We start from the raw sequence: 144179 nt of genomic DNA on the forward strand, positions 1-144179 counted from the left end.
CGGTGTGCACCTCGACATCACCCCGCATCACGTCGTCACATGGCATGGCAATACCCCAAGTGGAGAACACACACAATGGACGTATCCCGCATGGTAGTGTACCTCGCGGAACAAGCACGCGCAGGTCACATCCCGCATAGCGACGTATCTAGAAGGATACTCGCTGTAAGTCAGAGGTATACATGACTATGGTCCACCCACATGCCCACCAACACATACTAACTGGTAGCACATGTGAATAAACCTACCTTTCATGAAGACAAGGCAAAGGATCCTCCAAATATACCATCACTATACACAAGAATCACCATCGAAATGCTCAAATAAAGGAGAGGAATAGGCTGACACACATAAACCTATAAATAGATTCATCAAAAGGGAAAGTATTGAGTACACCTTTGATACAGTTTAATAGTACAACTATATCATTCCTCGAAGTAGACAAGCTAAAGTCGCTTCGCGCCGACATTACTCGTACGCCAATCCATACTATTCAAGGAACGGTTACTTCGAATACTACCCCTTAACATACTGAATTACCCACAACCCGAGGTTTGGTACTCAGCAGGGAAACAAATAAGCAACATCACATAAACAGTATGGTTTCCCATACTCATAAGCAACCTATCCTCCATGGTTGATTACTTCACCAATCCATGGGCACACATAATAAGCACTGGTTTCTTACAATACACACAATTACACCAGTACTAGTTTAGTCACATTTACGGGGAGTACTTTTCAGTACGCTAACATCTATTCAAGGAAGATTTCAATTATGTTTTCTATATAAATAACTAAATAAAGTTTACTCTAGATTCAAGTACTGAAATTATTAACAATTCACAATTATATAAGGAAATAACATCATTCTTATAGCTTTCTCAAAATTTCACTATGCATCCAAACCAAATTACTAACTATGCAACTTCTTTTCCCAAAAAGGACTTTCATCTTCCCATAAGAAGCCCAAAAACAAACATACAATTTCACATGTTTTATAAACCTTCTATTTAAATCAATGCATTCTTCAATATCATTTCTAAAAATCTTAGGATTAGGCAAGGAGAAGGAAAGGAGAGTTTGATAACCAAACTATTTCCTACAAAAACGCAAGATCAACAGATCACACTACATTATAAAATTTCTCACTATAAGCCTATCATTTAATTACACAGTTTTCATTTCACTACCATTAGAAGGATGCCACAATAGTCTAGCAAAACATTTCCAATAATTATGGTTGCAACAGGAGGTTCTAGTTTTCCAAACAAAACAGAGATCAAGAGAGGCAATCTTTTCGATAATGTAAGACCTCATAAGAACACTCACTTATAATAATACAATATAGACACATGTCATAATTTGCAACCTATTAGAGAGGATCACATTACGATCAAAGATAAGCAAAGAGCTATTACCCAAATACAACATATTAATTCATGCACATCAAACAAGCTTTTCATTCGCACTTTCTAAACACATTAATGTAATTACATATACCCAAAAGCGAGTTCAATGGAGCATTAGCTAAAATAAATCTTCAATCAAACTGGTTTAATGATACACATAAAACAATCTTTCAGAAAACACATTAATACTCTCTCGAAGCTACAATAACATGATCCTTTTAATACTTCTTCTACAAACCAAGCAGTTTCACATAATTCAACTATTCGCATAGTAATGCACCTTACTAAGGTAGAATTTAATCATGCTACTCCTACAACATACACATGGAGAATTCTTTAAATGTACACATACAGTTTTTCTCCCAATCACCAAAATAAATTTTTAAACCCATAGCCCCTTTAATAATCTAAAAACATAAATGTCATAAGGCTCACACAAGGGTTCAAGAAGTCACAACCTTTTTTTTTTTCTCTCGCAAACAAGAAAACTCGAATCAAAGATAATTACTCATATCCTAATCATTTTAATTTCCAGAAAGAAAGAGAGAGGGATGGTGATGATCATTTAATTTTCTACAAAATAAGCATTCAATAATTGCCATACCAGTCCTTCAAGTGGGCAACATTAAGCTGGATCATAATCTTTAAACAAACACAATTCGCACTTTCAGATTCAAGACAAGCATGGACCAACCCAAATGGATTAGTCTAAAGAGTACAACACTCAATAAGGGAAGGTACATACGACTCTCTTTCAGAATAAGAGTAATCGTAGACCAAGACATCAATAAGCACACAATGCACATATAAACACTCAAAAACACCAACATCAAGAAGGTGAAAACAAGGTGTGAACACACACACGTTACACACAAGCTAAGGTCTTCTCAATCACTCACATGCAAAAGGAGGACAAGCATACACATAAGGTCGATACACCTCACACCAATAGAGGGCACACGCGACACCAGAGATCCCAATGTTTGCAACATGGGCTCTGATACCAAATGTAATGCCCCGCCAGGAAACCCCGAAGGGATAAGCCAAAAGGCTTGAAAGGAGTGCAATAATTTTTTTTTAAAAAAGTTACACCACATTAAGATACAACAAGATATCAAAGATTTAGATTACATAGCAGAAGACCACAACTAACACCTAAGAAGTTTCCCAATGAGATTACTTAAATTTCACAATTCACTAACTCACACAATTAATCCAATAAGCTGATTATCTTAATAACGAAATAATTCTTAATCAGGATAATTTCTTTCAAAAGATGGAAATATAATTCACAAGCAAAGATTCATCCATTGAGATCTATTCATAATCTTCATTCAAGCTTTTCATTTAAAATTACAAGCCAAACATCTAATATTCTAACACACTAAAATTTCATCATATACATATGAGATCTTATCAAGCATACTAAATTTCCTTAACAACAACTGAATATTTTCCATTACTCTAAGTTACATTCTTTCATATTCCAACTTATTGCATTTTAAAAGACGATTACATACATGCATCTACGATAAATCTCATCTAAACCACTTATGCATTCGATCAAAATGGCATTCAAGAAAGGACTGCATATAAGCATTTAAAGTTAATTCCATCTTATCCACTTATACATTCTAACATAAGCTACTCATACATGATAAAGCTAAATAAGGGAAACATAGGAGAATACATCACATAACACCATAATGATCTCGGAGTTCACCCCTAAAGGGCTACATCTCCGGGTCTGCTCAACTGCAAGACCCCTCTGATAAATAATAAAGTTAAGAATACAAGAGGTTACACCATTACAATCCTGCCATCAAGGCGAAATACAAACAATATACAAGCGACCGCATCGGTCAATTAATACATAAATGATCCCTGAAAAGAACAGGATCCAGCTGAACATAATCAAAGCTAATACAAAGGTCCAGAAGAGCATCCACAAGACTGAGCCATCACCACCCAAGGTCTATCATCAAACCGATACTCACAAGGGCAGAGACAAAAGGACGACCCACAAAGGTACTCCTAACAGGACAAAACGACAACACACTAGCGAATGCAGGGACAAGTGTCATCACACAACCTGTTATGGTTACCATGGCAAGCCATTATAGGTCCCGGCCCCATACACTGGGTCACCCTAGCAACCTAATCCGAGCTTCCGGCCCATCCAAGCCTCATGTGGACCCACACATCCTCTCGTGATGACAAGGATGATGGTTTGCCATTTCAGGCCTTCTCACAACACGTCGAGTCTATGATAGCACTTGTCCCATGTGTGAGGCACATTTATCTTACTTAGAGATTACATTCTAATCTACTTAAAGGTTATCACTTATTAGACTCACTTTCGATGGGTTACCCAGCAGCCACTTTGGGCGCGGCCCCCAATCGAAAGCCACTTTCCCATACGACACTAGACTATACTCAAACGAACTCAAAACCCAAGGAATACACATGGTCAGACGAACGGAGTTCAAGCAGGGAGGAACAACCATCAGGTCAAACACGACTCAAAGATGAACACTTACTGACGGTACTCTAACTAGAGACCCGACCAACAATGGTCAACAACAATTCAACATTCGACTCACACAAAGAGGATATGACCAAAATATGACACTACCACAAAACAACAGTCAACTCTGGACCGAGGACTGAAACAGGTACTCCAAATCATTCCATACGACAGGGACCTATCAAACAAAGCACTCTTGCCATTTCATAATTAAAACGAATACAGAAATTAAACTCGCAAAGGCAATAATCAGAAAAGACAATATTTTCTCAAATTGATTTAAGCATAATCGTTGATCCAATTCTCTGATTGCTCTAAGTTTCCAAAATGCATTGACGGGAAATCACCGTTACCAGGTGAATACAATACCACAATCTACAATAGTACCATTGACTATTTCTCAAACAAAGGGAAAAAATATAAATTATCCATTCATTTTACTACATGAGCATATCAGTAACTAAACAATTTCCCAAATGATACTAAATTAAATTCCCAAAAGCACATCGTTTAAATTCAAATATCCAACGATAAAATGTCTCACTTACTTCTCGATTACTCAAATGATATGTTCTAGGATAATATTTAACCTCATCACTTGATAATTATATCATATTTCAATAATTTTCCATTGACACAATATTCTATTTTATTTTTAAATAATACTACCTCAATTAGCCAAATACTCTAATCAGCTAGGAGGTAAGATATAAATTTATTAATCCAAGATAGTCCAAAATATGACCAATTAATATTCAATGGCGAAAATAATAATACTAGAATTTAATTAGAAAATGTGCACTAATCCTAAAATGAAATTGAATATTAATTAACGGTTAAAATTCCTTTATACCATTAATCAATATGAAATTAATCATTAAATAGAATTATGCCACTGCATTCATTCTAATTAAAAACTTAATTCAAATTTTCCATTGAATAACATTTAAATATTATATATATATATTTTTTTTAATTAAAAAAAAAAATACATAAAAAAAAAACATGTAAAAAAAAAACTAATCTAAAACAAGCATTTTAAAAAGGGGGGCGGCGAAGGCGGGGCCCACCTCCCAACGGGGACGGATGGGCGCCCAAACCCTAGCCGTAGGCGGTTCCCGCGCGGGTGGCGCCACTACGGTGGACGGAGGTCCGCGGCGCCCTGCGGCCACCGCGGTGAGCCGCAGCCACTGCGAGCTACAGCAAGGCACGGGGGAGGGGAGGTGGAGGCGGGTTGAGCTCCGCTCCCTGCCCTGCAAACCCCAACACAGTTTAATGCTAAAAAAAAAATTTCGATTTGCCAAAAACAAAATATAATAGTTTGGTAAAAATGAGATTTGTTTCACCCATTTTTTTTATTTTTTATTTTTCATTGAAAACTTCTTTCAAACCAGCAAAACCCCCATTTGAGACTGAGATTTAAAATATCATATCCAGCATGATAAGGTTTTAAGTTTTAGAGGAGTTTATTAACTAACCCTCCAGATTAACCAATTGGGACAAATAGGAACTCATTCATCATACACAATGACAAACAATCTACCAAACTAACTAATTGCCACCACAGTTCTTAATCTTGGCAATCAATGGAGGATTTGGAACCAAAAATAGTATGAAACATTCAAACCCCCAAATTTTATTTTATTTTAACCAAGAACTAAATTGGTAAACAGATCCAACCTGATCTCGCATTCCTGGCAAGATCTGCTGAAGAGCCCAAATCTCCAGCTCCCAAAACCTTCAAATTTCATCCAAAAAAACTTTCTCCACCCAAAAATTTCCAAAAATTCTCCCTCCAAATTTTCCAAAATTTAGGTTTTATTGGAGAGTTGACCAAAAATTCCATTTTTGGGAATTTAAATTTTTATTTAAAAATAATTCTTAAAATAATTCTTTTTCCAACTATTACAATAAATTAAATTGCTTTTCCAATTCAAAATCGATTTTCTCACTCAACTGAAATTTAACCTTTCTAATTACAAAAGCCAACAGAATACAATTTAATCTATGGCAATTAAATACAAAACTTTATTTTTCGACAGCATATAAAAAATGCATTTAATATTCAAGATCAGCTATTTAATTGAACTTACTCCCAAATTAAAACGAGCAATCCAATATCGATAAAAAAATTGCATAACGAAATCCCGATTAATTAAGTCCATTAATCTCTAATGCACGAATACATATTTAATCAAAATAATTACTAAGGACTAATTAATCCATTTAACCAAACACACCAAGTACGCAAACCGAGAAGGTCAACCAAACAGATGACTCGCAAACCCGAACAAAAAGGGAACACCGACAATGACTGACGATGCTCACTTGAGCACGACTAAGGTCAACTAGGGTCTTACGACCACCTAATCCAACTCTAAGGATTAAAGAGGTACACTCAAACCTGCAAATCCAGGTGAAGACGAACCTCGCACTCATGCGGCGTTGTACCTGAAATCTCCTGCAACCAAGAGTCATACATGCATACATATATAAAATTTAATGAAAGCGTTAGCCTGATATTAATACCACGAAATAGGTACACTAAGCAACTTGCATACAACTAGTGTGAAAACCACATCAATAGCTATGCGTTAAATCAAACATCTGACTATAACATTATATTAAGATAAACTGAACAAGATTAAACCAAGATTAGAGATTGATTAGGGTAGGGGTATTACAAATATGGTAGATGAAAACATTGAAAACAATTGGATAAATGTCTGTAGGTTTCTTCGAAAATATAGAATTTCTGAAGGTGTAAAAAGCAGGTCGTTGATTATTGGACCAACCAACCACTCTTGTGTTTCTTCCAATACAGGGGAAACTATACAAATGATAGATGAAGATGGTACAAAAATTTCATATCCAAAACATTTTCTAGATACAACACAAAGTGAACTATTTCAAGAATTCAAGCAAGAATTTTCAAATGTGAAGATTTGTCAAAGGATGTTTGAGAGATTGCGTCCTTGATTTGTACACATAAATAAGGTATGTGAACTTCTTGTTGTCGAAATTATGTTGAATTTCATCTATACGTGCAATCATATAAAAAATTCATGGCAACAATTAATCGAAATTGAGTCATTCCTACAAGTACTGACAAACATTTTTTACATCATTTGGCAGTACTTTTTAATATTTTTTACACAAATTTTTTAGGAACTCAGTAAAAAGGTATTATTTTTTGAAGAGGAGTTTATAAAGATGGGATCTAAGCAACGTCAAAAGAAAAAAAAGAGGACAATGACAAAGGAAGAAATTCAAGCACAAAGAGAGAATGAGGCAAAATGCCAAAGTGATCGAAGATCACAACAACAACAATTGAATAACACTTCTGAAGCATCTAGTTCAGTGCCCGTTGTAGATGAGACCATTGAAGACATCATGATGGACGCAAGAAATGTAGAACCAAACACGGGTATGAATGTTGATGCAAATGTTCATGTGGATGCGAATCCTGGTATGTTTTTAAATCCCCAAGACTATGATGCCAATCAAATTGCTGATTTAAATGAAGTTGGATATAAATTTCATACACCAATACGAAAAGAAATAAAAAATGAAAATATTACACCACCCTCTCTGAAAGAAAATGAATGTAATATGTTTACTATTTATAGCAATGTGCTAGATAATCTTAATGGGTTAGTTTCTTGGAGACAAATTAGAACACATGCGAATATATTATATAAACAATTTTTCTATAATAAAAAGTTAGGATTCCAATGTCAACTAATGCTACAATTAATAAAAATGTTAAAAATGCGTAAAGTCATGAAAAAAATAGGTATTTATGCAGAACCAAAAAGAAAAGATGAATCATATGAGCAAGTTGTATCCACTGTTGCCAGTGCCATCGATTCTATCAGAAAAACAAGTCAATCTAAAGATAAGAATGCAACACGTAGAGTTATAACGACTGCTATAGTTGACAAAATGATTGTTAGTAAAAGAATGTTAAGTGATATAAGTGGCTCTTTGAACTTACATCGTAGAACCTTGTCAAGAGCGGCTGAAAGAAGAGACACAATTGAAATCAATCCACTAAACCATTGTTGGATTTTTATTGGTAGACTTCAAAGGTCAGACATGAAATTAAATGATGAAACTAAACAATTAATTGCAAAATTTTGGCATGATAACACTAGAGTTTCATCAAATGCTAGAGATGTTTTAAAGTTAAGGGTGGGATCAAAAATCCATGACCCTCATCCAAAACATCTTCTTGACATGACTCAAACTGAATTCTTTAAAAAATTTAGTGATGAATCTGTGTTAATGAATTTACGAATTAGTCAAAGATCATTTGAAAAATGCAAACCCTGGTATGTTAAAATCAATAAATAAAGAATATCTTATTGTTGTAAAACTCATGTTCAGTTTCGTTACTATTATGATGTTTTTTGATATATACGTTTTATGTTGCATGGTAATGATCTTGCGCAGGATTGTGGTGTTTATGTTCCACCTGAAACTATAAAAGATTTTATTGAAATTTTATATTGTAAGCCACCTAATGAACAATTATTTCTTTCCAGTTCATGCATTTATGGCTTTTGCAATTTATGTGGGTACTATTCTTTGATAGGTGAATGCTTGCATGAACATGTTCCATCTGAGTTTGGACAAAAAATGGTTGATGTTAGGAGATTTAAAAATATAGAATACCCTCTCAAGGATGGAAAGATGGGGAAACATTTAGAATTGATTACAAAATAGAATAGTGTGAATGCATTTATCAGTGAGTTTAAAAGTCATATTGTTCCAAAATATGTGAAACATTCCCAACATGCCCGATAGCTTGATGGACAGTTTCACATATGCAAGAACATATTTCCAGTTGGAACAATAGTATCAGTTGTGGATTTTGCAGAAAATTATACTCTAAAACCACAAGAGGAAACTCAATCACAATAATACAACTTAGTGCAATTGGCTATATTTGTGCATATTATATATAGACATGACCATGACAATACAAAAGATAACAGAATTTTTTTGACGGAGTATCATTTCTATGTTAGTGATAATCGATTACACTCTTCAGAGTTTGTTCAACATTGCTTCAAGGTATTTCATGATAATCTTAACGAAAGATAAATTAACATGAAACAACATATGATATGGTTAGATAACTGCACTGGACAATTCAAAAATGCAAGAATGTTTTATTGGCTATGCAAAGTTCACAAGATAATTGATGTCCAACATTTATGGAGTTTTTTTGAAGTGGGACATGGTAAGGGGGAACACGATGGAGCTGGTGTTGGCATATGGACACTCCAATGAGACATTGTGTGTGATTGAAGGTTTTGTCATTGATGGCAACCTTGCAATCCTATGGCACCGGCAAGACATTCTACCGGCAAAGCATTATTCAAGCAAGACAGTGCATCGACATCAACAAGACCACTCTACACTAGCACCGGCACCGACACAGAAGAAAAGATGTATACCGGCACAGAGGCCGATAGGATTTTTGATATGTAATATTTTGTTTATTATTGTAAGCCGACTTGGAAAATTGTAAAATGACTCTTGTATATAAAGGAGATCATTATAGACATTTGTAGAAATAAGAAAGGGAGCATAAAGAAAATTATTAGGCAGACCTAATGTGCGAATTATAGGTCAAGGGTATATGTAAAGAACAGAGCAAGAACCGGTACTAAATCTGGCATTGAAGATGCTATTGTAAAGTAGTATAGAATATTGGATTAACTTAATCCTCATTGTAAGTCAGTGTGACTTCTTACTGAGCAGTGTGCTCTAGGCAGTTTGCCTTCCTGCATGTGCAGGCTCCTATTGTAAGTAATATTCTCTTATTGGCCAGTAAGTGAATATTGTGGGTCACAAATCCCACAGAGGTTTTTTCCCACACTGGGTTTCCTTGTTAAACATCTTGTGTTATGGTGTTCTTTTCATGTGAATGTTTTTAATTCTGTTAATTACATTAATTCTTGCATACCGGTACATTGTTACTTTATGTTCTGCATGTTTTGTCTTAAGAAAATTTCATTACCGGTTAGATACTGATTCACCCCCCCCTCTCAATATCTATGGGAACCCTAACAATTGGTATCAGAGCCTGGTCCTCTATTTTCAGAAGCCTAATAGCTTGAGGAAGATCTTGACACCGGTAAAAATGGAAAATCTGATGAAGGAACTTGAAGGAGCTCTTACTGACTATGATACAGAGAAGTTGAAAAATATCAAATTAGAAGATGATTTAAAAGCAGCTCGGGATATCATTCAGGCACTTCAAGAAAATCTTACTATTACAAGAAATAAGAGAAGAGAACTTTGTGAAAAATTGTAAAATGAGAATGATGAAAAGGAATCACTTAATGATATGATAAGCAAATTGAAACAAGAGATCATGACAACAAAAAATGAAATGCAGGATATGACTATGAGATTTTGCAAAGAGATTGAGGGTAGAAAGAAGAATGAAGAAGAATTGACCAGAAGACTAAGTGATGCAGCAAATGAGAACACAAGAGTTAGCTATAAAAATGACATGTTGAAGATAGATCTGATGCATACTCAGAATGACTCAAATGAACTAATGAGACAAAAAGAAATCTTGGAAAGGGAATTGGAAACTACAAATAAACACAAAGAAAAATTCAAGAAAAGCTCAGAAGAACTTGGTACCTTATTGAAGAATCAAAAACCCAAAGGTGACACTTCTGGAATTGGATTTGAAGTTGGAGAAAGCTCCGATACTACAAATACTCAGGATCACAGCAAACTGGTAAGACCTCCTAATACTTACAAATTCAATGGAAAATGCTTTAACTATAATAAATATGGTCATAGGGCAAACGAATGTAGATCTAAGAATTATCAAAATATCAATCCTCCCACCGGTCAATGCTCCAAATGCAACAAAGTTGGTCATAACTCTGAAAACTGCAGAATGAATGTAAGATGTTATGTTTGTGGAAGATTTGGACATTTATCAAATCAATGCAGAACACAAACCGGCATAGGTTATGGAAAAGCTATTCAGAAAAATAATGTAACTTGTTATGCATGTAACAAGATTGGTCATATTGCTAAATTTTGTAGAAGTAAAGGTACACCAGTAGACAACAAAAGTACTAGCTTGAAAGGTAAAGAAAAGGTTGAAGAGGTTAAGCAAGAATTCTCAAAGCAATGGATTAGAAAAGCTGATCTAAATATTGGGAATACTCCTCCACTGGTAGAACCAACAAATGCTCCACCGGCAGGACAATGCAATGCTCCACCGGCAAGAAGTTCTTCATCTAATTGAAGAAAATTATCTTGAGGGTTTGGCAATGTAATGACACATGTGCTATTATTCCCTCGGTTAGAGAAAATAAGTTGAAAATCACTCATTACCGGCAAATAAAGTTAAGCTAATACATTACTGGTAAGCAATTAATGTGGTAGGTAGCGAAAAAGACTTTATAAAATAGGGTTTTTGCTCCATTTCATTTCACCACGATTTCAAACTTTCAAAGAGCGCGAAGATTTTCGAGCTAAGGCATTTCGAGAAAGAAGCAAGCACACTCCAAGAAATCATTCATCCAAGATAGAAAAAAAGGTATTTTATCATGGCATCCTCCTCTGCAATTGAATACATAGCGAACCCTACTGTTGTGGAAGTAATTAAAAGACCTAGGCCCGTATTTCAGTTGGTCCCCAAAATAGCAAAGAAAGATGATACCTTGGGTGCATTCTCTCAAATCCCTAAAGGTGTTGTATATGCTGAAGACCCTAGAATGTATATTCACCGCAATATTGAAGAGCTAGGAGACGAGGAAATCAAAACCATGTACAAAACTGAGACATGTGATGATACCGGTAATATCAAAGCTGAACACAAAATCATTGAAACCCTAGGATTCACAGAAATCCTTAGTATTCCAGAATTTCCTAAGGATGTGATTAGGATAGTATTAAGTAGAGTTCATGGAGAATATTTCTAGTTAGATACAATTCATAAGATCACCAAGCAAGTGGTAAAGGTTGTCACAGGGTTACCGGCCACCGGTAAAAGAGCAGATAAAAACAAGAAAGTTTCAAATGATTTAGTCATTGACCTAACAGGTGCAACATCTAATAAAAGATCTTTAAGGGTTAATGATGTAAAGGATACAAATGTGAGATTCATAAGCGTGATATTAGGTTACAAAGCCACTCATGTCAATAGACTCAACTCAGTTTCAAGTTTGTGCATCAAGAGTGCTTATGACATAATAACAGACAATGCAAAAATTGACATTTGTGAATGGCTAAAGGATGAACTAATAGACAACCCTGGGAAGATAAAGAAGGATAAGAAAGGAACCTTTAGATTTGGAAATCTATTAGTGTGTCTAATGCTTCATATCACAAAAGAAGTTCCCGGTATAGGATATAAAGATTTCGGATATGACATACCGGTAGGAAAGCAACTGACAAAACTGTTCAATACCATGGGCAACAATAAGGAAAACATCATTCATGACTTTTTCCAAGCACTAAAAACAAAAATGAAGAAAAGGACAAGGTTATCACAGAAGATTGTAGACAAATACAAAGATGATATATGCTTTGTTATCAAAAAGGATGAAATATGGATGGAAGTAGTCATCCCCAGGACAATCTGGGTAACAGAAATGGGCTATGAAACAGATGACCACATAGTGGAAACTTATACCAAAGCACTTCTGGAAGCCCCCAATGAACCTAAAGAAGAAATATTTGGTAGTGCTAAAACCATAGAAAGCCAAATTCAATCAAAGAAAAGAGTGAAAAAGGTTGAGGCATTTGTGAGAAAAGGATCCAGACAAGCAAAAGCCATAAAGGAAGATATATTAAAGAAAACTGGCATAACTAAAGATGAGTTGGCAGACCCACAACCTGAAGCTCATCTATCACCGGTAGGTACTTCCTTAGAAGGAGATATGCCAGCAACTTTTAAAAGAGTTGTTAGGAAAAGAGATCCCTCACTGGCAACCACTCCTTCACCTAGAAGGACAAGGCAGAAGCAACAAGCTGTGAGATCTCCAGTCAGAAAGGTCACACGTAAAAAGAAGCTAACCCCTAAGAAAAAGAAAAAGACAACAACTGACTTGGCACCTCTAGAAATTTTTTTAAATGAGACCACAAAGGAAGGAAATCTAAAGAACATAGGGAAAATTTATGACACCCTATCAGCTTATGAGAAAGGGAAAGTTGAGGAGAGTGTAATATTACACATGGACATGTTTAAAAAGTTTTTGTTGCAAGTCTTAAATGAAATTCCTGATGACTTATACAAAAGACATGAGGCCAGAAGGCAAGGAGAAATTGAACTGGACAAGAAAATAAAAATACAAAAACTACTTGCAGTATATCCGGTAAACTCCCCAAAAGAAATTGATGATCTGATAGCTCAGGCTAACCGGATAGTTTTTTCCACTACACATCGGCAAATTTCACTGATGGGAGGTAGAGTTACAGAGGTTTTAGAGGAAACAGTTGATGGTTGGGACATATTTTTGGTTGAAAAAGAAAAACAAGAAGAATATAGGAATCCCAAGCCTATTAAGGTATATCAGAAGGACAAAGGGAAAGGGAAAGTTGGTGGACCTCCAAGCATAAAGATTAAAGATAATCTACCTCCACCTGTAAAAATTACAATCCCTGAAAAACCAACCGGCAACTGAAAGCATGGATACAGAGGATGGCAATACAAATCCTGAAGTCCTATTCACTGTAAATGTTGATACCCAAAAGATCAACATAACAGTTGATAAAGACCCAAGTGTAAAATTAGATATAGCTAAAGAGCCTCTGGTAACAGGAAATACAGAGAAACTGGTAGCGGATACAAGGAAAAAGATGGAATCTGAAGCACAAACAGAGAAACTGACAGAGCTAAAGGCTCCAGAACAGACGCCACCGGTAAGAAATGAAGCAGGAAAACTAGTGCTAAAGGAAATGCAGACACAAACTAACCTGCCAGAGGTCAATACAAGCATGGTCACTTCCACCAGTACTTAGTTTGTTGGGTCACCATCAAAGTCAACAAATGTGACTAAGGTATTACTTGAATCCATCAAGAAAAGAACTGACTATAGCTCACAAGCTTACAAAGCAATAGATGATTCAATCCCATTTTTGAAAACAATAGCTCCTAATTTTAATATAGATAATAAAGATTCTTTAGGATAGTTAGATACACTATGTAAATACATTTATGGAAATATTGAGCAAATAAAGGTAGAATCTATAAAGGACATTGTAGAAAAGGAGAAACATAAATTCTTTGAGGAAGGAATTAAGAAGTGTAACAGAGATTTTGACACACTTCTACTGGAACTGTGTAGTTTGTTAAAAGAGTACAAAAACCTATACAAAGACACATGCAAAACAAACTTCCTGACTATAGATGTAGTCAAGAAGATAAGCAACACATAGGAACAGATAAACAAGCTTGTAGACAATTTTGTCAACTCACCGGATTCATTATCTGTTTTTGAAGATAAGTTAGCAAATTTTGAGATAGAATTACTTAAATAGGAGAAAGAGAAAGAGACAATAATAAATAAGGCAAAATACTTGAGATCCAAATTGAGTCCAAGATTGGATTATCTAGCATCTCTACAGAAGGAAATCTTAGAGGCATTAACACCGGGAAGTAAAACACCGACAGAGCAATTGCAGCATCTCACTGGCACTGTGAAGAGAACTCAAACCGCAATAAAAGATAGCAAAAAGTTTATGGATAGTACAAACTTAATTTTGGGCGATCTTTTTCAGATAATAACTACCCAACTACAAGGTTGAGGTTATGGACTGGTATAACTACAAACTCTACTAACCTTTGTCATTGATGCCAAAGGGGGAGTAGTAGGATGAGAAAATTCAAAACACAAAACACAGGGATCATATGCTCAGGGGGAGTCCCTCATTTTTTTTGGTAAATTTTTTGGTCTACACATTTTTGGATATCTTTTTGAAATTTCTCATTAGTGTTGCCATCAATGCCAAAGGGGGAGATTGTTGGCATATGGACACTCCAATGAGACATTGTGTGTGACTGAAGGTTTTGTTATTGATGGCAACCTTGCAATCCTATGGCACCGGCAAGACATTCTACTGGCAAAGCATTATTCAAGCAACACAGTGCACCAACATCAGCAAGACCACTCTACACCGGCACCTGCACCAACACAAAAAAAAAGATGTATACCGGCACAGAGGCCGACAGGATTTTTGATATGTAATATTTTGTTTATTATTGTAAGCTGACTTGGCAAATTGTAAAATGACTCTTGTATATAAAGGAGATCATTATAGACATTTGTAGAAATAAGAAAGGGAGCATAAAGAAAATTATTAGGTAGACCTAATGTGTAAATTATAGGTCAAGGGTATATGTAAAGAACAGAGCAAGAACCGGTACTGAATCTGGCATTGAAGATGCTATTGTAAAGCAGTACAAAATATTGGATTAACTTAATCCTCATTGTAAGTCAGTGTGACTTCTTACTAAGCAGTGTGCTCTAGGAAGTTGGCCTTCCTGCATGTGCAGGCCCCTATTGTAAGTAATATTCTCTTATTGGCCAGTAAGTGAATATTGTGGGTTACAAATCCCACCGAGGTTTATTCCCACACTGGGTTTCCTCGTTAAACAGCTTGTGTTATGGTGTTCTTTTCATGTGGATGTTTTTTATTCTGTTAATTACATTAATTCTTGCATACCAGTACACTGTTACTTTATGTTCTGCATGTTTTGTCTTAAGAAAATTTCATTACCAGTCAGATACTGATTCACTCCCCCCTCTCAGTATCTATGGGAACCCTAACAGCTGGTGCCTATGTAAAAAGACTCTTTCTAGAGAATAATTGAAATTCAAGGATGCAGCGAAATTCAGAGATGCTTGTGCAGTTGTAGATTGGTGCAATTCAAAGTTGTCAAAAGGATCAATTGAAAACTCTGGAATTCGACATTTCTTCTGGTTGATAGAGGAAGATAGTATTCCTATTCAGAATTATTGTAATACCATCATTATATCAGCTAAGTGGCATTCATTTAAGAGTTCTAATTCAAACACATGGACTATATTCACAAGGCAGCTTGCTTGCTTTTGTCAGTTTTGTGTTTCCGGAGATTGGGAATTTTGTGAGAATAAAGAATGGGTTGAAGAATGGCAACAAAGATCATTGGCACCCATAGATTCAAATGATCCGCATGAAATAACTAATGAATATATGGATCAGATGTTTGCATCAAATGACTATGATCGCATTTCAGATCTTATACAACAAGGTAAAATTGTTTTTGAAATTTGTTTTGATTTATTAAATAGTACATATTTATGAAATATTACAGTGTATATATTTGTTTTTATTTCCTATTAAATATTAAAATAAAATTGTTTTATGCACAAGACATGTCTATGTTGTTGTTGCACCAGAGGACAATGAAGAGGGGACAGAGTACTGGTTGGCTTGATGTGTAGAGCCAAAACATAAGCTAACCACTCCTCGAGTAGATGATGATGGTTATGACTATCCAACAAGATCTGTGGTTGTTGTTGTCACTTGGCTATACAAATGTCTAACAAGAAAGAATGGATTGCCCGCATTTGAAGATTATGAATTAGAGAAGAAGATTATACATTACTCGCATTTGGTAGTGGCAACTAATATAAAATTGGATAGATATCGTGGCAGGCCTACTAATAAACAATTATGGACCCTCTCTATAGAAGAGCATGAGACAATTATAGATGCTTTGCAAAAGAGAGAGGATGCAGATGGTATAACATAATGAATATCAAGTAAGTTATAATTTGAACCCTTAATCCACCTCCCTTTTAAAAGTTGTGATGCATATTTTATATAGCATTTTAAATCATGCATCATAATTATAAAATCTAATCTAGTAATTTTGTTTCAGGTCTACCACAAGTAAAAGGCATTAATGAAAACAAAGTTATTTGTGCATACTCTATGTTTCATTTTAAATAACTAGAAGTAAGTTAAATTTTTGTATGCTTTATGCTTTATGTTGTATTTTAAATTCAATGCATCCTCATTATAAAAACTAATCATATGTATTTTTTTTCCAGGTCTCTCGGAGTAGACTTGGCCTCAATGACTACTATTGTTTGTGCATACTTTGTGTTGTATTTTAAATTCAATGCATCCTCATTATAAAAACTAATCATATGTATATTTTTTTTCCAGGTCTCTCAGAGTAGACTTGGCCTCAATGACTACTATTGTTTGTGCAAAATTTATGTTGTATTTTGAGAGATATAAATCCTTATTATTATAATTTAAATAGACTATGTATTTTATTTTAGATAGGTCTTGTTGATTACATTTTTTGTAATATATATAAATGAGAGGCTATTGGTCAAGTTTATGAATGAGATAATTATGTTTTAATCAAGTTCTATTCAATATATTTGTTTTGATACTTTTCTCTTATCATCATTATTATTGTAATGGTAATTATATATTTGATTATATTTTTTGCTTATCTATTATGATTAATACTTTTTAATTTAGAATATGTTATAACTATAAGATATGTTTTGATACTTATTTCATGATGTACACCTTTAGTTTATCTAATCACAAGAGCTATTTAAATAAAATTCCAAAAATAAAATTAGAAGTCGACATAATCCATATAAAGTTATTTAAGCACAACTTCCATAAATAAAATTTCAAGTCCACATAATCTATATACTATCTAATCCATATATATATATGGATGGTAACATGATGAACTCCACATAATATCTAATGTGCACAAAATATATATGATCTAATCCTATTATGCAACTATCCATATATATAAAGTATGTGCACATGTAAACAAATGTGTAAAGTCCATAAAAAAGTACATATCATATAAAAAATTACATGTACATCATATCAAAGCCAAATAAATAGTAAAATCTAAGTGCTATCATCAATAACATCTCGTGGTCTCTTCTCCTCGGGACATGGTCCAGATCCACCTGTCTCATGTTGTACAAGGAAAAAATAATATTAAAATACTTGAAATTAACTATTAAAAGAATCATTTATCAAATATAGTTGGAATTCATAAATTAAGTTACAAACTTACCATATGCTCATCAGATCCTCTAGCAGTATCTCCTCTAGCAGTATCTTGTGCAGTATCAACACCAAATGTAGTGCTACCTAACTCCTATACAAGTTCAAACTCAAAGTGTCCAATTAAATCTTAAATTAAGAGTCAAAATAAGATCAAATTAAGTATTACATATTAATACCTCAAAGGATGTCGATGTGCGTTCAAATTGGCTCCGATAAAAATTATGAGGATAACCTATCCTAATAGTAGTGTCCACTTGCAAACATGCATTTAATGAAATCATATTCAGTGAACATATATATATGTGTACTAAATAATATCAAGTTAAGTTACAATGTTGTAAGAGTTCATATTTAATTTATGAATTCTAAGATACATACCATAGATAGTGTCACAGTAGTCACACCCTCTTCTCGATGTGATGTAGAGGGTCCCTCATGACCTGAATCCTGGAGAAAGAAGCATTCAATGTATCAACATGAAAATTCATATAGTATACGATGATAACATATTAACTTAAAAAGATAGTACAATGTCTAGATAGAAATTTATACTATACCCCATAAGGTGTGCTGAGTTGTGTTCTACTAGATGCAATCTTGACTCTAATATTAGGTGTAGTCCTTATCTACATAAACCAAATCTATTTAATGAAGTATTAGATTGTATTAAAAAAAGACATGCACTTAATTTATACCTATATTTAATGAAATATTTAAAGATTGACATGTACATGTATATATATCTATACTTGGTCAAGATGATCATCAGAGCAAAGAAAATCCATATATGATGTCATCATACTATCATCTATTGCATAGTGCTTAGCTAGAACTGAAGCAGATCCTAGATTAGTAGTAGGACCTACACACGTCTCATGACAACTCGAGCACATATGTCGCATCCATCAAGGAGCGAATGCCATGTGAGCAACTTTCTCACTCAGGTTACCTGTGAGGGAAGTCAAAGCATCTAATGTAGAAATGAATGATGTATTCTGCACATCTGTAGGAATCGATGAAGCAACAAGTGGAACTATGGGTGGATCTGGTAGGGGATTATTACTCTGTGCCCCTAATCTATGGTATGGCATTCTACAACCAACACCCTGGAATGACTTAATATCAAAATAATTTGGTTTTTGGTGCTTTACAAACTCACAGTATGATTTCTTCAAAAAATAAAAAGCGACCTCATAATTACGATGTGGTGGATAATAAAAATCCATCCACCATCTATCCCAAAAGTTTCTAGCCATTTTTGGATGCACACACCACCTAATTGAAATGCTTTTCTGGTTAGGTTGCATTGGTTCTCTTGTTTTTAGGTTAGTAAAATATGGACATAAATGAGCTTTGGTTATTTTGAGATCAGTGATTTGCCTATAAGTTAAACCATCGGCATAAAAATCATGCAACTCTTGTCGTCATCGTCTATGAAATTGATCTAATTGAGAATCAACAGATCTGACTCGACAACAATTTGCATTGATTTTGCAAACTCTAGAAGATGGGGTGGCGTGATTGACTCATTTTGGATAGCAGTAATATTTTGTTCAATCACTTGTAGGTTTTCATTAATTTGTTCTCTTAAACGAATTTCATCCAATCTAGGGGGTGGAGGTGGAGGTGGAGGAGGTGGTGGTGGTGGAGGTGGAGGAGGAGGAGGAGGGGGTTGCGGTGGGGGATTTTCACCTAATAGTTCATCTATGTCAAAGACATCCATGATAACAAAGAGCTCCTTCATATATAAAGATATACATGAATTATATACAACTCTATGTCAAAGAAGAATCTATTTTAGTTTTAAAAAAACATTTATAAATAGTAACATTTCTATGTTATTGAATGAGATACACATGAAATTTAATATATATTGAACTTACAAAAATATACATGTACATACTATTGAATCTTTAAATATAAAATTTGCGCACAAAACTTAATAAAAACTTTCAATGAAACTTCATAAATCTATTATATATTCAATATCAATACAAGATCATTATGCTCTATAAACCAAGATATGATCATAAGATCATGAGAGATTTAATAGCAATACAAGACATAAATCATTATGGGAAATTAGTAGTTATTAATAAAGATTAGATAATGTAAAAATAGGAGTTAAAACATATGAAGTAAAAGTAGGATTAAAAAAGGAAATCAAGTGAGAAAATATTAAACATGCCCTACAAGTGGGGTAATAGAATATGAAGTAAACATAAAAGATTAAATTATGTGATAGCTAGTAGTTTCTCTTTTATGTTATGTGTCACCTCAATGTGTACATTCACTTTGTTGGTGCATCATTATTTTCTTGCATTTAGCTAACTATTGTATTGCATATTTGCACCTAGGATAGGATAATATTACTTGGGTAGATATCTACCTAGGTAGGCATCACATGTTCAACTCATACTCCCTACTTTGGTAGAGATGTGGACATATGTTACTCATCTTCTAAATTTTTTTGTAAGAGTTCTCTGTAAATAGGATTTTATATATTAGAATTTTCCTAAAACATGTCTCAATATGATTAAAACACTTGAATCAAGGTCAAAAACTAGGAATGTGAGATACATGATATGTATGATGACAAGGATGGTTGAGAATAAAGAAAATTTGAATGGATTATGGTATACTCCTAAGTGTAGGGTAATTTTAAAAAATAGATTATACATGATGCAAGAATTTGGTCTTCATCATGGTACTTGTCCAAGGTGTCATAAGAATGGCTTACACCCATGAATAAAAAAAATATGTTTACTTTTCTCTGTTTTTTAATTTTTATGCAATACCAAATCCTTTAGGTGTGGATATGTTAAATGATACACGGGATATTTATAAGTTTTTAAAAATCCTAGCCAAAAAATATAGGACACTGGAACTATGGACCTATTATGCAATGTCATGGCATAATAGGACTTATTATGTCGTCATGGCATAATAGGTCCTATTATGCAATGACATGATATAATAGGTGGACTATTATGCAATGATATTATTATGGACCTGTTATGCCATGATGGCATAATAGGTGGACTATTATGCAATGTAATGGCATAATAGGACCTATTATGCCATGATGGCATAATAGGTCCTATTATGCCATGACATGATATAATAGGACCAACTATGGACCTATTATGCAATGTCATGACATAATAGGTCCATAACTGGTCCTATGATACTAAGTAAACATGTCAAATTAGCATAGTTTTAGTGTTGGAGATGAATTAGATGATGAAGTTGGAAATTCGAGAAAATCATGTCATGTTGTGGCTTAATAGGTCCTATTATGGACCTGTTATGCCATGATGGCATAATAGGTGGACTATTATGCAATGTCATGGCATAATAGGACCTATTATTGCATGATGGCACAATAGGTCCTATTATGCCATGACATGATATAATAGGACCAACTATGCACCTATTATGCAATGTCATGGCATAATAGGACATATTATGCCATCATGGCATAATAGGTTCATAATTGGTCCTATCATACTATGTAAACATGTCGAATTAGCATAGTTTCAGTGTTGGAGATGAATGAGATGATGAAGTTGGCAATTCAAGAAAATCATGTCATGTTGTGGCTTAATAGGTCCTATTATGGCCCTGTTATACCATGATGGCATATAGGTGGACTACTATGCAATGCCATGGCATAATAGGACATATTATGCCATGATGGCATAATAGGTCCTATTATGCCATGGCATGATATAATAGGACCAACTATGGACCCATTGTGCAATGTCATGGCATAATAGGACATATTATGCCATCATGGCATAATGTGTCCTATTATGCCATGACATGGCATAATGTGTCCATAATTGGTCCTTTTATACCATCACATGACATGGCATAAACCTAAGCCTTAACTTTGATATCTAAAATTTGAAGAGTAATGTTAATTACTTTTAAGGTTATACTAATAGTGGTAACTTTTGTATTGCCTAATGAGGATTCAGAACAATTTTGGTACATATGTTCAATTTAAGGAATTGGAATGGTGGCTTGCTAGAAGTGGTTAAATTTTTTCATTTTGATTTTGTTTCGGTTTTCGTTTTGATTTCCATTTAGTTTTGGTTTTGTTTCGATTTTGTTTTCATTTTTGTTTTTGTTTCGATTTCATTTTCGTTTTCATTTTTGTTTCGATTTTGTTTTCATTTTGATGTTTCTGAGATATCTAATTTGATATTTTGTTTTGTTAACTATCTAGGTTTGGTTTTGATTTGTAAATTTGTTGATTAGGGTTTAGGGTTATCTGTTGAAGAATATTTCAGATCAACATCGAGAATAACAAATTTATTTATAGGCTACTTTAAAAAAAAAAATTTAAAAATACCAAAAAAATCTAATTAATACACAAAAAACAGGACAAATATACAAGAAAATTACGAAATGTGAAAATAGATGATTGAATGTGTACCAGGGATAGTGGTGGATGCTTGAAATGGAATCCACAACACGGGGGCCCATTTTTGATCTCTTGTTCTCACTTCACTGTGAGGGTGAAAATGAAAAAATTCGCCCAAAAAAAAGGGTAAAATACAATTTACAAACAGGGGCCCGTTTTTTGAAAATGGGCCCCCGTTTTGCTTAAAAGCAGGGCCCCATTTTATAACAAAATGGGTGCCCGTTTATTTTAGCTTCGAGCCCCCGTCACCTTTCGGCTTGGGAGCCCGAAGCATAAACGGGCCCCCGTTTTTAGGAGCATGTTTTCCAACGCACAAATTTCCACGAATTTGTGACTCATTACCTTGCACTTGTCCTTCTTTCAATTGAATATTTCTCCGAGAAATATACATTCAGTCCTCACACAAAAATTCAAAGTCAATATTATCATTTTGAGTAAGTTGTAATATTTATACAAGTTTCTATAGACATGCACAATTTCAAGTGAATGGTATAGAGAGTACTGGAAATGAACACATTATGATCAAGGAGGTTCATTTCTATATCAATGATGATACATGTGATGATAGGAGCTATGTAGAACATTGTTTTGGAATGGTTTTTTTAAAGATATTAGAGAAGGTGTGATAAATTGTTCACAACATTGGATTTGGTCAGATGGATGTGCATAAAGTTTTCGTGGAACTTCATTGAGAGTGGACATGGAAAAAGAGAGCATGATGGAGTAGGTGCATGTGTGAAGCGTGTACTTCGCCAACATGAACTTGTAGGTACATTCTCTTCATTTAATTTAATTTTTAATTTATCCTTATATCAAGCAATTTAAATATATATGGGAAAGTCCAATTTTCTGAAGAGATCTATCTTGTGTATAGATAACACCATACAAAATTCAAATGAAATTGTTGAATGGTGCAAGTCATTTTACTAGTCGTGATACAACATACAAGCGCTATTTTGGGGAAGTTAAAGGTATTTATTCTTGTGTTTGAAAATTATTTTAAAATTCAACATGACATAAATGAAAAGTAAATTAAATTAATTTTGTTGGATTGTGAGTTTGAGTATGTACATTTATTTTAAAATTATGTATTGAACTAGAAATGTAAATGTGTGTTTCTAAATTCATAAATTTGTTTAACAGATATTGATGATCAAATCCTTATAATTGTCAAAAAATTAAAGGAATTAGAAGTTTACATCAAGTCATGACAACGGGACATAGCGAGCCTCTTATTATTCTTGTAAGAGAAAAATCATGCTTTTGTGTTGATTGCATTGAGAACAACACAAATACTCAATGTGAGAATATTGGAGATGGATATGTTTTACAATGGGAAATGAAACAGTTAGTCGCAATACCTCCTTATGAAGATAGTGACATTTCTGATATTCATGATCCTCTATATTCAGTTGATTATGAACATGTTTCTAATTTAGTTGTTACAGGTTCATGTGCGCATTTATTTAAAATATGTACAATTTAAAAAAAAAATCTTATTTATTTTATTGTTCAAATAATTTATGTTAATTTTGTTTGAAATATATGTGGTCTATGTAGGTGATATTTTTGCGGTGGTTGTTGATCCTGACAATACTAAAGGTATTGATTATTATCTACTAAGATGCACAACACCAAAATGGAAGTTATTAGAATCAGTCACTGATGATGATGGACAATAATATCTCATCGATTTAGTTGTTGTTGAAGGAACTTATTATCAACAAATAAAGATAGATAAAAATGGTGTAACATTTATTGATTATATGATATGCCAAAATATTCTATACTACAGTCACTTATTAATAGAGACAAGATTGCATTTGAAGACATTGCCAAAAAGAGGACGTGGCAACCAACAGTGGAGGTTGCCTATTGAAGATCATGAAAAAATCTTATAGATTATAAAATATAGGGAGGATCCAGATTATATGTACCGAGATCTTTAAGTTAACTTGTCATGTTTGAACTTTTTATATTAGATAGGTCGTACTTCAATGAACTCATATTTTCTATGACGGGATCATATCTATCTATCTAGATATAGACATGCATGTTTGTTTGGATAGTGTGGATGCTTATATATTATATATATTGCACATGGACATTTAATTTTGTGGATGCATGTTGTATTTATATGTATGTATGGATTTGAATTTTTATGTGTATGTATGTGTATAGATTTATTTATATAAATAAATGTATGGATTTATTTTTATGTGGTCTTAAGGGACCTCTTAAGGGGATTTATGCAATGGGGTCATAGTGCATGTACATAGTTACACCTAGATCATAGTGCATGTGTTTTATGGATGCATAAATTGTTAAAGAATAAAATGTGCATTGAATTCTTGTTTTATACTTAAATATATTTCGTGGGGGCATTGAATTTGTATGTATGTATGGATTTGAATCTTTATGTCTATTCATGTGTATAGATTCATTTATATTTACATGTACGAATTAATTTATATGTGGTCTTAAGGGGTCTTAAGGGCATTTAAGGGGTCTTAAGGGATTTATGCAATGGGGTCATAGTGCATGTACATAGTTACACCTAGATCATAGTGCATGTGTGAATCACCTATAAATCATCTTTATGTATGTATACATGTATGGATTCATTTTTATTTACATGTATGTATGTATTTGAGTTTTTATGTGTATGCATGTGTATTGATTCCAATTTATATTTACATGTATGGATTCATTTATATTTGGTCTTAAGGGGTCTTAAGGGGATTTATGCATGTGTGAATCACCTATAAATAATCTTTATGTATGTATGGATTTTAATTTTTATGTGTATGCATGTGTTTTGATTCAAACTTGTGTATGGATTAATTTATATTTACACATGTATGGATTCATTTAATTGTGTTGTCTTAAGGGGTCCTAAGGTGTTTTAAGGGGTCTTAAGGGGATTTTTGCAATGTGATAATAGTGCATGTGTGAATTGCTTATTTAAATCATCTTTACATATATGTATACATGTATCAATTCATTTATATAAATACATATATGGATTCATTTATATATGTTGTCTTAAGGGGTATTAAGAGGATATTTGTGTTGGGGATATTTACATCTATGGATTTATTTTTATTTAAACATCTATGGATTAATGTATTTTTTTATGATCTTGTATCTATTTCAATGTAATTTTAATATTTAATTATGTACCTTAAATATATTCATCATGCTTAATGTAAAATTAATGTATTTAATTACACCAAGTAAGTATATTCATCATGCTTTTAATTTATGTAAAATTAATTTATTTAATTACACCGTAAGTATATTAATTACACCTGACTTTTGTAATTTGATAATTATGAGTACATGATTGCTAAAAATGTTTAAAATGCTAACAACTTTAATAAGTACCAAAGCACAAAAAATAAAAATTAATTAGTTTAACAATGAATGACTAACATCATATTACTAAGCATGTCATTTACGCAATATATATATATATATATATATATATATATATATATATATATATATATATATATATATATATAACATTTAACTTTAAAAAATGTAAGATATATATAAAGACAAAGTAGTATGAAATGTCGCGATATGTAACACATACATACATGTACATACCATGTTCTAAAATATATATCCAGGAAATGTCAAGCTAAGAAAATAAATATATATAGATATATATAAAATATGTCTAGTACAATGTCTAGAAAATGTGTGCACATGGAAATCTATAAACAATGGGTCAGTTGGGGCCCTGTCCAGAACCTTGTCCTGATAACCGCACTTGCAATAGATTACACATGAAATCATACATTAAACATTCATAGTAGTAAACTTTTAAGAGTTATATTTATCTATATAATCGAATTTGAAACATTCATACATACAATTTATCTAAATAATTTGAAACATAGGTTCAGAATATAAATGTACACATGTTCTAGATAAACATACCTCAGGGTCTCTAACATCTCCACCACGTGCTTGTAGGACTCTAGAATGTCTATGTGATGAAGAGCTCAACCTGAGTGATAGTCGCTCATTCTTTAATGTTCAATTTTTGTTAGATATAAATAACTTGAAATTATGATCAATGCATATCCCTTTAAATAGAACTTAAAAACAAACAGTTAATTTAAAGTTATATATACCAATGTTTCCTGATGAACAAGGTCAGTGGGAGTGTGCGAATCTCCATACATGGATCCTAAAAAAAAATCCCTATAGTTCACAAATTATAATTAAATAATTAAAAAATTAAACATCTACAATCAAGTAGAGATAGTTTTTTAAATTAAAATTCATACCTCATTTGCAGCATCTAATGCTCATCTGATCCTGTTGATGTCATAATCATGCAAGGAGCTCGCTGTAGCATTATACTCAATGTCTGACTCCATTAGTAGACTAGTGTAAAACCCTCGAACTCCAGTACTAGGTGTTGTGAGATTAATTGATGTATGAATAGGAGGAGGTGTATCCTAGCCAACTAATGTATGTTGGGGAGAGGCAGTAGGATGTGCAACAACATGTTGAGAATCTGTAGGCTCACCACCATGGCTACAAGCAACCAGTCTACCAAGTACACATCTAACATATGTTAAGGCCTCATCTATAGATATCCCATGTTCCATACCAATAACCTAATATGCATCCAAGAGATCACTAGATAGACAAGCGCTCATTTGTCTTAAAGGATATATCTCACGTATGTGTGCCGCATCCATCGACCATGGTATGTCTACTCAAACATAGGGATCATAACTATTTGATGCATCATCAGCTGCAAGAATTTTGGTATGAGAGTGTAGCAAATATATACCCACACGATCCGATGTCATCTCATTGACCTGTGTGGCTATGGTAGCAATTTGGAAAAAATAGACTATCGAGTGTCATCTGGTGCACTATCCATTGCACATGCCAATTCCAAACATTTTGAAAGAACCAAAAGGTTTTGACTAATAAATGCTCGCTTATTAGCAGGCTATGGTGCATCAGGTCTTCCAAACTTATTTGAAACTTTGTGTGTCCCCTGCCCAACATGTGTAGGAAAATCTGTGTAGTCAACATCATACCCCAAATGGAACTCTGCAAATAATTATTTGCACAAATTTAAAAGGGGCAACTCATTCTTTTGGGGCCACATATGATGAGTGGACAACCATCTAGGATATATAAATGGTGCCAAAAGTACATCTGTGCACCTAGTAGGCATATAACCCTTCACCCTACACATGGACTGATAATGAGGGAACATGGTCTTCACATCAGCGGTAGAAACCTTATCATTGATTGTTTCCCATTTTATGGTAGCATGAACACTACGTGAAAAGGAACTATAGAATAAAGTAGCGTTAATCTTATCATATGGATTATAAGCGTTGACTACGTCAATCATATGACGTAGCTCATCTCCATTGATCTCTCCCCTTTTCTTATGTATATGGTTAGGGGTGTTTCCCAATGTGTTGTTCAAGAGATCTAAAGTACATTGTAATGCATGTATTGTCTTATCATAAAGATGTTGCCTATCCTTAGGAGTTCTTGCAGACCTACGTGATGTCTGCTCACTCCCTTCTAGATTAACACTGGGCTTAGATCCAGTGTTATGTGAACTAGGCTGATGAAACATGATGATAATAGGAAATGTATAGATATATCTGCATGTGCATGCATGTACATATGTATTACAATTTATATTAAAAAAAATTTACTTAAAAATATAAACAACAATCAAACATAATTTAAATTTTTAATCTAAAAATTGTAGAACAAAATAAATTGCCATTTTTCAAAAAAATATACATGTCTAATTTACATACATTTTCATCATTTTAAACATATTTAAACATATATAAATAGATATAAAAAGACATTTACACATAAACATACATTTTCATCATTTTAAGTTAATATGAACATATAAAGATATAAAAAGAAATTTGAATACATATACATGTATTTTCAATATTTTAAACATATTTAAGTTCACAAAAAAAGATATAAAAAATATATTTAAAATTATAAAAAGAAATATTTAAGCATGTGTGACCCCTTAGGACCACATATGACCCCTTAGGACACTATTGGGTCCTATGGGGTCAAATTGGGTCTTAAGGGGTACACTATACACACTAGGATGCTATAAGGGGTCACGCATGTGTTAGAACACATGTGTGGCCCCTTAGGACCAAATATGACCCCTTAAGACACTATTGGGTCCTATGGGATCAAATTGGGTCCTAAGGGGTACATTATACACACTAGGATGTTATAAGGGATCATATGTGGTCCTAAGGGGTCATGCATGTGTTAGAATACATGTGTGACTCCTTAGGACACTATTGGGTCCTATGGGATCAAATTAGGTCCTAAGGGATACATTATAAACACTAGGATGCTACAAGGGTTCATATGTGGTCTTAAGGGGTCACACATGTGTTATAAAACATGTAACCCCTTAGGACCACATATGACCCCTTATAGCATGCTAGTGTGTATATTATGTATACGATTGGGTCCTATGGGGTCAAATTGGGTCCTAAGAGGTACATTGTACACACTAGGATTCTATAAGGGGTCATATGTGGTCCTAAGGAGTCGAGCATGTGTTAGAAAACATGGGTGACCCCTTAGGACCACATATGACCCCTTAGGACACTATTGGGTCCTATAGGGTCAAATTGGATCCTAAGGGGTCAAATTGGTGATGATATGATGAAAGAATAAATATTTGGTAGAATACTAAGAGGGGTGCGTGAATCAGTATACTAAAAAATTTATACAAACTCCCAAACTCAAAATAAAATTATCAACAAAATAACTCTGTCAAGATAATATCTCCAAGATTACCAACATCATCCGGTTTGACTTTTATACCAACTTAAGAGTAAACAGCTTCAAACTTGTAAACATCAATAATGCTTAATCAAATATAAACATTTTCAACTCTCATTGCTTGCAGTTATCATGCATTATCAGAATAGTTAAGTAGTTAATCAAATCAGCAAATAAGATCATAACCACAAAAAAATTCACCACTTGACACAAATATTTATATGTGGAAAACCCAAATAGGTAAAAACCATGGTGAGATGAGACTCACAAGGATAGCTATCTGAACTCTTCTGAAGCTCACCCTATTAGGAGCCAAGCCTGTTAAATCTTTTATAATAAGTCCTGTTAAGAACTGATTCTGTTAGGAATCACTGATTAAGGGATTTACAAATATGCCTTGATGAAAACCACAATACTCTGTTAGGAGTAACCTCGATAGAGGATTTAAGAATCCAAACTAATGGATCACCTTGTGACAGGATTTAGAAAGTAACCACGCTTGTTAGAGCTTACCCGGATAGGGGATTTAAATTATGTTGTGATTGTTAGAAAACAACAGGTTTTTGTTGATCTGTCTTAATAGCACTACATCTTCTTGATGAGATACTTCTTAAGCTTCGATCTTCCTTTACTCAATACTACAAATTCATTCTCTGGTTAGGCAACCTCACACTCAACTGATTTCTTCCAACTTTGCCAACACACAAATAAAACAACATCATCGACCTTAAATACAAATCAAATAGGTTGGCTAGACAACAAAAACCTAATTCTCATCATCGAGATTACAAACAAGTCGGTACAATCCTCATTTAACTTGTTTATGAACACCCATTTAGTACCTATAACATTCTTTTTTACCGGTCGGGGTACCAGGGTCCAAGTATTGTTTTTCTCAATCTTATCCAATTCCTCTTCCATTGCTTTAACCCAATGATCATCACCAAATGCCTCCTTAGCACTTCTTGGTTCAATGGTGGAGATCATGCAAGAGTTCTCTCTTATTCTTCTTCTAGTAAGTACTCCAACATCCTTATCCCTAATAATCTTCTCAAGACTATGATTCAATCTCACATATCTAGGAATAACATGATCATTCTCCTCAGGTTCAACTTCTTCAACATCTTCTTCTGAAATTATTTGTTCTGGTTGAACAAGTACATCAGAATTTGCCTTATTTCAGATTTAACTATTTAAGGTTCCAAAAGCAAAATGCAGGGATCTTCATCCTTTTTCTCTGAATGGGTTCCTTCTGAAACTTCAAGACATTCATCTACATGAACATCAACACTCTCAACAATTCTCTTAGTCTAGTTATTGAAATATTTGTAGGCCTTACTCCTGGTAGAATAGCCAAGAAATATGCCTTCATCACTATTCGCTTCAAACTTGCTAATGTAATCACCTCTTTTATTGAAACATTTACTACCAAAGATCTTAAAATAAATAACATCACGTGATCTTCCATACTAATATTCATAAGGTGTCTTGTCCTTACCTCTTTTCACCAAAACCTAGTTCATTGTATAGACTATTGTACTTACAGCTTCTCTCCAAAATATTTTTGCTACACCTCCTTGTATCAACATTGTCCTAGCAACTTCAACCACTGACTGGTTGTTTCTCTCTGCTATACCATTCTATTGTGGTGTCCTTGGTGCAGAAAGTTGCCGCTTGATACCATTATCATCACAATACTTAGTAAACTCCTTAGAAGTGAATTTGTCGCCTTGATCTGTTCTCAAACATTTAATCTTTTTGCCACTCTCTTTCTCAGCTAAGGCCCTGAATGCCTTGAATTTACCAAAAGCTTCCTTCTTATCCTTCAAGAATGTGACCCACATCATCCTTGAATAGTCATCAGTGAAGATCATGCAATATCTATCACCTGAAATGCTTCTAGTTCTTATTGGTCTACATAGATCTGTATGAACCAAATCTAGCAAGTGCTTCACTGAGAAGGACTTGCTCTTGAAAGTAGAAGAAGTCAACTTCCCTAACTGAAATTCTTTACAAAGAGCATTAACCGGTTTGTCTATCTGAGGCAGACCTCTTACTGTCTTGGACTTACTCACTTCAACAATATTGTCAAAATTTATATGACAAAATCTTCTATTCCAAAGCCAGCTATCATCTATATTTGCAATCAAACAATTGCTAACTATAGGATTAAGATGAAATAGATTACCTCTGGTTTGTTTACCAGTTGCAATCAATTCACCTTTGTTGTCAAAGATTTTGCACATACCATTTCTAAATTCCAGTGGGTATCGTTTGCCATTCAGTTGTGCCACACTCTGAAGATTGTGCTTTAGACTTTCAACCCAATAGACATCATCAACATTGCTCTTCCCATTAAGAGAAATAACTCCCTTACCTTTAACCATACAAGGTGAGTCATTGCTGAATCTCACAATGCTGCCATCAAACTCTTTCAAGGAAATAAATTTTCTCCGATCACCAGTCATGTGATGTGAACAACCACTATCAATGATCCAATCATTAGAGTTATCAATCCTGGACACTAAAGCCTTCTGGTCTGATATCTCTTCCTTAATAGACACAAACACAATATCTTCACTAGCTTCATCATCAGAGTCATCATTAGTAATACCATTGTCAATAACTAGAAGACAATCTCTCTTGCCTTTACCCTTATACTTCTTGAATTTGTCTCTCTTATGTTCATTTTCACTATTACGACAATTTGTTTGTATATGACCAATCTTATTGAAAGCAAAACATTTCAACGGTAGCTTACCTTTGTATTTGCCAATGCCTTTAGGCAGTCATTTTGCCAACAATGCTTCAAGCTCCACTAAATGGTCTTCATCATCAGAATCTCTGCTGGATCTAGATTCATAGCTATGGTTGGTATCTCTACTTCATCTCATAGACGGGCTAAAGACAGAAGCTCTGAATGTAGATTCTGATTTCTGTACACTACCATCATAGCCATTTAACTCAAAAGCAGTAAGTTTGCCAATGATAGAGTCAAGAGTTACCTTTTTTTTGTCAATGGATTTCAGCTCTTGAATAGATGCAACTCGATATAGCATAGACCGATAGCAGGGTTCTCAATACCTTACTCATCACTGTGGCATCTTCCAATTTCCCTCCTGGACTCTTTATTTCACCAACTATTTCTTTTATGCTTTGACCATACTACTGGATATTCTTTCCTTCATACATTATCATGTCATCAAACATTCCTCTTAAACTCTCCTCTTTAGGAATATTAACATGTTCATCACCACTATGAATCTCTTCAAGTTTTTTTCATACTTCATATGCAGTTTCAAGACCATGAACATCTACATATTTAGCATCAGACAGGGAACTTATAATAGCCTCTAATGCTCGATGATTCTCTTGCTATTCTTTCTTATGATCATCAGCTAGAGTTCTAGTAGGTGCAGTATACTTAGTTTCTACATGCTCCTAATACTGACTACCAAGACTCTGGATGTAAATCTTCATTCTGTCACTCCAGATTGTATAGTTCTCTCTATACTTAGGACCTTCTTTCTTCATCATGATCTACAGGATCTTTTCCTGAAGTTGTTAGGCTCAGGGATCTAAGAGGACCTGAGACACTCTAGTACCAATTGATGATATGATGAAAGAATAAGTATCTGGTAAAATACTGAGAGGGAGGGGGTGTGAATCAGTATACTGAAAAACTGATATAAAATCCCAAACTCAAAATAAACTTATCAACAAAATAACTCTGTCAAGATAACATCTCAAAGATTACCAACATCAACCGGCTTGACAGTTATACCAACTTAATAGTAAACAACTTCAAACTTGTAAACATAAAAACTCTTAATCCAATATCAACATTTTTAACTCTCATTGCTTCCAGTTATCATGCCTAATCAGAATAGTTAAGTAATTAATCAAATCAACAAATAAGATCATAACCACAACATCATTCACCACTTGACACAAATATTTATATGTGGAAAACCCAAATAGGTAAAAACCACGGTGAGATGAGACTCACAAGGATAGCTATCTAAAATCTTTTGAAGTTCACCCTATTAGGAGCCAAGCCTGTTAAAGCTTTTACAATAAGTCCTGTTAAGAACTGATTCTGTTAGGAATCATCTGATTAAGGGATTTACAAATATGCCTTGATGAAAACCACAATACCCTATTAGGAGTAACCTCGGTAGAGGATTTGAGAATCCAAACTAATGGATCACCTTGTGAGGGGATTTAGAAAGTAACCAAGCTTGTTAGAGAAAACCCGGTTAGGGGATTTCAATTCTATTGTGATTGTTAGAAAACAACAGGTTTTTTTTGATCTGTTTGAATAGAACTACATCTACTTGATCAGATCCTTCTTAAGCTTCAATCTTCCTTTACTCAATACTACATATTCATTCTCCGGTTAGGCAACCTCACACTCAACTGATTTCTGCCAACTTTGTCGACACTGAAATAAAACAACATCATCGACCTTAAATACAAATCAAATAGGTCGGTAATACAACAAAAACCTAATTCTCATCATCGAGATTACAAACAAGTTGGTACAATCTTGACCGTTAGAAATCATAACAATCTCTTCACATTAATCAAGAAAATTCCGACCGCTTCATGATCACCACTTCATCGGACTTGTAACTTATGACACGCTATACATTTTATGCAATCCACTTTTCTCCTTCCCAAGACAGTCAAACAGACCAAAATAACTTGAACTTATCTTCATACAATGACCACACGTGTCACCATCATTACCGCTCAACATCAAATCTTAAACCAAAAACATTTGATCGGTTAGGGTTTAATTAAAAACAATTGGTAGGGTTTACCGATTACATAACATAGAAAGGTTTAACCCTATACACCGATTCAACTTACAAAATACCATACCGGTTACAAGACAAAAGCAATAACAACAATAACATCAAAAATATCATGAATACCATTCACCGGTTCAATTGACAGCAATGACGACATATCATTAATGCAATCTATATGCAAAATGCCAACAATTGGGTCCTCAGGGGTACATTATACACACTAGGATTCTATAAGGGGTCATAGGTGGTCCTAAGGGGCCATAAATGTGTTAGAACACATGCATGACCCCTTAGCACCACATATGACCCCTTAGGACACTATAAGGGGTCATATATGTGTTAGAAAATATGTGTGACCCTTGAGGACCACATATGACTCCTTAGGACACCATTGGGTCCTATGGGGTCAAATTGGGTCCTAAGGGGCACATTATACACACTAGGATGCTATAAGGAGTCATAGGTGGTCCTAAGGAGTCACACATGTGATCTAACACATGTGTGACCCCTTTCGACCACATATGACCCCTTACTACACTATTGGGTCCTATGGGGTAAACTTGGGTCATAAGGGGTACATTATATTCATTAGGATGCTATAAGGGGTCATAGGTGGTCCTAAGGGGTCATCCATGAGTTAGAACACATTCGTGACCCCTTAGGACACTATTGGGTCCTATGGGGTCAAATTGTGTCCTAAGGGGTACATTATACACACTAGGATGCTATAAGGAGTCACATGTGGTCCTAAGGTGGCACACATATGTTAGAATGCATGTGTAAACCCTTAGGAGAACATATGACCCCGTAGGACACCATTGGGTCCTATGGGGTCAAATTGGGTCATAAGGGGTACATTATACACACTAGGATTCTATAATGGGTCATAGGTGGTCCTAAGGGGTCACACATGTGTTCTAACACATGTGTGACCCCTTAGGAACGCCTATGAATCCTTAGTGTGTATATTCGGTCCTATCGGGTCAAATTGGGTCATAAGGGGTACATTATACACACTAGGATGCTATAAGGAGTCATATTCACTCCTAAGGGGTCACACATGTGTTCTAACACATGCGTGACCCCTTGGACAGTATTGGGTCCAGTGGGATCAAATTGGGTCTTAAGGGATACATTATACACACTAAGATGCTATAAGGGGTCATATGTGGTCCTAAGAGGTCACCCATGTGTTAGAACACGTGTGACCTCTTCACACCACATATGACCCCTTATAACATCCTAGTGTGTACGTTGTGTATGCTATTGGGTCATAAGGGGTATTTTGTATAAACTAGGATGTTCCAAGGGGTCATATATGCTCCTAAGGAGTCACACTTGTGTTATAACACATGTGTGACCCCTTAGGAACAAATATGACCCCTTATACTATCCTAGTGTGTATGATGTCCATACTATTGGTTCATAAGGGGTATGTTATTGTTATATAAATTTTGAATCATCAAAATTTGATAAGCCTATGATCGGCCTTACACATCAAATGAATGAAAGGTACACACAAAAAAAATCTTTATACTTCATTATATATCAAATTTAAATATACAAATGAAGAATTCTTTTCAGAATGCAATGTATTTCAATAATGTATAGTTAAAACTGCATATGAAAGAAACTTTTCATTTACATAAATGTGTAAGGACCTACATAAGTCATGGGTATGACTAAGAATGTACCATGAGTAGAATGATATACAAATGAATAAATAGAAAAGAAAGAAAAGGGGATTCATCCTTGCCTTTCAAAGACGAATGGTTGATGTGATCAAGCTACATCTTGTATCTTCATTCTCCTAGTTCTCCTAGAATGCCTACAAGAGGTGAAGGACATAGGTGTTATAGCTTGGGATCTCAGTTTCTATAACTAATCTACTCATACACATGTACATCAGACTACAAATGGAAAGAATCAAAACAAAACAACAAGTGAATCAAAGATCAGAAGTGTCCAATCATCAGAAGCTTCATGTGCTTCTTGTTTTTCTAACTTGTTAAGGAAGGTTTCTGTCTCATAAGTATCAAGTATGTGGGTTAAAATGGGCTCCCACAAGGGCTGAGATCAACATACTACTCCTCACTCACAAGGTGTCATTAATCAGCTACCAAACATGAAACACAATTGCATCCACAGTCCCATCTATTGGCATTCAATGATAGTTTAAAGCTGTTGTAGTCACAGAAATCTGTCCATTTTAATTAAATGAATATTTCCTATTTATTTGATTAAAAATCCACTAGCCATCAGTTAATTAAATTAAACATTTAATTAATTCATCTTCAAACATTCTCCTATTAATTAAATAAATTATTCAATTTATTTTAATTAATTCATTATACCAAGTTTACAATCAATTAAATGAATAAATCATATTTATTTCATTTAATCCCCTTTTCCTCTTTTAAATAAATTAAATCAAACATTTATTTAAATCATTTATCCCCCCCACTTGCATTTTCCTACAAATGCAACTTGCACACATTTATTGAAATAAATTAATTTATTTTAAATAAAAATCCTACAAACCTAACCCCCTTCTAGATTCTTCTAACTCATTCTTAATTAGCCTAATACATCCCCTAATTATTGTCACATTCCTAAGCAACTTGGAGTCACTTCTCAAAGACTTGAAAGTCTTTGAAAAGCATTTAATGCTTTGTGTGTTCAACAATTTAACCTCCAAAGTCTTCCAAAACCACTAATGGCTCTTACATGACCATTAATAGCTCTTACATAACCATTTATGGTTATTTCAACTTGCACTCATGTGTCTTCTCAAGCATTTATTGCTTTGACCATGGTTATCCCTTTTGCCTTTGCACAAGAATTTATCCATTGGATAAAAGCTTTTATTCTTTGAATAAAGAATTTATTCACTCAACCCAACCATTGACCTTAACTCCCAAGTTAACCCTTAGGTCATGTCAAGCATTTAATGCTTTTTCCCTCTCCTCTCAACCCCTCTCATGTTGATACTTGTCATCCTAGGATTGGGTTGAAAGCCCTCACATGGATTGAATATCATTCAATCCTGACCCTTGTTGAGATTACTCAATCTCAACCATCCATTGCTCCATTTTTCCTATAAATAGAGCTCACATTCCTCATTTTCAAAGCCTCAAACATTCTCAAGCATTTAGCATAATCAACTCATATAATTGTTATTTTGGCCTAAAATAAATCATTTTAGCATTATAGCATCTAATATTAGCTTTTATTCATACTTGCATAGCATAGTTTGTAATCATCTACAATCTTGAACCTCCATAAGCATCCATAGTGCAAAAAGCTGCTGAGAGCTACACTAATTTGGAACTTGGAGAGCAAAGGAACAAAGGAGAAGGAACTAAGAGCATGCTAGAAGGCATTTGGAGATGCCTCATTATACTTGTTTCCCTAGTTAATTATTTTAGCATGTTTCTAATATCTCTTTTGATATGCCTACTTAGATTAGTTCTTGGTTGAATAACACTAACGATTTCTTGTGTGTTTTTGTGTGTTATACGACTATTGGTTCTTGTCTAACCTTTGGGTATTTTGTAGTGCATCATTTGGTGAACCTGACGTGAATCCAAACACCTAAAAACAACCTTTTTTTGACGCAATTAACTTGTTTGAATGTTGAACTTGACAAATAGGTCACGTTTTAGCGCTTTTGAGTGCATTGTAGCACTATTGCAACTTGACATTCTAGTTCTATTGTTTTTACAATAGCGCTATTGTACCAAGTTTGGTGCTATTGACTTTTATTCAACACTTTTGTTATTGTTTTGGCGCCGTTGTGCTTGTTTTAGTGCTATTGCATTTGCTGTCAAAATTTTATTTTTAGCGCTGTTGTGTCGGTATTAGCGTGTTTGTGTTAAATAACGCTTCTGTTCAAACACAGAGTGGCACTATTGTAACAGAACATTGTAAAAAAGACCCTGTAACCAAAAAATTGAAATTTGTGAGGCTTGTAGAAGCCCACCATAAATTTGGTTTTTCCTAACTATTCATTTCTTGTGTAGGTGTTTAAAACTAACCCTTTTTGTTGCTAAAAAGTTAAAAAAATTTCCATTTTGGTGCTCTAAAAATTGTACAAAACAAGTTTGTTTTCTTGCAAGATTAGGGTCATTTACATTTGGTGCTCTAAACAATTGAACACAACAAATTTACTTCCATGCAAGTTAGGTTCATTTTATTTGGTGCTTAAAACAAGACAAGACAAATTTCTTTCTTGCATCAAACTAAAATTTCACAATCCACACTTCCATTTTGGTGCAAATAAAATTCACAATCAACTTGTTTCAATTTTGCAAGCGATTTACTTCATGCATACGTGCTTTGAATTAAGTTGACGAGGATTTTCAAAATTCTAGTTTACTCAAACCTTTGCCTTTGAAGTTAAAAAGAACACCATGATGGTTGGCGTAACATCTCCAAATAGTTAGATCACATTGCGATGAAAATAAGTTAAAAAGAACAAGTGCTTTTTGTGTTTGGTACGCTTGTGCAAAGAGTTGGTCGAGTGGTCCTACATCTAACACACACTATCCTCTCCCTTGGCTTTCGTGGTCCTAGGTGCAAGAGAAAAGTGTTAATAACACTCAAATTTTATCTTTTTAAGAGAGGCCTACCAAGAGACACATCACTCTTGGGAACGACCTTGCGCGGTAAATCCTTCGAGCCGCTATAGAAATCAGGTGAGAGCAAAAGATGTAGCCTTGGGTATAGTTGTTCCTACAGTGTAACTTGCTGAAAGGACAAATGAGCCCCACCACAAGTTACAAGGCTCTTAAGTGAGTCACTACAGAATGAACTTATGCCCAAAGACATAAAAAATTACTAAACACCTTTAAGTAGTAGCCCCCCGTTCTATTGATTGAGGATATTTGTGATATAATTCAGTGTAAGAGCATAGATGGTTTTGCTCCCAAGATACTCACCATACATATTTCCTTGAGTAGAAACATAGCTTTTTGAAAAGACACTTGTGGCTTGATGAAAGTGGTGACTCCCCCATCATAGGGATCATCTATTTGTTATGCTCGTGCAACACTTAGTATATCACATCCTTACTTGCCACGACGGGATTCATAAGGTATGTAGTACCAAAGTCAAAGAAATATCAAGATGTGGGCTGAATTTATCGCAACTACCCATTTGACCTTATGGATGAAAAGTGTTTGAAGTGTTTTCGTTATAGTCAAGACCAACTGCAAATTGAGCTGACTTTAGGCTTTGGAAGGAAAAACACCTAAAATACACTTAAAGGGTCATAAAAAGTCCAAGGATTGGGTTGATCTAGACCCATACCTATTTGTGCCTTTTGAGGCAACATTCTTGTGTTTGTGTGCTTTCTTTGTTTTCTTGTCAAAGAAACTTCATAAAATCCAAAATTCAGAACAAGTATTCACCCAACCAAACATTTTTCAAAACAACCAAAAGATCAAAAACAAAGAAAAAAGTATCAAACTTTATGACCATTCTTCACATCTTGAGAAAGAAGAATCTTCAGCAAAACATCAACTTGAAAAGAAGAGCATTGAGCTCAAAGGATTTGATCAAAAGGAGGGAATTCTTCTATCTAAATAGACAGATCTTTGGCTCTCATAGAGTTTTTCTACGTCACATGCGTTTCTACCTTCAAGGCAAATCAAACGAATTTGATCTAGAGTCATTGAACTGTAGAGCTTTTATGCAATATAGAGCTTTGAGTTATCACAAAAACTGAGGCAATATCAATCCCAACTTCTTCCCAGACATTTGTATCACAAACAATGTAGCTCGAGAAATGCCACCAACGCCCGAAAGGGAAGAGGTAGAATTTGTTCCATTTGTGACACAAAGCTTTTATTGAAGTTAAACATTTCATCCATTTCTCACCTTCACATCATCACTTCAATTCAACTCTCAAAACACCAAGAGGTTTTTATTCTAAGTTCTCTTTAGATATTTCTTGAATCAAACACAAAACATCACTTTTAGAGTGTCTCGACATCTAGGATAAATTCATCCTAAAGAGGCATTTCTATGCAGGATAAAACTAGTCTTTGAGTGAATCCTCTCATTACTAGGTAGTTGAATTTGTAACACATCTCAGATCCCTCTAAACCTTATCACACCAAACTTTGTCAATCAAACACAACAAGCAATTCAAGAAAGGACTTTGGTTACATCTAACTTTAGTGCTAGAGATTCATATGCAAAAAAATCCACCAAACATAAATCTCTCATTTTATCAACAACTCATCATCATTTTCACCCAACTTCAAATAAAACTTGTGAACAAAATGGCTCTAGATCGAAAACTAGACAACTAGAGATCAAAAAAAGAGGAGGACGAAAACCTCAACGATTTTCAAGAGGCAATTGGAGGAGGCACCAATGCTGAAGATCCCTAATCATCAAGGGAATCTTAATAGTCAAGGGGATCCTCCTCAATGGTTCATTCATCCATTCCTTATATTTCTATACACTGGGGAAACCAAATACATCTTTCTTCTAATCCAAAAATCAAAATTAAAAAAATTGACAAAATCAGATAAAAATTGAAAATCAAAGCATGAACGCATGGCTCATCCGTCAAATCAACAATAGGAAGACTCTAAAAGTCTGTGATCAAACTAATCATATGTCTTGTTAATCAATTCATCACTCAAAATCTATCAACATCAACATGTCTTATACAAGGATGGGTACACTCGAAACTAGACAGATCGGTCTTATATGGGGTACTCACTCTTTGAAAATAGACATTTTTATCAATCATCAAACAAAACAAAACAAAACAATGACATAGATCAGTATGACTACTGGATTTTGTTCTAGTTAACCTTATCTTTATTAGTATGACATTCTAACATCTCATATCATACATCTCATTTTCAAGGTACATCTCATCATCATCATCATCTAGTCACACTCATCTTGCATCCATCACATGCATATCTGTCACATCATCATGGAATATTTCTTCACTTTCATATCTTCATCATTTTTCCAATTCTCATGTCTTATACAGGATGCATCTTTCTTGAAACTAGACATTTTGATCAAGTCTTATATAGGATGTATCTTTCCTGAAACTAGATGCTTTGATCACTTTTGTCTTATACAGGATGTATCTTTCTTGAAACCAGACATTATGATCAAGTCTTATACAGGATGTATCTTTCCTGAAACCAGACGCTTTGATCACTTTTGTCTTATACAGGATGTATCTTTCCTGAAACCAGACACTTTGCTCATCTTTGTCTTATACAAGATGTATCTTTCCTAAAACCAGACGCTTTGATCATTTTTGTCTTATACAGGATATATCTTTCCTGAAACCAGACGCTTTGATCATCTTTATCTTATACACGCGGTGTCATTCTTGAAACTAGACTTAATATCAATCTAATCAATCTTGTCAAACCCATGCATGTCATCAACTATTCACTCTTCTATCTTTCAAATGGCTTTCTTCTTCTTTCAAGAGATCATTCATGCCTTTAGTGCACAAACGATCTCCTGAGGCATTATCATATCGCATCTTTGTATCAATCTCATATCAGCCTCATATCAACATTAGTCTCATATAAAATTGTTCATATCAAATCAATTCTTTATATTTACAGTACCCACAATCCCATCAGTAGTATCAGTAGTACCAAGCACGCCAATCCAAATACCAACAACAACAATAATCCTACCTGCAAAACCCATAATCCCACTAGCAGTACCCACTATACCCATAGCACCAATAAAAATACCCGCAACACCAATCATTCCACCAATCAAACCAGCAACCCCATCAGCAGCAACAATAAAAGCACCATTAGCAGCAGCCACTATATCAGAATTCCCAACAGTATCAACAACACTGGCAATTCCAGCAGAAGCAGCAGAGTCACCAACACCAATGCACCCTGTATCGGATTCACTGATTCCTATAATTCTTCCTACAACATGGATCATTTCATCTACAATGGTACATCAGTCGATCACACCTGCAATGTTTAACTCAAATGATATTCCAGTGTGGTAAACCAATCAGATCCTGGAAAGCAACTCAGAGACCGATTCACATGAGTGGGAATTTGATTCAGTACAACTTAACACTTCAGATGAGGAAGATGCATCACTACCTCCACCCCGCAAAGACATCCCTGTTTACGAAGAAGCACAGATAAAGACCTCTTAGGTTCCTGAACTGGAAACATCTTCCACAGACCCTACATCACATCCTATGCCCGATTCTGATAGGTAGAGTACCATCGACGACCTTGCTCATAATGTCTTAACCCTCACTGAAACATCTCACAAACTTATCCTAATCGATGAGGTAATGCCCATTATCCATCCTGAACTCATCGAATGGAACCAACCTAATCCCCCATGTCTTGATCACTTCCAAAACGATGAGGTGATCATTGACTTTTTGGAACTACGGGATAACATACCAAGCGGGGATCACAAAGCTGGATTCGCCATATAACTTAATAGTGCAACATACTTTGGGGTGGATGCCAAACCTTTCAGCTGCAAAAATATAGCAATAAAACATGGATCTTCTAGTGAAAACCACACCATGGCACTGTTTGATCCAACAAAAGTCAAAAGAAAGAGCATATCCAATGGTGAAAACCTCTTTGAGGTGCTAGGGGATGAAAGGTTTGACATTCTCCCTGCTAGTACACAATAGGAATGGTCAACGATTCTCATCAAGGAAATAAAAGAATACAATGTGGGGACTCCTAAAATTTCTCACCACATACATCTGGCATCTCTTCTAACTCCAGAGGAACAACCTAAATTTGTAGAGTTCTTTCAAAAGCGTCAGATCAACTTTGCATGGTCATATGCAGACATGCGTGGGCTTGATCCTGATTAGTCATGCATCACCTCACCGTAGTAGAAGGAGCCAAGCCTGTCAAGAAGAAGCTTCGTAAGATGCATCCTCAGATTGAAGTACTAGTCAAAGAAAAACTCAAGAAACTCCTAGATGTTGGTTTCATTAGACCAATCGATTATGCAGATTGGATATCCAATATTGTGCTTGTCGGAAAACCAAATGGGGGCATCCATATTTGTACTGACTTCAAAGATCTGAATAAGGCATGTCCTAAGGATGAATTCCCCCTACGAAACATCAACATCATAGTGGACCTAATAGTAGGACATGCCATGCTTTCACTCATGGATGGCATTTACGGGTACAATCAGATAAAGATCACACTAGAGGATCAACATAAGACAACCTTCACATGTCCATGGGGCACATACTGCTGGAATGTAATGCCTTTTGGCCTCAAGAATGTAGGAGCAATCTATCAATGAGAAATGACCACCATCTTCCATGACATGATGCATATCATAATGGAAGATTATGTTGATGACTTACTAGCAAAATCACTCACCAGAGAAGGTCATCTAGACATATTAGATCAAATCTTTGATAGACTGGAACAATATCATGTTCGACTCAACCCAAAGAAATGTGTCTTTGGAGTAACCTCAGGGAAACTTCTTGGATACATTGTCTCAAGCAAAGGTATTGAGGTTGATCCAGCAAAGGTCAAAGCAATCATGGACATGCCACCACCAAAGAACATCAGTCAGCTAAGGACATTACAAGGGCGGCTTCAATCCATCCAAAGATTCATTACACAACTGATAGATAATTGTCACCCCTTTACACATCTGCTACACAAAAACATCTGCTTTCAATGGGATGCCAGATGCCAACAAGCATTCTAGATGCTTAAAGACTATCTCATGAATACACCATTGCTGATCCCGCCAGATCCAAGCAGACCTCTGTTACTCTATTTATCAGCAACAAATATGGTATTGGGTGTACTATTGGCACAACACAATGCAGAAGGGAAAGAGTGCACTGGTTGGCTATGAACTCAGCTACATACCTATTGAGCGAGCTTGCTTAGCAATAATCTTGGTAGCCACTAAACTAAGGCACTATCTATTAACACACAAAGTACAACTAATTGCAAAGATTGATCCACTCAAATACTTACTCAGTAAAGCAGCATTGATAGGCCACTTGGCCAAATGGGTGATGATGTTAAGCGAATTTGACATTGAGTATGTGGACCGTAAAGCTATCAAAGGACAAGTTATTGCAGATCAGTTGGCCGATGCACCACTCGTAGGCGATCATCCTCTCATTTCCAATTTTCCAGATGAAGAGATATTCATGATCATAGAAGCACAATCATGGAAGCTATACTTTGATGGTTTGTACACTAGGCATGGCTTGGGGGCAGACATTCTGTTTATCACACCTCAAGGTGATAGCATCCACAAATCTTACAGACTCACATTTCCATGCACCAACAACATAGAAGAGTATGAGGCCTTGATCACTCCCAACTGGTCATTCAATAAGCAACAGATGAATATCAAACTAAAGATGACAAACTCGTGTTGTACAAACAAATGGTAGACAAATTAAAGGCATCATTTACTACTATCACCTTTGAGAAGATACCAAGAGATCAAAATCGAGCTGCTAACACTATGGTTTGTTGGATACAATTGTTTAATTGTGTATTGTCTTTGATGTTACACAAATGTCATATCAGTCTACCGAACTCAGAATGTTCGGCAAGGCAGTTAGACAGAGTCTACCGAGCTCAGAATGTTCGGCAAGGCAGTTAGACAGAGTCTACCGAGCTCAGAACGTTCGGCAAGGCAGTTAGACAGAGTCTACCGAGTTCAGACGGTAAGAGAAGCAAGTTACAGAGTCTACCTAGCACTCCAGAATGCTATACCGAGTTCACAGTCTTTACCGAGTTCAGTCGGTCTTCGAAGAATATGTGAAGGAAAGTCAGTCTTTACCGAGTTCACAGTCTTTACCGAGTTCAGTCGGTCTTCGAAGAATATGTGAAGGAAAGTCAGTCTTTACCGAGTTATCAGTACTTACCGAGTTTAGTCGATTACCGAAGAATCAGCAGTGTTCACCGAGCATCAGTGAAATGTTTACGCAGCCGACCGAAGCAATATTTATTGAAACTTGTATATGTAGCCGACCTATGTAATATTTATTGTAACTTGTAATTGGGCCGACTTGGTAACCTGAATGGTATATATGAGAGATCAAGTTGCGATTTTGAAGTGTGGTGAAGTGTGAGAAGTATGGAAATGTGAAGGAGCAGAAATGTGCGAATTCTGATGAAGGATCAGTGATATCCTTGAGGTGCAGAAAAGATATATGTGATCAGTAAGGATCTATTGGCGCAGAACAAAGATCTGTATCAGCAAGATAAGTTGTATTTAATTCAGATCACTTCATTGTTGCTTTCTAACCATTGTAGCAGTGATACCGAAATCTCTTAACAGAGTTGGTCTAACAACCATTTTTGTAAATCCTTTGACAAGGTGACAATTCGGTTGAATTGTTCTTAAGACCTTTCACAAGGCCACTCCTAGCAGGGTGATTAAATCCTCTAACAGGGTCACACCTAACAGTGTGTTTTGTAACCTTTAACAGGGTTGGCTCCTAACAGGGCTCACTTCAGAAGAGTGAAAATCAGTAACTAGTTACATTGGTGGTTTTCCCAAAATTGGGTTTCCACGTTATATCTGGTGTTACTTGTGTTCATGTTATTTGTTTTATGCATGTTAATGTTTAGTGAACAATGATAAGTTAATTTACCGAGTTTCAGCAGTTTACATTTAAGACATCTAAGGGACTTGTGGATTTATTTTTGTGGTAACTGATTCACCCCTCCCCTCTCAGTTACTCCATCCATATTTCCAACAATTGGTATCAGAGCTTTCGGTGCTTGTAGGAAGGATTTCAAGTATCTAAGCTAAAGATCAAGATGTCTTACAAGAGGGAAATTCCAAGGCTAAACAGAAATAACTTTTCAGCATGGCAAGGTCTCATGAGACTCCATTTGGCTTCCATTGGAGATACAAGATTGACACATCTTGACACAGAATATGTGACACCCACTGGTACACTAACTGTTGCTGATATTGCTGCAAAAAAGACTCATAACACCATGATGATAGACATTGCATCTGCCCTAAGCTATGAAGAGTTTGATGATGTCAAAGATTGCAAAAGTGCATTTGAAATGTGGAACAAGCTGAAAGATATCTATGGTGGTGATGACAATGTGAGAAGAGCCAAAGCAGAAAGCTTGAGAGGACAGTTTGATCAATTAAAAATGAGTGAGGATGAAAATATTGCAAAATATGTTGAAAGAGTCAAAGCCAGTGTCAGTGCAATCAAAGCTTCTGGAGGTGATATCTCAGAGGAAACAGTCATAAGCAAAGTTCTCAGAACATTACTACCCATTTATGTAATCAGAGTTTCTGCAATTCAAGAAAGAAGATGTGAAGCAAATCATAAGATAAATTTAGAGGCCATAGTTGGAAGATTAACTACATTTGAGTTAGACAACTATGACAACTATGTTCCAGCTTCCAAAAACATGGAATCAGCATTTGAAGCTAAGGTTTCACTCAAGGAGAAAGGCAAAAAGAAAAAGGAATCTCGGTCAGATAGTGAAGATGAATCAGAACCAAGTTCAGACAGTGATCTTGAAATAATTGAAGCTCTTCTAGCAAGGAAATATTCCAAAGGCAGAGGAAAATACAGAGGCAAAGTTCCTCTAATCTATTTTTCATGTGATGAAGTCGGTCATATTGCTGCTAGATGTCCAAACAAGCAGAGCAAAGATGAGAAGAAAGATCACAAATGGAATGGCAAAAAGGACTACAAATCATTCAAAGGTAAGAAAACATGCTTTATGGCTAAGGATTCTGATAATAGTGAAGATGAAATTGTTTATATTGCTATAAGAGATGATTCTGATAATGATGAGGAAGATAAGATGGCACTTATTTCTCATATAAGCAAAAATGATATTTGGATCATAGACAGTGGTTGCTCTCATCATATGACTAGTGATCAAACCAAGTTTGAACATTTTATAGACTATGATGGAGGTAGTGTAAGGTTTGGTAATAATGAACCTCGCTACATAAAAGGAAGAGGTAGAATCCCTATAACCAAAGAACTTGTATTTGATGATGCCTACTGGGTTGAAGGTCTCAATCACAACTTGATGAGTGTGGCACAGCTACTTAATAGTGGACTCAAGGTGGAATTCATGCATGGAAAGGCCAAACTGCTAAATAATCAAGGAAAGCTGATTGCATCAGGCACTCAAACAAAAGGTAATTTGTTCCGACTTGAAACAAGTGAAAATTCATGTTTTATTGCTCAAGTTGAAGAAAGTTGGTTATGGCACAAAAGGTTATGTCATGTAAATTTTGATAACCTAGTGAAAATAAGTAAATTCAGAAAAGTAAGAGGTATTCCAGATATAAAGAAACCTGAGGTCGGTCTATGTAAGAATTGTCAAATTGGAAAGATGGGAAAGACTAGTTTCAAAAGCAAAAACTATCAATCTGAAGATATATTAGAAATTGTGCATACTGATTTATGTGGACCCATAGGAACTGAAAGTTATACTAGAGAAAAGTTTTTCATTCTTTTTGTTGATGATTACTCAAGAATGATGATTGTCATGTATTTAAGGAACAAATCAGAAACATTTGAAAAGTTCAAATGGTATTTGGCCAGAGTAGAAAAAGAAACAGGTAAAAGACTTAAATGTCTAAGGTCAAACAGAGGTGGTGAATTCATCTCTCATGAATTCAATAACTTTTGCATTGAAAGAGGAATCAAAAGACAAGTATCAGCCCCTAGAACTCCTGAGCAAAATGGAATAGCTGAAAGAAGGAACAGATCTATCATAGATTGTGCAAGAACCTTAATGATTGAAAAGAATATTGCTATCAAATACTGGAAGGAAGCTATCAACACTGCTGTTCATACCTTGAACCGAGTACAGCTGAAGAAGGACTCATTCAAAACCCCCTATGAATTATGGTATGGCTACAAACCTAATGTAAGTTACCTAAAAGTATTTGGAAGTAAATGTTACATTTTGAAAGAATCTAGAAAAGGAAAATTTGATGTGAAAGGTGATGAAGGTATATTCCTCGGATATTCTTACAAGAGTAAAGCATATAGATGTTTGAACTTGTCTACTCATAAAGTTATAGAAAGTGCACATGTGAAAGTTGATGAGTTTGCAGAAAGATCTGAAGAAGAAAGCAAAAGAGAACCAGAAGATTATAGAAGATTTGTGTCTATTGAACCTGATACAATACCAGATACATCTGCTAATGAGGAATCTTCTACTCCCGAGTCATCAGTAAGCGAGTTACAGAAAGAGAAAACCGAGCCAGTATCTACCGAGTCTGATGAACCAGAACCAGTGTCTACCGAGTCTGAAGAAACCGAGCCAATATTTACCGAGCCAGACCAGCCAGTTGAAGAACAAGAGGACAATGATGAAATTCATTCTAAAGGCAAGAAACCTGTATTAGCCGAGTATGTCAGACGACATCACTCAGCAGATCAGATCATTGGAGACAAATCTGAAGGAACCATGACAAGAGGTAAGTTGAAAAGCACTTGTTTACTTGTTGATTTTGAACCTAGAAATGTCAAAGATGCATTGGGAAATGATAGTTGGACAGAGGCTATGAAAGAAGAGATAGAACAGATAGAGAAAAACAAGACATGGACTCTTGTACCCAGACCTAAGGATAAAAATGTGATTGGAACTAAGTGGGTATTAAGAAATAAACTGAATGAAGATGGCAAAGTTTCAAGAAACAAAGCAAGACTAGTATGCAAAGGATATGCTCAACAAGAAGGAATAGACTATGGAGAAACTTTTGCTCCTGTTGCAAGATTGGAAGGAGTCAGAACCTTACTTGCTTATGCCGCCTACAAAGGATTCAAAGTTTATCAGATGGATGTTAAATCTGCATTTCTTAATGGTATATTGGATGAAGAGGTTTATATTGAACAACCTGAAGGTTTTGTTGATCCACAAAAGAATGACATGGTCTGCAAATTACATAAAGCATTGTATGGTCTGAAACAAGCCCCTAGAGCATGGTATGAAAGATTGCATAACTATCTTATTCAGATTGGATTTCAAAGAACTAATGATAACAGTAGCTTGTATATCAAGGAAGGATCAGATAACAAAATTGTCTTAGCAGAAATATTTGTAGATGATACTATTTTCACAGGAAATGATGATCTTTGCAAAGAATTTTTAGTACAAATGAATAAGGAATTTGAAATGTCTATGTTTAGTGAGATCAAATTCTTTGTTGGTCTTCAAATTCAACAGAACAAAAATGGTATCTACATTACACAATCAAAATACATCAAAGAGATACTGAAAAAGTTCGGTATGGAAGATTGTAAACCAGTTGGAACTCCTATGTGTACTGGATTGAAGCTTACCAAGGAAGATGAATCACAAGAAGTAGATCCAACACTGCATAGATCTATGATTGGAAAGCTGCAGTATGTTGTTCATACTAGGCTAGATATTGCTCTTGCAGTTGGTATTGTTGCAAGATTCTCAGCAAAACCAAGAGAAAGTCACATGACGGCAATCAAAAGATTAATGAGATATTTGAAAGGAACTGAAGAGTATGGATTATGGTACAAATTTGGAGAAAATTTTGATTTGAAAGTATTTACTGATGCTGATTGGGCAGGAAACATTGATGACAGAAAAAGTACAAGCGGAGGAGCATTCTTTCTAGGAAAGAGATTGGTTTCCTGGACAAGCAAAAAGCAGAACTGTATATCCCAATCTACAGCAGAGGCAGAATATGTTGCTGCAGCAGTAAATTGTTCAAATGTTGTTTGGTTTAAACAGCTATTGGCAGGCATGAAAATGGAAATCAAAGAACCAATTGTTATGTTCTGTGATAATACAAGTGCAATTGACATGTCCAAGAATCCAGTGATGCATCCCAAAACCAAGCACATTGCAATAAAATATCATTTTGTCCGAGAATTGGTGCAGGACAAGGAGATCAGATTGGAATATATTCACACAAAGGAACAAATTGCTGACATATTCACAAAACCATTGGCTAAGGATGCATTCTTGTATCTAAGAGGTAAGTTAGGGGTCACTCCCCTATCTGAAATTTACTAAAGAAAAGTTTTAGTGATGCATCAACTCATCCTAAGTGAAAAATCTACTAGTTGATGCAGTATAATCAGGAAAATATTGCATATGAATCAGTACAAAAGGTACATTATAACTCAGATGAAGTCTTATTGTCTTTGGCATGTGTTGTCAAAGAGGGAGAGTTTTACTGTCATATCCTACTAAAATTTGAAAGAAAGTTCATTAAGATAAAGAGGGAGAGTTGTTTGATAAAGAGGGAGAGTTTTACCGTCCAAAGATGAAGTTACTTCACAGAGGGAGATTATTGAAAGAAGGAGTGTTCTCTATCCAAAGGAAAAGATATGTTGGCATGTTGCTATCATAAAAGAAAAGACCTATTTTCAAATTTCATTCTGCTATGACATGTTGTGTTGCCATCAATGCCAAAGAGGGAGATTGTTGGATACAATTGTTTAATTGTGTATTGTCTTTGATGTTACACAAATGTCATATCAGTCTACCGAGCTCAGAATGTTCGGCAAGGCAGTTAGACAGAGTCTACCGAGCTCAGAACGTTCGGCAAGGCAGTTAGACAGAGTCTACCGAGTTCAGACGGTAAGAGAAGCAAGTTACAGAGTCTACCTAGCACTCCAGAATGCTATACCGAGTTCACAGTCTTTACCGAGTTCAGTTGGTCTTCGAAGAATATGTGAAGGAAAGTCAGTCTTTACCGAGTTCACAGTCTTTACCGAGTTCAGTCGGTCTTCGAAGAATATGTGAAGGAAAGTCAGTCTTTACCGAGTTATCAGTACTTACCAAGTTCAGTCGGTTACCGAAGAATCAGCAGTGTTCACCGAGCATCAGTGAAATGTTTATGCAGTCGACCGAAGCAATATTTATTGAAACTTGTATATGAAGCTGACCTATGTAATATTTATTGTAACTTGTAATTGGGCCGACTTGGTAACTCGAATGGTATATATGAGAGATCAAGTTGCGATTTCGAAGTGTGGTGAAGTGTGAGAAGTATGGAAATGTGAAGGAGCAGAAATGTGCGAATTCTGATGAAGGATCAGTGATATCCTTGAGGTGCAGAAAAGATATATGTGATCAGTAAGGATCTATTGGCGCAGAACAGAGATCTGTATCAGCAAGATAAGTTGTATTTAATTCAGATCACTTCATTGTTGCTTTCTAACCATTGTAGCAGTGATACCGAAATCTCTTAACAGAGTTGGTCTAACAACCATTTTTGTAAATCCTCTGACAAGGTGACAATTCGGTTGAATTGTTCTTAAGACCTTTCACAAGGCCACTCCTAGCAGGGTGATTAAATCCTCTAACAGGGTCACACCTAACAGTGTGTTTTGTAACCTTTAACAGGGTTGGCTCCTAACAGGGCTCACTTCAGAAGAGTGAAAATCAGTAACTAGTTACATTGGTGGTTTTCCCAAAATTGGGTTTCCACGTTATATCTGGTGTTACTTGTGTTCATGTTATTTGTTTTATGCATGTTAATGTTTAGTAAACAATGATAAGTTAATTTACCGAGTTTCAGCAGTTTACATTTAAGACATCTAAGGGACTTGTGGATTTATTTTTGTGGTAACTGATTCACCCCTCCCCTCTCAGTTACTCCATGCATCTCTCCTAGATCTTCCACAGAATTCAACAGGCTACGAGTTCTTGGTAGAACAGCTTTGGATCCCCGCTTATGATATCCCCGAATTCGAGATGATATTTTGCCTTATCGGTTCCAAATCCCAATGGTATTGTGAGTTCTACAGTTATCTCAATGATCACACCCTTCCTCCTAACCAATCGAATAACCAACGTAAAACCTTCATCCGCCAAACCACTCAATATACCATTATTGGGAAAACCCTATACTGACATAGTCTTGAGGGTACTCTCCTTCGATGTCTAAAATAGGATGAGATAACAAAGGCCTTAGAAGAGGTACATGAAGGAAGTTGTGGAACTCATGCAAGCGGTCCGTCACTAGCCAAGAAACTCCTGCATACTGGATACTATTGGTCATCCATGGAAAAAGACTCCTACTACTTTGTCCCATCTATTGGCATTCAATGATAGTTTAAAGCTGTTGTAGTCACATAAATCTGCCCGTTTTAATTAAATGAATATTTCCTATTTATTTGATTGAAAATCCATTAGCCATCAATAAATTAAATTAAACATTTAATTAATTCATCTTCAAACATTCTCCTATTAATTAAATAAATTATTCAATTTGTTTTAATTAATTCATTATACCAAATTCACAATCAATTAAATGAATAAATCATATTTATTTCATTTAATCCCCTTTTCCTCTTTTAAATAAATTAAATCAAACATTTATTTAAATCATTTATCCCCCCCACTTGCATTTTCCTACAAATGCAACTTGCACACATTTATTTAAATAAATAAATTTATTTTAAATAAAAATCCTATTTTCCCTCACCCATGAAATCCACTTGCAAACCTAACCCCCTTCTAGATTCTTCTAACCCCTTCCTAATTAGCCTCATACATCCCCTAATTATTGTCACATTGCTAAGTAACTTGGAGTCACTTCTCAAAGACTTCAAAGTCTTTGAAAAGCATTTAATGCTTTGTGTGTTCAACAATTTAACCTCCAAAGTCTTCCAAAACCACTAGTGGCTCTTACATGACCATTAATAGCTCTTACATAACCATTTATGGTTATTTCAACTTGCACTCATGTGTCTCCTCAAGCATTTATTGCTTTGACCATGGTTATCCCTTTTGCCTTTGCACAAGAATTTATCCATTGGATAAAAGCTTTTATTCTTTGAATAAAGAATTTATTCACTCAACCCAACCATTGACCTTAACTCCCAAGTTAACCCTTAGGTCATGTCAAGCATTTAATGCTTCTTCCCTCTCCTCTCAACCCCTCTCATGTTGACACTTGTCATCCTAGGATTGGGTTGAAAGCCCTCACATGGATTGAATATCATTCAATCCTGACCCTTGTTGAGATTACTCAATCTCAACCATCCATTGCTCCATTTTTCCTATAAATAGAGCTCACATTCCTCATTTTCAAAGCCTCAAGCATTCTCAAGCATTTAGCATAATCAACTCATATAATTGTTATTTTGGCCTAAAATAAATCATTTTAGCATTATAGCATCTAATATTAGCTTTTATTCATACTTGCATAGCATAGTTTGTAATCATCTACAATCTTGAAACTCCATAGGCATCCATAGTGCAAAAAGCTGCTGAGAGCTACACTAATTTGGAACTTGGAGAGGAGAGGAACAAAGGAGAAGGAACTAAGAGCATGCTAGAAGGCATTTGGAGATGCCTCATTATACTTGTTTCCCTAGTTAATTATTTTAGCATGTTTCTAATATCTTTTTGGATATGCCTGCTTAGATTAGTTCTTGGTTGAATAACACTAATGATTTCTTGTGTGTTTTTGTGTGTTATACAGTTACAGGTTCCTATCTAACCTTTGGGTATTTTGCAATGCATTAGCTGCCATCCAATGTCAACACATACAACAATGAATAAAATTGTGTTTCCTGATCAATAGGTGACTAAAGTCATCACATGAGAAAAGGCAAGTATACCCACTCAGAACTAACATCATGTCAAATAGAACAAGGCAACAATGTATGAGGATAGGCCTACTCAAGTGACATAAAACATAAGAGGTGAGAATGATTGATAAACAATGAATAGAGCATTCAAAGCAAAATCAACATATAACTATCAGAAAAGTGATTGTAGCAATATTGCAGTCTCAAAATTTGTTGTTCAAATAAATGCATAGTGTGCCATAAGGATAAGCTTGTGTTTCAAATTCCCTATACGTTGGAAAACTAAAACAACCATACCTGTAACATCATTCATAAAGTACTATTAGAAATACAACTATAATAGGGATACATCTCCAAAGTCTTTATGGTGAGAGTTCATGATCAATCCTAGATACAAGGAATGCTAGTAGTTACAACCAATAGATACATGAGTATCATGAGAATTGGGGATTACAGTGATAAGGACAATGAAAAAATAAATGCCATTCATATCACAATCATAATACCCTAGGTTAGAACTACATAAAAAGAATATTGAGCAAGAATGAAGGAATCAAGTGTAGACCAATGAGGATATTGATAGTGATATCATTTGCAGCTAATGAATAATATACACATTCATAAGATAGGATGTTGTAGTCCAGAAATGTAGTTTGACAGTGACAAAAATGAAGATGGCATTAGAACAGAATAAGATATATCATTAATCAATAACATATATTCATGTTGATCAATCATGTGACAATGCCAAGGATGTGATAGTGATACAACTAAAACTTAGCATGAGGGCACATGAATGGATTGATTATTATATAAAAACACTTCTCCCAATGATGCATTGAAGACCTAAGGATAGTAAAAGAAAAATGATAAGACTGTATGATAAAACCAACAAATTCCACCTGTTATGCCCACCCAAGTCCTGAATAATGATCTTTGAGAATTAAAGGGGACGCTGAGTAATTTTAATGAGAATGATCAGCAGATGCAAAAAACTTTGCAAGGTTTTGGTAATAAATTGATCAATATTGAAAATAATGTATGACAAAATTCTAAACCCTATTAGCCTCCTTAACAGTAAAATTAGCAGAATAGGCAGCCTTATCAGAACATAAATTATAACAATAAGACTAATCAGCCCTATTATCCAAATACTGCCTCAAATTCGAGGGAGATTGTTCTATTTCAAAATTATATGGTTCAATATGTTGATTGGTGTTTTCCATGTCATGAATCGCATAATCAGTTGACATGCCCTGAGGAAGCTCAGTGTAAGGCTTTAATGCTACAAAACACCTATGGGAATTAGCCTCAGCCTCAAGATGAAATTAGTCAAGAAAATCAGCAAGGTGAGCCTAATATTGCATTAGTTAATTGGGAAACTAATGAATTTTATGGCATGAATGGTACTCAAGGACAAAATCAATCTTCTACAACAATAGCAGTGAATACTAGATCAAAAGAGAGAGCACTAGATGTCGGACAACAAGTTGTTTTTGTAGGACAGCAAGCTAGTCCTTCCAAACAGCTTGCTACTACAAGACAACAAGTTGATACAACATCTCCCGTGACCCCAAATGTTCAAATTTTGTCTAGAGGACTGACCCAACCACTTTAGGCACAAATTCATAAGGTTAACAATATTCCAAGAGTGCAACAAAAGGTTAGTACAACTGTATTTGATAATATGATCAGATGAAGAAAGCACCTGTCAATATTACTATGTTTCATGCATTGAAAATTCCTAGGCAAACAAATTTATTACAAGAGGTTATAGCCAAGATTACAATATCTGATGCCGATTTGGATCAGCCTAGTATAGCCCTTGTTGCTGATGATAAAAAAGTTTAAGTAGCCAAATAAATAAAGCCACCACCTATCTATGTTACCATAGTGATTAGATAACATCTATTGCATAATTGCATGATAGATTCAGGAGCTAGTAGTTCAATTATGCCCAGGTAGTTAGCTAATCAACTAGGGTTAACAATTGAACCTTTGTCAAAAGGTTTTGTTTAGTTAGATGGGTTATCAATTAAGTCAAGCGGTGTGATTAAGGATCTGCCACTCACATTGCATGCTTGTCCCAATTTTTTCAGTTCCTCAAGATATTTATGTGATAGACTTACTAGCTTATTTTGGAATATGCTTATCTAGAGACTTTATGGCCAAATTAGGTGGCTATCTATCATCAGACTGGTCTCATATGTTTTTCAGAGCCAGATATGGTACTAAGGTAACCATTAAATCTGAACCATTATCTAAATATCATTTAGAACCATATGTACCAAGTCCCATAAATGCAAATCTAGTTATCCAAGAGGAAGAAGAGCCAATCCTGATTAAAGATCCTAGTACACCCATTGATGATATATCAGATATCATTCTAGACAACTAGGTAATTGAAAATCATGAAATTTATCCTCTCATTCACATAGAACAAGCTGAGCTAGGAGTCTATTTCATTCATGAGCATGATGCAATTATACCAAATCCGACTTAGAAGGAAAAATAACTAGAACAACAAGGTAATTAACTTTGGAAATTATATTTTGATGGCTCAAGGAGTAAAATCAGTGTAGGAGGAGGGGCTATGTTGATATCACCAGAGGGAAAAAGATACTATTCATCTTTTAGATTCACTTTCAGTCTAATAAATAATGTTGCGAAATATGAAGCTCTAATTCATGGCCTAGAATGGGCCAAATAGAAAGGTATTTGATGCCCTGCAAAATGGACAGGGTTAGTCTAAGAGAAACAACACAAGACACACAAGAAAATCATTAATGTTAGTCAATCAAAAACTAATCTAAACAGGCATATCAAAAGAGATTCTAAAATCATGCTAATATATCTAATAAATGAAACAAAGATAATGAGACATTTCCAAATGCCTCTTAGCATGTTCTTAACTCCTTCTCCCTTGTTCCTCTCCTCTCCAAGTTCCAAAATAGTGTAGCTCTCAGCAGCTTTTTGCACTATGGATGCTTATGGAGGATTGAGATTGAAATATTGCTCTAAATGTAAATAAAGAAGCTAATATTAGGCTATTGATACTAAAATGATTTATTTTAACCAAAATGACAATACATGAGTTTGCTATGCTAAAATACTCTCTAAAATGCCTATAGGTTAAATGCATACAAGTTTTCAGGATCTGGATTATGAAGAAATGGGCTCTATTTATAGGAAAAATGGAGTCATGGATGGTTGAGATTGAGTAATCTCAACAAGGGTCAGGATTGAATGATTTTAAATCCATGTGAGGGCTTTCAACCCAATCCCATGATGACAAGTGTCAATGTGAGATAGGTTGAGAGGAGAGTGAATAAGCATTAAATGCTTGATATGACTTTGGAAGTTAAAGTCAAGGTTGGTTGAATGAATAAACTCTTTATTCAAAGAATAAAACTTTTATCCAATGGATAAACTCTTGTGCAAATGTAAAAAGGATAAATATGGTCAAAGCAATAAATGTTTGGGGGGACAAGTTTGAAATAACCATAAATGGTTATGTAAGAGCCATAAATGGTCATGTAAGAGCCATTAGTGGTCTTGGAAGACTTTGGAGGGTTAATTTGTTGAACACACAAAGCATTAAATGCTTTTCAAAGACTTTGGAGTCTCTGAGAAGTGACTCCATTTTTCTTAGGAATGTGACAATAATTAGGGGATGGATTAGGCTAATTAGGAAAGGGTTAGAAGAATCTAGAAGGGGATTTTAGGAATGCAATTGGATTTGGTGGGTGAGGGAAAATAAGATTTTATTAGAATAAATTAATTTATTTCAATAAATGTGTGCAAGTTGCATTTTTAGGAAAATGCAAGTGGGAGGGGATAATGATTTAAATAAATGTTTAATTTAATTTATTTAAAAGAGGAATAGGGGGATTTAATTAAATAAATAGATTTTATTTATTTAATTGATTTGAATTTGATTTAATGAATGAATTAAAATAAATTGAATAATTTATTTAATTAATAGAAGAATGTTTGGGAATAAATTAATTAAATATTAATTTAATTAACTCATGGCTAGTGGATTTTTAATCAAATAAATAGCGAATATTTATTTAATTAAGCTGGACAGATTTGTGTGACTACATTTGCCCATCTTTGAGACAGTGCGGTTTATCGCGTCGTTTCAAAGAAAGAAAAATTGGTGTGAAGAAATATGCCCCATAATGTAAATTTAATGGGTGGTATGCCCCCTCGAGAGATGGGCCAAAAAATTTCAAAAAATCGGGCGATCTCTCAAAAAAGAATGAAAATTGGCAGGGTGGTAGAAGAGAAGGAGTTAGTCATATGGGTGAAAAATAGAAGAAAACGGAGGAAAAAAGGAGAAATGTGGGGCTCAGGAAGTTCACGGGGACCACGGCAGTGAGCGGGGGGAAGTTACGGTGATGGCGAAGGATATAAATGGGGTGAAAGGGATGAAAATAGGATCATTTGTGACCGCGACCAGTGTGAAAACTAGAGCTCTGAGAGTAACATTTGGAGGAACAAGTAGCAGTCAGGATGTCGATACCGATTGCAGAGCACAAATTTGAGCGAGTCGACAGTTCCAGCACCCAGACGACTATGGACCAGCGGTACGCAAATTCAAAATTTTAATTTTTATGCATTTTTGATACGTTTTTAGCTGAGTCCAAGTCAAGTCAGAGAAAGAGCATTAGAACTACGGTTTTGACACTTTTTCTCCATAAACTAGCGCTACTGTGCCGCAATGGCGCTATTTCCCTTTTGTTTGAGCACTTTTGTTTTGTTTTAGCGCTATTGTCTGCAAGTTTAGGTGCTATTGATTAATAAGTGGTATTGAGGGCTTGAATGAGCGCTATTGCACTTTATTAGCACTATTGTGTAGTTGTTTTAGCACATTTGTAGTTTGAGCGTTGTTGGAAAGTTGATTGAGCGCTTTTGTTAGGGTTGTAGCGCTATTGTTGTGAAACTAGTGCTTTTGTTGGTATAATAGTGCTTTTGTTTTAGGATAAAGAGATGCCCCAGTTTGGATGAAGAAAAATCTCCCGATGCCAATGATGGATGGATGGCAATGTGAAGTGAGAGTTGTTTTGAACCATAGCAGCCTGATGAGACTTAGGTCATTTGTTAGGATAAATGCCCGTTGAAGTCTAGGTGGCCATGATTGCTTACCTATTGAGACCTGAAGATACTTGATCAAAGTATTTGTTGATAGTCTAGGTTTAAACTTAAAAAAGTTTGAAAACAAAACAACTGATGGTGATTGATGAATGTCCATGTGCAGGAGAAGCTGGGTGTGTTGCAGTTACGTGAGCGACATCTTGCGACACAGGGGTTGCGGGATCAATTGACAGAGTCAGAGATTGATTGCATTGTCGTGACTGGACTATATGAGGTGATGCACATGCCCGTGATTCGTATGAATCATGGATTGATGATAGCATTAGCAGAGCGGTGGCATAGCGAGACATGCACCTTCCATCTGGCACAAGGGGAGATGACAGTGACCCCAGAGGATGTGTGGTGCATCTTATGGATTCCGATTCGAGGGGAGCTGGTCACATACGACAGATCCTGGGGAACTCTTGCAGTTCAGAGGATTTTCGATGATGACGTTTTCATTGATGATGGCTCCATTGCCTAGGAGGAGATAGCAGCGTTATATGAGCCTCTTCCAACAGTTTTATCAGGTATTATGGGAGGACTTCTTTTTCCAAACAGGCGATCACATGGTTTGGCCATCGGATGGGAACAGGTTATCGAGATGATGATGACCAAGGGGACCCGATTTGCGTGGGGGTCGTGTGTGCTGGCGCACCTGTACTAGGAGCTCCATGAGGTGGTTTACCGGGAGAGGGGTTCCTTAGTAGTGGGCATGACACTACTGCATATTCGAGCCTGGGAGCATCTACCAGTGACGCGACCAATGAGTCTAAGATTCCGGGCAGTGGATCAGCCGTACATGTTCATGTTTAGTGGCATGATGAGTCAGCCCCACCTGGGGAAGTTAGAGTGGTGGTGGTGGGATTTGGACAATCTGGATGCAGTTATATGGCATCCATACCTGGAGTGTGAGCCATGGGATGATGATGCAGAGGCACTGCCTTATGTTTTTATGACTCGATTCCTCATTGGGAGGACCTCGTACCATGTGGAGAGATAGGTGCCTGGGAGAGTGATGAGGCAGTTCGGATGGCAGCAGGGATTGCCCAGTGGATCAGGAGAATATGCTCAGGTTATTTGGGAGAGGTATGCATGGGGTCCAGTGCTACCATATGATTAGGCACTGGCAGAGTTCTGGACACTACAGGCGAGACCGTGGGACATACGATCGAAGGTCATGGATGCAGGTGTTACAGATGAGTACACGCAGTACCGGGCAGCGCACCCAATCTTACGGATATCTGATCCAGTAGAGCCGATCCCGAATTTTGAGGATGAGAGGGGACGGAGATAGAGGAGGGCAGGAGGTCGAGGACCGAGGGCAGGTGGAGGCGATGGAGGAGGAGGAGGTGGAGGAGGTGGTGGGTTGGGGATGCAGAGTCAGCAGAGAGAGAGAGGTGGACTGCCTCTATAGATATCATAGGGACCATTGATACAGGGAGGAGTTCAGTTGAGTGGGAGGGGGATGGAAAGGGAGATCCCGATGGACAGAGGGGAGGGAGCTACTAGAGAGGGTGGTGCAGGTGAGGTGGCTATGGATACTGGGGAGGGAGCCACTGGAGAGGGTGGTGCAGGTGAGGTGGCTATGGATACCGGGGAGGGAGCCACTGGAGATCTGCGAGATCATATGATAGTACATTTGCAGACTCAGATAGAGGATTTGGAGGCGGAGGTGGCAGCTAGGGATGTGCAGCTATTTGTACGGGAGTCAGAGCTGGTGATGGTGTTGCGGGAGAGGGATAGTGCAGTGGAGAGATTGACAGAGCTGTAGGAGAGAGTCTGGGTCGGAGTAGGAGCATAGGGGCCTACAGGGGAGGTGATGAGGGAGATGCGACGAGCACAGGCAGAGATAGTCTACTAGCGGGGTTTATATGAGTAGGTGGTGCCAGTTAGTCAGTGAGCTCTTAGCTATTCTCAGATGCGGCAGGCTAGATCAAAGCGATCACAGAGGGTGTAGAGCAGTGGGGGTGTGATGGGTCCTCTACAGAGGGAGAGATCATGGGATGCAGGAGGGAGTGGTGGTTCGATGAGGCCTCCACAGAGAGATGGATCAGGTGGTGCAAGAACCAGTGGTGGAGTAGGTGGAGGTGGAGGAGGTGTTGGGACAACATTTGGCCAGAGTGACATTTGAGAGAGCATTTTTGCATATATGTATTGTATCATTGTTTATTTTTTGGACTGTATCTTGGATGGCTCTTGGTAGCCGATTGTGTAGACTTTATTGTACTCTGATATATGAGATGATATATATGAGGAGATCCCATATTTTGATGATATGTAGTTGATATGTATGGATGCTTATGCAGGATGATGAGTTATTGCTTAGATGGATATGTGTACATGTATGCATTTGATGAGATGTTTCTTATATGCATGTTTTTATGATGATGTATGATGTGGGATACTGACATATGAATGTAGAATTATATATGTATGATTTGTTTGATTTTTTGATGTAATGCCTTATGTATGTAAGGTCATGATGATGATGTATGCTTATGATAATTTATGAACAGGATTTTGGTGTTTCCTATTGTAATATAATGATGAGATGATTTATGCGTTGATGTTAATGCAATGGTTTGAATGAATGATATTTATGTATGGATATTCATCTAGATGTTTTTAGATGAATGTAATATGGATAAATAAAATGTGAAGTACAAATGTTTATATGATAATGTTTAAATGAATGCATATGTATAATGGATATATATAATATGGTATGAACCAATGTTTGGAAACAAATGGATTTATGATTCTAAATGCTTTAAATATGATTTTAAGTAAAAATGATAATGTTATGATATTATAACTTATGGTTTTAATAACTGCACCTTAATGCAATTAAAAAGAGGATAATGAATGCAATGTGAATGAATCCTAAAATGAGCATAATAAGATATTTAAAAATGGATGAATGAATGCACCTTTTAACTATAAATGAATGTATGCAATAATAAATGATAAAGGATAATGAAATGATGATGGATAATTGACAATAAATGAATGCATAGTAAATGATTTTAAAACAATCAAAAGACAATTTGATCCCACAAATGAATCTAATTATTTATGATTGATGCAATGATGCAAATGATTAATGAAAACTAATGTCCAAAATGAACTATATGCAATGTTAAGTTAAAAAAAATGACATGAATCTACTTAATGCAAGATGCACCTAAATGCGATGATGATATGACCATGAGAAATGCAAGGTTTTTTGAAGACTTTGCATGATGCATTGATGATGTATCAGAGTACTCGGTCGCGATTGTATCCAAGACCAGCTTTAATGGTCACTTTTGCATATAAAGCCTACATATGAATGAATGAATGGATGGGTGATATGCAACAGAATGCAATATATAAACAGATGAGATGAAATGATGATCCATAGTGCTCTATTTTCATCATTGAGCTTTAAAATGTTGGAAGAGAATACAAGCATCTTGACATAATGATTCAAGATGACCTGAGTATTCCTTACATGGATTTTATATAGCAAGTTAATACAAATGACTTGATATAAGGGTCAAGTCGACCAGAGTATTGCTTGTGGAATAGACAAGGATTATCTCCGTTCATGCATGACTTGGATCGTCCTTCTTGATCGTAGGATGATCATATCCTAAGACAAGTGCATACCGTACTAAGAGATAAAACTTTTATCCAGTTGGATGAGGGGGGAGGAACCAAAGGAAGAGCAATGTTCCTGCAAACAAACAATATATACATAAAGAATAAAGAATAAGGATCCTTGGTAATGGTTCATGCTCATATGGTCGAGGTATACGCTGTAGTCAGCAAGTTGTAATGATCCATGACTACATTTGGCATAAGATCACGTAGCTTGGTGAACTTCCCACGTAGACACCATTAGTACATGCCCCAGAACTTCATCAAAAATAATGCACAAACGATACAAAATAATGTTGAAAGATCCTGATATAGATAAATGAATGATTGTACTCACAAATCAACGAAGTATTTGATAGCTTAACATAATTTTCTTGTCAAAGAAAACGTCACTTTTGTCTTTGTTTTGGTAAGGAAGGATGCATCCTTGTTTGAAGACAGTTTTGAGTGTTTGATGTTGATTGTGTGGTCGATTGATAAGTGGTCATTTTGTGGAGTATATCACAATTTTTGTTTTGGTATCGGTGTGGATGAGTATGTACAAGGTGTTGCCATGTTTTGATTTTCGATGGTTTTTTCGATGCTTTTGGATTTGGTATTGTTTTTGAATGTTTTTGGTATTTTGTGAGACAATTTTGAATGTTTTTGGTATTTTGATTATTGTTTTGAATGTTTTTTGGATTTTGTGAGATAGTTTTGAATGTTTTTAGATTTTGATGATTGTTTTGAATGTTTTTTGGATTTTGTGAGATAGTTTTGAATGTTTTTGGATTTTGATGATTGTTTTGAATGAAGAACTTAATGAATCATAAGACAATGTAGAATCCACTTCCATTAATAGGTTAAGGGTATTGCCCCCAGTTTAGACATGACTATGAAAAAGTGGGATGCAAGACGCATGGAGTACTTTCTTAATTGCAGATGAATAACAAGCCATGGTTTTGGACGGATGGATGTATGTATGAAGTAAATGTGATCGCAACAAGTCTGAAAGACAATGGAGCCATACTCTTTACGAGTGGCGCCTATTTGCCAGGTTTTCACCATCGTACTTACCCAAGGTGCAACTGGAGTGGTTGTTCACTGTTTGGATGCATGATTTTTCTCTTACTCGTTTTGGTGTTTTTGTATTTTCTTCAGGTCATTTATCTGGATGTTTTTGGTATTTTCTGGTATTTAGGGGAGCCTGATGCTCTGTTCAGCTTAGGTATAAAATTATTTGAGGTGCATGTTGTTGATTGGATCTGCAAGCGGTTCTCCTTCTGATGTAGCCAACTGATATGCCTCGGACCTGAATACAGTAGTGACAACATATGGGCCTAGCCAGTTTGATTCAAACTTGCCCTGATGTTCTCTATTTGGTTGATTACAAGGATTCTCTCGTAGAACAAGATCACCTACCTCAAATGTACGAGGTCTAACTCGATGATTGTAGCTTCTACTCATGTGCTACTGATAGGCTTTGAGATGGTTGTATGCAGCTTGTCGCTTCTCATCTAGTAACTCTAAGTCTTGAAGACGGGATACTCTATATGCTTCATCATCGATGAGATTGTGCAAGGAAACTCGTAATGATGGTATCTCGACCTCAATAGGCAAGATAGCTTCTGCACCATAGACCAATGAATAAGGAGTTGCACCTGTAGGGGTTCAAATGCTAGTTCGATATGCCCATAGTGCTAGATTCAGTTGAACATGCCAATCACGGTCGGCATCATTGACTGTCTTCTTTAGGATCTTCAATATGTTTTTATTGGATGCTTCGGCCTAACCATTTCCTTGTGGGTAATAGGGAGTGGAAAAGCGGTGTTGGATCTGAAATTTCTCACAAAGTTCACGGACATCCTGATTTTTGAAAGGAAGACCGTTATCTGTGATGATGGACATGGGCACACCATACCGGCAAATGATGTAGTTGAGGATGAATGAGGCGATCTGCTTGTCGGTGACTTGGGTAAGTGGAACAACTTTGATCCACTTTGTGAAATGTTCGGTAGCGGTAATAATGAATTTATGGCCATTGGATGAAGATGGATGGATTTTACCCACAAGGTCAAGGCCCCATTGACAAAAAGGCCATGGTGTGGTGATTGGTTGCAGTTCCTGGGCTGGTGCATGTATCAGGTCGCCATGAACTTGACATTTCTTGCATTTTCTGACAAAGTAGTAGGAATCCTTTTCCATAGATGGCCAATAGTATCTGTTGCGCAGGAGTTTCTTGGCTAGTGACGGACCACTTGAGTGAGTCCCGCAAATTCCTTCATGTATCTCTTCCAAAGCCTTTGTTATCTCACCTTGTTCCAGACATCGAAGGAGAGTACCATCAAGACCGCATCGGTATAGGGTTTTGACAATAATGGTATATCGAGCTGTTTGGCGAATAAAGGTTTTACGTTGGTTATTCGATTGGTTGAGAGGAAGGGTGTGATCGCGGAGATAGATGTAGAATTCACCGTACCATGGGGATTCAGAACCGACAAGGCGACATATCATTTCGGATTCAGGGATATCATAAGCAGGAATCCAAAGCTATTCGACCAAGAACTCGTAGCGTGTTGAATTCTGTGGAAGATCTAGGAGAGATGCGATGGTAGCCATAGCGTTAGCAGCTCGATTCTGATCTCTTGGTATCTGCTCAAAAGTGATAGTAGTAAATGATGCCTTTATATTGTCCACCATTTGCTTATATGGCATGAGTTTATCATCCTTGGTCTGATATTCATCAGTTGCTTGTCAAATGACTAGTTGTGAGTCACCATATACTTGCAGTTCTTGTAATTTCCATTGTATGGCTAGCCTGAGTCTTGTGATCAAGGCCTCATACTCTGCTATGTTGTTAGTGCATGGAAATGTGAGCCTGTAAGACTTCGGGATGCTATCACCTTGAGGTGTGATAAACAAAATGCCTACCCCCGAGCCATGCCTAGTGTATGAACCATCAAAGTATAATTTCCAGGGTTGTGTTGTTGTAATCATGAATATCTCTTCATCTGGAAAATTGGAAATGAGAGGATGATCGCCTATGAGAGGTGCATCGGCCAACTGATCTATAATAACTTGACCTTTGATAGCTTTACGGTCCACGTACTCGGTGTCAAATTCACTCATAATCATCACCCATTTGGCTAAGCAGCCTGTCAGTGCTGCTTTGCTAAGTAAATACTTGAGTGGATCAATCTTTGCAATGAGTTGTACTTTGTGTGTTAATAGATAGTGTCTTAGTTTAGTGGCTGCTAAGATTACTGCTAAGCAAGCTCGCTCAATAGGTGTGTAAATAAGTTAATAGCCCACCAGTGTGCGAGAGATGTAGTAAACAACACACTCTTTTCCTTCTACATTATGTTGTACCAGTAGTACACCCAATGCTGTACTTGTTGCTGAGATATAGAGTAACAACGGTCTACTTGGATCTGGTGGCATCAGCAATGGTGGATTCATGAGATAGTCTTTAAGCATCTGAAATGCTTGTTGGCATTTGGCATCCCACTGAAAGAAGATGTTCTTGTGTAGTAGGTGTGTGAATGGGTGACACTTATTAGCCAATTGTGAAATGAATCTTCAGATGGATTGAAGCCACCCTTGTAATGTCCTTAACTGACTGATATTCTTTGGAGGTGGCATATCCATGATTGCTTTTACCTTTGCTGGGTCGACCTCAATACCTTTGCTTGAGACAATGTATCCTAGAAGCTTCCCGGAGGTTACTCCAAAGACACATTTCTTTGGGTTGAGTCGAACATGGTATTGTTCCAGTCTATCAAAGATTTTATCTAAGATGTGGAGATGCCCTTCTCTGGTGAGTGATTTTGCTAGTAAGTCATCAACATAATCTTCCATCATAGTATGCATCATGTCATGGAAGATGGTGGTCTTTGCTCTTTGATAGGTTGCTCCTGCATTCTTGAGACCAAAAGGCATTACATTCCAGCAATATGTGCCCCATGGACAGGTGAAGGCTATCTTATGTTGATCTTCTGGTGCGATCTTTATCTGATTGTATCCTGAAAAACCATCCATGAGTGAAAGCATGGCATGTCCCGCTGTTAGATCCACTATGATGTCGATATTTGGTAGGGGGAAGTCATCCTTAGGACATGCCTTATTTAGATCTTTAAGTCAATACAAATGCGGATGCCCCCTTTTGGTTTGCCAACAGGCACAATGTTGGATATCCAATCTACATAATCAATTGGTCTAACGAAACCAACATCTAGGAGTTTCTTGAGTTCTGTTTCGACTAGTATTGCAATTTGAGGATGCATCTTATGAAGCTTTTGCTTGAAAGGTTTGGCTCCTTCTGCTATGGTGAGGTGATGCATGACTAAATCAAGATCAAGCCCAAGCATGTCTGCATATGACCATGCAAAGTTGATTTGATGTTGTTGAAAGAACTCTATAAATTTAGGCAGTTCCTCTGGAGTGAGAAGAGATGCTAGATGTATGAGATGAGGATTTTCAGGAGTCCCCACATTGTATTCTTTGGTTTCCTTGATGAGAATCGTTGATAGTTCCTGTTGCGTACTATCAGGGAGAATGTCAAACCCTTCATCCTCAGGCACCTCAGAGAGATTTTTACCGTTGGATACGCTCTTTCTTTTTACTTTTGTCGGATCAAACAGTGCCACAGTGTGGTTTTCACTGGAAGATCCATGTTTTATTGTTATATTTTTGCAGCTGAAAGGTTTGGCATTTGCTCCGAAGTATGCTGCGCTATTAAGTTCAATGGCGAATCTAGCTTTGTGATCCCCGCTTGGTAGGTTATCCCTTAATTCCAAAAAGTCAATGATGGCCTCATCATTTTGGAAGAGGTCAAGACATTGGGGATTTGGTTGGTTCCATTCGATGAGTTCAGGGTGGATAATGGGCATTACTTCATCGATTAGGTTAAGTGTGTTAGATGTATCAGTGAGGGTTAAGACATTATGGTGAAGGTCGTTAATGGTACTCTCCCTATCAAAATCAGGCGTAGGATGAGATGTAGGGTCTGTGGAAGATGTTTCCAGTTCAGGAACCCAAGTGGTCTTTATCTTTGCTTCTCCATAAATAGGGATGTCTTTGCGTGGTGGAGGTAGTGATGTGTCTTCCTCATCTGAAGTGTTAAGTTGTACAAAATCAAATTCCCACTCATGTGAGTCGGTCTCTAAGTCACTTTTCAGCATCCGATTACTATACCATACTAGGATGTCTTTGGAGTTAAATACTGCAGGTGTGATTGGTTGATGTACCTTTGTAGTGATCGGTGTTGCAGGAAGGTTGATGGGGATTAAAGGATCTGGTACGGGGAGTATCGGTAATATTGACTCTGTGGCTTCTGTTGGTACTGCAAGTGCCATGGATGTTGTTGCGGGTTCTGATACAGTTTTTGCTACTAATGGTGCTGTTGATGGGATTACTGGTTTGTTTGGTGGGATGAGTGGCATTGTAGATGGTGGTGTTGGGGTTTTGAGCCTCAGTGGGGCAGTTGGGGTGATGCTTGATGCTGATTTGATAATGAAAGGTGTCTTTTTTGCAGTAGGTTGAGATAATGGTTTGCTGGGTTTTTCTCTGAATCTGAGCTTAGGAAAGATCTCCTTTTCAAAGCCTAGGCCTGTATTATCTTTGGGCTTTAATTCTGGCAACAGGGGTTCATGTCGTCCTTGTTTACAATATCCCAAAGCACTGTGACCATCATACCCCATTCTTTGCATAATGAGGAGACCTTTGCCATATTGATTTGTAGGAAGTTTAGCTTTTCGTATATCAGTGGTGATGGGATCTTTATAGATCCATTCCGCCAAGTCCTCATCTTGGGTTTCTTCTTCTTGACTCTTTCCAAGGATGAAAGGCATCAAAGCACATGTGGGCATGATTAGTGTTTGTTGGAGTAATTGTTGTGGTTTACCATGTGTTCTAGGAGAAGTGGGCATCTGTCCCACACAAAAGAGTTGACTTAAGTTGTATTCCCCAGGACCTTCCTCTACTATCTTCATCTTAAGCTTTTCTTGCTTGGGTATAGTGGTGTTTGAACTGGCAAGAGAGGTGGGACTTATATATGATGTGGAGGAAATGGCTTCTCTATTATTAGGAACAATAATCTCTCATTGATGGCTGATATTGTGACAATATGCAAAGGGATTTGCATCGCCCAAGATTGTGATCTCTACACCGTTATGTGGGAACTTGATACACTGATGGTAGGTAGATGGAATGGCTTGCATGGCATATATCCAAGGTCTTCCTAACAATAGATTGTATGGCAGAGGAAGGTCCAGAACCTGACAGATGATGTGCTTTACCATAGGGCCCACTCGGATTGGTAGTACCATAGCTCCTTTGGAGGAATGCTCCACATCGTCATAGGCTTTGATTGTGATCTTCTTATGGGGATCCACTGATTCTATTGCATATCCTAATGCTGTGACCAGCTATAGTGTATAAATGTTCAAGCCTGCTCCATTATCGATTAAGATTCGCTTGATCCTATGCTGGTTAATAAATCCTTCGATGTGTAGCGAAGCGTTATGAGGTTGTTGGAAGGAAGAGTTGTCACTTTCAGAAAAAGTGAGACAAGGTGATGACTTTAGACTTCCAACAATGGCTTGAAATTGGTCTGTATTTAGGTTTGCAGGGACTGACGCCTCTTGTAGTGCTTGATCCAAGATAGTTTTATGGGATGGTGATAGGCGTAAAAGCTCTAAAATGGATATAAGCGCAGGCATTTTGTCTAATTGTTCCACAAGATTGTACTGCTTTGGGATGGAGGTGGTGCCTTGTGGAGTTGCCTTTATGGTGACCTTGCCATGACGTGTAACAACATTGCAATTTGAGTTGGGATTTTTGAAGGTTATAGTTGCAACTTGTTCATTGGCATCATACAGATGATTTACAGTGTAATTATACGCAGCCTATGTATATTCAGTGGTATCAGTGCCTCGCCTGGAAGTGGAAGGACCCCTTTGATCTTGTGATGGAAGTGGATTTTTGAACATCAGGTGATCATTATTTGTTGTTTTTGGGTCATGTCCTTCAATTTCAATTTCTCCTCGATCAATAAGATCCTGAATAAGATCTTTCAATCGGTGACAATTACTTGTCTTGTGTCCTCTTCCTTGGTGGAAATCACAGTGTTCAGTATCTCTCCACTATGCAGGTTTGACCTGAGGTTCATAGTTTGATGTTTTAGGTAGAGTGACCAAATTTTGAGAAATGAGTTGTCGCAATACCGTTTCAATGGGTTCCCCTAAGGGAGTGTATGTGCGTTTTTGTTTTTGCTGACGAGGTCTTGGTTCATCGTGAGATGTGATGTGACCTTGATTGGAAGGAACATTTGTGTTATTCTGAGGTGGAGGATTTTGTCTTGCAAACCGAACCATAGGTTGTGCATTTTGGATAGTCTGGGCATCCACAACCCCATCATTGACGATATTCTTGTTTTTGTTCCAGAAGCTTAGTTTATCACTATTGAAGCGTGGGCGAGGACCATCCTTTGGTTCATTATAGATTTTGATGAGTCCTTTCTTGATAAGTGCCCTTTCACATTTCAAACCCTTGGTGATCATATCATTAAAAGAGTCCGTGTCTTTGACATCCAGGTGAAATTCCATTTCTTCATTTAAGTTGGAAATGAATATTTCCACTAGCTCTTGTTCAGGTAACTGAAGAGAACGTCTGCTAGACAGTTGATGCCATCTTTGTAGGAATACTGAGAATAGTTCACTTGGTTTTTGTTTGGTGTTGCACAGATCGGCCATGGTGATGTCGCGTTCAATGTTATGAGAGTAATGAGCGAGGAATTTCTGGATAAGTTCCTCAAATGTTCTAATGCCACCCGATAGTCGGGAAAACCATGATGTGGTTGTTCCTCCCAAGCTTTGGGGAAAAAGGTGCATTAGGTAGGTGTCTTCATATGCCACTTCGAGGCAAGCATAATGAAATTCTCTGACATGATCGTGAGGATCTCCCTTTCCTCTATATTTTTCAAATTTGGGTGTTTCAAATCCTCGTGGAAAGGGTGGCATATAAAGATTCCTATCAAAAGGATAGGGACAGATGTCATTGAGTGAGAATTGGTTAGTCTTGACACCACTATGAAGTTGTTGGGCGAGATTCTTGACTTGTTGCCGCAACATCTCCATTTCAGTTGGAGGAGGAGGTGGTGGGTTACCTCAAGGAATGTTATATTTGATGGGATCTCTACCTCTTTCCTCTTCATGGCGACTTTGTCTTTCTGATGCTTGTCTTAATTGGGCAAGATCAAAGTCAGAAGGGAGTTTTGCTCCTTCTTGAGTGAGTTTTAAGAAGTGAGCATCCACATTTCTCCTGAGTATTTCGTCAAATAGTCTGTTAAAGAGAGGGTTATGCTGAGCCCTTTCTATTGTTGCAGGAGTAGGAGTACTTGGGTTTTCGTCATTCGCATTTCCTCCAAGTGCTTCTTGAAATTCATTGAGATTTTCCTCTTCTTCTTCTTCTTCCATTTCTATTTCTCGTTGCCTTGACTGTGATCGGGTTTGAGCCATTTTGCTTACAAGCTTTTGTTGAAGTTGTGTGAAGATGATGATGAGTTTTTAATGAAATGAGAGATTGATGGTTGGTGAATTGTGTTGCATGTGGATCTCTAGAACTTTTAAGGTAGATGTAACCAAAATTCCTTCTTTGAATTGCTTGTTTGTTTGATAAGTTTTGATGTGATAAGGTGTCGAGCAATCTGAGATGTGTTATAGATTGAACTACCTAGTAATGAGAGGATTCACTCATGAACTAGTTTTAACCTGCGTAGATGTGTCTCTTAGGATTAGCTTATCCTAGATGTAGAAACAATCTAAAAAGTGATGTGATGTGTTTGATTTCAAGCAATATCTAAAAGAGAACTTGGGACAAGAACCTCTTTAATGTTTTGAGAGTTGGAATGGATTGATGATGAAGTGATGATGGATGAAATGGATGAAAAATATTTTTAACTTCAATAAAAACTTTGTGTTACAAATGGGACAAACTCTACCTCTTCCCTTTCTGGTGTTGGTGGTATTTCTCGAGCTGTGTTGTATGTGATACAGACGTTTGGGAAAAAGTTGGGATTAATCTTTCCTCCTTGGTTTTTGTGATAACTTAGAGCTCTATATTGCATAAAAGCTCTGCGGTTCAATGATTTTGAATCAAATTCATTTATTTTGCCTTGAAGGTAGAGACACATGTGACGCAGAAAGACTCTATGTGAGACAAAGATTTGTCTATTTATATAGAAGAATTTCATCCTTTTGATCAAAGCCTTTGAGCTTAATGGTCTTCTTTTTAAGTTGATATTCTGATGATGCCTCTTCTTTCGCAAGATGTGAAGAATGGTCATAAATTTTGACTCTTTGTTGTTTTGCACTTTGTTTTTGATGTTTTTTTGAAAAATGTTTGGTTGGATGAATACTTTGTTTTGAAAGTGATTTTCTGATTTTTCTTTGACAAGAAAACAAAGCAAGCACACAAACACAAGAATGTTGCGTAAAAGGCACAAATGAGTATGGGTCTAGATCAACCCAATCCTTGGACTTGTATATGACCCTTCCTTTAGATGTATTTTAAGGTGTATTTCCAAAGCCTGAAGTCGGCTCAATTTGCACTTGGTCTTTAAAACGAACACACTTCAAACACTTTTTATCCCTAAGGTCAAATGGCCAGTTGTGATAAATTTAGCCCACATCTTGATATTTCTTCAACTTTGGTACTACATACCTTATGAATCCCGTCGTGGCAGGTAAGGATGTGATATACTAAGTCTTGCACGAGCATAACAAATAGATGATCCCTATGATGGGGGAGTCACCACTTTTATCAAGCCACAGGTGACTTTTCAAAAAGCTATGTTTCTACTCAAGGAAATATGTATGGTGAGTATCTTTGGAGAAAAACCATCTATGCTCTTGCACTAAATTATATCACAAATATCCTCAATCAATAGAATGGGTGGGCTACTACTAAAAGGTGTTTAGTCATGTTCAATGTTTTTGGACATAAGTTCATTCTGCAATGACTCACTTAAGAGCCTTGTAACTAGTGGTGGGGCCCATTTGTCCTTTCGGCCAGTTACACTGTAGGAACAGCTATACCCAAGGCTACAACTTTTGCTCACACCTAATTTTTATAGCGGCTTGAAGGATTTACCGCTCGAGGTCGTTCCCAATAGTATCGATCCCTTGGCGGGCCTCTCTTAAAAAGATAAAATTTGAGTGTTACTAACACTTTTCTCTTGCACCTAGGACCATGAGAGCCAAGGGAGAGGATAGTGTGTGTTAGAAGTGGGACCACTCGACTGACTTTTTGCACAAGTGTGCCAAGCATGAAAAACACTTTGTTCTTTTTAACCCATCATCGCAATGTGGTCTAACTATTTGGGGATGTTGCTCCAACAATCATGATGTTCTTTTTAACTTCAAAGACAATATGTTGTAATCTAGAAATGGTAAGCCCTGGTCAACTTAATAAAAGGCACGTTTGCATGAAGTAAATCGCTTGCAAGAATTGGAACAAGTGGATTGTAAGTTTTAATTGCACCAAAAGTTGAAGTGTGGCTTGTAAATTCTTTAGTTTGATGCAAGGAAATCAAATTGTTGATTTTAAGCCCCAAAAGAAAATGAGTCCTAACTTGCAATGAAAGCAAATGTTTGTTTTTGTTCAGTTTTAATGCACCAAAGACAAGTGACCCTAACTAGAAAACAAGGAAAATTTGTTTTGTTCAAGTTTTAAAGCACCAAAAGAAAGTTTGTGATTTTTAATGGTGAGTTTTAAACCTGCCCAAACAACAACCAGTTAGTAAAATCCATATCCAAGGGGGCCTTCCACAAGCCTAAATTTTTTCATTTTTTTGGTTACAAGGTGATTTTTATGACATTCTGTTACAATAGTGCTAGTCTGTGTTTGAACAGAGGCGCTATTTAACACAAAAGCGCTAAAAGAAAGGGAAAGACAGAGAGACAAAAGCGCTGAAATGGGGTTAATAGTGCTAAAATAATGTCAAACGCGCCAAAACAGTTCCAAAAGCGCTGAACTTGAGACAATAGCGCTATTGTAAGAACAATAGCGCTAAAACCATATGTACCGATAGCGCTAGAACGAGTACAATAGTGCTAAAGCACAACCTGTGTGACATTTTCAACATTCAAACATGTTAATGGGTAAAAAAAAAGGATCTTTTTGGTGTTTGGATTCACGTCAGGTTCACCAAATGATGCCTTGCAAAATGGACAAGGTTAGTCTAAGAGAAACAACACAAGACACACAAGAAAATCGTTAGTGTTAGTCAATCAAAAACTAATCTAAATAGGCATATCAAAAGAGATGCTAAAATCATGCTAATATATCTAATAAATGAAACAAAGATAATGAGGAATCTCCAAATGCCTCTTAGCATGTTCTTAGCTCCTTCTCCCTTGTTCCTCTCCTCTCCAAGTTCCAAAATAGTGTAGCTCTCAGCAGCTTTTTGCACTATGGATGCTTATGGAGGATTGAGATTGAAATATTGCTCTAAATGTAAATAAAGAAGCTAATATTAGGCTATTGATACTAAAATTATTTATTTTAACCAAAATGACAATACATGAGTTTGCTATGCTAAAATGCTCTCTAAAATGCCTATAGGTTAAATGCATACAAGTTTTCAGGATCTGGATTATGAAGAAATGGGCTCTATTTATAGGAAAAATGGAGCAATGGATGGTTGAGATTGAGTAATCTCAACAAGGGTCAGGATTGAATGATTTTAAATCCATGTGAGGGCTTTCAACCCAATCCCATGATGACAAGTGTCAATGTGAGATAGGTTGAGAGGAGAGGGAATAAGCATTAAATGCTTGATATGACTTTGGGAGTTAAAGTCAAGGTTGGTTGAATGAATAAACTCTTTATTCAAAGAATAAAGCTTTTATCCAATGGATAAACTCTTGTGCAAATGTAAAATGGATAAATATGGTCAAAGCAATAAATGTTTGGGGGGACAAGTTTGAAATAACCATAAATGGTTATGTAAGAGCCATAAATGGTCATGTAAGAGCCATTAGTGGTCTTGGAAGACTTTGGGGAGTTAATTTGTTGAACACACAAAGCATTAAATGCTTTTCAAAGACTTTGGAGTCTTTGAGAAGTGACTCCATTTTGCTTAGGAATGTGACAATAATTAGGGGATGGATTAGGCTAATTAGGAAGGGGTTAGAAGAATCTAGAAGAGGATTTTAGGAATGCAATTGGATTTGGTGGGTGAGGGAAAATACGATTTTATTAAAATAAATTAATTTATTTCAATAAATGTGTGCAAGTTGTATTTGTAGGAAAATGCAAGTGGGGGGGGATAATGATTTAAATAAATGTTTAATTTAATTTATTTAAAAGAGGAATAGGGGGATTTAATTAAATAAATAGATTTTATTTATTTAATTGATTTGAATTTGATTTAATGAATTAATTAAAATAAATTCAATAATTTATTTAATTAATAGAAGAATGTTTGGGAATAAATTAATTAAATATTAATTTAATTAACTGATGGCTAGTGGATTTTTAATCAAATAAATAACGAATATTTATTTAATTAAGCTAGACAGATTTGTGTGACTACAGTATTAAATGCTTGCAAGTATATGGTGATTCTGAATTAGTAACAAATAAGATTAGAAATTTGCATGTAACAAAAAATCATTTGTTAAAGATGTACAAGCATAGGGCATGGGATTTAATAGAGGATTTTGACGTTGTTAATTTGCTGTCAATTTCAAGGAACCAAAATAAACATGCTGATATATTAACCTCTTTAGGCGCTCAACATGATGTTCCTGCTGATTTAGAAAATGTACATGTACAACAATATGTTAACATAGTAGTCAGACCATCTGTACCAGACAGTATAACAAATTGGCAAGTGTTTGACAACGATGAACATATCATCAACTTCTTAATTTAGGAAGTAAAATTTGTGGTAGGTAATCAGAAAAAATGGTAGCAACATTATGATGATTAGATAGTGCAGCTGAAAAAAATAAAGAACCGAAGGCTCTCGTCACCCTAGAATATTTTTTTCAATTCCGATGATCATGCTAGAAGTGATAAAAACCACATGATAATCAATCAAGGTCATTTTAAGCAAATTCAGATCTATGATGACAAGCTACTTAAGCTTGGAAAGGTATGTAATAGTTCAGAACAACAAGATTTTATTTCAATTTGCCAAGAATTTAATGATGTTTTTGCTTGGGAGTATGGAGACTTGAAGGGTTTTAACATTGCACTTGCTCAACATACTATTGAGTTACAACCATATGCAAAACCAGTCAGGCAGAAGCAAAGACCCCTGAACCCCAAACTAGAACACTTGATGAAAGCTTAATTAAACAAATTTATTGAAGGTAATATGATTTATCCTATTAAGCATACTTCATGGGTTTCCAATTTAGTACCAGTTAGAAAGAAAAATGGTGAAATAAGGTTATGTGTTGATTTTCGTGATCTGAATATTGCTTCACTCAAGGACCATTATTCACTACCCTCCATGGAGCAGATTTTGCAAGTGGTTTTTGGTTCTGAGAGATTTTCTTTACTAGATGGATATTCAGGTTATAATCAAATTCTAGTAAAGGAATATGATCAACATAAAACTGCATTTACAACTAAGTGGGGTACAATGGTGTATAGAAAAATGTCATTTGGATTGTCTAATGCAGGAGCCACTTTTCAGAGAGCAACGGATATGGCTCTCAAAGGGCTTATTAACAAATTTGTGCTTGTATATCTAGATGACATTACCGCCTTTTCAAGGAGTGTTGATCAACATTTTGATCATTTAAGACAAATTTTTGAAAGATGCAAGGAATTTGGAGTCTCTTTAAATTTAAAAAAATCAATTTTTTTGTTCATGAAGGTAAGCTTCTGGGGTACATTGTGTCAAAGGAAGGTATTTCAATAGACCCAAAAAGAATTACAACTATTCTAGCATTACCACTTCCAGCACATAAAAAGGGCTTGCAAAGTTTTATAGGGAGAATTAACTTTGTTAGGATATTTATAGCTAACATTGTAGCATTAATATTGCAACCACTAACAACAATGCTTAAAAAGATTACAGTTTTCAAATGGACCAAGGAAGTTACCAAAATTTTTGCAGATATCAAAGAGGCACTTGTATCGGCCCCAACACTGATTAATCCAAATTATGAGAAGGATTTCATACTATATGAATTTGGAGGTGTTGATACCATTTCAACTGTGCTTTGTCAGCAAAATGAAGAGGGACAAGAGCAACCAATTACATTTTTCAACCATTTATTGAAGGACTATGAAGTAAGATATTCATTAGTAGAAAAGTAGTAACTTGCAGTTATTAGGAGTCTCAAAAAATTCAGACACATGTTGTCCAATAATAAAATTCATCTACAAGTAGCTCATCCTACAATTAAGGAATTTTTGCTTAATAAAGACATAAATGATAAGAGGGCAGGATGGATAACCAGAGTTATAGAGTATGATGTTGACATTAAAGTTACAAAACTGGTTAGAGGCAAAGGTCTATATGAATAGATGAAAAGATGCATAAAACAACCATCAATCAGAAGAACAAGCTTCCGTTATACTCACAAATGAAGAAGAGGATGCTACCTTACATGAAGAAACAGATGCAACAACTGATAACACAGTTTCTGAACCTGATTGGATCCAAAAAATGATCCATTATTTACTTACTGGCGACTATCATGAAGGATTGGACAAGTACAAAAGGAGGTATTATAGATTACAAGCAATTTCTTATGTTGTTATAGATAATGTGCTTTATAAAAGAGATTTTCATTCAGTTTTGCTCATATGCAAATAGCCAAATTAGATTGATTGAATTTTAGAAGAATTCCATAATAGACCTGCAGCAGGTCATTTAGTAGCAAGAGCAACAACCCTAAAAATCATGAGAGTCGGTTACTACTGGCTATATTTATTTGAAGATACACAAAGTTGGGTAAGAAAATGTGAAAAATGATCACTTTTTGCAGGAAAACAAAGCCTTGGAGCTTTGCCACTTCAACCAATAAAAATAGAACAACCATTTTCAAAATGGGGATTAGATTTTATCGGGCCTATTAATCCATTTTCAAGTGCAGGACATAAATGGATCTTAACAGCAACGAATTATTTTACCAAATGGACTGAAGCATTTACACTTAAGGAGGAAAATGATTTTTTTTTTTGTTGAATTTTTATCAAGATCTAGTATCCAGGTTTGGTACCACCGACGCAATTATATCGGATAATGCCTTAGTTTTTGTTAGTTTAAAAGTATGAGATTGGTCTCTTAAGAACAATGTTTTCTAAGTACTTCATTAAATTATTACCCCTATGGTAATGGACAGGCTAAATCAACCAATAAAAATCTGATTAAGATCATTAAAAAATCCATTCGACATAATCAGACAACATGGCATGAAGAGCTTAAGTTAGCCCTATGGGCTGATAGGATGACACCAAAGAGAGCTACATGTTTTTCACCTTATGTACTAGTTTATGGTAAAGAAGCCAAATTGCCAATATTAATAGAGTTTCTGACTCTTAGTTATACAAAAGAACTTAAAATGCTAGAGGAGCAGCCGATGGAAACCAGGCTTGCTCAATTGATGGAGTTGGAAGAAACCAGAAAGGTTGAAATTCATCATTCTCACATGAAGAATACATTTGATAAAAAGGAAATAGCACAGACCTTCAATGAAGGTGATTTAGTTTTCAAATGGGATAAACTTAAAACAAAACCTGGTAGGCATACCGATTTTGATGCCATGTGGGATGGACCATATATAATCATTGAGAAGAAAAAACATAATACATTTCAGCTTTCAAAGCCAGATGGATAAGTTCTACCAATCCTAGTTAACGAGATCCACCTCAAACCTTGCTTTTGAGGACTGTTTTCAGCTAATAAGTGCTTTTGCATATTTCTCATTTTCAGTAAGTGCATTTACTGCACATCTTTCATTTCTATTTTTAGTTTCTGCTGATGTCTTCTGTTTTTAGTTTGAGTTTCAAAGAGCTAAATTTTAGAAAGAGGTCAAGACTGCGCCCAATGGATACAACTAAAGACAACTGGTTTGAGTTAATATGTTTAGCAGGCAAACACCCCCGAGAGGTCACCAAAATGTTATCTAAATTTTGAATCATCAAAATTTGATAAGCCTATGATCGGCCTTACACATCAAATGAAAGAAAGGTACACACAAAAAAAAATCTTTATACTTCATCAATTATCAAATTTGAATAACAAATGAGGAATTCTTTTCAGAATGCAATGTATTTCAATAATGTATAGTTAAAGCTGCATATGAAAGAAAATTTTCATTTACATAAATGTGTAAGGACCCATACAAGCTATGGGTATGACTAAGAATTTACAATGAGTAGAATGATATAAAAATGGATAAATAGAAAAGAGAGAAAAGACGATCCATCATTGCCTTTCAATGACGGACCATTTATGTGATCAAGTTGCATCTTGTATCTTCATGCTCCTAGCTCTCCAAGAATACCTGCAAGAGGTGAAGGACAGAGGTGTTAGAGCTTGGTATCTCAAGCTCTCTAACTAATCTACTAATACACATTTACATCATACTACAAATGGAAAGAATTAGAATAGAGAAACAAGTGAATCAAAGACCAGAAGTGTCCAATCATCAGAAGCTTCATGACCTTCTTGTTTCTCTAACTTATTTGTTCACTGTGTAGGTATAAGACAGGTTTCCATCTCATAAGTATCAAGTGTGTGGGTTAAAATAGGCTCCCACAAGGGTTGAACTCAATATACTAGTTGTCACTCATAGGGTGTCATTAATCATCTACCAAACATGAAACAGAGTTGCATCCATGGTCCCATATATTGGCATTCAATGACATTTTAAAGCTGCCATCCAATGTCAACACATACAACAATGAATAAAAATGTGTTTCTTGATCAGTAGGTGGATAAAGTCATCACATGAGAAAAGGCAAGTATACCCACTCAGAACTAACATCATGTCAAATAGAACAAGGCATCAATGTATAAGGATAGTCCTACTCAAGTGACAAAAAACATAAGAGGCAAGAATGATTGATAAATAATGAACAGGGCATTCAAAGAAAAATAAACAGATGACTGTCATAATTGTGACTATAGAAATATTGGAGTCTCAGAATTTCTTGTTCCAATAAATACAAAGTGTGTGATAAGGATAAGCTTATGTTTCAAAGGCCCTATGCATTGGAAATTAAAATAGTCATACCTGTAACATCATTCATAGAGTACTTCTAGAAATAAAACTATAATAGGGAATACATTTCCAAAGTCTTTATGGTGAGAATTCATGATCAAGCCCAAATAAAAGGAATGCTAGTAGTTATAGCCAATAGATACATGAGAATCATGAGAATCAGGTATTACAGTGATAAGGATAGTGAAAAAATAAATGTCATTCATATCACAGTCATAATACCTTAGGTTAGAACCACATAAAGAGAATATTGAGCAAGCATGAAGGAATCAAGTGAAAACCAAAGAGGATATTGATAGTGATATCATTTGCAGCTAATGAACAATATACCCATTCATAAGATACGATGATATAGTCCATAAATGGGGTTTGATAGTGACAAAAAGGAAGATGACATTAGAACATAATAAGATATATCATAAATCATTACGATAAATTCATTTGATCAATTATGTGGCAATGCCAAGGATGTGGTATTGATACAACTAAAACTTAGCATGAGGGCACATGAGTAGATTGATTATTATATAAAAACATTGCAACCAATGATGCATTGAATACCTAAGGATAGTAAAAGAAAAATGATAAGACTTTATCAAAGTAATGGAGGCAACTAGCTCAAAAGCTAAAATGCCTTCTTGATAAATTCTTACATCAATATCATTGTCAATATAAGTTTAAAAGACATCAGCTAGATCATTTGAAAGAATAATGATAGTCAAATAAAGAGTATATTATTATTATAGTTTTAGTATCATTAGTAACAAAACATCATAAAGCCCAACAGTGAGCATACAATGGTATGGTGCAAGAACAATGAAAAGATAAAGATATAGTGTACCATAATAGACCTGGTAATAAATAGTCTTTAAGATGCATAAGCAACAAAATGATACAACCCATAGTTATGAATAAGAAACAATGTCTCTAAAAGCTATAAAACAACACCATGCAATCTCATTAGGCTTTTTTAAGACAAAGCTCTTCATGCAATGAAAAACATCAATACGATAAAACCCTAAAATGCATGTCATGCAGAAAAGTGACAAAGACATAAGGGGGAGCAGCTTCATACCGTGGTTGAAGATCATTCATCACAACCCTTGACATTCATGGAAGTCCATGTTAAAATATGAGAAATCGAAGCTTCAAATTCTCATGCATTCGATTTCAAACCCTGACTACATGTTGACAAAGAGTTTTCTTCGAGAAGACTAAAATATGCAAATTCAAAATAAGATGTTTTTAGGGTTTTTTGCCCTTTTTACTCTGCATGCCCTAAATCCCCTAGATTTTTATGGGCTTGTTTTAGTTTAGAGCTGCTTTTAATTGTATAGTGGTCGACTTTTAAACTCCCACTAGGATTTCATGTCCTAAGTCTTGATAGTCATAGTGGGCTTAAAACCCTTCTTTTTTACTAAGTGCGTGATTTTATTGTATTATTATTGTAGAGACCTAAAACTTGCACAACTAATTAAATGAATTTTATTCAATCATTATTAATTTGCCTATTAATTAAATCTACATTTAATTAATATCCCCTTTTCTTCTATTTTGGCCATTAATCAGATTAAAGATTTGATTAATATTCCCCTTCTTCTATCTAAGCTATTTAATTAAATTCACATTAAATTAAAAATATGCATTTATCCCCTTTTAATTAAATCTATATTTAATTAAAATCCCCTTTTGTATTTAAATAAATCAAAATCTATTTGTAAATCCCCCCACTTGCAAAATCCTACAAATGCAAGGTGCATTCTCCTACATCTCCCACTTGCCTCCACAATCATCCTTCTAGAAACCTTCTAATCTCATTCTAATCATATCGAGTCTCCTAATCATGTCCTTTCCCTAAATTTGGGGGAGTCACATCTCCAAATTTGGAAGGAAGTCTTCAAAATGCATTTAAGACTTTATCTATTTCAACAAGTTAACTTGTTGAGTCTTCTAGACATGTAAGGCTCTTACATAAACCACTATTGGTTTTCCTCTTTAGGCAAGTTAGCCTCCAAATTCTTCAAAAGGCATTTAATGTCTCTTACAAGCCCACACCCCTTAGCCATGATGGTTGTTCCTTTAACCATTTTCCCATATTGCACAAGACTTTACCTCTTGGGTAATAACATGTGTCCTTGGTTAATGACATTATCCAATGATGTCACTCCTTAAGGTTATCCCTAATTACTTGCTTAGCATCTATGTCACAACCCTCATTTATCACTTTTTGATTTGATACAATTCTATTATATTTATTGGGTTAAGCTATTGAAAATAATTGAATGAATATTATAAATGAATAATAATGGACCCGCATACACACTTGGAGAATATAATTTAAATAGGCATTATTTATTTATTCTTTTTCCCATTCCCAATTATGACACATGTTGTAGGAGAAATTAGAAGCTTCTAGAGGAATCTTCAATACCTTGCATGTAACTCCCCCACTAGGATATTAATCAATTTTGCTTGGGTCCAATATTGGAAAAAGAATCTCATTCTTAATTAATTTCTCTAGATAGTGGAATTAAGGGATTTTTCCTATATATTGTATGCAAGTTTTCAAAAGAGGGAGTTGGTTATTCTTTGAAGAAAGTTTTCTCAAATAGTTGTTTTAGTACACATATTTTCATTTTGGAGAATAGTTCAGGTTGTTTTGAAGAAATTTTTCCAAGCTTGCAAGGAAGGATCAAGGGAGGCTAGTTGAAGAATTCAGAGGGGATTCTACATCAAGTTGCAAGTGTCCAGGTTCTTTTTTTTTAATTTATTTGAATCATGCATCTTGTTCTTGCTATGAATTAGATTAATAAAATCTTGTTTCAATTTCTTGTTGTGAATTAGAATAATAAAATCTTGTTTCAATTTCTTGCTGTGAATTAGATTAACTAAATGAAATCTTGTTTCAATTTCTTGCTGAGAATTAGATTTCTTGTTTCAATTTCTTGCTGAGAATTAGATTTCTTGTTTCAATTTCTTGCTGTGAATTAGATTAATGAAATCTTGTTTTAGATACTTGCTGTGAGTTAGATTAGATAAATAAAATCTTGTTCAAATTCTTGCTGTGATTTAGATTAAAGAAATAAATTCTTGTTTCAAACTCAAAATCTTTTATCTCTGTAATTAATTTCTTTCTCTATGCATATAATCATTGTATTAAGAAATCTTGCTATGTGATATAATATTTCAAGTAGGAATTCTTCTCAGATTATTTGTATAAAATCCTTGTGGAAATATTATCTTGTTATTTATTTATTTTCAGAAATCTCTCTCTCTGAATATCAATTTCCTGGAAATCTCATCAAAAAATTTATTATCTCAACATAAGACAAATTTGTTGAATATGATCTCTGTGAAATCAAATTTAAGCATTTACCTATATCTGTGATAATTTAGTTATCTGTATAATGCTGAAACAAATTAATTTCTCTATTTTATTTCATCCCTGTGATTAAATTCTTATTCTCATTTTTATATTAACATTCTTCTTATACACATATCTTTAATATATTTCTCTCTTATATCATTAAATAAACTGAAATGAAAAAAAAACCATATATATATATATATATATATATAATTAAAATTTATACAAAACAAAATATATACGAAATAAAACAAAGGAATTCGAAGAATAAATTTCGTCCTTTGCATGGATTAAGGGGCCAATGCAAGGGGGGGCAGAGTTATTACTACCGCAGGGGAGTGGTACCCTCCACTAACATGCGGTCACTATTACGGCAGTGGTCATAGGGTAGTGGAGGGGACCACGACGGTCCCCTCATGACTGCGGGCCTGCACCCGCAGGCCCGCAGTGGTGATGGGACCAGTGGCCCCACTCCCACTTGGCTTTAAAAAAAGCCACTGCATAACATTTGAATTTTGGCAATTGGATTTTTTGTTGAAATAATTTTTATTTTAGTTTAATAAAATTTAACTTAGGTAATTTTAATTATCTTTAGTAAATTTATAATTAATTTATCTTTAGCAAATTTATAATTGTAAATTAAATTATATCAAATTTTATAATTAGAATTTTTCAAACTATTTAAGATTCATTGGGTCACTTAGTTGGCATTTTAGACTCATTAAAAGCAATTAATTCATATTAATATGATTTGAACCAAATGTCTAAGCTAATTGCTATTTTTGGGACTAGTGACTCTATAAGTAATTATTCTCATGGTAGAAATAAAACATTGCTTAACCTTGCATGTAACCTGCACTATTCTTGCATCATGCAAATTACTTTACATTATTTGCATTTATTGATGACAAAGTTATATTTTCTTCATCTTCATGCAAGTTACACGTTTAATTATTAATATGCAAGTTTCATAATTGTCATTATTATACAAGTTATATTTCAAGTTTTGAATATTAAATAACTTAGTTATGGTTTTTATTCCACGTGGTTCATCAAGTAGTTATTTCAATTAATTAAGCTTTGCAATGTCTAATTATGCACATTCAATTCATAATTATTTTCAAGCATGATATTTTTCATAGCTTCTTAGTTAAGAAAACTAAATAAGGGAAGTCAGAAAACCAAAACCTAGCAGCGTTTGGTATTTACAGTGCCTCTGGGTCACCCTTACGGGTGATGCCGTTGTGTTGAACTACTACACTTAACGCCTAATAAAGTTGCATCGACAACGTCTATGGCATCGTCCCTATAAATTGTTGGGGAGTAATAAGGGACACTTGGAAGTTAAAATCCAAGGGGCGGGTAATCCCCCTTGGATCGATAATCTAATAAGATAATCCTTAAACGATTTTACATCCGCTGAGTTAAACAATAGTAAACCCCCTTTAGGGTTGATTAGGTGAAATGCTTTATGAAATTGATTTAATCTTGAAGAGTTGTTGACGATTGACAATTGGATCAAGGGTGACGCTTATGATAGGTATTAGGATCTAATTGTTTTAGGCCACAAGCAATATGCCATCTTGAGCCTTTTCTTAAGTGCTACCACCATGGGTAGCAACCGCAGAGAAACTATCTGGGACATTGACCCTAGAAAAGGTTGCATACCCACTAATCAGTTTACATCCAACCATAGAGTAGAAAAACAGAACTACATACTTTACGCCTTGATACCGTGCCGAAACGGGTATGTAGGCAGTCTACGGACGGAGTTGTCGCTAGTACTCAGGCGTTCATGGACGGGGTCTAGGTTTTGGTAAGAAGAAGGATTGAGAAGAATCCTAATTTGAAAGATAAGTATAATAAAAGGAAAAGGTAATTCAATGCATACTTGGAAGGAATCCCGTATGGATTAGCTTGACTTCTCGAGGCTTTAAGCCAAATTTTGAGGCAGAATTCAGGCCTGTATTATGTTATTTTGATTTCTCCTAAGGACGGCGACCTCGGTGCACTCCTACTAGAAGAGTGTAGTACTTAGTGAGTGACTCAGGACCTGAATGGTCCCGATGAGTCTAAGTCTCTGGCACGAGCACGTCCTATCCCAATTGGATAAATGCCTACCCCGTATGGGTAGATGCCTATCCCGTATTGGATAGATGAAACCTCTTGCTCCATATGGATAGATGCCTAGCTCGTATGGTTAGATGCTCATCCCGGATGGATGAATGCCTGATCCTAATGGATGGATGCCCAGAGCATGTGATTGAATCAAACACAAATGATTAAAGTAAACAAAAAAAAATGGTCAAATTTTGTTGGGTTATGTAAAGTGGGTTATTACAATCTAATGCTTGTTTAGCATCCTCTCAAGCCCTCTCAAGGTGACATTTGTCAACTTGGGATTGGATTGAATCTCTCTCATGAATTGATGACTTTCAATCCTAGCCCTTGTTGAGATTACTCAATCTCAACCATCCATTTCTTCAATCTAAGAATCTCAATCTTGTGCATCCAAATTATAATCATTTTGCAGGTTATCAAGGAGCTCATTTGTCATCTTCAAGCATCTAAGTCTTCTAGCATTAAGATCATAGCATTTATCTTAATTGTATTATATTTTATATCATTTAGCCTAAATTGCATATCAATTACATACTTTTTCATCTTCATCTAGCTTAATTAGCACACCATAATCTTTAATTTGGAATTAACTTAGCCCCATATCATCTTCACCATCTTGATCATAACTAGATTTTTATCTCTCATTCTTGGCTTTTAGTCATATCATCATCTCAACATTCAAGAGGATCTTAGTTGCATTCATTTTGATCGTAGAATCATCATTTTCATTCTCTAGGTTGACATCCAAGAGATCAAGTGCTCTTCCAAGTGAGGGCCACCTTGAATCTTAAGGATCTTCAGGGATAGAGGAGCATGGAACAATTTTGAGAGTTTTTGGTTCACTAACATGTTTTTGTGATTACTAACTCTAATGCAATGTTTCATGTGTATGCTTGAGGTGTTTTCTTCCACTTGCATGATGATCCCACATTTCTAGCACACAATTATTATTATATTTAATTTATTAATAATGACAAATAATAAAAACAAATATCTGCACATCCCATTATTGATATAATAAATATAATAATAAAAAATTAATTATTTTATTCATATAAATAGAAGTGAAATAAAAGGTAACATAAAGATTATGATTGTTTATGGTGAAAATGGATAAAACAATGTTGAAAAACTAAATGAATTCAACCACAAAACCCTAGCCTAACAACAACAAAGATCCACCATAACATATGAAAATTACCTAAGACAATGCAAATCAAATGAAATCACAAAGATTATACCATCACATGTCCAATAGGGTTTGAATCTCCATTGATCCTGCTTGATATATTTGCTCTTAGATTTTATATGTGCACAAGAGCTCAACAAAGAATGGAAATGTGGTTGCAAATAGGCTTGATCGCATATGAAAGTTTGAATGCTAGGATGCTTGATTAGTCGTTGGGTTGATAATGAAGGAAGCATCTCCTTATATAGAAGACACTATAAGAAATGGAGGGATAAGATTAAGAGGTGTTAAAGATAAATGGTCGGCTATGATTAGAGGGTAGGTAAAGAAAATAAGAAAATAATGAGAGGGTAGGTAGTGTATGAATTAAGAGACGAATGGCATGTGTCATAGGTAGAAAAGGTTAATGAATTAATTAAATAAATAAAGATTTATTTAATTAATAAAGGAGGTGGGATCAATTAAATAAATAAGATATTTATTTAATTTAGGAAAAGGATAATTTAAATAAATAAAAGTGTTTATTTAAATGAGAAATAAGGCTAGAAGAGGATAAATGCATTAATTAAATAAATAGATTTATTTAATTAATAGAAGAATTAGGCTAAAATAATTAAATAAATAAATATATTTATTTAATTAGACAGGACAATTTTAGGTGTCTACAATTATAATCTTTATTTAGAAACTTCTATTTACTTAAATAAAATTAAAAAAAAAAAAATCCATAAAAGTGGGCAAGCCACTAAACTTTTTTATTAAATTTAATTTTTTTACAACGGGTTCAAAAGGCATACCGGCAGGAAAGAACCTGCAAGAAAACCTCCAGTTATCACCTTAAATATAAACCAAAAATCTAAACTACCCTTACAAAATAGCTGAATCCAGATGATCTGAAATCCCACTTAAATAAAATAATTAATTTAAGAGTGGCACTTAAGTTTTTCTGATGCATCCATGCACAACTGAAAAATAAAATAAATATTAAAGTGATAGTATAATGAAATAAATTATAATATCTATCATATAAAAATAAGGGATGAGTTACATATATGTAATAAATATTAAAAGTTAAGTCATTATTGAAACTTTAATATTTAGTCTATTTTCCCCTTATACACACATGCATCGGACAGTGGGTCAATTCAGCAGTAGTTCAGAGGTAGTTTGAGAGCGTTATCAACATATTGAATCTATTTTGAGAGACTTTTGGAGTTACATATTGACTGGAGGGCTTTTTGGCTATATTTTTGCATCTTTTCATACAGATTTGGCACCTACTTTTTAGGCTTTTTCCTTGTGCTTAGATTTCAAACTGGAGTTCACCTTTTAGGAGTACAGTTCATTCTTTTAGGGTTGCATGCATTATTATTGTATATAGAAGAAATATTGTTAGCTTTTTCCTCAATTCTTACCTTTGCTTTTCTCTTTCCTTAAGAGAATTTCAGAGATTTGTAGCTCAGATATTGATATATAGAGATTTGCAACAATTTGTTTTCTAGAGATATGTTTTTAGCAAGATTCCATTTACTTGCAGAATTTCATAAGTTTGCCTTGATAATTGTGTTTGTTCATGACAAATTTGATAGGAGTATTTTTGTGTTTCATCTGAAACCTTGAATCTTCAGTTTCCTTAGTGTGAATGCATCATTACTTCTTTCAGAATCATAGGTCTTAGTTTGTGTTGCAATTTTTGGTAAATGTATTGAAAAATCAACTTTCCTTACAAATTTATTAATTACTTAACCTTTCTGAGAAATTCTCATGTGAGAAGGAAGTTAATTATTTTGTGTAAGTAGAACTTCTGATAGATTTTTGTGAATCAAGACAGTTTTATCATCACAGTTTTGTTGAATCACCTCCTAGAATAGATTTAGTTTTAAGACAATCTAATCTCTCTTTACTCTTTTCCATACTCACCATTAGTTTTAGGAGGTATTTTAAAGGGATCTGGCCCATAACCCAAAGATTTGTTTCTCTTCCTGAGTTTACCCACACTCGAGTTTTGTTTCCATGTTGCATAGGATTGCATAAGCACTAGTACTTATTTACTTTGCAGAAGCGGGTGCATCCTTCATGACAACAATTATATAAACAGGGATGTTACAAGGGGTCATATGTGGTCCTAAGGGGTCGCACATGTGTTATAACACGTGCTACTCCTTAGGACCACCTATGACCCCTTAAGACACTACTGGGTCCTAAGAGGTACATTATACACATTAGGATGCTACAAGGGGTCATATGTGGTCCAAAGGGGTAACACACGTGTGCCAACACATGTGTGACCCCTTAGGACCACATATGACCCCTTATAACATCCTACTATGTATATTCTCCATGTTATTGGTTCATAAGAGGTATTTTATATAAACTAGGATGCTATAATGGCTCATATGTGCTCCCAAGGGGTCACGCATGTGTTCTAACGCCTGTGACTCCTTAGGACCACATATGACCCCTTAGGAAACTATTGAGTCCTACGGGATCAAAATGTGTCCTAAGGGGTACATTATACACACTAGGATGCTATAAGGGGTCATATGTGGTGCTAAGGGGTCACACATGGTCCTAAGGGGTACATTATACACACTAGGATACTATAAGGGATCATATGTGGTGCTAAGGGGTCACACACATGTTGTATGATCCCTTAGCACCACATATGACCCCTTATAGCATCCTAGTGTGTACGATGTGCATGCTATTGGGTCATAAGGGGTATGCTATATAAACTAGGATGCTAGAATAGGTGATATGTGCTCTTAAGGGGTCATAAGGTGTAACACCTTAGGACCACACATGACCCCTTAGGACACTATTGGGTCCTATGGGGTCAAATCGAGTCTTAAGGGGTCATTATGAGTCATATGATATTATCTATTAAGGTATTATTATGCTTAATTACAATCATAAGAGGTCATTATAGTTAGCATAGATCTTAAGGGGTCTTATTGTGTCATATGGGGTATTATAAGTTATACATGTGAGGATGCTAAATTGGGTCAAAATATGTTTTACCATGTATTCAAGGATCATTCATGGTTTAATAAAGTCTTCGGTTGTTCTAGAATGTGTTCAGGTGTCCTAAGGTGTATGTATGTATGTGTATGTCACATTTATTTAAGTAATTAACCATTTAAGTACTTAAGTAATCTTGTCCTAAGGTGTTGTATGTTTGTGAATGTGTATGTCAAATTTATTTAACTAATTAACAACTAAAAAAATCAACCATTTAAATGTTCAAAACTAATATATTATTAAACATTAAAAAAAATTAAAGCTAAAATATTATTAAGAATGAAAAAACTAAACAACTAAAAAACAAATAAACTATACAATTTTTTTTATGAAAAAAACAAAAAAATTAATATTTTACTATTAATACATTTAAAAAACAAAAAAATTTTAAAAATACTTACCCTCGAAACGCTTCCAGGGAAAACTTTAAGAAACCCCCCCCCCCTTGGACAAGGTGTAAAAACCTGGCGAAAGGTGTATAATTTCCGAGCAAAATATTAATTTTACTGGCAAAATTTTGTGGTTTACAGAGAAAAAATAATAATCTCCATTGGCAAATCATTCATGGTCGCTCAAAGTTTGTGAAAAATCCTGGCAAATTGTATTGTTTTTAAAACCAAAAAAATATTTGCATGGGTGAATTGTAATGTTTTTAAAACTAGAAAAAATATTTGCATTGGCGATTTCAATGTATTTTCAGACCAAAAAAAAATAAAAAATTGAGATTTCAACGTATTTTCAAACCATAAAAAAAATATATTGGTGATTTCAACCTATTTTCAAACAATAAAAAAAACTATTGGCGATTTCAAGCTATTTTTAGACCATAAAAAAAAAATATTGACGATTTCAACCTTTTTCTAACTGATGATTTCAAGTTATTTTCAAACCATAAAAAAAATATATTGGCGATTTCAAGCTATTTTCAAATGATAAAAAAATTATATTGGCGATTTCAACCTTTTTCCAAAACGTAAAAAAAATATATTGGCACTTCAGCAGTCCCAGTCAAGTCATTCAAACACGTGGCACATAGTCATCAACTCTCTACCTGAAAGACTGCCCATTAGAAAATCTCATGACCTAGGGACAAGCCCTTACGGCTCTATCTCTAGCTCGCAAGCTGAAAATGCTAAGCCTTCATAGCCTCAAGATCTAGCGACTGAGGGCAACTGAACTGCCACTCACCAATTCTCGACCTCAAAATGTTAAGTCCTCATCACCGCAATGACTTGGAGAGCGATAAATTTAACCCTTGTCGTGTACTTGCCAACATAAAAGTGTTTATCTCTTAACCGCTAGCACTTCACTCACAAGCTCGCGGCTTGATCACGTCTTTAGACATTTAACCTCGCGAGTTGGCGATAACCATAAAACTTAACCACAAACTGTCTAGTCGCTAGCTCGCGACCTAACAATACTAACATTAAACAAACATGAGAGCTAGCAATGGTTGTAAGAAATTAGTTACTCACTAAATCTCACGGTTATAAAGCATGACATCAGACGACCAAAGCAATTTCATTAACAATCTCCAGCTCACTAACATAAAATGCTAACACCCAAAAAGCCAAAGACCTCACGATGTAAACCCAAACCAACTTGTTGCCATCTCGCGACTTGATCATGTCTTCAAACATTTAACCTCACGATATGGCGATAACCATAAAACTTAACCACAAATTATCTAGTCACTAGCTCGTGACCTAAAAATACTAACAATAAACAAACATGAGAGCTAGCGACAACTGTGGTGGCAAGCTAATATATATGAGGAATTTTTAAGGCTTGGATGTCGACTGAGACTCATTCTTGAGGACTAATTTGAAGGTTTCTCCTGGGTCAAGGTTTATTAGACAAGAAAGGATGACAGTTTCAGAGGCATAAAAGTATTGGATAGCTTCTGAGTTAGAGATGGGAGATCACGGATTTCTCTGAGAAATCAGAGGTTGCTTGTTGTCAGGAATTCTGAAGCAAAATTTGTACAATCAAGGAGGAATAAAATCAAAACAAAATCATTCACATAAGATGAGCCTTAGCAAGATGTAGTGGATTTGATAGGCATGACTTCTAGAGTCTAGAGTCACATTGAAAAGCACCAAAATGATGATTTTTCACCTGAATGAGCATCACTAGATGAAGTTTTAAAAATTTATAAATATAATGGAGTGATGACTTAATTGGTAGAAGAGAAAAGAAACCTTTTTCATTTCCTGAGAGTATTTTTTTCCTTAGAAAGGAAGATGATGTTTGAGCAGGATCCTGAATGGAGTTGTTGTGTGCTCCATGATACCGGATTTTTTTTTAAAAAAAATTCTCCTATGTGAGTTTGTTTATTCTCAAAGGGGTTGTGAAAGTGAGAAGGACTTCCAGAGGGGGCATGAAAGCCTTTTATTATCAAGAAAGGTCATGCATGGCACATCCTCTGCTTCTACTCTGCCACTAGATGGCAGGGGGTTCGAAGAAGGATCTCGAAGAGGAATGAAAGAAGGATTTGTTTGGGTGGGGAGTGGCAACCAGTCATCTTTGTGACGACTTGGAAGTTGTGACCCCTCCCTAGCATATTATGTTTACCCTAAAGCTCCTCTTTCCACTTTCTCTGATCCTGGGCATGAAGGCTCGAGCTCCTCTTTCCATTTTTTCTGATCTTGGGCATGAAGGTTGAAGCTCCTCCTCTATTTTAGGGGCGACTTTAATTCTTGCTAGGACCCAGTATCCCTTCCGAGAATGGAAATGATCTATTGGACAGAACGTAACATTTCACACTCCATCCAAAGGCATTAGGGTGATAATGGCATTGCTCAAGCAGTTTTCCTTCAACCAATTTTTAGTTGAAAATTTTGATTCACGGCCAACACGTGGATAAAGAATATTTTTGTAATAGAATTGCATATGGCTTTTTAGGCCTAATTGTTGAGATTAAATGTTCTGTTGACATGTGTCTCTTGGCCTAAAGGTTTCTTTTTGGGGGGTCTCTTGAGGGTTCCGAAATTCTAGTTCCATTGGGGTTCCTTTTCTAGTTCCAATAGTTAGTCTAGGTGAAGGGAGCAAGTTGTATAGTCATTTACAGAGTAAATGAAAAGAATTTAGTGTAAGTCTTTATGCAGGTTCTTGAAGGATATATATGTAAATTTATTTTTTGACAGAAGTAATAATTTTATTCAGTAGAAATTAAATTCTGATCTATTTCTCTCCGGTGTATAATTCTATCATCTTTCAAATGAACGAATCAAGAGTTTTTTTCATTTGTTCCATTGTTATGGTGTATGTAATTTTTCATTTAATGCTTCCTATTATGCCCAGGAATGTGGAATTTTTGTTAGTCTGGAATTATATTAAGGATGCACCTCATTCTAATTGGTGGGCAAATTACTTAAGGGAAGAGGGTTTTGATGTCCCAGAAAACTTGTTGAACATACCGATGGATAAGATACAGGAAATATTGAATATTCACAGAGGAATTTATATACACATATAATGGCAAGGATACAAAGGTTGAGATACATGTTGATTATAGGTATGAGGAAGTGCCAACTTTATGGAGGAGGGAAAACATGTACATGGTAGAACACCTCCATATATTATACAAAAACATCTGTAGCATATAAATCATAAGAGTATTAAGAATGAAAGGATCAAACACCACAATATATAGGAATACAAAAGAATTAGTAAAATATGCATGCAACTCAGTTAAAGGGAATATCTTTTGAGGATCCAATTCCATGATAGATGTTATAGACAAAGAAGTAAGAAGATAGTCTAAGGTTGGGTAGGTGAGTTCAAATATATACAACACAATGAAAACCCAAACCCTAAACAAGATATAATAATGAAACACAAATGAGGGTAGATCCAAAATCTAATCAAATCTAATATAAAAAGAATGTAATCATTAGATCAGATCTCAAAAAAATCACACTTTCATAATAAAAGGCAAACAAGAAAATGTATTCACCCATAATGAATCAACTATTATAATTGGAAGGTCACTTCATCAAGACAATATCAAGACAACAAATAAGTGCCTTATCCTAGGGCATAGAGTCACTTACAATTCAAAGACAACCTGGTAATAAAATTCAATAAGATTCACTTGTAGATAAACAAGAATGAATATGCCATTACATACACAACCTAGATTCATACAAATGATATAATCATCAGATTTGTATTAAAAAAAATGATTTCACTAAAACTGCCCCAAGAACTTTAATTCTTTCCTTGAAAGAAATCCTAGAACAATTCCATAATTTGCCTTGCAGACACGTAAATTGAAAAACCCTTGACCATTCAATTCATAGTGAAAACATAAAATCAACACAAAGACAATTATTTGAAGATCTCAAACTGCAAATGATATTAATATTATATTCATATTGATATCAGAAAGTAAATTCAAAATGCGATTCAACTATGTACTTATCAAATTCTTGCACAGTTGAACTATTATAACTGTATCAGAGTTTTCAACATCAATAAAAGTGGCCAACTAGCCATCCCTCTCTACCAATCAAAAAAAAAAGTAGCCATCCCTCTCAAATTAATCTTGGAATCCTTTTATAAGATGAGGATGCAACAAGCATGGAATTACTTTGAGGAATCTTGGGTAGCAACCTGACATGTCTTCTTTTGCTTTAGCATGGCTTTCTGCATGTCCACCTCTTTGTCTGTTGACCAACTAAATGCCTTTACCTCTTCCAACTTTGCAACTAACTATGTCCATCTGGCATCTGTAACTGCCCTAGCCTCAACAATAAAATTTGTATGGTCAATCTCAACCTTGAAGAGTGAATCAAGCATACCATTAAAGAAATCGACATCAACCTGATCATATATTTGCTTGATTATTTCTTCTCCCTCCAGAATCAAATCAAATTCATTGGTACAATCAGAAACTGATTTCAATTCTCCATTACTACCATAAATTGAAGGCACCATTCTACTATAACCTTCCCCAAATGTCTGTAATTTTTCATTTATAAGCACATCCTTCCCTGTGAAAAATGTATAAGTTGCATTCATTACCCCCACCATGTCTTTAGTGTCACTGATCTTGGGAGGGAACTCGTTAGTATACAACATCGTAGTATCCATCTTATCCATTAATCTGCTTCTTCCTGACCAAACATTGAACAAAGTCCAAGAAAATCGACAACCTCAGAGGATTTTTTACTTGCCTCTTTCAAAGAAATGTGCAAATCATGTACTACCATCAATTTTCCTTTCAATACATTAATCATATGTTTCAGAATTTCTGACACAATAGAGATAGCCTTGACATTTTATTTCTTTTCAAGATTTTCAATTTTCTTTGTGTATTCCTCCATTTTTGTTGTCACATCAGCTAGTATCTCTTGTACTTGTTCTGTAATCTACATTGGAGGGGGCTCATTTGTAATTTTTTATTTCAACTCCACTAACTCTTCCTCCAGAGAGGCCTTCTTCATTAGTGTCTCTTCTTATTTTTTAGCTAATGCAATCAATTGGTTATATGTTTATGTGTATCTTCTTGACAAACCCACTGTTTTTGATAAATTCAGGAAAAAAACTTGAGTAAAAAATGAGGCAATCTCTATGTCACTTGTGTTCTACAAATTCCAGATCATTCTATCAGATTTCTTTTCTACTTGGATATTTAGAAGGTGGGGATTTTGAGTGGAAGGTGCCAAAGACCAAGAAGCAAGTGTCTTTGACTTAGGATTAAATTTTGAACCTCTTATTACATCTCCAATTTCAAATTCAGTTTTAAACAATGGGTCCTCTTGCTTCCTAATCTGATCAATAATAAAAATAGAGTGGATATCCCAGTCAGGCATCACAATCATACCAGTACTCTTAATCAATCATCTTGCTTGATCCATAATTATTTTCTCCCTGTTAGGATCATATTCATGTAGTGCCTTGACAATCTCCTCATTCTTTTCTACATTTCCTTCCTCTATGATCAAATTTTGTCTTAATTAATTTTGTTTCAAACTTCTCTAAAAAATTTTAAATTCACCTGACTTAATAAAGTCATCATCTTTCATGAACTCACTTGACAACATCACACGCTCATGAAAGCCTTGAGCAAGGGCTTCATTTGTTTCTCCCTATTCTTCATTCTACCTAGCTTCTCTGAGATGTGTCCTTATTTGATGAACGTAGTGTCCTTGTTATGTAACAATTGCTCTAGTAGGATCTCTCCTCACAATTTCACCCACCTCTTTGGTTTTTTTCTTCTTTGTAGGTGGCACTCTGGCAAATTGAACTTCATCCCCACTCCCTACATCATCAGTAGACACAATAAGTGGTCTCTTGAAATGTGAATATTGTCCATCTTGGGGGTCTTGTTGCTGAGAAACCACTTCTAGAAGTTGAGGCATTTGTTCCATCAGAGTTTCATATAAACTCAGCATTTTGTTAATCCTCTCCATGTACGGGTTATCGGGGCAAAAATTTGAGAAACTAGGGTCAACATCCTTCAATTTTTCTTCAACTCTCATCATTTTTTTCATTTTCTTCTCTATTCTCGTACTTCCTCTTTTCTCAACAAATTTCGAACCACATATTCATAATCCAATGGTTCATGGTTCTTTATTGTGGCCCAAGGTGTCATTTTTGGCAATGCACGCTTAATAAATTGTCCAGGATCACAAAATCTAGACACGACATTAACCAACCTATATTATTTAAGGTAATTATTTACTTCATCAAAGGAATTCCTACCAATGGTAAAATCAGACACAACCCAAAGCCTAGGAAGAAAATAATCCTTCGTGTGTTTCTCAAGGTATTCTTTTTCAACTAGGGTCAATTGGCAAATAAACTCCATAAATGCAATCCTAATTGGAACAAATTTTGGTAAAATAAGGGGAGGCTGAGGACACCCATAGACTCTGATCACAGTAAAGTTATCAAGAAAGAAAAAGTCCCCGCAGTTATGTGAAGTAGACCAGTTTGGAACATACTGGTAAGGTCTCAAAACTCTCCTAACATTAATTGACAATCTTTTCCTATTTATTCCTAGCATTTACATAATTGGCTAAATAATCCAATTTTCAAAGTAAAGGAAAGAAGAATGCGGAGAAATATTGTCCCAAACCTAGTTTCATCTTTGTATTGGCATTAAGACACCAAATTCTTCTTTGAGTAGCTCCAATTATTTATCCATGAACTCAACATCATAGAACAAGATTAAATGCATCAGCAATGAATAATGCTTAAATGTAGGGTTGGGTGCACCACTCTGAATTTCAACTAGAGCATTATGAATGTGTTCAACCATATAGCCCACATAATAATAATCTTTGTTAACATTTGGGTGTTGAATGTTCATATCCATCATCACTAATTCAGCTGACACTATTGAATCTCCATTAAAACCCAACACTCTGCATAATCCATAGATTGTACAATGCATATAATGGTGGAAAGGTGTGATGTCAAATGGTGGCTTGATACTATATGGAATTCTAACTGGTTTCCTATCTACCCTAGGCATGTATCTTGGCATTGCATGCTTCTTGATAACACCTTTGTATTTGTCATAATCCTCTGTAATCCGATCCAAATCTATATCCGTGCATGCAACACCAATAATCTGGACAACTTCAACAAAGCTAGCTCTATTAATTGAAACTAGACTGGTTCTTTCTTCTAATTACCCTAGATACTAGGCAATAGCATTTGGCCAACTCTTTGATTAAATCCACATCATCATACACATCTGGTGCAATTAACTTTGCCACATTTAAATCCCAAGGGTTTGACATCAGGACACCCTTAACACTATTATTCTAGAAATAATGAAACCCATCGATACCAGACATATAAAGCGTGGTCAGGTTTCTGCATTGGCTCCATAAATCTTTCCATGTCATTTCATTTGCATTCAAAGCAATGGAAGTCCCTGACAGCAAATCTACAAATTCTTCTTTGTAATTTTTATCCTTCTTTTCCTCAGTGGCTTGGGCTTGGAACCTCCACTTGTTGTCGCCTTGCTCATTTTATCTGTAGGAGAAAAACTTAACCAATTTTCTGAAATTTTCCCACACACAACACTTCAAATTCTCAAACGTTGCTGCAAAGCTCAATTCACTAGATTACTTCGAAGATAGAATGCAATTATATAAAATCTTGGCTCGATCATGCAATTTACAGTATTTGGGTATCGTCACTTGTCTCATTAATTGGCACTCTTGCATGAACTAGCTACTGTGACATTAATTCAAAGTTGAAGCACCGGAGTGAAATTTGAATTCATGCCCTTCTATTTTATTGTCATTCAAAGCTATTACAAAACTCGACAAATAAGTCCACGTGTCAATCCTTGATTGCTTAGCACCCCTTTTTCTCTTTTCTATCTCAGTTAATTTTCAGAGTGTCACTCATGCATGTGGAAATAGCTCACAATCTTGCATGATGAACTGCACTTCCTTCAATCTCCTTCGCAAGCTAGCGACCAAGCCATTCCCCATCTTTAATCGCACACTCACAACCGATTATAACAATTTCGAAAGTAACCAGAAAGTTAGCGATAATGCTACCAAATCCTCTTAATTACAAACCAACCCCGTTTACAAATCCTCAAAGAATCTTGCAAGTGAGCGACAGCCATTGATCTTCATCAAGCCCTTCAGTCGGAATCCCCCAATACCATTTGGAATATTCTTTCTTTACCTGCGAGCTGGCGACCACTGCAAATCTAACAAAACAACTTATTTCATTGCAAGCTCGCCACTCAAAACTTAACTTCACTTAAAGCCTTGCGAGCCCATGATAACAAGACACTTAAACACCATCGGATTCTCGTAACAATTTTGACTTAAGACTTACAAACCCACGAGCATGCGATGACCACAAAATCAAACCAAAAATTACTTGTCGCCAGATCGCAACATAAAATGCTAAAAAACTTAAAAACCTATGAGCAAGCGACCAAACCACCTAAGATGTGGTACCAACCACATCGTATGATCGAAAATTAAAACGACTTAACTACAAACACGTCACGACCTTGAGATGACATAAAATCACACTCAGTCGCAATCTCGCAACATAAAAAGGTCAAGTGCAAAAGATCTTGCAAGGTAGCGACAACTAAAATCTCCCAGTACTCGCAATCTCGTGACTTAAACTAACTTTATGACAAAGGACCTGCAAGCTAGCAATAACCATAAAATCTCAAACTATTTATTTCTTAACCGCAACGACCCAACGAGCACCAACAAAAATCGATAGTCGCTCACTCTCCAATGTTTTATGTTACCTTCATAAATAGGCACAAGCACTAGCACATCATGTCCATTAATGACTTACTCTCTAACTCTCGTGGCTATAATGCATGAAATCAAACCAACTTGAGACCTCACGACCAAAGAAATTTGATTAACAATCTCCATCTCGCTAACATAAAATACTAACACCCAAAAAGCTAGAGACCTTGTGATTTAAACACAATCCTACACTCGCTAACTCACCACTTAAATTGTTAAACATGAAATTTATCTACGAGTTAGAGATGAAACATTAAACATGTCTTATTGTCTGACCAACTCTCTGACCATACTTGACGTTGACATGGACAAATAAAGAGAGGACAACTCAGATTTTCAACGCACGAGAACTTCGGTTTACTAGCCAACTAAGACAAAAAAACAAACACAAAACCCTAATCATCATGAACATGACCAGAAACCATGAAAAGATACTTCCATAAAACCAGAGGATAAACCCATGAAATGAATCGAAGCTCGACATGACTTAGCCAAAAATTTTGCATTCCTAACAGGAGTTGGCATTTTGGAAAAATGGAAAAAATGTTGTTTTAACATCATGTTAAGCATTTACTATAGAATAGTAGAAAGGTTCTAACAGTTATGCAATATAAATAATGTAATGGATCTTGTGACACAAATTGTTGCATTTCATGTTCAACATAATGTGGAACCAATTTACTAATAATTCAATTGTTTACTAATAATTTAGAAACTAAATTCTATTGTTTACTAATAATTCAAATTCACAATTAAAAATATGAAATAAGTATTAGTTCTGATTGACAAATTCAAGAAATACAATATCAAAAATCATCAATGACAACTATATTATTGAAAATTGTAATATGACTCAAGAAATGTAGTATAAATACCTATAAACTGACTGCTAATTCACTTCAGTGACTCAGTCTAAGGCTTCTATATCCCAAATGGACTCAAGATCCTAAAAATGACTAGTACTAACAGGTTCATCTTCATTTTGAGTTGGGTATTCAAAAATTTCTTCGTCTTCATGTTGACTCTGAATCTGCGATCCATCATTTGTCTAATCTTTGATTTAAAAATCCCTAATGCACTAAAAAATCTCTCATCTTCCACCGACCCCAATATCATTATTTGACATAAATCAACAAGTTTGAAATATTCTGGTATTGTATTATGTAATACTTCACTCTGATCTATCCTTTTCCAAAGCCTTGTGATTGATCCAGGTTCAAATAGATTCTCCAAGTTATCCAACTACTGTTTCATACACAATGTAGAGCATTTTTATTGTTTTTTAAGATAATCTGAATTTAAAATTCCTTCTATTGGTTGTCCATTGCAATATGCATCTTTTGAAAATGTCAATATCAATTCCTCTAGTTTTTTATGAAACACCTTTGCGTCATTTGGATTATCTCCAATTGAATGCCAAAATTGAGGATACCCACAACCCGTGGCTTCAAGTATTTCTTCTCTAGGGAATTTTTCACGAATCTCAGTTGAAAGTTCGTATGCAATAGACTTCAAATTATCACTAACAGATTTAACAATCCTATCAAAATCTTCTTTTTAACTGGTATTGCTCTACCTCACTTGCCCGTCTTAGATTGGTGCATTGACATATGAAATCCTTTTGCAAAGACACATAACTCATTTATTGAATTGAAATGTAAAAAAAATTCAGCATGATTCAAATCTATAATTATCTGGTACCTAAAGAAATTTGGGCTTCACCCTGTTAGATCTTAATATAGACCATCCAAGCCCAAGCATGTCATTTTATGTAGATTTCTATACTCATTGATATACATAGTTCTGTCTTGAGCTTTCTTAACAAGTTTGTTCATTGAATCCAGTATGGGAAGAAGACTAGCTAAAGTTAACAAAGTCTCTATATCACTTAACTTATGTAAGAGATCAAGAGATTTGTCTACTGTGAGGTGTTGCTCGTACATTAGTCCGATCAAGGATTGATATTCTGTTAGAACTTGTTTCGCTGGTCCATGCAAGGAGATCCATCTGGTCTCAACATCCCTAAGAAGCTTGTTTCTTATTGTTACTCCCTCAACAAAAAGCTGAAATTTTGCAAAACATTTAGGACTTTGACAGAAGTATGAGTGGAGTTGATGGACTAGATCTTCAACTTTTGACATTGTAGGGAAATTGCTTACAATTATATATGATAAATTCATTCGATGGGCCATGTAGTGAATCTCAAGCATGTATGGTGCAATACTAGTTTATAATATTGTGCAAAGACTGGTCCTTTGACCTTGCATTACTGCAACTCCATTAGCTCCAACACACACCAACTTCTTGGCATTTGTCAAGTCATCCATACCATCAATTTCATTCAAAGTTTTCTTAACTTCCAAATATAAATTTTGTGTTGTTGAATTGCCCCTCATTTTACGAACACAGAGTAGATGAGCTCGGTGGACATGTTCTTTTATGGTATACAAATTCATACAGACCAAAGCAATGTTATCTACCTCTAAATTCTGGGCGATTTGACCATTGTGTTGCCCCAGACTATTCACCATTTCCTGAAAAATGAAATCACAGAATTCGCAAATTGGTGAAGATTCGCCACTAACAAAGTCTCTAGACAGATCCCTGCTCCTATGCTCTCCTCGCTCATTGCTCAGTAAGCCTCTCAATGCCAAATGAGGGGTTATGTTTGTTTTGCAGCTTATATAAGGCAAGGGTGTCCGGTTGAAACCCTATTGCCATGACAACGCTTCATGGCTACCACATTGGTCTGGTCAGATGTGTTCTGACCAGTTGGAACCATTCCGATTGAATCTCTTAGGTTAGCCCCAATTGCAATATAGATTTGTACTTTTACCCTATATTGTATTTTAGAAAGATAGAGTAGTAAGTTAAAGGGTGAGTCTTCCATTAAAATTAGGAGAGATTCAATCTCACACACTATGCTTGAAACCACAATTTTGTAAACTTATTGATTTTACAAAATTTTCACTAGACAATTGAGTACTTGTTGTGAATGTATTGTACGGATCAACTATCTAAGTGAGATAAATACTTGTCATTGATATATTTTAGTTACAATATCTCCTACCAATCATTGTTAGGAATGCAAATCTAATGCATTGTTAAAAAAAAGGACTCCTTCAAGTTTGGAAACTTAAGAGAAAATGGACTCCCTCAAGTTTGGAAACTTAAGAGTGATGATCTGTCCCAAGAAGTTGAAAAATATTGAAGATATGGTGAAGTTAATCAAATGATTCTTAAAAGAGGTAGGAGGAAATTTTAAGGGTGGGAGAATATATTCACAATAAATCTATACATATAGAAACTAGACTCCTAAAAAGATTAATGATTCAAGCAAAGTCTTCTAGAGAGTGAAGCTACACAACTATTCGATATCTTTTGGAAAAGTATATTAAATAGCATTATCATGTAGATTGTTTTGGTGTGATTGAAGAGATGAATTTTATAATATAGTAGTCAATATAATCTTTAGGTTTGAGTTATATCCATGATGTATTTCATGTGTCCTTGTTAAAAAGTATAACCTATAAGTTTACATCTATTTTTTATTGTCATTCATTTTATATTCATAATTTGGAATAGTGGTGGCTTTAGAATTTATTATATTATTGCCATTTCAAATGAATAACAAAGTAATCGAGTAGATCGAGTAGATTGCTACTTAGAAAAAAAAAATCTTATAAAAATGATTATAAACAAAAAAACTTCAAAGAAGAAAAAAAAATTAAAGATTTTGTTGATAAAAATGTTTCTCTTTCTTCCATTTGTCACAAAATGGTAAAGGTGATATCCTTAAAAGAACTGAACAAAGAAACTGATACATATTTGGTTTTATCTAACATATTAATAAAATTGTGGCCATTACTATTTTTTTATTATAACCGATTCAATGTACCCTCCCGATACGTGGGTATAGGAAATTTCATTCTGCATGGCCCTATGAAGAGCCAAGTTGCTGAATATTTCTTTGATGCTTGTCTCAGTCATGGGCATCAAAGACTATCTTTCACAGCTCCACCTAGTATATCTTTCTTTGCCAAAATGGGCAACCTCGGCAATCAAAGTCTTGATCAAAATCAGGATCACCTTTTTGAATGGATATCATCAAAATGAAATAAAAAAAGATTCCTAGAACTCGTACTTGAATATTGAGTGAGAGCTCTAAGCAATGGATCCCCTCTTGTAGATGTGATAGGAAAAAATGACATTTTCTAGAACTAAAGATGGAAATTATCTTCTGGAAATACACGATCCTTTACTGAGTGGGCCATTCCGCGGATTGATGAATCAATTTAAATCACTGTCGATGCTACCTCCAGATGATTCTACCGAGCAATTATAGAAAAACGCCCATGATTCTACCAACCAACTTGATCGAATTTCCTTAATTTGACCAGAAAATAAGGAGAAAATTGTTCAACCACGAATGAAAAAATAAAAATTATTTCCAAATGGTGGCTCAATCAAATTCATATCTTCTTATTAGAAGAATAGGAAAAAAGGAAATTCTTGGATGACGCTTCATTGGCAAATTTATTGTCAAGATTTGAAGTTGTTTATCTGAAAGATTCAGCCAAATATGTGTTTAAAACATTGGCACCGATGCCTATAACCAGAAGGATAGAAAAGGAAATCGCTTCTTGCAATAAAAAAATATTCATTCAATATTTATTGTAGATTTTTCTTGAAACCACCAGTATGAAATCAGAATTGCTTCTTAACATTCTTCCTATGAAGCAGACTTTATTTTATGAGCGATTTGTTTTAATGAGCTCAGATGAACTACCAAATTATTTGGTATGTATAGATACTAAAAAGATCCCTCAGGAAATTTCAGATAAGGATCTTCCTTCTAAAAAGAGCAATGTTAAAAAGAAAAACAAAAAGAAACTTGAACCAAATTTTCAAGATTTTTTTGGTTTCTATGCCCTTTATCTCAAATTCATGGAATTGAAGGAGAAAGAGGTTGTTAATGATTATGAACCTCGAATCCAAGACTTTAATAGGTGCATTGTGCCTAAATGGCCCTCAACCATAATATCAGGAATTTATGATACTATGTGTGTCAAAGATTGTCTGGAAACTCGTCCAAAAAGGGCTTGGCATCTAATTGTTATTAAACCCTTTGATAAAATAAAATAACTAGAGCTTGAAGATGAACAAAAAAAGAATGAAGAAGGAATTTTGAAAGGCTTCTTTCGATGGTTCAAAGATGAGAAACAACAATCAAAAGAATAAGAGCAAATACCAGAACAAGGAATAATGAACAAAGGGGAGGACGAAGCAGAGGAGGACCTCGTAACTAAAGATATACATGTCTTTAGTTATCCATGTGAAGGAGATTTTTCATAGATTTTTAGTCAAAGGAGTTGTCCGTTCTCAAAGATGAAAAGTATTAGTGGTCAACAATTGGATACCGAGACCACAATCGAGTCTTTTTGAGAGACTAAAAGAAATGATGCAAAAGCCAAGTTGCAAGCCAAATCAAAAAAGATATTTTGATTTCAAGACTCATAATATATTTTGACAAATATCAGGATTGAAAGCAAACGAGAGAGGAAAATCGTCACCGTCAAATAGAGCAGGGCTTCGACTGAAAATTGCTTCATTATCTCAAAGCGGGTGTTTTATTCACACATACATATCTTTGAAAAAGATTATATTTCCCTTCATTAATAATAGCCAAAAACGTTGTTCGTGTTTTATTATTTCAGGCCCCCGAGTGGGAGCGGGATTTGTCCAATTTGAATAGAGAATTTTATATTAAATGTAATTATGATGGATATGAATTAATGGACATCGATGTGTCCAAAGATGGGATGAAAGAATACCTAAAAGAAGGTATTCAAATAAAGATTGTATACCCTTTTTTCTTGAGACCTCGGTATGAATCTACCCCCCAATCTACTGACACTGACGACAAAACAACTAGTTTTTTATTCTTGTATGGAACAGAAAATGAATTGCCTTTCAGTAATCCAACAAAAGTTCCTTCTTTTTGGAGACCTATTGGCGAATGGATTTTTAATTCTACATCTCACCGGGCAAAAGCTATTATCAAAAGGATCCATCCTATTATCGAATAGATGAAACCTATCCGCCAATGGATAGAAATCCTTTGCTCAGAAAGAGTAAAGATAAAGATCAACATTCGGCCAGATACTGGGACAAAAAATATTCAAATGAATGACGAGCCTCCTATAATGATTAGGACCACCCCTACATCAAATATTCAATTTTCTTTGGAAATCATGGAATATTTATTAGAACCATTTTCAATGCAGATCAAAACATATTTGGATCTCGCAGATCCAGACAATTGGACAGTTACAATGAAAGAGAGAATCAAGAAGATGAATGAAGAATGTTTGTTGAATTGAGATATTCATAATAAATTGCGAGTTGACTTCAAAAATAGAATGAATAAACTTTCTCCTGACATAAAATCCAGATTGAAAAAAGGGTTAATTCGAATCAAAAAAATTGGTTCTATTTTCCAAAACAAGAGCGTTCGATTCATTAGGAAGAAAATGTCTGTCTTAATGATTTTTTTTCATTTAAGGGCAAAATTAGCGCTTATCGGTCTCAAAATAAGTATTTTGACTCTCATCAAGTCAAATTTACAATATTACGTCTAAGTGAGCAGAAATATTGAGGCAATTCAAAAAAGATTCACTCCAAACTGAAATATAAACCCTTCTATCAAAAAGAAGGAAACCCCCAAAATATCTCAAGCATATGTATTTAAAAACATATGAAAACAAGTAATAAGCATGAGAGGCTCCTATGCGAAATATTTATTAAAATCCAGAGCATCGTATCCTTTCATCAAACAAAATGTCAAGGACTTTTTGGATTCGCAAGGACTATTGAATGGTAACGATCCTCGAGAGTTGACTGCTAAGGATTGGAAGCAGTGGTTGAAATGGTGTGCTAGCTACAAAATAATGCTGCAGAAAAATTAAAAAAATATTAGTAGCCGACTCGGATGGAATGACTGTGCATCCTTTTTGGGAGAAAAATACTTCGCGTGTTTTTTGAGGCGGTTAAAAAACCACATCGAGCGTCATAGATATGAGCTTTTCTCTTATAGTTATCTGGATCATTCGAAAGAAGATAATCACGGACCCGCAATTCAATACATACTAGAAGCAGATTATCAAGCTATTACCAATTTTCAACAAATGAAGAATCCTGGGTACTCCAAGAAGAAGAGGAAAAATAATTTCGATTCTTCGAAAAAGAACAATTCCGATTACTCGACAACTAAGAAGAATTCGTATTACAAATTCCAATTGTTGGTTGCTTCTAGATATAAGAAAAAAAAAAATGAAAAAGCTTCAAACCTTGATGACCTTTTTCCTCTAGATATAATCAGAAAACACATCAAACACATGTGGGAATTCAGGGAAATTCAAATAGCGCAAGATTTTGATGTCAATTCTTATGTAATGGAAAGTCTCAAGAAGAGAGAGGATTATTTAAAAGGAATAAACCCATAGAACTTTGAAAAATAAAAGAGGAAAGAAGACAATGAAAACAAGAAAGACAAAATACGAAAGAGCAGAGATTGCAAAAATTAATATTGGCGACTACTCAAGAAGAAGTGAAGAACTTGAAAAGGCTTTCAAGCTAGAAGATGAGCAGAAACGCTTGGAGAGAATGCAAGAACTAAATAAAAGGTTCCAAGAGCACAAAAAAGACATAAAATTTAGACAGCTTGAAAGACAGGTTGCTCGACAAGATGAAAAACGTAGACAATAGAAAGAAAAACAACAAAAAAAGGAACTCAGAATAAAACTTCGTCAAGATTTTAAACTTGCAAAGAAAATAAATGAATTTATAGTTCGACACTTTAGAAATATTTATCATCGTAAAAGAAATTGCGATAAGATAAATACAGAGAAAGAGAAACTGCGAATAGCAATCAAAAAATTTATTTTCAAATGCGATGCAAAGAAAAATTCTCAATGTGATAAGAAGCGATGGGATGAGTTGAAATTAAAATTGGATTCTGGATTTGATAATAAAAATAAAAAGGTAGGCATCACATCAGAAACCAAAAACATAGCTAAAGGAGAAAATAAACAAGAAATCAAAGATCCAAGGGGTTGAAAATGCTTTGAAAAGGAAGGGGGGAAAGAAGAAAACCCCCAAAGGGGAGTTAAACTAAAGAAAAAATGGATAAATTGTCGTATCAAGAAATGGTGAAAAATATTTGCATTTGGAAAACCAAATACAAGCTCAAAAAACTATCACTTGCTCCTTGGCTTTCCAAGGGCAGAAATGCGTCTCATTTTCTAGATAAAAAGAAACTTGGTAATGAAGTTGTTGTAGCCCAGCTAACTACGCCCTATTTAAAAAACGGAGACCAGGACTTGGATTTATTGGAAACTATTTTGTATCTCAAGAGTTGCTTCTAGGATAACAAGAATGATTTTTTTAGAATTTTTACCAATGAAAGGCGAAGATCTATGCCACTTGTACCAGGGTACTTTAATGACTGATTTTTGATATGCAAAATCGCAAGCCTCTTCTTAAAACTAAAGAAGAAGAGAATAAATGTAAATATTTTTGATAGATCTCAATGACGAAGAAAAAGAAAAACTATTGAGGACGTCAATTAAAAAAATTCAAGTTCTTTTATTTTCGAAGATATTCTTCTTCCAAGACGTCATAAAGAATTTTGAATTTTGAATCTTTTGAATCTAGAAACCCCTATAGATCAAAGTATAGGATTAAAGAGTAAATAGATACTAATTGATGAAGGTCTCATCAAAAAAGAAGAACCTCTTTGCATAGATACATGACAAAAAAAAGAGACGTTTTCTTTGGCCTCGTTATCAAGTAGAGGATTTAATTTGCATGAATCGATTCTAGTGGAATACTCATAATGGTAGTCGATCTGTTATGTTGAGGGTACGCATGTATCCCAATATAGATGATTGGGAACATATGGAAAATAGTTTTTATTTTATAAAACAAATTTTTGTTTCAATAAGAGAGATTCTTCATGATTTGGCAAATTGGACCAATAGTTTATTGGGTACAAAGCGTTCATCTATTTTTGGACAAAATGAACCTATAAACCAGGTAGAGGTACAAAAAAAGAATAATTTTTGTAGCATAAGTTCATCTTTTCCTTCTGGCCGCTCTTCATGCAATGAACTTGTTACAAAAATGAGAAAATTGATAAGTTCTTTTAGGGATAAACTTATAAAATTTATAACGGAAAGTAGAGATTCTCTTCTAAAATTGATAAGTTCTTTTAGGGATAAACTTATAAAATTTATAACGGAAAGTAGAGATTCTCTTCTAAAATTGATAAGTTCTTTTAGGGATGAACTTATAAAATTTATAATAGAAAGTAGAGATTCTCTTCTAAAAAATGAAATGATAAGAAAAAATCTTAGAAAACTTCTAACAAAATTGAAAAATTATCTTTCAAAAAATAAAAGAATGAGATCTCTTTCAAAAAAGAAATGGATAAGAACCGTTTGTTCTAAAATTATAACTAAGCTAGAAGAAACTATATGTTATTTAGACAAATATGAACCGACTCGGTGGCAAAAAGTAAAGAATTTTGGCAAGTCTTGCTGGGCGGTTTATAGTATCAAGGGGGTTTTTGTGACGCTAGGCAAAAATTGTGGACTCTATTTTGGGATTCCTGATTGGCTAAAGTTTAAATTACATCATTTAGCTTCTAAATTTGTTTATACAGTTAAAGATTGTTTTAAGTTAGCATTTTAGTCTATTTTTTCTTATTTTTTTAGAAGATAAAAATAAGTATTTGTATTTACCAAGTTACTTAGATTCCTTTACAAATTTATTACTAATAAGTTGTGTTGCTTCTGCAGGAACATGCAAATAAATGCATCTCCCATATTAACCTTCGGGAGGAATGAGAATATATTAATGTTAAATAATAGAATAGATCTACACGATCTTGTTTACTATTGCTTTCAGAGCAACAGGATTTGAACCCATGACCTCCATGACCTCCACCACCCCAACATGGTATGCTACCGAACTGCACTATACTCCGTTATAACAACCAATATTGCATTTTTCTATTTAATGTCAATTCGGACATTGAATAGAAAAAATACTCTTCTCTAAATATTTGTATTGATAATTTCGGGAAAAATAGTCTAATATAGTAGCTAAAAAATATCAAGCCGCCATGGTGAAATTGGTAGACACTCTACTCTTAGGAAGCAGTGCTAGAGAATCTAGGTTCGAATCTGAGTGGCGGCATTCTTGTTAATAAGATACTATGGTTTCAATCCCTTCCACACACACACACACACACACACACACATATATATATTAAAAAAAATGTATGGAGTACCTATATAGTAGATTACTATCATTGTTTGATCTATGTTAATATAATTGATGACATATCAATTGATTTTATCTTTCTCTTACAAAACGAATCCTATATTAAATAAAATAAATGGGTTTATTGTGATATTTATAACTTTAGAACATATATCAGCTCATGTCTCTTTTTCTCTTACTTTTGTTGTCACTCTCATTTATTGGGAACCTTAGTTTATAAAAGTGAAGAACTATGTAATTCGGGAGGAAAGGGCATGATAGTGACATGTATTTGTATAACGGGAGTATTAGTTACTCATTCGCTCTATTCAGGACATTTACCGTTAAGTAATTTGTATGAGTCATTCATGTTCCTTTCATGGACTTCCTCTTTGATTCATATAGTTATAGAAGTACGGGGCTAGGATGCTTGGTGGTTAGGTGCAATCACCACGCCAAGTGCTATGTTAACTCATGGTTTTGCTACTTTAGGTCTTCCAGATAAAATGAAGCAATTTGCAATGTTAGTATCTGCTTTACAATCTCATTGGTTAATGATGCATGTAAGATATGATATTTCTCAGTTATGCAACTCTTTTATGTGGATCCCTATCATCGATAGCTTTTTTGGTCATTACGTCCCAAATAAATCAAAAGATTTTTATTAATGTGAAGAATTCCCTTTTCTTTAATAAAAATGGGAATTCACACGACCAAGGAAAAAAAGAATTGAAGCATACTTTTTGCCTTTCATTTATAAATTATCGTAAATGGTTATTTACTAACCAATTAGACCAATTGAGTTATCATGCCATTGGTCTAGGATTTTCTCTTTTGACTATAGGTATACTTTCCAGGGCAGTATGGGCCAACAAAGCATGGGGCTCTTATTGGAGTCGGGATCCAAAAGAGACTTGGGCACTAATAACTTGGATTATATTTGCAATTTATCTACATACTAGAATAAACAGGGGTTGGAAAGGGGAAAAATCGACAATTGTTGCTTCTCTAGGATTTATTCTAGTTTGGACCTGTTATTTAGGGGTTGATTTATTAGGAATAGGGTTACACAGCTATGGTTGGTTGATTTAGTAGAAATTTTAAAAAAAAACTACATCCTATGGTTGGGAACCTGTACTTTCATTGGTCAATCTCACCTCTACTTTCCTTTGAGTGCTCCTGCAGAGCTCATCCTATGGTTGAGAACGAGTCATTGAATATTGATCTCAATTATTATATATTAAATATTAAAAGTTGAGAACGAAAATTCTTTAATGTGGTGCTTTAACAATTTTGATTAAGCCTAGCTGGTCTTGAATATTGAATTCCTCAAAAATGAATTCCTCAACTCTTTTACAATATATTTATACATCTATATGCACTAGAATTCTTTGTGGCTCTTTGAATTCCTTACCAATATGGAAAATTTGCTCATTCAAGGCCTATGCCTATGTGTTTATTGTAACTCCTTACTCAATTTTGATGCCCTTGATGGCTCTTCTTTAGTAATTTATTGGGAGGGGCTCTTTGATTCCTAGTTTCAGTTAGCTTGGCACTCAATTTACATTCACAATAATCTTGGTTGATGTAGACATTTCCAATACTCTTTTTATTGAATTGTTTTTTTGAGATATAGGTGATTTTGTTTGGAAGTAAGAATATTTTATTAGAAAGAGATAGCTTTCAAATGTATATCTTGTTTATTAATTCCAACAAATCACTTAGATTTCAAAGAATAATGGCTCCTCTAGTCATGATTGAAGATCAAGACAAGAACTTAAATTAGGCTTCATTAAGCCGAGAGGCTTCTATAATGGCAACAAATTTATGTGTCAATATTTGAGGGTTTTCAAATAATTTGACGTGTATATTTTTGTATGTGATTATTGTATGAATAACCAACTAATATAAATTTGTTAATTAATTAATAATTAAATATGTTTTCATTCTCGGGAGGGAGTTGTGCAACGGTTCATAAAAGTTTTTATTCTAAAAAAATTTCGAGAGGAGAGGATTCTTGGTTGGAGTTAGAAGATTGGAGGAAATTGTAGGAGATTGGAGAAATGATTGGGTAGAGTAGGGTTGATATGGATTGGGGTTGCAGAGGGATTCTTTAGCATTTGTTCATTTGTGAATTTTTTTTTCTTATTTTCTTCCCGTGATTGCGAGTATTGGTATATGAATTATAGATTTGTGCATTTGGCTATTGTAATCATCACTTTCGAAAGATTTCTTCAATTGATCAATATACTCTGTAAAATATATATTTTGTTCTTCTCAGTCCCATTCAAGAAGTTGAGTTCGAGCCAACCACTTTATGATATTTAGTTTAGATTTTGGTTTTTTAAGCCTAGAGGCTTTTACAATCGCAACAAATTTATGTGTCAACATTTGGGAGTTTACAAAGAATTTGACATGTATTTTCAAATATGTTTCCATTCACGGGATTTGGTTCTGCAATGGTTCATGAAAGTTTTTATTCTCAAAAAAAATTGAGTAAAGGCTTCTTGGTTGGAGTTGGAAAATTGGAGGAAATTGTAGGAGATTGGAGTAATGGTTGGGTAAAGTAGGGTTGATTTGGATTGGGTTTGTAGAGGGATTTTTTAGCATTTGTGAATTTGTGAATTTTGATTGCCAGTGACTAGTATGTGAATTGTATATTTTTGCATTTGGCTATTAAACAATATTTTGTTCTTCTTAATCCCAGTTAAGAAGTTGAGTTTTGGCCAACTTGATCATGATATTTGGTTTTTAAGAAATGTTTGGTTTTTCATGTGTGTTAGAATCGTATGTTTTTGTTTTATTTTTTCAATTAAACATAAATGGATCTTGAAAAAATATGTCATTATATTTATCTTTATGAATAGCTTCTTTTAAATTTTAATACTCATTTGAATTGCAATAATTGATTCATTTAAAAATTAAAAATAATGAATTTATTTTAATTTTAAAATCTGAAACATGCAAAAAGAAAAAGTAGAATAGAAATGTTTCTTATATGTCTAAACAATAAAAGGTTACTCTTCTTGAAAGTTATATAAGTTTTAGTTTTAAATTTATTTATAGAACTAATTATTGATTCATTTAACAACAACAATAAAGGTAGAATAGAAATGTTGTTTCTTATATGTCTAAACAATAAAAGGTTACTCTACTTGAAAGTCATCTAAGTTTTAGTTTTAAATTTATTTATAAAACTAATTATTGATTCATTTAACAACAACAATAAAGATAGAATAGAAATGTTGTTTATATATTTAGATTTCCTCACTCCTCACTATTGGCCCCCATTGCATCTATTACGAGTTCCTGCCTATTGCCTACAAATGGGATAACTCAAAATATTTCATCAGGTGCTATGAATGCAGAATATAAACAAAATATATTTCACGCAAAACAAATAGATGTTGGGAGGAGGTTTCCGAAGAAAACATTTGTTGAATAGAGAAATGCACTGGTGATAATTTTGTTTTAAAAGACCCTACTCTTCCAATATTCTTTTCATGCCTTATGCTGTTACTTCCACGAATGGAACAATAGTTGTAACGGCTTTATAATTAAAGACTGGAAGTGGATGCCTTCAGAATTAAAGACCATCATCAAAATGACAGTTAATTTCATTGAAAGGAGTTAATTTTTAATGAATTTTTACATTTCAATTATTTTGTATGATCCATTGAATTTAATGCTTATGAATACGTCTCTTGGACCTTTGTTAATAGCCAGTACTCTCGATGTTTCCCATTTCTTGAGGGGATCTACAAAACACATAAGCTAACTTGCAAAAGGAGAACATGCACAAAAAATGAAATATATAATGCTGGTTAAAAGTCAAATATGTGAAGTGATATTCCAATAACAAAACATAACCATTTTGACACGGGGAACCACTCAGAAATTTTGTAGGTTTAGAGGTGCCTAGATGTGTTTTTTCTATGTTTTCAAGCTGTTAAATGTAAAGCCGAAATTGCTAAGAAATAAAGCGATAAACGGGAGACAGATATCAATCTACAGTAGCAAAATCTGGTTCGTTATTGAGCCTAAGAGGGATTTTTTGTTGCGCTCAAGAAAAATAACACCAAGAATAGATTGATCTGGAGATAATAAAAGCGGACACTCCACAATCACTTGGCATTAACATAACTGATATGCACAAATGGTCTTGTTAAAACAAAACTTAATAAAACTTGAAATAAATTTTGCAGCCAAATTACGTGGGATTGCTATACAAGAAATAAATTATTTTCAAACAGAAATCTAAAATGAGAATAGGATATTGCAAATTATAGGGGTTTAATATGAATATGTTTCTGGTAAAAGAAATGGAAGAAAGACTCTTGGTTCTATCATGCATTTTACACTGGTCTCCTAAAACGTACCGGACAAAACTTACATGGAAACAATCATAGCACAGAATAGATTTGTCTAGTAATTTTATACAAAATGGTTATATTCAATCTCCAAACTGAAGTAGTGAAATGGTTGGGTGCGCAGAAGGACTAAGTGCCTAGATGAAGAACTCGTAAGCCCACTTCAACCAATAGCTGGTAAAATTTGTACAAATCTTATTGCCCTCAGAATCTATGTACTTCTCTTTCCATTGTAGAATAATTCAATTATGCTGCACAAAAATCCAGATTATACTGCAAAATAATTCAATTATGTTGTAGAAAAACCAAAACCGGTGAAAAACAATGATTCAAACTTCAAAACGGGTGCAAAACAAAAGCTCGACCAAACATACACTTACCACCACACTTTACGATGGAGAAGAGATACATTGGTGCCCAAAAATCATGAAATGGCAATTTTATATTGCCCTCAATCTCCTTCAGTTTCATGTCAGTGTATCCAAATCATGCACATTTAAAATTTATTAATCACTCCTTCAGTTACAAACAATTTAAATACATGCATATCCTGGGTGGATATCAATACCATCACTATATTTGCCAATTTTTATGAATCTATTAAGTGTGTAGCAAGTTTGTGGTGCAGTAGAAGTTGTTCTGCCACTAGGCGACAAGATTCTTCTGACAGATTTTATTTTGGGAACTATCATTCCAATGGAATTTCAACTACAGGCATTCCATAATCATTAATGGCAGTGATATACAGTTTGGATTATTTAAATAGGCATGAGACCGTCAATTTTTTCTTAAAGGCATTTTGTGTTTACGGACAACTTCGATCCCATTGTAGATCGCCTCTCGGCGAAATAAATAAAATTAAAAGAAAAACTTACGAACCCCAAAAATTAATGCTGCAGAGCGATATTCGTTAGATACCAATATTCCCCTTTTTCTTGATCATCCCCCATTTCAGAAAACAGCCAAAAACTACGAAAATTGGTCTATACATTTTACCATGACAAGCCACAACTCAACCCAAAAAACTAGCTTTCTAAATATAACGAGAATTAGATATATAATTAGAAGCAAATAGAAAAGAACATTCATGAGAAACCACAACTTAATCTGAAAATTCCCATACAAAACGCATATCAGCTATTATATTAAAATAGAACGACATGTTCGAGGAGCATTCAGTATTTCTTCCATATAGAGACCCAGCTAGTGTTAAACAAGCGAAATTACCAAGTCTTTCACATAATTCAAAATTATTTCATTCAAAAACAAACAAATTTGCATCCTCCTCCCTTTAATCTCTTTTTCCCACTTGCTCAATGCTGCCCATTTCTGCATAATCTAGCATTTTCATATATTCTGCTTCCACTTCCCTTTTCATTGCATTCATTATATCCATATCCCTTTCTCGTATTCGTTTAATACATTTCTAAAAGATTCCTTCACCACAGTTATGACGTAATCCTTCATCTGTTTACACAATTAGACAGTGATTAAATTTAAAAGAAGCACAAACAAAGAGTTTAAAGATGAAAAGATTTTAGAAAAGCATTACCTCCCTCAGTAGAACCTCCTCAACCTTTTGTAAGTGCCACGCTTTGCTTTCACCTTCCTCTCGTTATTCCCCTGTGAAGAAGCCAAAGAAGGCATCCTATTGAAAGAATCAACACGCTCAATTGTGATTTATCTATAGGTGAAGTAAAGATGCAGCCGGCCTTTCGCCAGCGATGCATAGTTAATTAAGATCCAAGTTAGGAAAAAAGGCCATTTAATGATAGATCCATCATTAAGTGTTTTAAATTCCAATGCGCGTCTACCTAATGCCCTCCACTTCATTGTAAATATCTCAATTAATGGACATTAAATTGGATACGCTAAAATCTTTTTCCAAAATCTAAATTGGACTTGGAAGTACTCTCTAGTGTCCTCATTAGATTTGTTTTGGTTGATAGGCTTACCTATCTAATATTGCATTTATTTTTGACGCAGGGTTTGGATACGGATTTATATTCAATTTGAGAGATAATCATGGCATGCGCGTTTCCAGGGCGATGGAGAATGGCACATGCTAATCTCTGCATAAAATGGTACTTCACAAAAAAAACAAAATTCAGATTTGTAAAAATAAAACATTTTTTTTTGTGATTTAACAACAATGGAAATGCAAACATGAAAATTTAGTTTCTGAAAATCTGTTGTATTTTATAATTTTTGGAAATTGTTGTACGCATGCCATTTTGTGTAGAGTTTAGCCGTGTCCTCGGAGGGGACTTGTAATGTTAAATCTTCATATTTGATTTTTGATTTCTTTTCCAAACTAGTGCATGCACTAAAAAGAGGTGCTATAGTTAGGCCAATAGTAAATTATACTCTAAATAATATATTGTAGGATAAAAAATCAATTAACTTAAGAAATTGATTACATTGAATACATTTGTTGTTGATCATTGAGATGTCTTATTTGTTGTTGTGAGTGGTATTTGCCTTTGATTACCTAGCGATACAGGGATTATTGGTATACATCTTGGGTAATTTTAGCTCCATGGTGGCTGGCTGTAATTAACAATAGAGGTAATTATTGGTATACATTTTGGGTCATCTTGGTTCCATTTTGTAAGATTTTTCCAAGATCAAGAGCTCAATGAAAAGTACAAAATAGATGATAGGAATAAACTGTATTCTATCAAAAGCAAATACTGATCAACTAGATCATCAAGAAAAAATTACATACAATGTAGATAAGCTTGCTTATAAAGGCAAGGCTAAGAGACAAGAGAGCACACAATGATGACATGTGGCTCAATGAGATGCAAGGGTAGGTAGCGGTAGGCAGGAGAAATAGTAAAATATTCTACATGAGGTGGATCACCCACCGCAGGTGGAATTAATACTCCACAATAAGTGGATATGATAAAGTAATAACAAGATCACACCATAAAAGGTGGAGTTTCTCCTACATACACACTCTCAATGTAGCACATCTCCCTAGGTGCCTCATATGCAAACTACTATGATATGCATGTACCTAAGTAAACTTAAGTAAAGTGTAATTATATCCAACATGAATAAATAATTATACCAACACAAATGCACTTAAGTCTACAATGCAACTAAGTAATGCAAGATTAGTCTCGACTACAAAGCCATGTAGGTACCCATGTACAAATGCAAATGCAATCTCTCATAAAGCAGGGGAAGAGAGAAAAACTCAATGGCAAAAAACCCTCCCCCAAAAGAGAGATAAAAACTATATACAAAAGACCTCTCAAAAAAGTATGTGAAGGAAAAAACCCCATGTGAAGAAAAAACCCCCCCATATGAGAGAAGAAGAGAGACCAAGGAGCCCTCTCTCAATGTAGAATTTGTACCAATGGTAGAAGCTCAAAGCTGAATGAAGTAACTGCTCCACAAACGTTGAACAACGTTCCTCCCCTTAGGAAGAAACAAAACCAAAGGTGTATCCATGTAGTATCCCAATCATGAAAGGAAGATGTAGGAAAAAAACACATGATAGATGAAGTCTCTGAAAACTGCTCAAGTGTCCCCATGTCAATGTTGGAAGTTACCCCCTCCAAAGGTGGTGAATTGTTCTGCATTGCTGAAATGGCACTCCAAGATCTAGTGGAGATGAATGTAGAACAATATCTAAAGATTCACATGTCTCCTCTAAGGATAAAGAGACCTCCTCCAACTGTTGCAGAAAAGTATCCATAATCATGTCAACCTTGAAAGAAGGATCATGTAGAGAATGCATAAGAGGGCCAGAGTGTTCCCTCACAACAATAGAAGAAGAATCATCTTCATCAAAGAGAAGATGAATTTCATCAATGATGTCTTCCAAATCTGCAATGTAGGACTCCACAAACAAACCTGCAATGTCTGTCAGTTAGTCATCCCAATGAACTGAAGCTACAAGACAAGATATATCCTGTTGCACTAAATCACAAGAAGGCAAAATTGTCGCACTAGTTGCATCATCAGGTGCAATAGGTGATTTGATATCAATAGGAAGAGATGAAATGCAAGGCTCAAGAACGGGTCACATGTGAGAATCCCCAAGTTCAAGTACCCAAAGTTCTCGTCAAAATCTGAATCATCATGTGAAGAATCAACCTCATCAATAGGACCAAAATGTGAAAATGAGTACAACTGAGATGCATGATCAACCACCCCAGTCGCAATGATAGCTCTAGTCTCCAAGTCTCTAATGATAACTGAATCAGGTGTGACGTCCATAGTTTTCCTTGTTGTCAGGTAAAAGTACAAACTTGTCTCTCACTTTTATAAAGGAAAAGGCTAACAACAACAAAACAGTTCAACTCCAATGGCACAAAAGTGATATTTCTATTTGGTTTTTGAAGATGATGTAAACTGATGAAATGTGTAAAACTGGATGAAGTTTATGCCTATTATTTAAAAAAAATTCTGGAACAAGAATTGAAATGTTTTTTAATTATTGAAGTCATTTTTTTAATTATTAAAAAATACTGCAAATCAAGGGTTTTCCCTCCCACCACAAAACTAACTGTAAATAATCTTGTTTTCCTCTGATTTTGAAATATGTTTTAGATGACATCCATAGCCAGTGCAAAAAAAAATATCTGATTTCGTTGTATATTTTCACCGTTATAATAATTCAAAGTCGAAGTTTCCCGCAATCAATAGTTTTCGTCTCCCACCAAATTTCCCCTATCAAAACTATAGCAATCCCCCAAAAAATTATATATTCTTAAAGAGGACTCTCTCCTCTAGTGTTATATATAATTTTTAAAATTTTTTGATATGATTTATTATTATTATTTTTTTTCCGAATCAGATTCTTCTGGAATGTTAATATACTTACATGTAGTATTTTGTAATTTTAAAATACTAATTCTAATTGAAATTCTATAAAAAAAAATATATGTCAATGTTCCTCACTCCGAGCTCTCGAAAAGGGTTTTTTTAGTTTTTTTTTTAAATAAAAATTTGATGGTCAAATTCTTAGCAGAACTTGAATGTTTTGCAAATTGGGGGTGGGGGTTTTGAGTAGGCTGCCATGTGGGATGCCACATGGGCAGGGGACTCGGCCGAGCAGGTCCCCCAAGTAGAGGGACCCTCCGCGAGCAGTCACATGGGGAAACGACCACTCGCTTCCCCACCCTTTCCCTCATATATTAATGAGGTGATTTTTTTATTTTTTAAAAACAAAGAACAAAAAGCAATTCATGAAATCTTCAAAAAAAATTCTGGGAAGTTGATTTTTTTCAAGGAAGGAGGCGATTTTTTCGAAGGAGGTGATATTTTATCGAGGAGGTGATTTTTTGCAAAGGATTTAATTTTTTTCTTAAGGAGTATTTACTTACGATTTTAGGAAAGCAAATTTCAATACTTTGTATAATGGGGAATAAAATAAATAGAGAAAAAAAATATGATCGTATAAGGGATGATTCAAAGAAAGGTCATACAAAACATAATCAAGAGCAACCTGTTGATGTTGAAGAAGATCCGATTGATGTTGAAGATGATACAATTGAAGCAGCGAAAGAAATTGGTACTAGTCAAGGTACAAATTTTTCTTCTGTCTTGAGAAATTTGATGGAGATGAATGAGGATTCTCTTTTTAGTCATATTTCATTTAAACACATGGTACCTGAGAGCACAATTAAATTGCATTGCAAAAACATGTGGGAGGAATATTTTGAAAAAAACTCTACGGTCGGGAGAGCACAATTATTTGTAAAGTTATGTTTTGGAGCTGTTGGGTGTCGATAATAGCAAAAGCTTAGGAGGTCATGTAAAAGAAACAATAGTTGAAAATTTGCAAGATGCATTGAACCTTATTGATACCACAAGTTGAGGAGTTGATTCAAGTGTTGCACGTAGAGCGTTGATGAATACGATTTCTAGTAAGAGGTTGTCACATAAAAGACAAGTTGCAACAATTTCTGAATTACTGCATATATCTAGAAAAATTGTTCAAAGATATATTAGGAGGAGAAATATGTTAGATTAAAACATTGAAATGAATTGGATAAATATTTGTAGACTTCCTCGAAATGACATAATTTCTGAAGATGTAAGAAGACTGGTATTTGAATATTGGACCTGCCACTCTTGTGTTTCTTCCAATAGAAGGGACATTATACAAATGAAAGATGAAGAGACCCATATGAAGATTTCACATCCTAAACATTTTGTAGATAGAACACAAAGCGAGCCATTTGAAGCATTCAAGGAAGAATTTTCAGATGCGAAAATATGTCAGAGAATGTTTGAGAAGTTGTTCCCTTGCTTTGTACGCATAAATAAGGTATGTGAAACTTGTTGTTGGGTATGTGCACCAAGATGGTGGTTAGAAAAGTGGACACCACCCAAAACAAATAGTGAAAAAACAACCAACGCGTACGCGGTTATAAAATTTAAAATCACCTCGTACATGCTTAGGTCCATTGTTCCCGAGCCTAAAAATGGTAGCGCATACGCGCTGCTTTTAGAAAAGTGAGCGCGCATGCGCTACCTTTAGGAAAGTGAGCGTGTGCGCACTAATTTTCGGAAAATGAGCACGTACACGCTAATAAGCCCTAAAGGACCATGTAAGTGGTATCTGTCAAAAAAAGTTTTTTTGAAAAAACTGGGTCTTATTTTCCCGTGACAACCACATTTTTTTCCCCATTTTCTTCATCAAACCGCGAACGGGGTGCCTCATTTCTCCTCCAGACACTATGGATGAAGGGCTGCCATGTGGGATGCCACATAGGTAGCCTCGGCCGACTGAGTCCCCCAAGTGACAAGACCCTCTGCAAGCGATCGCATGGGGAAGCGACTGCTCATTTCCCCACCCTTTCCCTCATGTATTAATGAGGTGATTTTTTAATTTTTTAAAAACAAAAAACAAAAAACAATTCATGAAATCTTCAAAAAAAAATTCTAGGAAGTTGATTTTTTTCAAGGAAGGAGGCGATTTTTTTGAAGGAAGTGATTTTTTATCGAGGAGGTGATTTTTTGCAAAGGAGTTCATTTTTTTCTTAAGGAGTATTCACTTGCGATTTTAGGAAAGCAAATTTCAATATTTTGTGTAATGGGGAATAAAATAAATAGAGCAAAAAAATATGATCATATAAGGGATTATTCAAAGAAAGGTCATACAAAACGTAATCAAGAGAAACCTATTGATGTTGAAGAAGATCATGTTGATGTTTAAAATGATACAACTGAAGTAGTGGAAGAAATTGGTACTAGTCAAGGTACAAATTTTTCTTCAGTCTTGAGAAATTTAATGGAGATGAATGAGGATTCTCTTTTCAGTCAAATTTCATTTGAACACATGGTACCTGAAAGCACAATTAAATTGCATTGCAAAAACATGTGGGAGGAATAATTTGAAAAAAAATCTATGGTTGAGAGAGCACAATTATTTGTAAAGTTATTCAAGAAAAGAGAAATGACTCATGTTTTGGAGTTTTTGAGTGTCGATAATAGCAAAAGCTCAGGAGGTCATGTAAAAGAAACAATAGTTGAAAATTTGTGAGATGCATTCAACCTTATTGATACCACAAGTCGAGGAGTTAATTCAAGTGTTGCACGTAGAGCGTTGATGACTACGATTTCTAGTAAGAGGTTGGCACATAAAAGACAAGTTACAACAATTTTTGAATTACTGCATATATCTAGAAAAATTGTTCAAAGATATATTACGAGGATAAATATGTTAGATGAAAACATTGAAATGAATTGGGTAAATATTTGTAGACTTCCTCGAAAAGACAAATTTTTTGAAGATGTAAGAAGACTGGTCATTGAATATTGGACCAGCTACTCTGGTGTTTCTTCCAATAGAAGAGACACTATACAGATGAAAGATGAAGAGACCGGTATTAAGATTTCACATCCTAAACATTTTTTAGATACAACACAAAGTGAAAAATTTGAAGCATTCAAGGAAGAATTTTTAGATGTGAAAATATGTCAGAGAATGTTTGAAAGGTTGTGCCCTTGCTTTGTATGCATAAATAAGGCACGTAAAACTTTTTGTTATCGAAATCATGTTGAGTTTCATCTATACTTAGAGTCATATAAAAAATCTATGGCAGTTTTTAATCCAGATATGGTCATCCCTAGAAGTACGACATAATTTGTGAAATCAATTTTATGTGATAAATCAGAAGAATTAGATGACTTCAATGTACAGTGTATAAAAAGTATATGCATTGATTGTGGAGATTTGCAAAAATTTCCATTACAAATTAAGAATATTGATGTTTCAATGTCAGTTTTGTGGAAGATATTTCAATATGAGACATATCAAACTAAGTCAGGAGATGAACCCAAAAAAAATGCATTTAAGGAGAGTGAATTCTCCAACCTTGAATTTATGAACAGATTTTGTACTATGATTTATCCACATATCGAACATTGTCATGGTGCACGATGGCAAGCTAAACAATTTTGTGATTCCAAAATTGTTTTCCACCTAGTTGTATTCTTTCAATTGTATATTTCTCCAAGAACTATATATTTTCCCCTCAATTATAGATTCAAGCTCAATATTATCATTTTGTTCACTTGAGTTGCAATATTTGTACAAGTGACCTATAGACATGCACAATTTGATGTGGATAGAGTAGAAAACTGTACTCATCCAAATGAACGCATTATCATCAAGGAGGTTCATTTCTATATCAGCAATGATATGTTAGATGAAAACATTGAAATGAATTGGGTAAATATTTGTAGACTTCCTCGAAAAGACAAATTTTTTGAAGATGTAAGAAGACTGGTCATTGAATATTGGACCAGCCACTCTGGTGTTTCTTCCAATAGAAGAGACACTATACAGATGAAAGATGAAGAGACCAGTATTAAGATTTCACATCCTAAACATTTTTTAGATACAACACAAAGTGAAAAATTTGAAGCATTCAAGGAAGAATTTTTAGATGTGAAAATATGTCAGAGAATGTTTGAAAGGTTGTGCCCTTGCTTTGTATGCATAAATAAGGCACGTAAAACTTTTTGTTATCGAAATCATGTTGAGTTTCATCTATACTTAGAGTCATATAAAAAATCTATGGCAGTTTTTAATCCAGATATGGTCATCCCTAGAAGTACGACATAATTTGTGAAATCAATTTTATGTGATAAATCAGAAGAATTAGATGACTTCAATGTACAGTGTATAAAAAGTATATGCATTGATTGTGGAGATTTGCAAAAATTTCCATTACAAATTAAGAATATTGATGTTTCAATGTCAGTTTTGTGGAAGATATTTCAATATGAGACATATCAAACTAAGTCAGGAGATGAACCCAAAAAAAATGCATTGAAGGAGAGTGAATTCTCCAACCTTGAATTTATGAACAGATTTTGTACTATGATTTATCCACATATCGAACATTGTCATGGTGCACGATGGCAAGCTAAACAATTTTGTGATTCCAAAATTGTTTTCCACCTAGTTGTATTCTTTCAATTGTATATTTCTCCAAGAACTATATATTTTCCCCTCAATTATAGATTCAAGCTCAATATTATCATTTTGTTCACTTGAGTTGCAATATTTGTACAAGTGACCTATAGACATGCACAATTTGATGTGGATAGAGTAGAAAACTGTACTCATCCAAATGAATGCATTATCATCAAGGAGGTTCATTTCTATATCAACAATGATATGTTAGATGAAAACATTGAAATGAATTGGGTAAATATTTGTAGACTTCCTCGAAAAGACAAATGTTTTGAAGATGTAAGAAGATTGGTCATTGAATATTGGACCAGCCACTCTGGTGTTTCTTCCAATAGAAGAGACACTATACAGATGAAAGATGAAGAGACTAGTATTAAGATTTCACATCCTAAGCATTTTTTAGATACAACACAAAGTGAAAAATTTGAAGCATTCAAGGAAGAATTTTTAGATGTGAAAATATGTCAGAGAATGTTTGAAAGGTTGTGCCCTTGCTTTGTATGCATAAATAAGGCACGTAAAACTTTTTGTTATTGAAATCATGTTGAGTTTCATCTATACTTAGAGTCATATAAAAAATCTATGGCAGTTTTTAATCCAGATATGGTCATCCCTATAAGTACGACATAATTTGTGAAATCAATTTTATGTGATAAATTAGAAGAATTAGATGACTTTAATGTACATTGTATAAAAATTATATGCATTGATTGTGGAGATTTGCAAAGATTTCCATTACAAATTAAGAATATTGATGTTTCAATGTCAATTTTGTGGAAGATATTTCAATATGAGACATATCAAACTAAGTCAGGAGATGAACCCAAAAAAAATGCATTGAAGGAGAGTGAATTCTCCAACCTTGAATTTATGAATAGATTTTGTACTATGATTTATCCACATATCAAACATTGTCATGGTGCACGATGGCAAGCTAAACAATTTTGTGATTCCAAAATTGTTTTCCACCTAGTTGTATTCTTTCAATTGTATATTTCTCCAAGAACTATATATTTTCCCCTCAATTATAGATTCAAGCTCAATATTATCATTTTGTTCACTTGAGTTGCAATATTTGTGCAAGTGACCTATAGACATGCACAATTTGATGTGGATAGAGTAGAAAATTGTACTCATCCAAATGAACGCATTATCATCAAGGAGGTTCATTTCTATATCAGCAATGATAAGGTTCATGATAGGAGCTATGTAGCTCATTGTTTTGCAATATTTTTTGAAGATCTTGCAAATCACAGGATAAATGTTTCACAATATTGGATTTGGTCGGATGGTTGTGTAAGTGAATACATAAGTTTCAAGTCATTTTCATTTATATGTAAATTTGTATTTTATTTCAATTTGATAAATTTTATTTTAAATGTTCAATTTTACATGTACATGACATACAACTTTATGGAGTAGGACAATTTAAATCTACAAAAGCCTTTAATTGGATATCCAAGCAACATACTACACACAATGTTAAGTTTCTATAGAACTTATTTGAAAGTGGACATGGAAAAGGGGAGCACGATGGAGCAGGAGAATGTGTGAAGTGTGCACTTCGCCAACATGAACTTGAAGGTACTGTTAATTTTGTTTTCAATTTGTTTGTATCTATTTCTTAATATAATTTCATTTAAAAATAAGTGCACATAACAACATCTCTAAGTTATTTTATGTAGGTAATAGCATAGAGAATGCAAACAAAATTATTGAATGGTGTCAAAGTCATTTTGCTAGTTGGGACACGCCATACAACAAACGTTATTTTTGGGAAGTGAAAGGTAAAATATTTTTTTTCTTAAGAATTCTTAAAAAGAATTCATGAGCTCTATATTTCACTTTTATCCTAAAGTTGTTGATCTTAAAATGTGAAAATTTCATTTCATATTTGTAACAAGTATTGATTGATCTAATCCTTACAATTGTCAAATAATTGTTTGTATTAGAAGTTTACATCAAGTGATGACTACAGGACACCACAAGCCTCCATTGATTCAAGTAAGAGAAAAGACATGCTTTTGTGCTAACTGTGTTGAGGACAATCCAATGAGTCAATGCGAGAATATTGCAAATGGATATGTCTCACAATGGGATATGAAAGCGTTAATCAGAATGAATCCTTATGAAGATGATGGAAATGACATAGACACTCATGATCCTATACATTCAACTGATTATGAACGTGTTTCTGATTTAGTTGTTACAGGTGCGTGTGTGCATACATGTTCTTTTATTTAGTTTTAATTTAGATCATGTAGTGACATGTTCAAATTTTATCTACATCTTACTTTTGTTTTAAATTTATATGGTGTCATCTGGATGTACATACATGTAGGTGATATTTTTGTTGTTGTTGCGGATCCTGACAATGTGGAACGTGTAGATTATTATCTACTAAGATTCACAAAAGCAAAATTCAAATTGCCAGAAGTAACTATAGACGATGATGGACAGTCATATCCAACTGGTTCAGTTGTTATAGAAGGCACCTATTATCAACAAACTAAGATAGACAAAAATGGTGTTCAATTTATTGAATACACGAGCTTGGAAAAACAATTCTACATTACAGTCACTTGGTTATAGCGACAAAGCTATAATTTGAGACATTGCCAAAAGAAGGACGTGGCAACCAAAAGTGGAGGTTACCTTTTGAAGAACATGAAATATTTTTGGAGATAATAAAAGATAGAGAGGATCCAAACTATATGTATCAGGAGCTAACTTAGGCTATCTAACTTTTTTTTGTAGCTCATACTTTTATATTTGAACTAGAGTTTGAACTCATGTTTAATTTGAACTAGGATTGGATATATATATATATATTTGGACCATATTAAAACTTAGAGACAATTTTTTAATATTTGATCATATCTAGTTTTTTTTTGACATGGTGAACAATGGTTTTCATATATTATTATGCATGCTCGAAGTTGAAATGCTTTTATATTTATGATTTTATGTATTCTTCAATTACATACATACATGTGATTTTACATGTTATACATCCCCTTTGGACATGCACTTTGTACATCCCCTTAAGACATCGTCTTTAGACATCCCATTAAGACATCCTAATAGGTCCTAACTTTAGATCCCCTTATCTGAAGTATGCTAAATTATATAAATTGTTACATATGCATGCTTGGTTGAAAAGCTTTTAAATGTATTCTTTTATGTTATACATCCCCTTAACACATCCTCTTCGTCCATCCCCTTAACACATCCTCTTCGTCCATCCCCTTAAGACATCTTCTTTGAACATCTCCTTAATACATCCTAATAGGTCCTAATTTTAGATCCCCTTATGAACTAAGTATGCTAAATTATATATACATTGTTATTTGAATTTTTATGAGTTCACACACATGTAAATTCCTTTCTTTGTTACATTAGATTATTAGTGATTATTTATATTACTTGAATTCGATTATTAGTAAATATTTATATTGATTGATTAAGAAATTATTAGTAATTTTTATATTTCTTGATTAAGAACAAGGCACTATCATAATTGTATTATTCATATTTATTAGTGATTATTTATATTACTTGATTTAGAAAATACATTTTGATTTTTCATTGACATCCCCTTAAGACATCCCCTTAAGACATCCTCTATGGACATCCTCTTAAGACATCCTAATAGGTCCTAATTTTAGATCCCCTTATGAACTAAGTATGCTAAATTATATAACATTTTTATTTGATTTTTTATGAGTTCGCACTCATGTAAATTATTTTCTTTGTTATATTAGTTTATTAGTGATTATTTATATTACTTGAATTAGATTATTAGTAATTATTGATATTGCTTGATTAAGAAATTATTATTAATTATTTATATTTCTTGATTAAGAACAACACAGTAGTCATAATTACATTATTCATATTTATTAGTGATTATTTATATTACCTGATTTAGAAAATACATTTTGATTTTTCATTGACATCCCCTTAAGACATCCTCATAAGAAAAGTTAGGTATATTATCCTAGGATGTAGTCTTAAATAATGTTAAACTCTAGATTAATATCAAACTTAGCTCTTAGTTTAGTACTAGTTGCGAAGAAAAGCAAGCATCCCATACTAGTTGTGATCATTACTATTAAAGTAAGTGTTACAACAAACACAACATGTAATATTGTTAATAATATTTCCACAACCTACTAAAATGATCCATAAACCTATATAAATACCAATACCAATACCAACCACATAACCTAGTATATATCATTTGCATATCAATCTAACTGAAATGTAGAAATGATTTACATATCAATCTAACTGAAATGTAACACATGGAATTTTAACATTGTAACACATAAAATAAACATGTAACTCAAAATTATGAGATTTCTATAAACATATAACACAATTAAGTAGACAAATTCAATAATAATGAGTTCAAACAAATTGAATACTAATTTAGCATGTATTATGATCCCCTTAAGACATCCTTTTTTGACTAAATTATGCACTAAATAATAAATTATAAGTATTAAGGAAATGTGTGCACCTAATTCAGAGTGAGAGCTCATTGTAACACATAAACTAAACATGTACAACACATGAAATGTAGATATAAACATGCAATACATGAAATGTCTAGACAAACATGTAACATGTATGAATTATCAGGGTATAATGTCTAAAATAAGGCTACAAATGTAATGTCCATGGTTCATGTATAATAGAAATCGAGTGCATAATAGAAATATAATGTTCAAAACATGTATAATAGAAATGTCCACAACATGTATAATATAAATGTCAGATATACATAATAAAAGAAGCAAGCATGTATATAACAATATAATGAGCTATGTCACGCCCTGTCTACATCCTCGATCTGATCCATCACCTACTCTAGGGGCCTACATTGTGTACACAATTTTCATGTTAAAATATGTATATAGTGGATCCTGATGAGTAGGAAAAAAAATAGACACATCAATTTAAATTCAAATTTAAATATAAATTTACCTGTGTATCCTGATGAATAGGATCACCAGGTGCCTGCAAATCTCCATATCTCGTGTCCATCATAATCTACTATAATATATAATATATATTTAAAATTAAAAAAATATGTCTGTGGTAGTGAATACATACAAACTTTATATATACAACTAAGTTAAAATCAAAAATTTATTTTTTAACTTATTCCTCTCCTCGAATGCACGCCCAATGCCAGATATCTCCAAAGAGTGTAATGACACAACATTTGGATCAATAAAGTCATCCATAAGAAGAGATGAAAAACCTCATCCCTGAACTCCTTGAGTCTGTGGTGTAGGATACACTATAGTCTCAGGAGTTGTAGGAGGTATTGAAATATCCTCCTTCATGGAACTACTAGGCTCCAAATCTCCTCCACCATGGTTGGTACTAGTTGAGGATCTCTAAAGTACTTGTCCAATGAATTGAGGAAGTTGTTGACGAGTGATCCCATGTAATGTATAGAGAGTCTGATAAGCATCCACAAGATCACTCACTAAATAGGAGCTCATCTGGCACAAATGATCCTCCAGTAAACTTGCAATTTTAACAGGCAACGATAGCTCATAACAAATATATGGGTCATAAAATGGATCCATCTCATCGACAATAGGGGCAGTACGAGAACGCAACATATATCTCCCCATGTGATCAGAAGTCATCTCATCAACCTGAGTAGCAATGTTGGCAATGCTATAATACATGCCAGCGCGTGCCTCCTCAACTACCATATCATCAGCACCACCTGTAACCAAATCCAAACCTTTCGGAAAAACCAAAAGGTGTTGACCCACCATTGCCCTCTTACTAGGGGGTTGTGTATCATGGTGTCTAAATCTATTTGCAAATCTTCCCCTACCCTGCCCAACATGTCGTGGAAAGTTTGTGTAATCAACATCATATCCTAGATGAAATTCTTCATACAACTATTTGCAGAAATACTATGGCAGCTCATGCTTCTGTGGCCACCTATAATGTGTCGCCAACCATATAGGATATATGAATGGTGCAACAATAGGATCCTCACATCTAGTGACCCGATATCCTCTAACCACAACCATTTTCATGTAAAATGGGAAATGGATTTCACATTCATTGCAGAAACATCTCTATCTATTATTTTCCATTTAACCGTGCCATAGACAGTGTGAGATAAAGTCCTATAAAAATGCTCAATATGAGGGCCATCATATGGGTTGTATGATTGAGCAATCATACACATCAACTCATCTCTAATATATTCTAATTTATCCCTATTGGCCAGCACAAGAGTGTTATTTAAAGTCCATTGTACTATGCTAGAGAGGACTTAATTCTCAAAATAGTCTGAGTACGAGCAGTCTCTAAATTATCAAGAGTACTCTCAGGAGTCTGAGGCCTACATGAGGTTTGCTGAGGATCAGGATACACACTCTGCTCAGAAGAAAAATGTTGCAAACCACTAGAAGCAATATCTAGATGTGATGTGAAATGTATGAATATACGTGTGTGTGTGTGAATCTCCATGTATACATTAAATTGAATTAAAAACAAGTTCATATTCAATGTATGCCACAAACAAAATGGAACATTGTACAAATATGCTTGAGTTAAACATTTTAAACAAAACAAATCAAATGAACTATGACCTATAGACATTGAAACTTAAAGATTACATTGCAAAATAAATTACACGAACATACACATGAACTTATTTAACATAAAAATTATAATATGCATATGTGACTACACCATTATAGATAATGATTATGATCATTTTATTAAACTAGAAAGTTATGCCAAATATTAATTTAATAACAATCATTCTAGCATAATTGTACTTCAAATATAAAATTTCGTAATAGGTATATAATGTTGGAGTAAAATAGACAATCACCTAATTTATTAATAAATAATTAATTAGGTTCATTTTACTTTATCTGGGGTTTTGATTTTGCTTTTATAAGCAAATTCATTAGTGTAAAATGTAATCTAATTAATCTACTTTAACTTTTCACAATTCGATACAAAACTCTTGATATTTGGATTTAATTCATATGAGTTATTGATAAAATTTGATTTCACTATCAGAATCCAAAGTGATGTTATGTGGTGAAATGTGATAAGCTACATTGAGATGCTCCTACATCATATCTACACAATAATTTTGAAGAATACTTTTATAAATTACTACTTTTTATGTGGCGACCACATGCACAAAAGGATTGAACCAAAGATCAAAGGACCAAAAACATTTAGGAAATTTCAATGAATCTATTTTTGTCATTTATATTTTTTCTAAAAATCCACTACATTTCCCAATTGCTAATCAATCTAAGTTTGGTCTTTCATATTTTCTAGTTCATTTGGATCCACAACTACCATGTCTGAGCCTATTTGTTAAGAATACAATAGTTGAGCTTACGGACCTCCAATGAAGAAATGAGAAGTGTGTTTATGGTTAGTGTTATCATATGCAAACTCAATTAATGGTAAGTAGGTTCCCATCTTTTTGTTCACAATTCCTCAAGAATTTGGTTCACTCTCTTTTTGTTGATCAATCTTAAGGTGATGGTTTGTTCTATAGTCCAACTTACTTCCCAGTTATGTGTATGTTTTTTCAAAACTTTGACATTATCCAGGTGTCTCAAATATGATCTTATCAAACTTACCTTTATTAAATATGATAATATTTGGCACTCCATGAAACTAAAAGATCTCCTAAACTCTTGGAAGGTATACATGGATTCCTAAATGTAATTAGAGAGATTTTTTGTAAATTATATTCTCTTATATTGTTTGTAATTATATGGTTTTTTTGTTATATTTTCCATTTGAGGATATATTGATTGAGCCATTTAAAATCATTGAATGTATTTACTATTGTTGAAAGATGCTTTTGAAATCCCTCCAACCTTAATTTAAAAAAATTAACAATATATACATATATTATTATTAAAACAATTAAAAAATTAAAAATCTATACATAAAATTATTAAAACAATAAAAAAATAATAATTTAAAAAAGAAAAAAGCCTTTCGGCCCCACTTGCTCGGCCAAAAGACTTCTTAACCCCCCTCCTGCTCCAGCTATTTCGGACTGTGGAAATGGGGGGCTAAGTGTAGTCAGCGGATATATATAGGGTTGAGTACTACTCGGCCGACTATACCCCACCACCCGTCCTCCATGTAGGCACCATGTGGCACCACGCAGACTCGACCGAGTCCTACTCGGTCGAGTAGGATTTCTTTTTGGCTTGAACTTAGCCAAAAGTGCGACACAACACTATGCTTTCGCCCTTCCCCATGTGTGATTTGATAGATGAAAAGAAGATTGTTTGTCAAGTGGGGTACACACAAAACATCATTGAAGGAGTTATCCCCAATGACAATACATCATTTCCCAATCACATCCATGTATGTATGATTGCCCATCAAAATCTATGGCATGGTGCAAGGCTCAAATGAAGAGAACATAGACTGCAAACATTCCATATGATGAGAAGCCCCTGAATCTAGAAGCCATCTCCCTGAATCATGACTTGTAGTAGCACAAAGAGCTTGTCCCTTTCCTTTATCTGTCTCAAAAGAGTGATCCTTTCCTTTATCCTTTTCTTTGGAAGAATTCGAAGTAGACATCCTAGAAGGAAAACTAATTTTGTTATTCTCAAGAGGATGTTTCAATTCATCAATATCCTTCTTGTAACAATGTTGTTCATCATGTCCCAACTTCTTGCAATATGCACAAAAAGATTATCCTTAGATTTCGTCTTAGCTGAGGATGTAGATTCACCTTGTTGTGGAGAGGAGGACTGTGCTCCATCTTGTTGTGGTTTAGACTTAGGTTTCTTTTGGTTCTTGACTTTTCCTTGATTGCTCTGATTCCCTTTATTAATCACCAAAGCTTGTGACTTTGAAGATTTGAGAATCCCCATCTTGGTCAACTTAGATTGCTCAAGAATCAACATCTCCGTGAATGCATCAAATGGGGGAGAAGTGTAAGAGGAACCTTGAGCTAACTTATGGGTGTGAAAGCTAGATACAAAGGTTGCATACTCTGATGGACGCTTGTCCAACAAGCTGCAAACCAATTGAGCATCCTTGTTGTCAATGCCACAATCCTTTAGCTTTTCTCTTAGCTCATTTACTTTTGTGACATAATCTTAGATTGTATCAAAATCCTTGGGATCTAATGTTGTGAGTTCACTATCAAGCTTGTAGCCCTTAATCTCATCAACTTGACCATACAATTTGTCATAAATATCCCAAGCCTCTTTGATTGTACATTTCTCAATGTGAAAAATGAGGTCATCTGATACATATTTTCTTAATGTTTCAAGTTCCATAGAGTTTTTAGTGAGCCATTCAACTTGAGCATTAGGATCAACCTTAGTATCAGCCTTAGGATCAGGTGGTGATGTTATTGTTCCATTTACATAATGAATGAGTGATTTTTCTATTAGTTTACTCCATGCCTTAATCTTCCATGAAGCATAATTATGAGGAGTTAAAAATGGAAATTTAGGAGAGCCCATAGCAACAAAATGAAAAAATGCAAGATAGAGAGAGGCACAATCACAAAAGACAACCCCCCAAATCACTCAATCAGAGAAACACCCCCCCCCCAAATGATGATTTAACACTTTATACTTAGTGTGTGTACAATGGGCCACTTGCAAAACAAGACAAGTTGAACTTTTGATTTCAACTTTAAAACTGCCTCAAATAGGATATAAAAGAATCCAATAAATAATGCAAGTTATCTAAACTGAGATCCAAGCAAAATACAAGTATCAAATAGGCCAAAAATGACCAAATACTAAAAGTATAATTTATACTTAAAATCACTGCAAACTAATGGCATATTTTTAAAGTAGATGAAAAATTATGTACTTAAAAAAAATGGCACCTGAAAAGAAGATCGCATGACCCCAAACGAAGCCTCTAAAGTTGCAAAATTGAGGATTAGACAGGTGCAGTAATAAAAAACTACAAAGTGCGAAAAAATTTGTCCATCAAAATCAGAAAATTCCTCCATCATTGCGAAGAGCACAAAAATTATCCCAAATAAAAAAAAAATTGCACCCAAAAAGGAGCAAAAATGAGCAATATATGGCCTCTTGAAGTCGGATTGCAAAATAAAAACGCCAAATGAGAGGGGGTCCAAAAATTTTGAAAATACTATTGATGCAAGCTCATGTCATTATTCTGTGAGCTTAGATTTGATGACCATTTGACCATCATCAGGTCTTCACTCCCTTCTCTGCTTGTACATATGATGTCATCAGTACGAAAGATGATGACATCAACAATGACTATGTTGGTGTTCGTGACTGGAATGTCTATATGGATGACGTGGTAGACAGGTGGCATTGACTGAGCATATGGTCTACTGATGTGGCCAAATTGGATTGTCAAACGTGTGTACGATACTCATTGTGCAGTGATGTGGCAGATGATGTGTCATCGATCGGGTGTTCTTCTCGTGTAATTTGGCGCAATGAATATGCGACAACTAGGTGATGAGTCAGAAGTATGACCAAATGTGAGACGACCGCGTGGTGTAGGATAGGTGGTTAGCATGGAGGAGCACGAACCCAACTGACCGAAAGTCAGAAAGCGGTTGTCGAAAGTGGACGACGCTTGGGCGGTCTCAATGGCAGCAGCAGCGACGTCGCCAGAACCCTGAAAAATACCAATTGACGTGTTGGGAAAATAGGGACGATGCAGAGCTGGCGATAGACGTAGAAAGATATGGAGGACGAATGATGTTGGGGGATGTACGATGCGGCCCCTGAAAAAAAAATACTCCAGAGTATAGGGGGGGGACAGCGGTCCCGCCCCAAAATAATAATTTTGGTTTTTTTTTTTTAAATAAATGTTTTTACAATTTGATAAAAAACTGTGAAGAAATTTAAATAGGTTCGTAGAAAAATAAATAAATTAATATATATATATATATATATTTTTGAAAAATCCGTACAATATACGAGAATAGGCGATTGTTTTCCTTCACCAAATATGGCCAAGTTTATACTCAAAATTTATGGAAATGGCCACCCAGACACAACCGTGTTGTCCAAATCACTGTAGGACACCCCAAAAAAATGGAGATCTCGAAATCCAAAAATTGAAGCCTTCAAAATATCTCCAAAAGACTGATCAATGAAGCCCTTTAGGCTCTGATACCATGTGAGATTTTGCCAAGATCAAGAGCTCAATGAAAAGTACAAAATAGAGAGACAAACTAGATGATAGGAATAAACTATATTCTATCAAGAGCAAATATTGATCAAGTGGATCATCAAGAAAAATTACATACAATGTAGATAAGATTTCTTATAAGGGCAAGGCTAAGAGACAAGAGAGCACACAATAATGACATGTGGCTCAATGAGATGAAAGGGTAGGTAGGGGTAGGTAGGAGAAATTATAAAATATTCTACATGAGGTGGTCACCCACCGAAGGCAAAATTATCACTCCACAATAAGTGGATATGATAAAGTAATAACAATATCACACCATAAAAGGTGGATTTTCTCCTACATACACACTCCCAATGTAGCACATCTCCCTAGGTGTCTCATATGCAAACTACTATGATATGCATGTACGTAAGTAAACTTAAGTAAAGTGTAATTATATCCAACATGAATAAATAGTTACACCAACACATTTACAAGGTTTGCTTGTGTTCATATGTTGGTTATAATCATGATTCATTTGCTTCTTCATAATAGAACTTATTTTTCAAGTTGTTCATCATTAAATTCAATATTTGTTAGGACATTTGTGATGAAGAATTCTAACAAAAGTCCACATTTGAGTGTTTTTATATGATATACATACCTAGTTCTAAAGTACCCATTTTTGGCATAGGGTGGAAGGATACTAGAAAAGGTTGGGGAGACTGGTATTCCTGGTAATTGAATTTACTTAAAAAATTCTAAACCTTTTCAACATAGAAATTTTTTGTGGATCTTGAAATCATTTCATTCCATGAGACAATAAATAATTCCCTATAAAACTTGTCTTTAAAGTAGTTGAGAGAAAGTTCATCGTTTCCAAGAATAAAATTTAAACTTGTGCATTTTATGCAATTCTTTTTTGTTCTTTTTATATGAACTTTATTTCTTTAAGACTCTGTCCAGATATGCCACAACCATCACAATAGTATCAATAAATAGATTTCGTGGATGTATTTCCAATTTTCTTTGTATCAATGAATAGATCTACATGAATGGAAGTCACAAAATCTAACTTTCAAATGGAATTTGTCAATGAAATCAATGATGATCATTGCCAATGAAATCTATGTTAAGCATTTAAAGCCTGTGGGTGTTCCTCTTCGAGTTGTTCATGTGTTTGATTCTTTCATAGTGTTTAAATGAACATCTAGTTTTTAAATATGGAACTCTCCTCTTTCATGGTGGTTATGTTCTTTTTTCCTTGTAGTCATTTGTAGTAAAAGAGTGTGCATGTTTGTTGTGCACTTTTAGCTCCCTAGTCACATGTGAAAACATTTACTATTTGGACCACAGTACAAAGTTCTTATATCTGGTTCATGGTCAACCCATTGTTACATGAAAGAATTGGATGATTATTCATTGGTCTCTTATGGGTTATGAATTTTGGTATAATTTATATTTTATAATCTTCTAAACAATGTAATTTATCTTTGTAATGCCCACCAAAATATCCTAGAGAAATAAACCATAATCTACTAACAAATGGAGATAATTTATTTTGTTTTAAGTCAACCATCACTACTACACCATCTCTAACATTTTTTATTGCAACATTACAACCAATATGCATCAATGCATCTTTTAACAATTACAATAATATATATGAATCAATAAGAACATAATCATAGAATATATCACACAAGCGGAGTTATCATTTAACCATTAACATATCTCTATACAAACTCATACATTATATCCGTTTCCTAGGGTATCTCAATTTCAATACTTGACAGAAACCTAACACATCACATGTCCATCTAAAACATCTTACACTATCATTCTACTAATCATTTACCTCCATACAGATATGACAAAGTATTAACATATATGCATAACTCTACCACATTTCATACCCTTTAGGTTCATTTAAGAATACCAACCAAATGTTCCTAATACCTTTATTTATTCATCAGTCATTTGACACTTCATAAATCTAAATGCATTTAACTGTATCCTACATATGGAACTAGATTATTTCCTTAAGCACAATCATTACACAACTCATCAAGAATACTATCCATATTCATATGCAAGATTATAACAACAAGCACTTATCTACTTCCAAATAGGATTCCAAGCTACTAAACAAATTCAAGAGTCATACCATGCTACAAGAATAAACTCATTCTAACATTTTGATTCCCAAATTCAACATAGGATCTCATTCCCAACACGATGAGCATTTATACAACATGAACCATATAATAAGACATCATCTTATTTCTAGAGAACAGTTCTACATCATCAAGTCTAAATACATAAGAGCACATGGAACAAGCACATAGTCTCTTTTACTACATTCCATCATAATGCTTAATAATACAAGTTACATAAGTACATAATCATATTGCACATTTACAAGTCAATGCAATAGAGTAATATCTCTAATGTATAGAAATCAACACCATAGGAAAAGTTACGCATATTTAAGTGTCATATATTCCATGTAAATCCACAACTACTAATTAATTTTCCGTATCCCAAGATAACTTAATCTATCTCCCTTGGACCTGCAACCAACATTATTTTTCTGCAAAAACCTGTTGAAAAAGTTAATGAAGATTGTGGGCAGACAAGCCTAAATTTTACATCATTTTTTGTTGTCTTACAAACTCTTCTCTATCTCTCACCTATGCACTAAAAGTCAAAGCGTATGTGCTATAGTATGGAATATATGCACATTCAGAGAAAATGCACTACTCTGGAACTCATACGCGCTAAAAGATAGATCAAATCATTATGCGTTGGGATAGGGTTCTTACGCATTGGTGTATCTATCAGAGGTGCTCTAGAGTATAGGACATATGCATTGTAAAATGTGTTATATGCGCTAAAATGACTTGCAGATGCGCTATTCTAGTATTCTTTCAAGAATTTGTGTTTAACCTCCGTACAAGATTATTAGAAATTCGAGGACGGGCCCCAAGATGAGTGCCAAAAATTTATGCTAGAATAGTGGTGTTAGTTGATTAATCAAAAAGAAGAGAAACTAACATACCAATGAAACGTTAGATATAAAACAGTAAAGTAGTTAAACAAACTAATCCTTCAAATGAGTCTCATTTTTCTCTATCTCATAGGATTCCTCAAGTAAATGGTTGCTCTCAGATCATTGAACAACCAACCTTTGAAATGACAATTCTAAGAATGAGTGATAATAGATCAAAATGATCTATATGCAATATGCAACTAAGATCTATATGATAAATTTATTAAGATGAGGATTATGCTATGGTAATGACAATATACTAGCCTAATATGATATATACTAACATGATAACATACTATACTAACAATGCTTCTAAATGATTTTAAGATGATGATTAGCAACAAAGAGAGGCAAAACTCAAGACTTTGTTAGACTATAACTTGGATACATGAAACTTGTGATGGTCAAAGAGAAATGAGGCCTATTTATAGAAGAAATGGGAAAATTGATGGTCAAGAGTGAATAATCTTAACAAGGGATATGATTGAATAAGTTTCAATCCATGTTTTCAATTTTAGCCAATGAAATGGTGACAATTGCCAATATGAGATGGCTTGAGAGGAGAGAGAAGAGGAATTAAATGCCTGAGAAGACATGGTGGTTACCTTAGGGGGTATGGTTAGGGTTGAGTTAGTGGATAATCCTTTTATCCAAAGGATTAAAAAATGTGCAAGAGTTAAAGGGACAACCATGGTCAAAGCAATACATGCTTGAAAAGTCCCTGCGTTAAAAAACATGGTTAATTTAGAGGATAGTCTCTAACCCAGGGTAGAAGGTGAATTAACCATTAATGGTTATGTAAGAGCCTTTAATGGTTTGGAAGACTTTAGAGGTTAACTATTTGAAGGCATAAAGCCTTTAATGGTTATTGAAGACTTTGGGGGTTTTTGAGAAGTGACCTAGTTTCTTAAGGAATGTGCAAATGTTTATGAGGGGGATTAGGCTAAATTGGAATTTATTAGAAGGGTCTAGAAAGGGGTTTAGGCATGCAAGTGGATTCTATAGGATAATGCAAGTGAGAGGATTTTTAATATTTAATTAAAATAATATTGATTTATTTCAATTAATGGTTTCAACTTGCATTTAATTAATCTAAATAAATATTGATTTATTTAAATGTGTGGAAGGTATTTAATTAAATGTAAATGGGTGTTTAATTAAATAAACATGATTTATTTAATTAATAGACTAAACTTTACTAGATGAATTAAATTAAATAAATTGAATAATTTATTTAATTAATAGAGGAAGGGGTGAATTAATTAATAGAAGAACTGTTAATGAATTAAATAAACATTAAAATATTTATTTAATTTAGAAGTCATTTTTATGTGTCTACACTTACAGTTTGAGTTAATTTGTAATTTTGAAATTGTAATAAGTATTGCTCCTCTATATTGTGAATTATTTCCCGAAGAAAGAGGAAAGAATAACATCTACTTTTAAAAAGAGGATAGGATGATGTACCACCCAAGTTTAGATTAGGAATTAAAAGTTGTAGGGTAAAAATACTAACCCGTGTCACACTTTTATAAAGGAAAATGTTAACACAACAATAACTATTCAATTTTGATGACATAAAAGTGACATTTGTATTTTGAATTTGAAGATGGTGTAAACTGATGAAATGTGTAAAATTTGATGAAGTTTGAGTCTATTATTTTAAAAAAAAATTTTTGTCAAGGATGATGTGTTTTTTTACTTTTAAAATCAATTTTTTTATTGCTGAAAAATGCTAAAAATCAGGGGGTTTAGTTCCCACCAAAAAAAAAAATATAAATCATTTTTTTTTTTTCTTTTGATTTTGATATCTCTAATAGATGACATAAATATACAGTGCATAAATTAAAAAAAAATAAAATTGATATATATATATTTTTTTTAGTTATAACATTTTAAAGTCGAACATACCTAAATTTGATAGTTTTTATCTCCCATCATATCTTGTTTATTTAATTTTTTATAATATTAAAAAATAAAATACCCTTTTGGAGAAGACTCTCTCCTCTAGTGAACTATATTCTTTCAAATTGTTTTTGAGGTGATTCAATATTTTTTTTGTTTTTTGAACCAGCCTCTTACCCAACATTATAATGCCTACTTGTAGTATTTTTGAAATAATATATATTAAATTTAATCAAAACATCATTAAAAATTGCATGAGTATATTCTTTACTTTGATCTTTACAAAAAGGGTATTTTTTTTTTTTTAATAAATTGAATTTACTTGTAGAATATCTTGTTGTAGAACTCAGAAGTTCCAAAAATTATTCAAATTTGGCGATGTGGCTGCCACTTAGGACTTTCCAATCGGAACACTTCTGGTCAAAACATTGGAGGCCAACGTGACTGGTCATTTCAATTACCACGCCTCTTAAACCCCATATAAATAATGATTAATTTTTTTCGTTTTAAATATAAAAAAATCAAGGAGTGCGAATTAATATAATTGATTTTTGAATTAAATCAAATATTTCTTGCAAATAAAAGCGACATCGTTGATATAAAGCAGCGAAGATTTCCAATTTTTTTGAAAATTTTGGTTGAAGGCTTCTGCTTTTTTCAAGTATGTTATTTTAAGTTTTTTTTTAATTAAATAAATATCCAATATTAGAAGGCATTTTCAAGTATGTTATATTAAACTAAATATTTTTTAGATTTTATTAAATTTTTGGATGCATAATTTGTTAAATAAAAAATTGCATTGAAATGTTATTTACCTTTTATTTGTGGATTCATTTATGTAATTGTTTCTTGAAAAACATTTTTTAATTGTAATGATCTATGATTTATTTCCTATATATGATATATATGTTTTTGTGTGTTTAGGTGTTAATCTGAATATTTTGTGCAATGGGGAATAAGAGGACTAGATCAAGGTTGTATGATTGAAAAAGGGACGATAAGATGAAAGGTCATACAAAATGTAGTCAACAACAATTTGTTGATGTTCAAGATCAACCTATTAATGTTTAAGAAATGACAACGCGGGTAGAAGATCAAATTGGCACATCATCAAGTTTGAAATTGTTCTCAAGTATGAAAAATTTAATGAAAATGGATGAAGATAGTCTTTTCAATGAAATTCCTTCCAAAGATATGGTACCTGAAAGCACAATAAAATTGCATTGTAAGAAAATGTGAGATGATTATTTTGAAAATAGGTCTATTATTGGAAGGGCACAATTGTTTGCTAAGTTATTTAGGAAAAGAGAAATGACCCATGTTTTGGAGTTGTTGGGTGTTGATAATAATAAAATCTCACATGATGCATCAGTAAAAGATACAATTATTGAAAATTTGCAAGAAGCATTGAAATGTATTAACAACACAAGTTGAGGTGTTGAATTAAGTGTTGCATGTAGAACATTGATGACTATGATTTCTAGTAAGAAATTGTCTCTTAAAAAACAAGTTCATGCAATTTCTCAATTAATGCAGGTATCTAGAAGAACTGTTCAAAGATATATTAGGAAGAGAAATATGGTAGATGAAAACATTGAAAACAATTGGATAAATGTCTGTAGGGTTCTTCGAAAAGATAGAATTTCTGAAGGTGTAAAAAATAGGTCGTTGATTATTGGACCAACCAACCACTCTTGTGTTTCTTCCAATAGAAGGGACACTATACAAATGATAGATGAAGATGGTACAAAAATTTCATATCCAAAACATTTTCTAGATACAACACAAAGTGAACTATTTCAAGCATTCAAGCAAGAATTTTCAGATGTGAATATTTGTCAAAGGATGTTTGAGAGATTGTGTCCTTGCTTTGTACACATAAATAAGGTACGTGAACTTCTTGTTGTTGAAATCATGTTGAATTTCATCTACACGTGAAATCATATAAAAAAGTCATGGCAACAATTAATCAAAATCTAGTCATTCCTACAAGTACAACACAATTTGTGAAATCTATTTTATGTGATAAATTAGAAGATTCAGATGAGTTCAAAATATAGTGTATAAAAGGTACATGCATTGATTGTGAAGATTTGAGTAAGTTTTTGTTGCAAAGTGAGAATATTGATATTATAATACAAATTATCTGGAAGAGATTTGAATATGAGACATACCAAACTAGGTCAGGAGTTGAATCCAAAAAAAATGTGTTGAAAGAGAGTGAATTATCCTACATTTAGTTTAAGACTAGATTTTGTAGTATCATATATCCACATATCCAACATTGTCATGGTGCAAGATGGAAAGATACATACTTTCTTGAGTCAAAGAATTGTTTTCCAATAGGTTGTATTCTGGGTCAGTGCAAGAAGCTGAGTTTACTTTTTTGGCCAAAAAGTGGAAGTGTTTTCCCTGATTTTCAAATTTTGTCTCATTTGAGCTTAAATTTTGAAACACTTAGAGATTGAATCTTGGAAAAAGTCGGTAATATAAAATATATCCCTCTAAGTGTATTTTCCAAATATGTAATTTATTTTAATACCCACATAATAAAAAATAACTTTTTGAATGGAGATCTATAAACTATGTTTTAAAAATGTATGTTTCAGGACCATACCATGCATGTGTACGACCCACACTTTTTGACACAATTAAAATTATTTTCTCAAATCATTTTGGAAATGGTTTGTAACACACTGAAGATTGATGAGCATATTTTTCTGTATTTTTTTTCAAATATTTTTTTTTAATTAATTTTTTAATGTTCGTAATTATCTTTTTGAAAATTTGACGTGTACGACCCACAAAATTTGACATAAACTTAAATTTTTATTTTTTTTAATTTTTAAATAGAAAATAATTTTGTGTAGATTGATGACATATAATTTTTTTTTTCAAAATTCATTAAAATAAAAAAGTTATTAAATTAAAAAAAATAGTTAATATTTCAAGTTTATGGACCCGATTTAGTATAAATTAAATGAAAAATAGTTAAAATAATCAATATTTAAATAAATTTACATATTTAGAATCTAGACAGTATAATCTGAAATGGGTTTTAATTTTGTATAAAAATTCTCTAATTAGAGGCATGTAAACTATTTTAGAAGTTCATATTTGTGCTTTCATTCATGGAGATTTGAATTTGCAGGTCCATGTCTCAAGTGTGTCCATCTCAGGCATATCCCAGGCCTAATCTTGAGCCAAAAGGTGGGTTATGGATTCAAATTCCATAGAACGGGGCCCTACTTTATAAATGGGGGCCCGTTCCATTTTTTTGCCCGTTGGATTTACTAACAAGCCCCCATTCCTAAATAACTGTAACTGTAAAAAAAAAAGACAGATTGCATCAATTTACCATGCTATCATTGAAATATGTACTGACAAACATTTTTTACACAAATTTTTGAGGAACTCAGTAAAAAGGTATTATTTTTTGAAGAGGAGTTTGTAAATATGGGTTCTAAGAAACGTCAAAAGAAAAAAAAGAGGACAATGACAACGGGCAAAATTCAAGAACAAAGAGAGAAAGAGGCAAAATGCCAAAGAGATCAAAGATCACAACAATGACAATTGAATAATACTTCTGAAGCATCTAGTTCAGTGCCCATTGTAGATGAGACCATTGAAGACATCATGATGGACGCAAGAAATGTAGAACCAAACACGGGTATGAATGTTGATGCAAATGTTCATGTGGATGTGAGTCCTGGTATGTTTTTAAATTCCCAAGACTATGATGCCAATCAAATTGCTGATTTAAATGAAGCTGGATATAAATTTCATACACCAATACGAAAAGAAATAAAAATTGAAAATATTAAACCACCCTTTTTGAAAGAAAATGAATGTAAATTGTTTACTATTTATAGCAATGTGCTAGATAATCTTAATGTGTTAGTTTCTTGGAGAGAAATCAGAACACATGCGAACAGATTATATAAACATTTTTTCTATAATAAAAAGTTAGGATTCCAATGTCAATTAATGCTACAATTAATAAAAATGTTAAAAATGCGTAAAGTCATGAAAAAAATAGGTACTTATGCAGAACCAAAAAGAAAAGATGAATCATATAAGCAAGTTGTATCTACTGTTGCTAGTGCCATCGATTCTATCGGAAAAACAAGTCGATCTAAAGATAAGAATGCGGCACGTAGAGTTATAACGACTGCTATAGTTGACAAAATGATGTGTTAGTAAAAGAATGTTAAGTGATATAAGTGGCTATTTGAACTTACATCGTAGAACCTTGTCAAGAGCGGCCAAAAGAAGAGACATAATTGAAATTGATCCACTAAACCATTGTTGGAGTTTTAGTGGTAGACTTCAAAGGTCGGACATGAAATTAAATGATGAAACTAAACAATTAATTGCAAAATTTTGGCATGATAACACTAGAGTTTCATCAAATGTTAGAGATGTTTTAAAGTTAAGGGTGGGATCAAAAATCCATGATCCTCATCCAAAACATCTTCTTGATATGACTCAAACTGAATTCTTTAAAAAATTTAGTGATGAATCTGTGTTAATGAATTTACGAATTAGTCAAAGATCATTTGAAAAATCCAAACCCTGGTATGTTAAAATCAATAAACAAAGAATATCTTGTTGTTGTAAAACTCATGTTCAGTTTCATTACTATTATGATGTTTTTTGATATATACGTTGTATGTTGCATGGTAATGATCTTGTGCAGGATTGTGGTGTTTATGTTCCACTTGAAACTATAAAAGATTTTATTGGAAGTTTATTTTGTAAACCACCTAATGAACAATTATTTCTTTCCACTTCATGCATTTATGGCTTTGCAATTTATGTGGGTACTATTATTTGATAGGTGAATGTTTGCATGAACATGTTTCATCTGAGTTTGGACAAAAATGGTCGATGTTAGGAGATTTAAAAATATAGAATACCCTCTAAAGGATTGAAAGATGGGGAAATGTTTAGAATTGATTACATAATAGAATAGTGTGAATGCATTTATCAGTGAGTTTAAAATTCATATTGTTCCAAAATATGTGAAACATTCCCAACATGCCCGATGGCTTGATGGACAGTTTCACATATGCAAGAACACATTTCCAATTGGAACAATAGTATCAGTTGTGGATTTTGCAAAAAATTATACTCTAAAACCACAAGAGGAAACTCAATCACAATAATACAACTCAGTGCAAGTGGCCATATTTGTGCACATTATATATAGACACGACCATGACA

Source organism: Cryptomeria japonica, chromosome 2 (genome assembly GCF_030272615.1).
Source record: "Cryptomeria japonica chromosome 2, Sugi_1.0, whole genome shotgun sequence".
Classification (NCBI taxonomy): Eukaryota; Viridiplantae; Streptophyta; class Pinopsida; order Cupressales; family Cupressaceae; genus Cryptomeria; species Cryptomeria japonica.